Source organism: Harmonia axyridis, chromosome 2, assembly GCF_914767665.1.
Source record: "Harmonia axyridis chromosome 2, icHarAxyr1.1, whole genome shotgun sequence".
Classification (NCBI taxonomy): domain Eukaryota; kingdom Metazoa; phylum Arthropoda; class Insecta; order Coleoptera; family Coccinellidae; genus Harmonia; species Harmonia axyridis.
The window spans coordinates 2,746,455-2,890,633 of record NC_059502.1 but is presented as its reverse complement, the minus strand read 5'-3'; the positions used below and the strand labels follow the sequence as shown (position 1 = coordinate 2,890,633).

General features: G+C 36.9%; 3 protein-coding genes across 6 annotated transcripts; 1 reads left to right on the top strand and 2 right to left on the bottom strand.

The window, feature by feature from the left end:
* Nucleotides 1–76,772: 76,772 nt before the first annotated feature.
* Nucleotides 76,773–137,745, bottom strand: LOC123672174 (mitogen-activated protein kinase kinase kinase 13-B). 4 transcript variants are annotated; one of them, XM_045606173.1, is made up of 10 exons: nt 137,587–137,745; nt 136,950–137,263; nt 110,438–110,602; nt 93,815–94,053; nt 85,433–85,811; nt 84,157–84,544; nt 83,667–84,074; nt 81,329–81,740; nt 79,400–79,736; nt 77,417–77,925 (listed from the first exon to the last, which is right to left on the bottom strand). In XM_045606173.1, exons 3-10 carry the CDS (start codon nt 110,593–110,595, stop codon nt 77,658–77,660), a joined length of 2,589 nt encoding a protein of 862 aa, XP_045462129.1. In that variant the 5' UTR covers nt 110,596–110,602; nt 136,950–137,263; nt 137,587–137,745; the 3' UTR covers nt 77,417–77,657. The 4 variants fall into 4 exon arrangements, with proteins under 4 accessions (XP_045462128.1, XP_045462129.1, XP_045462130.1 ...); XM_045606172.1 differs by lacking the exons at nt 136,950–137,263; nt 137,587–137,745 and adding an exon at nt 126,970–127,228 and having other exon boundaries at nt 76,773–77,925; XM_045606174.1 differs by lacking the exons at nt 110,438–110,602; nt 136,950–137,263; nt 137,587–137,745 and adding an exon at nt 108,814–108,968.
* Nucleotides 110,714–118,077, bottom strand: LOC123672096. The gene is made up of 7 exons (XM_045606081.1): nt 118,069–118,077; nt 117,772–117,922; nt 117,433–117,573; nt 115,769–116,295; nt 115,431–115,715; nt 115,231–115,372; nt 110,714–114,965 (listed from the first exon to the last, which is right to left on the bottom strand). Exons 1-7 carry the CDS (start codon nt 118,075–118,077, stop codon nt 114,526–114,528), a joined length of 1,695 nt encoding a protein of 564 aa, XP_045462037.1. The 3' UTR covers nt 110,714–114,525.
* On the top strand, nt 130,596–133,510 carry LOC123672175. The gene is made up of 2 exons (XM_045606175.1): nt 130,596–130,874; nt 132,726–133,510. Exons 1-2 carry the CDS (start codon nt 130,703–130,705, stop codon nt 133,400–133,402), a joined length of 849 nt encoding a protein of 282 aa, XP_045462131.1. The 5' UTR covers nt 130,596–130,702; the 3' UTR covers nt 133,403–133,510.
* Nucleotides 137,746–144,179: the final 6,434 nt, after the last annotated feature.

Below are 144,179 nucleotides of genomic sequence, written 5' to 3'. Positions count from 1 at the left end.
TCAGTGATAATTAAAGATCTGAAAGATGAAGGTTATCCAGTATGTTTCCTACTTCGACTTTTAGATACTATATAAACTTTACTAAATGAAGGAATACATTGAAAATTATATCTATTTCTAGCTGAATAAAACATTGACACATTCATTCCCGGTCAGTAGGAAACACTCGAATCGTTCGAAAGCCCATACAAAAAAGAAAACATTCAGGTAATTTCAAGAAGTACCGGATGATTTTTTCAAGTTGAATCAGTCAAAAATCTTGAAAAACAAGTTTGCTCTTTGAGATTCTACTTAAAGAAGATTCACCTGGTATTACGTTTCTTAGAATTCTTCAATATTGTAACTGAAATCAGAGGAGTGAAAATGCATTATCCAAACACCTGTTTTGGTTTGAATTTATCGTGCATCTCAGTCAGAATGAAATTTTACATTACTTATTATCAGGTGTACAACCTTGCTTCCGCCGTTTTGCACTAAATGGCTGTAAGTGGTAGTAGAATAGTTATTTATAATACAAGTGCAGAAGGCATTGATATTCTTCCACGAGTTCAAAATTCAAAAACGAGCCACGAAGTGGCGAGTTTTGGAATGAACGAGTTGTAGAATGAGCCTTCTGTACGAGTATTATACATTATTTTCTCTAATTCATTGCATTTTCATTGAAATTAATGAAATATTTCCATGAATATAGTTTAGTGATTTTTGCATTGAAAAATGTTGGTTGGCAGAACTGATTTCTTTAAGGCAAATTGATGAATTGACAGATAAAGCCGTGTCGGAAAGTTCAGAGTACCAACATAGAATAATAAAATATAACCATGAAAACTGTGCGTTTCTGATATATTCTCGCACGATTTTGTTCTACAAGATGTGGAAGAATGAACGGAATAACGACAGAATTAGAGAAATAAATAGATAGTAGATGTCATACAATAAGCTCAGATATTTGTAAACATAACGCCATCGAAATATTTGTCGATTTGTGTCTGCATCATAAAGTTAAACTCGATTAAACATGTCAGCTTACGAGCCAAATTCTCGTCATTTGCGGGAGGTTTCAATTTTCTTTAATATGAAGAAATCTGTGGCTGATGCTCAATGAATGCCCTCAAATACCTATGGTCATGCTGCTATCAGTGAAAGAATGTACCGAGAGTGGTTTCAACGCTTCAAGCGTGGTGATTCTGACATCGAAGACCAGCTTGGCATTAGAAGAGAGAATATTATCGAAGATGCTGAATTGTCTCTTGTTTGAATTAATTCTCGATTAATTGATCTGATTGGATCTGAATTGGAGGCATTACTTGATCAAGATTCGTGTCAAATGCAACAAGAATTGAAAGAATCATTGAGAGTGACGCAACAAGTCATTTCAAAACGTTTGAAAGTCATGGGAATGATTCAGAAACAAGGAAATTGAGTGCCGTACAAGATGAAGCTGAGAAATGTTGAACGGCGTTTGGTTGCTAGTGAAAAGCTGCTTGCAAGGCGGAAAGAATTTCTGCATCGCATTGTGACTGGAGACGAAAAATGGGTTCATTACGATAATCACAAACGCAGAAAATCATGGGGATATCCCAGCCATGCTTCCACGTCGACGGCCAAACCGAATATTCACGGTTCCAAGGTCATCCTCAGTATTTGGTGGGACCAGTTCGGCGTGGTATTATGAGTTGTTAAAACCGACTGAAACAATCACAGGCAATCGTTATTGAACGCAATTAATGCGTTTGAGCCAAGTGTTGAGAGACAAACGGTCGCAATACAATGATCTTGTAATCTTGATTTTTTTTTATTTCAGGAGTAACAAAAAATTTCCTAACAACAAATAGTTCGTAACGCAAGAGTGGTAAGAAACTGAGAACAACTGAGACAAATCTACCTCAAAACTACTAGAACACCCTGTATTCACCTGCATTCCGCATTCAAATTTACAATCTGCATACGTCACTACGTAAAAAAAAAATCAAGTCGTGCATTCTTGAAGTTTTAATAACCGGGTGTAGTTTCTACTCTTTATTAATACCTGGCGACTTAATTCGAAGTGACTGAGGCAGAAAGTAGCAGCAACGTAATTATAAAGAGGCATTTCTCCGAAAAGAACTGGCAGAGAGGGTATAAAGACGTTGATGATGTAGATAAGACAATCTGAATCAGCTGTTTTTTTAATCCGCACACAAGCAATAAACGTGAATCATTGCACTAGACTCGATTTTAATTGCGTTAAATTAAGTTACCTAATGGTTGTTTCACTTCTTGATTGTGGGTTTGCGTTTCTTTGGTTAATGCGAAAATTATTTCACGCTCTACGTTGAGATGGCGCTATCAACGCCTGGATTAAAAAAGCAACTTCATGAATACCACCTTGATAGTCTTCTCAATTAAAGGGTGTTTTTTTTTAGAGCTATAGAACTTTAAATTGCAATAAAACAACGATGGATTATTCGATTGACATGAATTTTATTTATCCGCAAGATAATCTTGTGGCATTACATTTTAAATATGATTTCTGGCATATGATCGCCACGGCCGGCTCGGATGTAGTCCAACCTGGACGTCCAATTTTCGATTACTTTTTCCAACATTTGTGGCCGTATAACGGCAATAACACGGCGAATGTTGTCTTCCAAATGGTCAAGGGTTTGTGGCTTATCCGCATAGACCAATGACTTTACATGGTCCCATGAAAAGTAGTCTAGCGGTGTTAAATCACAAGATCTTGGAGGTCTTCACAGGTCCAAAACGTGAAATTAGGCGGTCACCAAACGTGTCTTTCATTAAATCGATTGTGGTACGAGCTTTGTGACATGTTGCGCCTTCTTGTTGGAACCACAGCTCCTGTACATCATGGTTGTTCAATTCAGGAATGAAAAAGTTAGTAATCATGGATCTATACCGATCACCATTGACTGTAACGTTCTGGCCATCATTGTTTTTGAAGAAGTACGGACCAATGATTCCACCAGCCCATAAAGCGCACCAAACAGTCAGTTTTTCTAGATTTAACGGTGTTTCGACATACAGTTGAGAATTAGCTTCACTCCAAATGCGGCAGTTTTGTTTGTTGACGTAGCCATTCAACCAGAAGTGCGCTTCATCGCTAAACAAAATAAAATGGACGTAGTGCGCGATACGTATTGCGCACAGAACAATTATTTTCGAAATAAAATTGCACTACTTGCAAGCGTTGTTCAGGCGTGAGTCTATTCGTGATAAATTGCCAAACCAATCTGAGAATAAATCACTGGACAGCTGTTAAATCGGTTGCCATCTTGAACAGTAATGCCAACTTAAAGTTATATACCTCGACAAAAAACACCCGTTACTTACCTAAATTAAGTATTTGCTTTTACTAAACTCATTGAAATAATAATAATAATAATATCACTAAAAATTTCAAATTCCAGCCACCCACTGACTTTTTTCGCATCAATTCGAAAGAATCAAATTCTTTACTTGGTTATGTTCTATTCTCAGAAAAAATTGATTATTGTACACCACATATTTTATGATATGAAAATCATTTAGATAAACTCAGAATAAAAAAACTTCGTAACTAATTCACTCAATTCTGAAATAATCAGATATTCCACAGACAATTTGTATCAATATATTGTTGAGTCAAATGAGACACGGAGAGAATTGAACCAAAGCAACAGACGGTTGATGCTGGATAAAATAAAGAAAAAAGCAGAAGCATCTCCAGTAGTCGAGAAGATCTATTTTCAACATATATTGTTGATACCCTCATACCAGAGGATTCTTCTCTGAAATTACCGTAAAATACTAAGCAATAAAACATTAATTTCACGTCAATTACTGTCTACCCATGATAACACAAGGTTATCGTAGATTCATGCGTTAACTAATTCAAGATAAGAAGCAGTCCAATTACTATGGAATCATGGAAATCTTTCTATAACACGCCAACTGACCATTCCATCTACCCATCAAGTGGCCATTTCATAAACCAACACAATGTGTAATAATAATAGGTATCCTTGCAATGCCTACATACGCAGGTATCTGATGCCTGCAAGAACAATTACGTGGTGCAACAGAAAAGTAACTTGTATACTTTGCAACGATTTTGCGAGCTTCGGTCCATGTTACGCTACTGGAATTTTCGAAGACGCAGTAATTTGTCTGTTGATCGTGTACCATCGGTCGGAGCGCGGATGCGCGGATCTAGAGAGAATCTTCTGGGAGATTTTCAATAGTTGTCGAGACTTCAGCAAGGATACGTACCTAAGATTTAGATTTCAGCCATTATTAATTTAATTTGAGATTTGGGATCTAATTTATCGGCGAGAATTGTGTCGGGATTCTCGCACCTCCCGTGGAATTGGAACAACTGAAACCTTTCTTGGGATTGAAAAATATCAAGAAGTACTTCCTTGAGATACAGAATTTGGAATAGTACGTACGTTAAACCACTTTAGTTCCTGAATCTGAAAGAATACCTGCGTAATACCTGGCATTATCACATCAACTTCATTGAATAGGGATTGGTGTACTATAGCTTCCTGATAAGAGCTGGTGTTCAGAAGGCTGAAAATAATTTACAGAAAAGGTTCCATCCTAATAGCAGAGTAACTCATTTGAAACCGATTTAAGTTAGGTTTGTAGGATTTCACATATGCCTACTTATGCGTTTCGTCCCTGGCACACACACCGGACTCATCAGTGTGACTTTGGTATATTTGTGTGTGCCGTGTCACAGACGCTTGGGGAATTTATTATTATCGGGAGCCGCCGGGACTCGAACCCGGTACCTTGTCGCATCTCGGTGAGTGAGTCTACAGTCTTAACCACTAGGCTACCGACTGCGGTGTTTATTGTTGCTATGTGGATCTTTATGAGAAGCCGCCACAGGTTTTTATTTCATTATTTGTTTAGACTGTTTAGAGTGAAAAAGATCGATCTTTGTATATTTTAATTTTATTAAATTTGTAAAAACCTGGGTAGGAGTTTTGTTGCCAAATAAGCCAAACCACCCCTAGAAATTAGAAACTATAGCCTTATTGGCGGCCATTTGGGTGATATCTTTTTCCATCGTTAATGCCAATGAAATAAAGATGCATTTTATTTTTGGCGTCAAAATGAAAACTCATATTGGAAAACGTCGTGAAACGCTACAACCAGGGTCTCCAAACGATGTGCAATATTCTTTTTACTAGCAAAGTCACCACTCCCTGCGGGGTTTATAAGGCAGGGACCAGTAAGTTTTTTTTTACTGATTATTATATTATTAACCATCAAAATCAATTGATACAAAACTTCTATCTATAAACCAACATCCCAAATGTCATACAATTCCTAGATCACCAACAGAAAGACACTCACCTGTTGTTCTGCCCCCGTACAAGCCTGTAATATACCGAATGCCCCCAGGGTGATGCAGCTACTTGCACGTTGATAGAAATTGCAGAAGCCATAAAGTAATCATAATAATCATTGAATAATCAAGAGGAGTTGGCAAGGACGATAGCTACTGTTAATGTACGACAAGCGAATCAAGGAATACATTGATTTATTACTAATTGCTGTTGAGCTGGGGGGTAAGCACAGGGATAAGAACTGTGATGAATCTGCTGATAACAAATCTGGACCAGAGCGTCTGTCGTGGGTTTGTGATTCACGTAGCAGGAAATATCAAAGTTGGCCGGCATTCCTGGGTGGTTTTTGTGACAGCAACGGTATGATGCATTCGACTTGGTATTCTGTTTGCAAGGGACTGGTAATATGGTCAATCTGTTATGAAGTTGTTATAGTATATCCAAAGTAACTTGAACTAATTCATAAAAACCCTTGGCCATAAATGTCCCTTTGAAGTGGATACAGCGATACGCTAAATACCGGGGTTTATCCGAAAGTATTGTTAAGCAATAAATTCATTGGCCCCAAAGGAATTTCTGGAAACTTGGACAACCCTTGTATAATCGAAATAATCAGCTTCCTCCAAGTGACTTTGGATATACTATACCAGCATTTTCGAGCTCAACGACATTGCTGCTTTCTTCGTCGGTAATACTAATATCAAATTTCCCCCTTCAAATACACTGCGCAAAAAAAATTAACGCACATTATGGAAATCTCGAATTTATTCTACAACTGAAGGTGTTCTCAATGATAATTATTTTTATCAGAATTATGCATGCATATGTTATCCACTTTCAACGTTTTTCTTCAATACAGATGGTTTTTCCCAGCAGGAATAAAAAAAGATGGGATTATCAGATTTTGAATGTATTGGCTCCATTCTGAAATCAGTTGTTCTCGATCAATTCTAGTAATCAATAGTTTTTCTTTCGTTTGATTTTCTACACTCGATCGCTAAGCAACGCGAAACACGCAATTTGACCCAAGAGGAATGTGCCCAAGCGGTAGTTCTGCGAGAAGAAGGGTGGACATACACAAGAATTGCAGAAAGGTTTCGAGTTTCCCATACAAGTGTGTCCAGAATGTTGCATCGATTCAGGGAGACAGGTATGAATGTCCGGAGACCAGGACAGGGTAGACCACGGGTAACAACTGCCATTCAAGAACGTTACTTGAGAGTTTCTTCGTTGAGACAACGGTTTTCAACCGCTCGCCTCCTTCAAAATCAGCTTGAGCAAACTCATGGGGTGCAAATTAGCACTCGGACAATAAGAAATCGCCTCAGAGAATATGATTTAAGGCTTCGTGTCGCGGCAAGAGGCCCAGCTCTTACCCCAGCCCATCGAAGGGCGCGTTTGGATTTTGCGAGAGAGCATATCCATTGGGAAGAGGCTGATTGAGTCCTTTTCTCGCTCGTATGTTTGTAACACTCGCCTTTCAGCTCGTGCCACAAACTTCCACACTCGCGAGAAAAGTTTGACTTTTCCACTTGTTGCACAATATACTATTTTCAACTTCCACGTTCTGGATCAACAAAAACGTTCTCTAAGTTCTCTCACAATATTCAACCGTTATAAAGCACATACCCGTAGCCCTCTAGATTGAGGGATTTATCACCGTTTCAATCCACCCATAGTGAAGACAATGTACAACACCGACGATCATTCTTCTCGTCCACCCGGTATATGGCCATTTGCAGAAGTTTGTTGACATCCGAGAAACAAGACAATACCTCCGATGCCCGCATATCTTAGGAAAGAGGTAAATTCTTCCTAACCATCAAACACGACCAAAGAAAGGCCAGAGCGTATGCTTTATCAAGAGTGGGACACGCATTGGAGACATGTGCTCCATTGTATGGTAAATCTTTTACTCGCTACGCGTAGGAATTGAAGGAGCCTTTTGGAACGCCAGAAGATGACGGATGAATCCCGTTTTCCCTGATTGACTTATGACGATATTGTTCGATCCGTACTCGTAAATAAATCCGCTGACTTCGTTTACGTTCGACCATAGAGTAATGAACATAGATAGAGAGAGTATACGCAATTTTTACATGTCCCCAACTTGGTTTGATTACGTTGTCGGATTGTTATAACGGGTGTTTTTTTCGAGGTATATAACTTCAAGTTGGCATTACTGTTGAAGATGGCGACCGATTTGAAAGCTGTCAAGTGATTTATTCTCAGTTTGGTTTGGCAATTCATCATGAATAGACTCAAGCCTGAACATTGCTTGAAAATAGTGCAATTTATTTCGAAAATAATGGTTCTGTGCGGAATACGTATCGCGCACTACGTCCATTTTATTTTGTTTAGCGATGAAGCGCACTTCTGGTTGAATGGCTAAGTCAACAAACAAAACTGCCGCATTTGAAGTGAAGCTAATCCTCAAGTGTATGTCGAAACATCGTTACATCCAGAAAAACTGACTATTTGGTGCGCTTTATGGGCTGGTGGAATCATTGGTCCGTACTTCTTCAAAAACGATGATGGCCAGAACGTTACAGTCAATGGTGATCGGTATAGAGCCATGATTACTGACTTTTTCATTCCTGAATCGAATAACCATGATGTCCAGGAGCTGTGGTTCCAACAAGACGGCGCAACATGTTACACAGCTCGTGCCACAATCGATTTGATCAAAGACTCGTTTGGTGACCGCCTAATTTCACGTTTTGGACCTGTGAATTGGCCTCCAAGATCTTGTGATTTAACACCGCTAGACTACCTTCTGTGAGGCTATGTAAAGTCATTGGTCGATGCGGATAAGTCACAAACCCTTGACCATTTGGAAGACAACATTCGCCATGTTATTGCCGATATACGGCCACAAATGTTGGAAAAAGTCATCGAAAATTGGACGTCCAGATTGGACTACATCCGAGCCAGCCGTGGCGGTCATATGCCAGAAATCAAATTCAAAATGTAATGCCACAAGATTATCTTGCGGATAAATAAAATTCATGTCAATCGAATAATCCATCGTTGTTTTATTGCAAATTAAAGTTCTATAGCTCTAAAAAAAACACACTTTACCTTCTGAAAGTCCAAGGTTTGGCAACTTTTGCTCTTCTAGTGTCATCGGTTGTTTCACGTCGTTTGGTGGGCTTTAAAATTGTTTCCTGAATTTCTGATATATTTAGGTATTTATTTTAATATATTTTGAATTAATAAGGAATGTTGATTCACTTTGGGACATAAGAAGTGCGTTCTTTGTAGAAAAACTCGCGAATTAAGTAGAATATCGTATCACAGATATGTTCATTACCGCGCGATTCATGTCAAAATTGATAGTTCATGTTGGGGACAAAAGTTGCTTACTGAAAATGACATATGCTCCCTCTATGTATGTTTATTACTCTGAGGTAGGTGGATTTCATTCGACATTAGTCTATTCAACTTCGTTTCCATCATAATTAATTTCCACTGTCAAGAAACACTTTGGTTGATTTTAGTTTTCGTTCAACTAGCTTTCGTTTCGTCATAATATGGATGCAGCTTATTAATCATTCCACTTTTCCATTAAGTCATTCACCGTTTCAATAATCGGCGTCTAGACTTTGAGCTGACCAGAACCAAATTGAAATAATTATCCACGAAAAAACTGTAACAAGGGTATTCGGAATACAAAGCCTGTCAAACAAGTCCAAATCTAATTTGACCGAGTTGGGCATCGATAAACTCCGATGAAAACAGGCGATACGCATCGAAACGTCGAGTATTGATAATAAACAGCAATTATGGGTTATTTTCTTCGGAAAAAAATTACTTAGCGCGCTAATGGATTTACTTCTGAGGCGACAAAAATAATAATGAGATAATTGAATCGGTTCCTTATTTAGTTTTCGGGCTGGCCCATTTGTTTTACTTTCTATAAGGCATCTGCTCTTGCAAAATGTCTCAACTCTCTTCAGATATTTGAGGGGTCTCATATGTCATCAAACTTCTACATTATGAATAGGCTCTAAAAAATTAAGGTATGAAGAAATAAAACACCCTGCATTCTTCCACAACACATTAACCAAGCTGTAGGCCGTTTTTCTGGTGTCAACAAGAGGAAATTCATTTGAGAAGATAACCTAACCTTCCTCCTCAACCGAGGTAAGAGATCAGCTTTCAAAAACAACGACACCAGAGAAAAAGACGATAAATCATCATGGGGTATCGAAGAAAACAACACTAATGAAGAAGTATCATCAAGAAACCACCTTAAATCACAGACAACTTCCAGAAAAGTCCTCAACTCAGTTACTAACAGTATCCAAATGAACAAACAGCAAACTTCGAAAACCCCAACGACAATGCAAGATGATCCAGATAGATGCTAAAGGGTGTTTTTTTTAGAGCTATAGAACTTTAAATCGCAATAAAACAACGATGGATTATTCGATTGACATGAATTTTATTTATCCGCGAGATAATCTTGTGGCATTACATTTTAAATATGATTTCTGGCATATGACCGCCACAGCTGGCTCGGATGTAGTCCAATCTGGACGTCCAATTTTCGATGACTTTTTCCAACATTTGTGGCCGTATATCGGCAATAACACGGCGAATGTTGTCTTCCAAATGGACGAGGGTTTGTGGCTTATCCGCATAGACCAATGACTGTACATAGCCCCACAGAAAGTAGTCTAGCGGTGTTAAATCACAAGATCGTGGAGGCTAATTCACAGGTCCAAAACGTGAAATTAGGCGGTCACCAAACGTGTCTCTCAATAAATCGATTGTGGAACGAGCTGTGTGACATGTTGCACCGTCTTGTTGGAACCACAGCTCCTGGACATCATGGTTGTTCAATTCAGGAATGAAAAAGTTAGTAATCATGGCTCTATATCGATCACCATTGACTGTAACGTTCTGGCCATCATCGTTTTTGAAGAAGTACGGACCAGCCCATAAAGCGCACCAAACAGTCTGTTTTTCTGGATGTAACGGTGTTTCGACATACACTTGAGGATTAGCTTCAGTCAAAATGCGGCAGTTTTGTTTGTTGACGTAGCCATTCAACCAGAAGTGCGCTTCATCGCTAAACAAAATAAAATGGACGTAGTATGCAATAAGTATTTTTGATATTATTGTTTATTTAACCAATAAAGAAAGTCGCGCGTTACTTTATGAGCACACACCCTGTCCACCCTGTACCAATTGGAAACAACATGTGGTACATTTTTGGAATCAGTTCAGCTAGAGTAATCGGAAAATTGAGACAAAATGGGGGTGTTCCATTTAAAAAAAACGACGGTGACGTCATTACTCGAATGTAATTCACCCTGTATATTAGATTATTATTTTAAAATACGGTAAATTAAAATAAAAAATCGACGTGTCTCAGGATGATTTCTTAAAATGGTCTGTTTAGCTAAAAATGAATTTGTTCCAAACTTTACAAAAACAGTGTAGAAAGTTAGGTTGAAATTCAATGAGCAAATGTGTTTTCTCTTGTAACCAATTCATGACAATAAGAGCTGAGATAATATGGGTTGAAATTGAAAATAGAGTTAAATTTATTGTTGTCATTATATCATTCAGAATTGTGAACTCTAAACCCAAGTATTGTCGAGGCCACGAAAATGAGGGAAAGATGTATTACGAGAACCTGACACGTTTGAACTTCTAAAACTCAAGTTATCAAACCTTTTCGTGTCTATTATAATGCCAATTTTTTTACTGGATTTCTCACAGATGCCTGGCACTATTAACAACACCCATTTTTTGACGTTTGTTCAATGGCTAACTTCAGAGCTGCAAACCTTGAAAAACTCAACGTTTTCACACTTAAAGTTTGTATTTTGTTTGTGAATTCTCCTGAGATTAAAATATATACCAAATCCTCAAAAATCCCTTCATCAACCTTTCTCTCTATAGAGTCTATAGGGATCTCCAGTCATTAACACCACATTCAAACGATTTAATTTATGTTCTTAATGAGCCCGGCGGCATCTTCGCCTTCTCGATCCCAGCTGGCATTCATACTTTGTTCACGGTAGCCTCGAGGCTCTCTCTCGGCTACCATCTCAGCGAGCAGCAGCGCCTCCACCTCGAATAACCCACTACCGAGAAGTTATTAGTATAAATCATAGATAATATTAGTGTCACAGGGGAAGATTAAATACCTGACTGCCGGTAACTCAACCAGGAGAGCGCCCACAACTCTTCCACGCCGCTGTGAGCCTACTATTAAGCGCTATTGTGGAATTCTCGACTTGGATGCCGATGGTCGCGTTGTTAGTGTGTATTGGGATCAAGGGGGGCTTCCGTAGGAGTCGATTCATGGTCCGGAATTATTTTTTGGAGGTGATAAGATGTGGTTTGGCCTTGAGGCTCCCAAGTGGAGGAAATTGGTTTCAGTTATTTTCGATTAGTCGCAGTCGATTGAATGATTAATATCGTCAATGAAATTTTTGTAAAATTTTTCCCTTAGAAAATTGAAAAAAATTAAAAGTTCCTTCATGGGACTATTGTACCATTTCATTGATTGATTCGACTATGTAGATCGCGAAAATGCTTGCAGTTTGGCGATTGGTACATTATTTCAGAAATTAAAGGAAAAAATCTGAAATTTGTGAAAAAAAAAATTAATGAAATTCCTGAGGCTGCAATATCTCCTGGACGTAAGCTGCGCCCTTGAAATCTTACTATGTTTCAGATCAGAACTAGATGTTCAAAAAACGTTGTCATTTGAGGGGTCTGTGACGAATACTTCAGGAGATACACTGCGCAAAAAAATTAACGCACATTATGAAAATCTCAAATTTATTCTACAACTGAAGGTGTTCTCAATGATAATTATTTTCATCAGAATTATGCATGCATATGTTATTCATTTTAAACGTTTTTCTTCAATACACATGTTTTTTCCCAGCAGGAATAAAAAAAGATGAGATTATCAGATTTATTAGTTTTTCTTTCGTTTGATTTTCTACACTCGATCGCTATGCAACGCGAAACACGCAATTTGACCCAAGAGGAATGTGCCCAAGCGGTAGTTTTGCGAGAAGAAGGGTGGACATACACAAGAATTGCAGAAAGGTTTGGAGTTTCCCATACAAGTATGTCCAGAATGTTGCAGCGATTCAGGGAGACAGGTATGAATGTCCGAAGACCAGGACAGGGTAGACCACGGGTAACAACTGCCATTCAAGAACGTAACTTGAGAGTTTCTTCGTTGAGACAATGGTTTGCAACCGCTCGCCTCCTTCAAAATCAGCTTGAGCAAACTCATGAGGTGCAAATTAGCACTCAGACAATAAGAAATCGCCTCAGAGAATATGATTTAAGGCCTCGTGTCGCGGCAAGAGGCCCAGCTCTTACCCCAGCCCATCGAAGGGCGCGTTTGGATTTTGCGAGAGAGCATATATATCCATTGGGAAGAGGCTGATTGGGAAAGAGTTCTCTTCACAGATGAGTCTAGATTCTGCCTCTACCATTGTGATCGACGTTCCCTTGTATACAGACGTCCACATGAGAGATATGCTCAGTGCAATTTCCTGAATACTACTAGTTTCGGGGGAGGATCGATTATGGTGTGGGGTGGAATATCTTTGACTGCTCGCACAGACCTAGTGGTCGTTGATAATGGAGCTGTGAATGCTGATAGGTATATGCGAAAAATTCTTGAAGAACATGTAGTGCCATTTGCCCCATACATGAGTGAAAATTTCATTTTTATGGACGATAATGCCAGACCCCATCGTGCGCGCATCGTTCAGGAGTACCTTGAAGAGGTTGAAGTCTCTCGAATGGAATGGCCAGCAAGAAGTCCAGATCCCAATCCGATTGAGCAGGTTTGGGACAACCTCAATAGAAGACTGAGAAGTTCAGAAAATCATACAGCTACTCTTAATGACTTAGGAATCCAACTCAGAGAAATCTGGGAAGGATTAGATCAGAACATTTTAAAATCACTCATTTTGAGTATGAACCGTCATTGCCGAGCTGTAATTAACGCAAGGGGTGGAAATACCAAGTATTAAATCACTTATCAGCATTGCAGTATTTTGAAAATTGTTTATTTCTCTTCTTTCACATAAGATTCGGTGAAATCCTGATTTTTTCTTCCATTTAATGTGTCTTGTTTCGTTCAAAACCTTCCCGAGAGTACATCAAAAATAAGTTATAAAGTCAATGTAGAGTTAACTCTCATTAAAATTGAGATTTTCAGAATGTGCGTTAATTTTTTTGCGCAGTGTATAACGGTTTTTGGGGGGAAATTCAATTTTTTCCCAAATTTCGACTTCGAATTTCCTCAAAACCGTGAGCTCTACGGGGAATCGGTGAGTGGAGCAATTATTCACGATCTCTGATTAGCCGAATTTCGATGTCACCTGAAAAATTTTTTGTCGAAAAATTTTCGTAAAATTATCCATACACTTAGAAAATTGAAAAAAATTAAACGTTTCTTCATGGCAATACAGTTCCTTTTTATTGATTCATGCGAATATGTAGATAATGAAAGTACTTGTAGTTTGACGATTAGTCTATTATTTCATGAATTATGAAATTTTCATCAGTGAATCGAACTCAATCAAATCAGCCATAATTCGAGCCAGAAATAGAATTTGGACAGAACTTTAACCAAATGTTGCCTTTGGAATCAAAAACCCTCAAAAACATAGACCCAAACCAAAAAGATGCGAGGAAACTCTAAAAGCAAAACGAAGATTTTCCAAGATGTACATCATATTCACATTCTGCGCCTATCTCCCAATTTGTACACCGTCGCTGTATACCATCACTATATCCAGTGATTTTTGTTCACTTCAACGTCAAACGATATTGTAATCGTACTGTGAATGGCGCAAACGTGTCCTGCAAGCGAAATCACTTTTTTCTCGTTACTTTCCCACCGAGCAGTTAGAACATAAATAAAAAAAAAACCAAACCCCGCATTTACATCGGAATTGTCGAATGATCTGACAGAGTTATGATGCCCGGGAGGTTTTCCACTTAACGACATCCAGCAAGATGAAAGGACATAGCGACAATACCAATTTCCCTAACGAGAGTGATTTATTCTGATCAATTCAAAGCTGAAATGTATTCCAATTGTAGGACCAAATAAAGGCAGGCCGATTCGATCATTCGGTGTTTTCGATGCTGTGTTTTACCTTTTCCCCTTGTTAATATATTGATTACGTCGAAAAAACATGTGGCTGAGTCCTGCTTTGAAATTCAGATCGATCGGTGCTGCCAAAGGATTACACCGGTTGAATTGATGAACTGCTATGGGATTTGCGATATTTGTTTTTGAGTTCGAGAGTGGAAGGTGAGTATTTTTGATGGTAATGTGTTGTTTGAGGAATATATTCAAACAGCTACTACAGAATAGTGAAGAGTAATTAAATCAGTGAGTAAGAAGTCGAAGAATAATAACAGGTGTTTTTTTCAGAGCTATAGAACTTGCAATGAAACAACGATGGATTATTCGATTGACATGAATTTTATTTATCCGCAAGATAATCTTGTGGCATTACATTTTAAATATGATTTCTGGCATATGACCGCCACGGCTGGCTCAGATGTAGTCCAATCTGGACGTCCAATTTTCGATGACTTTTTCCAACATTTGTGGCCGTATATCGGCAATAACACGGCGAATGTTGTCTTCCAAATGGTCAAGGGTTTGTGGCTTATCCGCATACACCAATGACTTTACATAGACCCACAGAAAGTAGTCTAGCGTTGTTAAATCACAAGATCTTGGAGGCCAATTCACAGGTCCATAACGTGAAATTAGGCGGTCACCAAACGTGTCTTTCAATAAATCGATTGTGGCCCGAGCTGTGTGACATGTTGCGCCGTCTTGTTGGAACCACAGCTCGTGGACATCATGGTTGTTCAATTCAGGAATGGAAAAGTTAGTAATCATGGCTCTATACCGATCACCATTGACTGTAACGTTCTGGCCATCATCGTTTTTGAAGAAGTACAGACCAATGATTCCACCAGCCCATAAAGCGCACCAAACAGTCTGTTTTTCTGGATGTAACGGTGTTTCGACATACACTTGAGGATTAACTTCACTCCAAATGCGGCAGTTTTGTTTGTTGACGTAGCCATTCAACCAGAAGTGCACTTCATCGCTAAACAAAATAAAATGGACGTAGTGCGCGATACGTATTCCGCACAGAACCATTATTTTCGAAATAAAATTGCACTATTTGCAAGCGTTGTTCAGGTGTGAGTCTATTCATGATGAATTGCCAAACTAAACTGAGAATGAATCACTTGACAGCTGTTAAATCGATCGCCATCTTGAACAGTAATGCCAACTTAAAGTTATATACCTCGAAAAAAAAACACCCGTTACTTGGCTTGATGAATCTCCAATCACCGAATAACTTGGATTTGATCGGATTCCCGACAAAATCTCCAAACCAAACTTCCCCATCACAAACGATACTTGTTCCTTAACTTCTCATCGCAAAAACTACATCTTCAATCCTTGAGCCAACCTGTAAAAAAACTCGAATTATCTGGCGACTCGATCCAATTACGTCAATTTGAACAGAACATCTCTTACAACAGTTGGAACGTAACTTGACTCGTCGTTGATAAGACGTCGTTCGCAACTCTCGTCTATCGGAAAATTGGCGGAGTTTCCACGCTTCCCAGACCACCAATTAGTCATTGTCTCTTCCTTCAACAAGCACCTGTTCCCTTCTCGTCCGCGACGGTAACAATTAACAAAAAATAATACGCATTCTCGGCGTCTAGCGACTAGAAAATCTAATCTGATTCGAGAAATGTCAAACGGGAGTAAATTTAGATGATGTCCGTCAGTCTCTTTTACCAGCGTTGTTGTTACGTCGTATCCGTGATTAAGTTACGTCGGCGGAACGCCTTTGTTAGGCCGTTACCGTTATTTTTAAATATCGCGCCGCCTTTGATGAAGCGGATCGAAAGTTTTTTTTTCTAATTGGGCGTAACTCGCGATTGTCCATTTAGGGAAGTCGATGGTCTGCTGACATTTGATGTGAAATTTCATCGATAAGCTGGGTATCTGGGAGATTGGAGAGGCATAAGGGAGACAGTGCTTTGCGATGGTCTTGTTGAATTGTTATTTTCGATGATCAACTTTTGGAATCGTTCGAGGAAGAAATTTAAAACCTTCTGGAATGTTTACGTTTGGTCGTTCCGAAAACATAATTTAAAAAACATAAATTAATAAACATAGATAGAGGAAGTATACGCATTTTCACATGTCCCAAACATGGTTAGATTACGTTGTCGGATTGTGATTTATTTTCAAATCCACAATTTTACTATATCGTTATGAATGTATATTATACTAAATGAAATATATTTATTAGACCGATTCCCGATTAAATATGTAAATTTGAATATTTGGAAATCGATATTTTTCCTAATTGTCGAATTTATAATAAGCAGGATATTAATTATTTTCTGTTTCTACCTGCTGAAATCCAAGGTTTGGCAACTTTTGTTCTCCTGGTGTCATCGGTTGTTTCACGTCGTTTGGTGCGCTGGAAGTTCGTTTTCTGAATTTCTGGTATATTTATGTATTTATTTCAATATATTTTGAGTTAATATGAAACGTCGATTCATTATGGGACATAAGAAGTGCTATCTTTGTGGAGAAACTCGCGAATTGAGTGAAATATCGTATCACTGATATGTTTTCATTTCCGCTCGCTCCATGTCAAATTTGATAGTTCATGTTCGGAACAAAATTTACTTACTGAAAATAACATATGCTCTCTCTATCTATGTTCATTACTCTGAAGGTCAAACCGTACCAGAATTAACGCCTATGGAACGAATGGAGTCAACAAAAAGTACTGTCATTAATAAGATCGATATTTTCATAATAAGTTCATCCTAATGCAACTTTAAACGAATAATTATCCGCATTTTTATTGAGCTCCCTATTATAAACAAAATAATGAGCGTCCTTTCACCTTTTCAAATATGGAAACCGATGTTTTCGATAGTTCAGGCCCTTACTTTATAAAGCGGAAAGCGCAATGAAATCGAACGTATCCATTAGCCCCTCAAAATAACCATAATCACGATTGGCAGCTGCTTCCCGGTTTCAATAAACAACCAAATAATGTGAGCATTCAGTCGAAATGGGCTATAAAAAAATACCATTCATTTAATTGGCGCTTCGGTGTTGGTAGTGCGTAATGAGTCCGATCTATGGTGCTTTGGAATTTGGATTGTTAAGAGGGATTACCACCACGTGGTTTTTCGCGTATCTTTTGAAACTCATTTGTTTATTGTGTGATCACAATTGGCCACCGAGATTTATGATTTAACATCTTCAGACGTTTTCCTTTAGGGCCACGAAAATGATAAGGTCTATGCCAATGATCCACAATAGATTTGAATCTATTGGCATAGACATTGGCATCATTTATGTCCTCGATAACTTTATAAATTCAATCTTTTAGAATTTGAGATCTGAAAGATAGAATTCATGAAGTAATCGAGGACATACATGATGTTTTTCATTTTTAATATTGTATGTCATGTCATTAGGTCTTGAATAAATGTATGAATAAATAAATAACTTCCTGGTAAACTAAGGTGTATACATTCCTCAATTTTTGCTCATTCCAAAATCAGAAAAAACCACGAATGCCAGATACCAATTCCATAACAGAAAACTACAAATGGAATAGATAAGTGAATATTATGGAATCATAGGCGGTCCTTCTATGTTCCCGGTCCATAATTCATTCATAACAGAGCTTAGAGAAATTTCGATAAATATTTATAGATTAACAACAATACCCGTTTACGACATTCGTAGGTCCGAAAGAAATTGCTGGGTTTACACCACGGGAGTTCCACAGAGTCACCCACATAATTGTGAAAAATTGAATACAAAGGAATTTGAATTATTCATGAGCCGCGCGTTTTGTGGCTAGCCACAGAAGAAACTCAAGCAGTAATGAGGAATATCAGTGTTTTTTAATGAACACTTCCCACTAACTGCGGTTTTCTAGGAAATAATATATTCTGTGGAATGGTGATCTCCTTTACGTCCGCCCAGAGAAAGGTTGAAAAATCTACTGCGATCTACCACGTCCGTTTGTTCCAATTCAGGACATCCTCTTGCTTAATTTAAACAGATAGTGATTGATAATAAATCAAGTTCATTTCAGCGAATTGTTTTTATAATGTTAGCTATATATTGACTTTTGAAAATAGAAGAAATTCGGCATGTCAACTAAAAAAAAGAACGCCCACTGAAGCAAAAAGATTTTACACGAAGTTTTATCATAAAAGCCCCTGTGCATGTTCCCTACACATGTAAAGACGATCAGGTACTATAGAGTTTAGGTTGTAGCTCGGCTTAGTAAAGGTGTATAAAATATTACCCTAAATTCGTTGAGGTAAAAGCTCAATTTTTTAATATTTTCTTCGGGAAAACTTTCTGGTTAAGAAATCTAACGGGTGTTTTTTTTTGGGTATATAACTTTAAGTTGGCATTTCTGTTCAAGATAGCGACCGATTCAACAACTGTCAAGTGATTTGTTCTCAGTTTGATTTGGCAATTCATCTTGAATAGAGTCACGCCTGAACAATGCTTGCAAATAGTCCAATTTTATTTCGAAAATAATGTTTCTGTGCGGAATACGTATCGCGCACTACGTCCATTAGCGATGAAGCGCACTTCTGGTTGAATGGCTACGTCAACAAACAAAACTGCCGCATTTGGAGTGAAGTTATCCTCAAGTGTATGTCGAAACACCGTTACATCCAGAAAAACTGACTGTTTGGTGCGCTTTATGGGCTGGTGGAATCATTGGTCCGTACTTCTTCAAAAACGATGATGGCCAGAACGTTACAGTCAATGGTGATCGGTATAGAGCCATGATTACTAACTTTTTCATTCCTGAATTGAACAACCATGATGTCAACATATCACACAGCTCGTGCCACAATCGATTTATTGAAAGACACGTTTGGTGACCGCCTAATTTCACGTTTTGGACCTGTGAATTGACCTCCAAGATCTTGTTATTTAACACCGCTAGACTAATTTCTGTGGGACTATGTAAAGTCAGTGGTCTATGCGGATAAGCCACAAACCCTTGACCATTTGGAAGACAACATTCGTTGTGTTATTGCCGATATACGACCACAAATGTTGGAAGAAGTCATCGAAAATTGGACGTCCAGATTGGACTACATCCGAGTCAGCCGTGGCTGTCATATGCCAGAAGTCATATTCAAAATGTAATGCCAAAAGATTATCTTGCGGATAAATAAAATTCATGTCAATCGAATAATCCATCGATGTTTTATTGCAATTTAAAGTTCTATAGCTTTAAAAAAACACCTTTCAGTTTCCATTTTTTCAACCATTCCAGCGTAGTATTTGTTAGTTCTTGTAAAGATTTTATTTGTCTCACATCTGGGCGTGAATTTTTTAATCAGCTAGTTAAAAGCGAAGTTTTGTAATAAAAAATTCATATCTTTCGAAAATAAATAATAGCCAATTCAATGCTATCTTCGAACTTCCATTTAATTATTGACCGATATCGAATCAACCTGAAGCGGAACTGTGCATCCAATCTAAGATGCAGCGTCCGTCCTCCAGGCTCCAGACAAGAACAATTCTACTTTGAGTGATTACTGTGTCGGTGCGTCCATAAACACTGCGTTATCTGAGTCCCTCGAGACGTCTCGAAGCAACGAGACGATCTCCAACCTCCGTTCATCCCACGATATGACGCCGAGATAATGGCAACTAACGTTTCTGTCTGTCCTCCGCACGAATCAATCGTACCATCCTGGTTCCAACGACATATTCAGATATTCCGATCAGGAAGGCGTATTGCCATTGTGTGCTTCTGTATAGTTGCGAAGTTTCAGGATTTTTAGACGTTGTTTGGGGAGTTTTTTGCATGAGGTACCGCCTACAACTACGGTAGGCATCCTCGAAAATGTAAAGGGTGTTTTTTTTAGAGCTATAGAACTTTAAATTGCAATAAAACAACGATGGATTATTCGATTAACTTGCATCTTATTTATCCGCAAGATAATCTTGTGGCATTACTTTTCAAATATGATTTCTGGCATATGACCGCCACGGATGGCTCGGATGTAGTCCAATCTGGACGTCCAATTTTCGATGACATTTTCCAACATTTGTGACCGTATATCGGCAATATCACGGCGAATGTTGTCTTCCAAATGGTCAAGGGTTTGTGGCTCATCCGCATAAACCAATGACTTTACATATCCCCACAGAAAGTAGTCTAGCGGTGTTAAATCACAAGATCTTGGAGGCCAATTCACAGGTCCAAAACGTGAAATTAGGCGGTCACCAAACGTGTCTTTCAATAAATCGATTGTGGCACGAGGTGTGACATGTTGCGCCATCTTGTTGGAACCACAGCTCCTGGACATCAAGGTTGTTCAATTCAGGAATGAAAAAGTTAGTAATCATGGCTCTATACCGATCACCATTGACTGTAACGTTCTGGCCATCATCGTTTTTGAAGAAGTACGGACCAATGATGCCACCCGCCCATAAATCGCACCAAACAGTCAGTTTTTCTGGATGTAACGGTGTTTCGACATACACTTGAGGATTAGCTTCACTCCAAATGCGGCAGTTTTGTTTGTTGACTTAGCCATTCAACCAGAAGTGCGCTTCATCGCTAAAGGACGTAGTGCGCGATACGTATTCCGCACAGAACCATTATTTTCGAAATAAAATTGCACTATTTGCAAGCGTTGTTCAGGCGTGATTCTTTCCATGATGAATTGCCAAACCAAACTGAGAATAAATCACTTGACAGCTGTTAAATCGGTCGCCATCTTGATTAGTAATGCCAACTTAAAGTTATATACCTCGAAAAAAAACACCCTATACCATTTTATTGATTGATTCGACTATGTAGATCACGAAAATCCTTGCAGTTTGGCGATTAGTACCTACATTATTTCTGAAATTATTGGAAAAAAATCTTTGAAGGGCTGAAACTTCACTTTAATCGAGTTACCACTTCTTTGATTTTTGGTACATTATCACCAAACATCCTGTATACAGATATTTACTAAGTTATTATTGCTCAGTGGTCCTTCAGAGAAGTATTCGATGCCAATACGCAGCCAGGCGAGACCGGCCATGTACGTCGCTTACAAATTTTCGAATGCCGACCAGCTATACAGATCGATCTACCAGAAAGCATATCTGTCGATCTATCTGGGATAAGATTGATACCTATCTCGTAAAAATCGAGTGATGTAATGCGGAGAAATTGCGATTTAAGAGTTTATAGTGTCGACTTTCCCAGAATAGTAGTGACGTTGCCTGGGTAGGTCTTTGGTAGCGATAAATCGGACTGGGATGTCCATCCGTGGAAAAACCTGTTCTTTTTCCGAAAACCGTCACGGATCCCTGCTGTTTTTCTCCATTATTTTGCCGGATCACGTATCGCGGGGTGCGTCGAATGTATCTGGCCAACAATCTAGAGCAAGATCGCAAAGGAGTAGTACTCTCAGTCGTAGTAGGCTTCTTGAAACTGCATATTCGTTTAAAGTATTCATTTTCTGTCATTTGCAAATACACTGCGCAAAAAAATTAACGCACATTCTGAAAATCTCAATTTTAATTGACTTCATAACTTATTTTTTATGTTCTCTCGGGAAGGTTTCGAACGAAACAAGACACATTAAATGGAAGAAAAATTCAGGATTTCACCGAATCTTATGTAAAAGAAGAGAAATAAACAATTTTCAAAATACTGGAATGCTGATAAGTGATTTAATACTTGGTTTTTCCACCCCTTGCGTTAATTACAGTTCGGCAACGACGGTTCATACTCAAAATGAGTGATCTTAAAATGTTCTGATCTAATCCTTTCCAGATTTCTCTGAGTTGGATTCCTAAGTCATTAAGAGTAGCTGGATGATTTTCTGAACTTCTCAGCATTCTATTGAGGTTGTCCCAAACCTGCTCAATCGGATTGAGATCTGGACATTCCATTCGAGAGACTTCAACCTCTTCAAAATACTCCTGAACGATGCGCGCACGATGAGGTCTGGCATTATCGTCCATAAAAATGACATTTTCACCAATGTATGGGGCAAATGGCACTACATGCTCTTCAAGAATGTTCCTTATATACCTATCAGCATTCATAGCTCAATTATCAACGACCACTAGGTCTGTGCGAGCAGTCAAAGATATTCCACCCCATACCATAATCGATCCTCCCCCGAAACCAGTAGTATTCAGGAAATTGCACTGAGCATATCTTTCATGTGGACGTCTGTATACAAGGGAACGTCGATCACAATGGTAGAGGCAGAATCTAGACTCATCTGTGAAGAGAACTCTTTCCCAATCAGCCTCTTCTCAATGGATATGCTCTTTCGCAAAATCGCCCCTTCGATAATCGATAATAAATAAGTAGGATCCAAGCTCAAATGCAGTACGAATATTCACTAATTTATTATCGATTGATAGTTTGATAATAATCGGTACTACTGATTATCAAACTATCAATCGATAATTGTTATTACCAATTACCTGACTATCAATCGATAAAAAATCAGTGAATATTCGTACCGCATCTGCTGGATATTACTTATTAATGTTCAATTAATATTTTGATAATAATCGATACTACTAATTATCCAACTATCAATCGATAATTGGTAGTACCGATTCTATGACTATCAATCTATACTATATTAGTAGAATCCAGGCCCAGATGGGTTACGAATATTTACTGATTTAATATCGATTGATAGATTTATAATCGTTACTACTGATTATCAAACTATCAATCGATAATTGGTATTACCGATTATTTGACTATCAATCGATAATGAAAAGGTAAATATTCGTACCGCATCTGAAACTGGATCCTTCTAATTCATTATCGATTGATAGTTTGATAATCGCTTCTATTGATTATTTATCAAACTATCAATCGATAATGAATTAGAAGGATCCAGGTTCAGATGCGGTACAAATATTCTCATTTGCCGCATTGGTTTGTGGATGCCTCAAACCAGCAACAGTGAATATCACATATATGAGAGAAAGGCCAGCAAAAATTCGAACGCACAGGTGGAGGAAACATAAACCATCCTAATGGCAGCTCTATTCCAATTAGACGATTTCCGATTATTGCTATTACAGGATCATCTTTCAAGAGCCATCGATAGAATTAACGAAAAACCCACAGGGCAATTTTTTCTCCGCCGGCCGTTTCGAAATTAATAACAGGAATTAGAATCGCCGAAAAGATATCGGAATGTCCGATAAACAACACTGGACATTTCCGTTTTATATTTACGGGCAAGGCGTTAATAAAACTTCCCGCTGATATCCATCGCATTAACAATAGAATAGTTCGGCCGATATGTCATGAATATAAATCAGAAGTTAATTATTCCTTTGATTGGTTCTGGAATGGCTGTGCTACACTTTCACACACAGTAGCACAGAGAGGCCGTGGGTCCTTTCATTTGCATATTATGATGTTTGGTAACAATCTGATAAGGTCGGGTGGAACGAACCTTGACGTAATATCTTTGCTCCTGCCTTTGGCTCGATTGAACTTTCTGTTCGAATGCTGAATTCAGAGATACTTTTGGGAAGTACGAAGTGAGTTAACAGGCCAATGGACTAGTTTTCATTTTTTTGTTAAGGATTAATTCTAAAAATTTAAGTAAAATGAAACAAAAATGTGGAAGAATCATTGAAATATCTCTGGAAATGAAAAAGTTATGGGACTTTGAAGTTGCGCTTGGAAGAATAATTTCATAGTACGCAGCGTCTAGTGTGTGACGTCACGCCACTTACACGAGGCGACTGGTATTCGCAGAGTGCTTACGAATTCATTGGTGTACAATCACTTGTGCCGTTCGTGTCGTGTTTTGTTCGTTACACGATGTCTGAAATAAAAAAAAATCCTACAAATATTGTATTGTGCCTATGTGTGCAAGCACGACAATTTAAAACCCCAATAAATTGTTTTTTCATATACCAAATGACATGAATCAAAGGAAGAAGTGGTGCAAATTAATGAGGCGTGACTTAATTGGACCTAAAACTACTTCATATGTGTGTGAAGATCATGTTGATGTAAGTACCTATCAGTACTAGCTGTCTATTTCTGATAATAAAAATAATAAGGTGTAAGTTGGTTCGAAATAAGTTATTGAGTAAAAATAACTTTGTCCTTTCACGAAGCCTTCTTCCATTATGGTGACATAAAAACAAAACTCGAGTTAAGACTACACTGTACAACTACAAACGGCGCGAGAGCCTTGGCGCGGCTAAGTATTTAAACGTAATTTATGGTGTAACGATCACAGGCAAGTGGCGTGACGTCATAGACAGGTCGGAGACCAAAGACGTTCCGCTCTAAAATACGTAAATTTTAAATAATCTATTTCTCAGTCATTTATTGATGGATTTTCAAATTTTTTCCACTGATTTATCATTTTTGCTCTATATTTTAATTCTATTGTGTCAAATATAGTATTATCAACATCACTAAACAAGTCCATTGGTAAGTCCCCGGTGTACCATAGTAAAACACATTTTTTTGGCAAAATTCGATTTTATTATTCAACATAGTTGCCTTCGAGGGCGATACAGCGATTAAAGTTATCTTCCAACTTTTCGATACCATTTTTGTAGTACGATTTGTATTTCGCTTCATAATAGGGCTAAGTTTCGGCGATTACTTCTTCATTGGTACTAAATTTCTTTCTAGCGAGCATTCTTTTGAGGTCTGAGAACAGGAAAAAGTCGCTGGGGACCAGATCTGGCGAATACGGTGGATGCAGAAGCAATTCGAAGCCTAATTCAAGCAATTTTCATTAATTTGTGACACGGCGTATTGTCTTTTGATGAAACAGCACCTTTTTTTTCTTCAAATGGGGACGTCTTTTAACGATTTAATCCTTTAAACGATCCAATAACGCTATATAATAATCGCTGTTGATGGTCTGGCCCTTTTGGAGGTAATCAATGAATATTATACCTTGCGCATTCCAGAATACTGATGCCATAACCTTGTCAGCTGACTGTTATATTTTTCCTTGCTTTGAATTCGAATCATCGTGTGCAGTCCACTCAGCTAGTCAGCTGACTTTCGATTGGACCCCGAAGCGAAATGATGGAGCCATGTTTCATCCATTGTCACATATCGACGCAAAAATTCAGGTTTATTGCACTTAAACAGCTTCAAACACTGCTCAGAATCATTAACACTTTGTTGTTTTTGATCGATTGTGAGCTCGTGCGGCACCCATTCTGCACACAGCTTTTTCATGTACAAATATTCGTGAATGATATGATGTACACGTTCAGAAGATATCTTCACAATGTCTGCTATCTCGATCAACTTCACTTTACGGTCATTCAAAATTATTTTTTAAACTTTCTGATTTCTTCGTCGGTGACAGGCTCTTTTGGGCATCCACTGCGTTCTCCGTCTTCGGTGCTCATTTCACCACGTTTGAACTTAGCATATCAATCAATGATGGTTGATTTTTCTGGTGCAGACCCTGATTATGCTTCAACTGTATTTTTCCCTTCAAAAAGCAATATTTTATCAGCACACGAAATTCTCTTTTTCCTCTTTTTTTCAAATAACAGAAGTAGCTACACTCACAACGCAATATCCCACAAACTAATGGTCGGACTGCTGTCAAATTTTGACACGTATCGTTTGAAGGTTGGTTCTAACCAAAAATCATTTGGATTCAATACTAGCACCGCCATCTCTGCATCAGTCCTGGGACTTTTCAATTGGCCTAATATTCATGAAATTAATATGAATACGTGCAAATAATATATAGCAAACTCTTGGACAAAATGACAAATAGCCATCATTTCATACAACGTATACCAGCAAAGAGTTTGATTGCCGGAAAATTCCCAGAATACCAAATCCGTGAATCCACATAAAAAATCCGTTGTCCAAAAGTGCCAAACCACTCAAACTGGCCCCCAAATTCGGGACACCACACACACTACTACTTTTACCAGATCCCGGCAGAGATACGGAGAGATAGCCCCATAACAATTCGAAAAAATATGACACTCTTTATTTATGGAAATAAAACTCAACACCACGGTGGGACACAAAAGGTAATAAAAGATAATAATTTAGATAAGGTGGTCGAGGTATGCCATGTTTATAGTTACGACCGGGTCGAAAAATTATTATAATTGGCGACGAGGTACAAAAGAGACACTTTTGGGCCGATTCTTGGGAATCGGAGTCAGCTGGTCCAAGATTCCGAAATCCGTTAACGAATTTTAGAATGGTGCTTCAGTGACGTTTCAATCAATAACGAATTCTTTGGGTTGAGTCGGTTTGGTTTGAAACTGTATGGGAGGAATTTTCTTCTAGTGACATTTTCTACTTTTGGAATGTACAACTAGATGAGGAAACTTCAACGTAATCGTTCTTTTAATGTCTATTTGAATGCTGCGTTCAGAGAATTTAAAAAATTCCATGAATATACTTGGATTTCAAAATAGTTGATTTTCCGAATGTATATATGTATATGCATGAGGGTCCTTGAACTGCATTCAGCAGCAAGACAGTATAAAAAAAACTACTTGTAATTTAGTAATTGCAGGAATAGCAATTCTTGAAAGGGCATCTTTTCGCTGAATTTTCATTAAATGAAAATTGACACAACTTTTGGAAATTCTTAAACTATCGACGTATTCTTTGAGATCTTCCAACGCCAATTTCTTCTGAAGACAATTAGTAGCTAGTAGTTTATCTCTTCTTTCGATCCATTTTCATACCCAAGGTCTATAGATTACACTAAATCTAAATCTATAGACCTTGTTTCATACCCATAGGCTTTTTTTATTAACCTCACAAATTTCCTTATCGTCCTCTTCTAAAATAGTCTTTACGATTAGTGTATAACATAGAGTAATAAACATAGATAGAGGGAGTACACCAAATTTTTACATGTATATATGTTTTATATATTTTACATGCAAAATACTATTCCTTTATGAACTATACTAAAGCACGTTTTTTGAGAAGAATCGAGTATTTTAGTTACTATATTACTCGGCTCTCGACTAAAATACTAGCCTTATACGAACCAACCTTTTACGAAGCTGTATTGTATGGTTCAATTTGACCAATAAATACTCAGTTGAGGAAAGAGACGCGAAATACAAAAGTACTTTTTCCTCAGCCTTATACATTTGTTTGTTTTCTTTCATTGGGCCTATTGAATTCTGTCAGAAATGAAAGTGCAATGTTTTTGAACTAATTTTTTTCCAAAGGAATGAAGATTTTGGCTTCGTGAATAGTTTTCAACTCATAGAGAAATAAGCTCCTCAATCAAGAAGCCAAACAGCGTCGGACGCGTTCAACATCCGAATTGGTGACAGGCAAATTACAACTCTCCCAATACCCTATTTTTTTTTACCTAATTATTAAGCCTATTTTCACCTTATTTCTCGTCCAGTGCATCACGCAGCACTCTCCCCAAACCCCTCTCGAACAAAAAGGCCTAATCGCGCCCGTCGTCGCAACGGCCGTGAATCCCGCGACAGGCGCACAATGCACCGGCGGCACGGATGAATAGCGAGCCTGTCAGCGGCGTTGACAGTTGTATGTCCTCTCGGAGACGGCGATGAATGCGCCACGTACGGGAAGAAAGGGCGGACGGCGGAAGGCCGGACACTTTATGTGGCCGCAACGCGTCAAACTGCCGCCGCCGGTGTGCCACTGGCGGGCGCGGGGGAGGGCAACGGACGGCGAGGATCGAGATCTAGACGCAGCTTCCTTCCATGGATCCGGAATGTAAAGGTTTATCGGGTGCGGGAAGTCGGATATTGTGTGGGGACCTCTAGTACATTTTGTCAGGCTTTTGGACATGTTTAGGGGCTATAAAATGAATTATGATTTGATGATTCAGGTTCTTACTTGATTGTAATTTATTATCGAATTGAATAAAACAAAATTAATCGTCACAAATACATATTTAAATATTAGCAGCAAATAAAATGTCAATATCGTCATCTGTAGTAGTAAACAAATTAGTAAAATCTAGGCTCCAGGACTGTTGATAGTTCATTAGAAAAAAGAAACAAAATCCTTATTGCCAACGTTTCGAACTTATATTTGTTCTTCATCGGGGCTGCAAATGAATATGAACGTTACAGATACAGATGAATTGTAACAACAAACTGAATAAAGTCAAAAAAGTTCATTACGTAATTCAAAATATAATTGCCACTAAATAAAAGCCTTTTATTTTTCTCGCTTCCTTTCATCAATAGAAAATAAGACTAAATAAATTGGGATATAAACTTTGCTTCAACCACTCTTCAAATGAATAACCTCAACAAAAAAATCCAGACGTACATTCGAATATAAAATCATTTTGAATGAAGTTCTTTCTCTCATTCTTTCTGCATATGCAGAAGGACAGTTCGTTGAAAATAAACGCATTTAAGTTCATAATCTACGATTTGTCTTTATATATAAACGTTTTTTTCGCAATTTTCACATTTAAAAAGAATAATTGTCGCGAAAAACCGTCTTAGACATTTATACTGAATCATAGAATATCATAATAAGCCGTTTTATCACGATGAACTTTGCAAGACCATTATTGAATCAGATCCAGACAAAAATGTGTCTCACATAAACGCCTTAAAATTCTAAGTTACCCTAGAGTATGATGATTCGTCATAGAATATGAAGACCTAGGCGTTTTTTCGCGACGAACATTGCTCTTTGATGTGACGGCTTGGGAAATCCCTTCTTCATTAGGGCCAAATTTCTTTCCCTGGAGCTTTCTTTTGAAGTCTGCAAAGAGCCAGTAATCAATGGAGGTCAGATCTAGAGAAAGAGCTGGGTGTTCAAGCAGTTGAAAGAGCAAATCATGGTTTTAATTGATTTTGTAACAAGAAGCAATATTTGGTGAAAGAAAATTTTCTTTTGTGGCAGAGGACATTTTTTCTTGATTACTGTACTCTTTTGATCCAGTCACGTTATGTAATATTCAATGTTGATGGTTTCACGTTTGTCAAGTGGTTCTTCGATCACAATTTGAATCATCATACATTTTCAACACCCCGTAAAACGATTAGTTGAAACTAAAGACTGTTCAAGATTCTCCCATGTGGAAAAACCACTTAGCCATATCCCTGATGGATAAATTTCAAATTCTCAATTAACCAAACATCTCATTCGCCTTATGTAAAAATTATGCAAATATGTACATAGTAACCAAATCGGTATTCGCCAACACATACCGTATGGCTTCCTCTCGTCGACGTTCCTTCAATAAATTCCCCAGATAAAGAAAATACGGCCAGTTTATAATACTTCGGACCTGTTCAACCATTTCCGTATTTTCATTTCCAGTTTTGAGCTGAGCAACGTATGGAGCATAAATTTCAGTTCTTACAGTGATTAGATTCAGCATTTTATTAGATTCACTTCTCAGATGATAACTCGGACTGCGGCAGTAATAATGTCAAGAGAAACGGTGGACTTGAGATACGTTTAGCAAAGGAGTTCCTTCATGAATTCGCACTACCGCAGTCTTACTACACTGCACGAAATGTAATGGGAGTGTGATTTTTTTTGGAAATACGCTTCTATGGATACCGCTATGTATATTCGTTTAGTTTAGGTTACTGCTTTGAACGATTTCACATTCATTTCCATATAAACTGCTCCACATGAGTTGGGAATATTGACTTAAATTGCAAAAAAATATAGTTTAAATGAGATTTTTGTGATGAAAATTCATATTAATATGATTTCAAGTTGCAGGAAATGATATTAATTTTAGCCTGAATGTTTGTATACGCTATACAGGGTGGTTAAGAAAAATCGAGTAAAATAACGAAATTTTATTTTCAGAGAATTCAAGCATTTTAAGACTATCAATCCAATGTATGGCCTCCACGGGCATCAATAACAGTTTGGCATCTTCTACACAGGAGGTTGTTGAACCTTTCTTGAAGAATTTGGTTCAATAAACGGGGCAGAAGATCTCTCAGATCATTTAAGGATTCTGGGGTAGGTTGCTGATTATCTAATCTTCTTTGGAGCATATTCCATGCATGTTCTATGCAATTCAAATCTGTTGAGTGCGGAGGTATTGGTAAATGTGAAATACCAAGCTCCTCGCGCGCATTCTCAATTATGGCTGCAAGGTGCGGTCTAGCGTTATCGTCTAGAAATCGAAAAGTTTCACCAATAGCATCGTGAAAATTTGGCACAACATTGTCAATGAAATGCTCCCTATAGTGCGGGGTGGTGATATTCCCAGGACAAATGTGTAGATCTGTGCGCCTGTTGAAACATATCCCGGCCCATACCATAACACTACCCCCTCGGAATGGATGGACTTCTTGGACATAGCGACGATTACGGGATATGCGTGGGATTGTCCATACCCTTATTCTTCGAGAATCTGAAAATCGTCCATATCTGAATTCATCAGTGTAAAGAACACTACGCCAATGACCGTTCCAATTGATATGTTGCCTTGCCTATTCCAGTTTTTGACGCTTATGGTCACGTGTTAATGGAACACCTCTTAATAGACGTCTAGAACCTAGGTCGCAGATTCACCTCTCTCAAACGTCGTCTGATGGTTTCAATGGAAACGATGGAAAGTTTTGTCGCGAAAAAACGCCTTACAAATTTATGAAGAATCATAGAATATAATAATAAGGCGTTTTATTACGAAGAACTCTGTAAGACCTTGATTGAAACAGATCCAGACGGAAATCCGTCGCTCAAAAACGTCTTAACATTCTAAGTTACCATAGAATATGATACTAGGCGTTTTTTTGCGACGAATTTTGCTGTTTGATGTGATAACCTCAGAACTCATGATGAAAGACAAATTTTGTTTTCATTTAAGGCCATTCTTTTAATTTCTTCGCTCAATTGATCCAATAACGTTTTATAGATCAATGAAACTTGATTAATAGAGTTATTTTTTACCGTACGAATCTATATACAGGGTGGCCATTTGAAAACGAAACAAACGAGATTACAGACGAAATAAAGTTTTTCGATAGAAATGCTCGGACAGGTCGATTTCTGTTTCGAGGGGGACAACTTAAGATCTAGGTTACGGACGCATAGCGCTTCAACCCTTGCTGCTACAACCCCCACCCCCAATTTTTGAATAGGGAAGATGAGATGAGTGATACCTCAATTTAAAGGTATTTTTATACTGATTTCAGCACAGTCATTGTTTTTTCATTTTATGCATTAGTTCCCGAAATATTCATGCGTTAGTTAGTTAGGAAGGAAGCCACAGTCATGGTTGTTTTGAAGCTCAAAATGTCGATTTTTCACAAAACACTACAAGTACCATGAAAACACCACTTCATTTTCAAATACTTAGTTAAGAATATTTCGAAAACTAATGCATAAAATGAAAAAACAATTACTGTGCTGAAATCAGTATAAAAATACCTTTCAAATGATATCACTCACCCCATCTTCCCTATTCAAAATTTGGGGGTGAGGGTTGTAGTAGCAAGGGTTGAAGCGCTATGCGTCCGTAACCTACATCTTAAGTTGTCCCCCTCGAAACAGAAATCGACCTGTCCGAGCATTTCTATCGAAAAACTTTATTTCGTCTGTAATCTCGTCTGTTTCGTTTTCAAATGGCCACCCTGTATATGAAATTTCTCGATAAATTTCATATACACACGAAATTTCAGTGAAATCTGATTTTGAGGTATCATAATTTTGCGAACATTGCTCCAAATAATATAATCCTGTAGAATCAAAAATTAAACCTGTTGATCGACCATCAAAAAACACATAACTACATCTATATCCCTCCAGCATCTCGTCAAGTATCAATTCAAGAAGTTGTTCAGAAAAATACACGAGTATTCGCACTCCAGAAGCTTTATTAACGCAACCTTGGTCACTACACAGCGGATTCGGAGTTCGCTCAGGTGGTCGGTATGCTCGACGTCAATTTGTTCGTGACAATTAAAATTTAAACGTCGAATTTGCGATTTTTATCGACCGCAAAATGTACCCTTGCTGGCATTGCGTGTTTCCCCTACTGGCTACGGTTACGGTTACAAATTGATATAAGGAGGATGCGCTACGCACCTGGTATGTTCTTCGTTTGGTATTTTAGGTGTACCTTTTGTAAAGGGTGTTTTTTTTAGAGCTATAGAACTTTAAATGCAAATGAATGCAATGAAACAACGATGGATTATTCGATTGACATTAATTTCATTTATCCGCAAGATAATCTTGTGGCATTACAATTTAAATATGATTTCTGGCATATGACCGCCACGGATGGCTCGGATGTAGTCCAATCTGGACGTCCAATTTTCGATGACTTTTTCCAACATTTCTGGCCGTATATCGGCAATAACACGGCGAATGTTGTCTTCCAAATGGTCAAAGGTTTGTGGCTTATCCGCATAGACCAATGACTTCACATAGCTCCACAGAAAGTAGTCTAGCGGTGTTAAATCACAAGATCTTGGAGGCCAATTCACAGGTCCAAAACGTGAAATTAGGCGGTCACCAAACGTGTCTTTGAATAAATCGATTGTGGCACGAGCTGTGTGACATGTTGCGCCGTCTTGTTGGAACCACAGCTCCTGGACATCATGGTTGTTCAATTCAGGAATGAAAAAGTTAGTAATCGTGGCTCTATACCGATCACCATAGACTGTAACGTTCTGGCCATCATCGTTTTTGAAGAAGTACGGACCAATGATTTCACCAGCCCATAAAGCGCACCAAACAGTCAGTTTTTCTGGATGTAACGGTGTTTCGACATACACTTGAGGATTATCTTCACTCCAAATGCGGCAGTTTTGTTTGTTGACGTAACCATTCAACCAGAATTGCGCTTCATCGCTAAACAAAATAAAATGGACGTAGTGCGCGATACGTATTCCACACAGAACCATTATTGTCGAAATGAAATTGCACTATTTACAAGCGTTGTTCAGACGTGAGTCTATTCATGATGAATTGCCAAACCAAACTGAGAATAAATCACTTGACAGCTGTTGAATCGGTCGCCATCTTGAACAGTAATGCCAACTTAAAGTTAGATACCTCGAAAAAAAACACCCGTTATAGATGTTTATCTGAACTTTGTTTTATGAAAAGAGTTCTTCTATCCGACGCCAAAGTTATTGAACTAAAATCTGGATCACCCTGTATTTATTCTTCAAAAAAAGAATCATAATTTTTTTTTATCATTCCGAAAAAATCAATAAATAAGAAATTTTCGCAATGACAATTTTTTCAAATGATTCGATGGTCTCTAGCGTATAAATAGCTAATTTTTTTCTGAACTGACCCCTGAAACGTTATAGACCCCTCTTAAAAATCATAAACCAAATTGGTAAAACTCTACCGTGAGACGTCCTGCATCACTTTGAGACCGTCTAAGGTTCCACAACTTAACGGCACTCAATAAAAGTGAAACGATCCACCGTGGAAAATAACTTGGACGTTTATGTTTCAACGAATATTACCAGGAAATTTATTAATATTAGTAAACTGAGTCGGCAAAGCGACCGCCGTGTAGGAGGAGTCTCTTAATGACAATAATAATAACATTTATTCCCCTCGGTTTGAATTGAAAGCTGCAGGTATATTATGAATCATGTTTAATTATCGAATTTATATTCGAGATATTGACGATGAAGAGTTGTGGTTCAATTATCGGCTTGATTTTCTCCTACGGATTATTTAGAGTCCTATCGTATATCAAGATCAGTGGCGATTTTTTTTTTAGCCGTTATAAAAGGTGAGGAATACCAGTTGTTTGTGTTGAATTGGTATCGAAAGTCGGGGAATTTTAATTTGAAAATGATTTGGAGATTATTTAGCTGAAGAAAACACTGCGAGCTTCACACAACTGTTGTTTCTTCATTTTTTATTGTGTATCAAAAAATACGTGAAATCATATGAAAATTTCAAATTGTAATAGATAAGAAGTTATACGTAGAGCCCAATACGAGTCAGTAGCTATAAACAAATATGAATATATAAAAAAAGAAGTAATGTGTCCCTCAAGGTAGCCGTCGTGGTCCAATATTATTCTATATGAGTCTGATATGCTCCACAAAAGTTCATAAATGTTGAGAATGTTTCAAAAGTTTTCTTTTTTTTTTACCAATTTTTTGGATATGATAAATCGAAATGTTTACTCACTTATCTAACTCATTTTTTTTGCCCATTTCCTACAGTTCTATAGTTCAGGTGCAAATTAATTCTTATTATTGGTAATACAAAATCTGTTCTCTGAAAAATATTGAAAAAATAAAGTTCAGAAAAGAGTATGGGCTCTTCGAATAAATCTAAAAGTATTCATTTTGGGTAAAGAGTTTGCATGAGTAGCCCCCACTATTTTTGTAGGTAGAATCGACTGAAATAATGAAAAATATATGTTCTAATTCGAAAATCTTGAGTTTTGATGAATTTGAGTTGTCCAAGTTCATGATCTTCTTATAAACACCCTGTACATTTTTGTTCCAAACCGCAAACAGTCTTATAATACTGCGTATATTCAGAATCGAAACAAAAAATTTTTTTTTTCGAAAAAAGCTTTTTCTGCCGAAATATTCAAAGCAATGTGAGTCCCATTAACTCATGAACCGTTAAGTTTTTACTCAAGGTATGATATATTGCCGAAATTTTCCTCAAAAAAGCTATCTAATGATGCAATAATATACTGGGTGTGCCATTTGAAATAAGGAAGTAGTAGTCTGTTAAGTTAAGTATTCTTTAAGAGAGAAAGATCATTGTCTCAAACCCCAATGTGCAAATTTTCAGCTCAAAATTATGATTTGTTTTCTATAGACATCTAATAGGTCATCCCGGTGAATCACTTTGTATAATAATACCACCGGATATAAGTAAATCTCTTAAAAATTTGTCTACAACACGACGAGTACTGTGTAAATGAGAACTGATTTTGATTTAAAAATTTCTGAACGTTTTTGAATCCTGTATTTTTCCAAGTTTGAATGGCAAAACTAACTGAACACAAATGGCATAAAATATGTCAAATAATAATGGACACTGTTGCCATTATATCCTCTCCAAAACGTATCATTCTTATTGGAAAACCTTCATAAGAATTTTAGGCAATATTGAGAACTCGACAACTGAAACTTAATTGTGAAGATATGATGGTCATTCTATATCAGATTATCTGTCGACATACAAGAGAGCCAGTGGTTATAATAAATGTAGAATTTTTCTCTTCATAATAATAGATCTCGACGTACCTGGCGATAAAAATCGTGCAAAATTAGCAAAGTTCACCTGGTTTTTATGACTATAAATTCAAGATTTTCGACCTTTCTTCAAATTGGCCATTAAAATAAGTAATTGCAGGGTTTCCCTCAACAGTCAACCGAGTGACATCTGCAAACAACCAACGCTAAATGTCTTTAAACAGTTGATGCCAGCAATATGATCAAAACATGACTACAAAATTTAACTCGACACTAAATTATAAAGTTCGCATTCTCGTTACCAATGTGAGAGTCCACAGTCATTTGAATGATTATGTAAAACGTATTTTAGTTAGTCGAATTATGATGTATTAGCTGGAGGTGGCAGGTGCGTCTGATGCATTATTCAAAACGTTGAAACCCACCAATTTCCATGTTTAGAATGGAATTCCCTCGGATCGGGGATAGGTTTTTCGACTACAGGAAAATACTGGTAATACTTGGCAACGTTGCCGCCTGAGCGCGTTGATATGAATCAGATCCTTTGGTCCGTCTTCGCTCTTGTTGATCTTGCGTCTTACTTATTATAGCAATTACAATTGTACCTTGTCAAATGTCGCTTTGATATTGTTCGTTGGATGTCGACTCCGTTTTGCTTGATTTGGTTTGTAGGGGAGATGCCCGTGATTGGAATTTGATGGTAGGTATTCACGGCTTGGCTTGATTTTCAAGCTATTTAGCTTGAGCTTGACTTGATTTCAAGTCAAGTAGTAATTTTTCAATATCAAGTCAAGTAAAAAATTAACGCACATTATGGAAATATCGAATTTATTCTACAACTGAAGGTGTACTCAATGATAATTATTTTTATCAGAATTATGCTTGCATATGTTATCCACTCTCAACGTTTTTCTTCAATACAGATGTTTTTTCCCAGCAGGAATAAAAAAAGATGAGATTATCAGATTTTGAATGTATTGGCTCCATTCTGAAATCAGTTGTTCTCGATCAATTCTAGTGATCAATAGTTTTTCTTTCGTTTGATTTTCTACACTCGATCGCTATGCAACGCGAAACACGCAATTTGACCCAAGATGAATGTGCCCAAGCGGTAGTTTTGCGAGAAGAAGGGTGGACATACACAAGAATTGCAGAAAGGTTTGGAGTTTCCAATACAAGTGTGTCCAGAATGTTGCAGCGATTCAGGGAGACAGGTATGAATGTCCGAAGACCAGGATAGGGTAGACCACGGGTAACAACTGCCATTCAAGAACGTTACTTGAGAGTTTCTTCGTTGAGACAACGGTTTGCAACCGCTCGCCTCCTTCAAAATCAGCTTTAGCAAACTCATGGGGTGCAAATTAGCACTCAGACAATAAGAAATCGCCTCAGAGAATATGATTTAAGGCCTCGTGTCGCGGCAAGAGGCCCAGCTCTTACCCCAGCCCATCGAAGGACGCGTTTGGATTTTGCGAAAGAGTATATCCATTGGGAAGAGGCTGATTAGGAAAGAGTTCTCTTCACAGATGAGTCTAGATTCTGCCTCTACCATTGTGTTCGACGTTCCCTTGTATACATACGTCCACATGAAAGATATGCTCAGTGTAATTTCCTGAATACTACTGGTTTCGGGGGAGGATCGATTATGGTATGGGGTGGAATATCTTTGAGTGCTCGCACAGGCCTAGTGGTCGTTGATAATGGAGCTATGAATGCTGATAGGTATATAAGGAACATTCTTGAAGAGCATGTAGTGCCATTTGCCCCATACATTGGTGAAAATTTCATTTTTATGGGCGATAATGCCAGACCCCATTATGCGCGCATCGTTCAGGAGTACCTTGAAGAGGTTGAAGTCTCCCGAATGGAATGGCCAGCAAGAAGTCCAGATCTAAATCTGATTGACAACCTCAATAGAAGGCTGAGAAGTTCAGAAAATCATCCAGCTACTCTTAATGATTTAGGAATCCAACTCAGAGAAATCTGGAAGGATTAGATCAGAACATTTTAAGATCACTCATTTTGAGTATGAACCGTCGTTGCCGAGCTGTAATTAACGCAAGGGGTGGAAATACCAAGTATTAAATCACTTATCAGCATTCCAGTATTTTGAAAATTGTTTATTTCTCTTCTTTCACATAAGATTCGGTGAAATACTGAATTTTTCTACCATTTAATGTGTCGTTCGTTGTTTCGTTCAAAACCTTCCCGATAGAATATAAAAAATAAGTTATAAAGTCAATGTAGAGTTAACTTTCATTAAAATTGAGATTTTCAGAATGTGCGTTAATTTTTTTGCGCAGTGTATATCACAATCCGATAGCGTAATCTAATCATGTTGGGGACATGTAAAAATTGCGTATACTTTCTCTATCTATGTTTGTTGCTCTATGTATACCACCAAAACAATTTCCACAGAGACCAAAAATTTGTCATCTCCCGTACCTCGGTGTCCAGTCAGTGGAAAAATATCTAATAGATTGTCCTGATAGAAAGCTCATATCCACGTGTTATCGACCACGACAGATAAATTGCCGACTTCCTCTCCGTGAGATTTTCAGACACCCAATTATTTCCAAAGGTCACTCAGACGTTTGGGCAATGATAGATATTGATTTCAACCAAAGAGGAAATCCGAAAGTCCCGAACACAAGATACCGAAGAATCGTAGGAATTCCGAATAGGAAAGACCCCTCAAAGGCATTCCACACGAGGATAAATGAGAATTGTGGAGATTCAGAGTGTGTTTTTCTGTTAAGGAATTCTGTGGGAGGAATACCGATGTTGAATAGAAGGCGATTTGTAGTATTATTGTGATAATTATTTTTTTTTAGATTGACGTATTGTTTAGTCACGTTTAGGAATGTCGAAGACAAGATTCCGAGTAAAACGTATGGAAACCTATCATTATAATTAAAATTTCATGAATTATTCATTCGTGCGAATTGTTACTATCAGGAGTGGAAACATACTTGGTATTTCATTTAGAGTTTCACGGCTTGACCCGATATTTAAGCTAAGCTACTTGACTTGGCTTGACTTGAAATCGAGTCAAATTCCAGTAGTAGTTTTTTAATGTCAAGTAGTTATTTATCAAGTATTCGAAAAATCAAGTACATTCTATCAACTTGATTCTACCTTCTTGATTTTTAACAGCGTACGAATCCCGCGTTGAAAGAACTGGTCATCTTTTGAAGTGCTGGTCAGCCAGGCCCTGTGCCATTGATCGAAACAAGTGTTAGCTCGAGGGACCAACGTCTGGAGAATACGGCGGGTGGGGTAGGACTTCCCATTTCAACGTTTCCAAGTATATCTTTACCACTATCGCAACATGGAGTAGAGCATTGTCATGCTGTAAAATCACTTTATCATGTCTCTCGTTGTATTGCGGATCTTTGTCCTTCAATGCTCGGCTCAAACGCATTAATTGCGTTCGATAACGATCGTCTGTGATTGTTTTTAACAAATCATAATACACTACGTCAAGCTGGTACCACCAAATACTGAGCATGTGAAAATTCGGTTTGGCCGTCGACGTGGAAGCATGACCAGATAACTCCATGATGTTCTGCGCTTGGGATTCTCGTAATGAACCCATTTTTCGTCCTCAGTCACAATGCACTGCAGAAATCCTTTCCGTCTTTGCCTTGTAAGCAGCTGTTCACAAGCAAACGAACGCCGTTCGACATCTCTCGACTTCAACGCGAACGGCACACAATTTCCAAGTTTCTGTTCATTCCCACGACTTTCAGGCGTTTTGAAATGGCTGGTTGCGTCACTACCAATGATCCTTCCAATTCTTGTTGCGTTTGATACGAGTTATGATCAAGTAATGCCTCTAATTCCGAATCTTCGAAAACCTTCTCTCTTCCACCGCCATGCTGGTCTTCGATGTCGAAATCTCCGTTCTTCAAGCATTGAAACCACTCTCGGCGCGTTATTTCACTAATAGCAGCCTCACCATAGGTATTTTGGTACTTTCGATGAGCCTAAGCCGCAGATTTCTTCATATTAAAGAAGAAAATCAAACACTCCCACAAATGACGAGAATTTGGCTCGTAAGCTGACATATTTAATCAAGAATTACTTTATGATGCAGACACAAATCGACTAATATTTCCATGGTGCTATGTTTACAAATACCTTAGATTATTGTATAACACCTACGATCTATTTATTCCGATTACCACTTACCGCTATAGCCATCTATTGCAAAACGGCGGAAGCAAAGTTGTACCTACACCTAATAGTTATCAGAAACTGACCAGAGCAGATTTTGTGGGGTTGCAAGCCAACGCAAAAGTGCTTTGAATGGAAAACGTATGGCATTGAGGATGTAACATCTTCAAAGCCGTCCCAGATACCTACTGAAGTTCATTAGAGTTCTGAAAGTGGAAGGTGAGTTGTAGATGGTGCAGTGGTGATGAAATCTTTGATGGTATACACAATGAGCTTCAAGTTCGCAACCCCATAGCAGTAATCAATCAATGATTTTCTTATCCAACTTCGGCAAAAAGACATTTCCCTTCAAGAATAGCATCTCACATATAGGGTGTTTTTTTCTAGGTATATAATTTTAAAATGGCATTTCTGTTCAAGATGGTGACCGGTTCAACAGCTGTCAAGTGATTTATTCTCAATTTGGTTTGGCAATCCATCATGAATAGACTCATGCCTGAACAACGCTTGCAAATAGTGCAATTTTATTTCGAAAATAATGGTTCTGTGCGGAATACGTATCGCGCACTACATCCATTTTATTTTGTTTAGCGATGAAGCGCACTTCTGGCTGAATGGCTACTTCAACAAACAAAACTGCCGCATTTGAAGTGAAGCTAATCCTCAAGTGTATGTCGAAACACCGTTACATCCAGAAAAACTGACTGTTTGGTGCGCTTTATGGGCTGGTGGAATCATTGGTCCGTACTTCTTCAAAAACGATGATGGCCAGAACGTTACAGTCAATGGTGATCGGTATAGAGCCATGATTACTAACTTTTTCATTCCTGAATTGAACAACCATGATGTCCAGGAGCTGTTGGTCCAACAAGACGGCGCAACATGTCACACAGCTCGTGCTACAATCGATTTATTGAAAGACGCGTTTGGTGACCGCCTAATTTGACGTTTTGGGCCTGTGAATTGGATTCCAAGATTTTGTGATTTAACACCGCTAGACCACTTTCTGAGGGGCTATGTAAAGTCATTGGTCTATGCGAATAAGCCACAAACCCTTGACCATTTGGAAGACAACATTCGCCGTGTTATTGCCGATATACGGCCACAAATGTTGGAAAAAGTCATCGAAAATTGGACGTCCAGATTGGACTTCATCCGAGCCAGCCGTGGCGGTCATATGCCAGAAATCATATTTAAAATGTAATGCCACAAGATTATCTTGCGGATAAATAAAATTCATGTCAATCGAATAATCCATCGTTGTTTTATTGCAATTTAAAATTCAGTAGCTCTAAAAAAACACCCACATACAAATCGCAATCTCGAAGAATAAGCCGTAAATCCGGCAACACCGCCGCCGCCCGTCATCACTTTCTCATCTCGGCAGACGACAGGCGGTAAGATGAGACGTGGGAGTACTAGCGTGAGACCGTCTCGTCTCGGTCGCGAAAGAAGTAAGCTAATAATTTATTTGTTGATGCGAGTATAAGAACATTGACGACCTTGTTGCACAGTCGACGTCAACTACGTCCGACTTCATTCACCCATGAAATTTTATGTTACAGCTAGATTTAATGTAACGAGGCCTCCGCTACTTAGTAGTCGATGCTATCGTTTGAGAGAAGATGGCTGGCAAATATCAGATGCTGTTAATTCAGGATAGGTTGGTTGCGATGATTGGAAGATGCGTTCAGATTATAGAGGAACGTGGGAAATGGGCTTAATGTCTTTAATCTGCGTTCGGTCGTAGGTTGGAGTCGAAGTGATGCTGGATGGATTCAGAAGACTGTGTTTGAGATGGAGGATAAGACTGTTGTATTTGGAATTCATTAATTAATAATAAAAATATAGCAGCTTTGGATCTATGTAGAAATCGCGGTTTAGCTATGATCTATGCGCATTCAAAGCACATGCGCGCTTTTAGAATGGAGTTCGGGATCATCACGAACATTTCAATAACCTTGGGCGTCCGGGTTTTGGCTTATCTAGTGTTGAACCGCTCTCTTTGAATTCTTTCAACTATTTCCGAATGTATCGTTTTCAACTTACTGTTTCTCTTCGACAATTTCCCTCAAAGTTATATGGACCACACTGTAGCTTCATCTAAAGAGTGTTTTCTTAGAGCTATAGAACTTTAAATTGCAATAAAACAACGATGGATTATTCGATTGACATGAATTTTATTTATCCGCAAGGTAATCTTCTGGCATTACATTTCAAATATGATTTTTGGCACGCCACGGCTGGCTCTGATGTAGTCCAATCTGGACGTCCAATTTTCGATTACTTTTACCAACATTTTTGGCCGTATATCGGCAATAACACGGCGAATGTTGTCTTCCAAATGGTCAAGGGCTTGTGGCTTATCCGCATAGACCAATGACTTTACATAGCCCCACAGAGAGTAGTCTAGCGCTGTTAGATCACAAGATCTTGGAGGCCAATTCACAGGTCCAAAATGTGAAATAAGGCGGTCACCAAACGTGTCTTTCAATAAATCGATTGTGGCACGAGCTGTGTGACATGTTGCGCCGTCTTGTTGGAACCACAGCTCCTGGACATCATGGTTGTTCAATTCAGGAATGAAAAAGTTAGTAATCATGACTCTATACCGATCACCATTGACTGTAACGTTCTGGCCATCATCGTTTTTGAAGAAGTACGGACCAATGATTCCACCAGCCCATAAAGCGCACCAAACAGTCAGTTTTTCTGGATGTAACGGTGTTTCGACATATACTTGAGGATGAGCTTTACTCCAAATGCGGCAGTTTTGTTTGTTGACGTAGCCATTCAACCAGAAGTGCGCTTCATCGCTAAACAAAATTCGCTTATGAAAATCGCGATACGTATTTCGCACAGAACCATTATTTTCGAAATGAAATTGCACTATTTGCAAGCGTTTTTTAGGCGTGAGTTTATTCATGATGAATTGCCAAACCAAACTGAGAATAAATCACTTGACAGCTGTTAAATCGGTAGCCATCTTGAACAGTAATGCCAACTTAAAGTTATATACTTCGAAAAGAAACACCCGTTAGTTGGTTAAAATGTCAAGCTATTTGGCTTGATGAATCCTTACTTCTGATAGGAAAGTTTTCGGAAACCAGTTGAAGGGATATCAAAAAATAACACACAGTGTTGCCGTTATTACCAATTCGAATTTAATCCTAGGAAAACCCTATATTATCATTCGAAATTTAATCATCTCAAAATTCTTCGAACTCCCACATTGTAACAAAACCACGATTGCTCCATAACAAGCGCTGCAAAAACTGGTATTATTTTCCATCAAACTCAAAGGTCCAAATTAACGCAATCAGTCCTGACGCCCTTGACTGGTAGACGCAAACCCCTTCAGTTGTAATGACTGCGAAACAACACCAGTAGCGCAGACACGTCAGGTGCAAGACAAAGTGTTGTGGCAGACCAGTGCCGTGGTTAATTTCGACCATTCATCATAGAACCGCGAGTGACGTCAACGATTTGTTGCACTTATAGAGAGTTATGATGGGGTGACAGCGCATTCGCGAGCGTCAATCTAGACGGCGTCGGCCGACATACCGGACAATGTTGCCAACAGAACGGGAGGAGCAGTGGAGCGTTTCCATCAATCAATTGTGCCAATGTCGGGAATGTTCGTGTTAAGTTATTTGAATTTTGAAGGGTTTTGGGTGCCAGTTTTTGTTGTTTAATTAGTTGGGATTGATTTTTGGTGATAAATTGGTTTGAGTTGACATCATCAAGGATTCTAAGGAAGTGCCAATTTGAAATTAATGATACCAAAACAAAGTTGTGAATTTTAAATTCTACTGGATTGAGCGAACTTACGATGACGTTATTCTTAAGTCAAAACGTTTGATATTTACAGTTTCGTTCGATCTGGTAGTTCGAACTTATTCATATCCTCTATAAAAAAGTCTTCAAAAACTGAACACCCTTAAGACAACATGGAAATGAAATTTTGCTGTAATGAAGAAGTGAAGGCTATTTCAAGAGCAAAAATGAAGGTATTCGAAAATTAGAGGAGCCATAGAGGACATATATAGGTGTACAACTTTGCTTGCACCTTTTTTTCCAAAATTCGAGGGTATAGTGTAAAAAACTGGTTATACATTTATGATTCAAATTATTGTCCATCGTTTACAACTACTTTCTCCCATCTTTCGAGCAGCGGACGAATTTCGCGTTGAAAAAAATTGAATCTTTTGAAGGGATCCACGAATCGATCCAATTTTTCACTTATTCATAAGACCGGAAGTGCTTATTTTAACGATCGTTATAACGGGTGTTTTTTTTCGAGGTATTCAACTTTAAATTGGCATTACTGTCAAGTGATTTATTCTCAGTTTGGTTTGGCAATTCATCATGAATAGACTCACGCCTGAACAACGCTTGCAAATAGTGCAATTTCATTTCGAAAATAATGGTTCTGTGCGGAATACGTATCGCGCACTACGTCCATTAGCGATGAAGCGCACTTCTGGTTGGATGGCTACGTCAACAAACAAAACTGCCGCATTTGGAGTGAAGCTAATCCTCAAGTGTATGTCGAAACGCCGGTACATTCAGAAAAACTGACTGTTTGGTGCGCCTTATGGGCTGGTGGATTCATTGGTCCGTACTTCTTCAAAAACGATGATGGCCAGAACGTTACAGTCAATGGTGATAGGTATAGAGCTATGATTACTAACTTTTTCATTCCTGAATGGAACAACCATGATGTCCAGGAGCTGTGGTTCCAACAAGACGGCGCAACATGTCACACAGCTCGTGCCACAATCGATTTATTGAAATACACGTTTGGTGACCGCCTAATTCCACGTTTTGGACCTGTGAATTGGCCTCCAAGATCTTGTGATTTAACACCGCTAGACTACTTTCTGTGGGGCTATGTAAAGTCATTGGTCTATGCGGATAAGCCACAAACCCTTGACCATTTGGAAGACAACATTCGCCGTGTTATTGCCGATATACGGCCACAAATGTTGGAAAAAGTCATCGAAAATTGGACGTCCAGATTGGACTACATCTGAGCCAGCGGTCATATGCCAAAAATCATATTTTAAATGTAATGCCACAAGATTATCTTGCGGATAAATGAATTTCATGTCAATCGAATAATCCATCGTTGTTTTATTGCAATTTAAAGTTCTATAGCTCTAAAAAAAAAACACCCTCTACATCTACACCAAAAACAAGAACAGCCCATTCAGAAGCGACGTTACCGATCCTACAACAGTTCTCTCACAGTTCTCCGACCCAAATCTCGAATCCCATAACCTGTTCGGTGCTTATCCAAATCGCTGACTGCGATCCGTAATCTGCGTATCTACGGCCTCGTCTCAGGATGAGGTTTAATTTTGGTATAATTAAAGGACGGTGGTCGAGGAGCGGGGGTGGGACGTAGGCGAGCCAAACTACCGTCCCGGTTCAACAAAGTTGGCCTGGGGGCCACGAGTTCGTTTGTTTACGACGACTACAGCTTCTGCTTCGTTATTGCCGATGATGAGGATGCCGCTGTTCGTAAATGAGGTGATTCTGTAGTGAAAATGTAATGAAAATGGAGGAATTTACCGTGGCCATCGTGAAGTCAACAGTGGAGTCTTTCAGGAAATTAGTAACGGGTGTTTTTTTCGAAGTATATAACTTTAAGTTGGCATTACTGTTCAAGATGGCGACCGATTTAACAGCTGTCAAGTGATTTATTCTCAGTTTGGTTTGGCCATTCATCATAAATAGACTCACGCCTGAACCATGCTTGCAAATAGTGCAATTTTATCACGAAAATAATGGTTCTGTGCCGAATACGTATAGCGCACTACGTCCATTTTATCGTCGACAAAATGAAGCGCACTTCTGGTTGAATGGCTACGACAACAAACAAAACTGCCGCATTTGGAATGAAGCTAATACTCAAGTGTATGTCGAAACACCGTTACATCCAGAAAAACTGACTGTTTGGTGCGCTTTATGGGCTGGTGGAATCATTGGTCCGTACTTCTCCAAAACGATGATGGCCAGAACATTAGTCAATGGTGATCGTTATAGAGCCATGATTACCAACTTTTTCATTCCTGAATTGAACAACCATGATGTCCAGGAGCTGTGGTTCCAACAAGACGGCGCAACATGTCACACAGCTCGTGCCACAATCGATTTATTGAAAGACACGTTTGGTGACCGCCTATAATTTCACGTTTTGGACCTGTGAATTGGCCTCCAATATCTTGTGATTTAACACCGCTAGACTACTTTCTGTAGGGCTATATAAAGTCATTGGCCTATGCGGATAAGCCACAAACCCTTGACCATTTTGAAGACAACATTCGCCGTGTTATTGCCGATATACGGCCACAAATGTTGCAAAAAGTCATCGAAAATTGGACGTCCAGATTGGACTACATCTGAGCCAGCCGTGGCGGTCATATGCCAGAAATCATATTTAAAATGTAATGCCACAAGATTATCTTGCGGATAAATAAAATTCATGTCAATCGAATAATCAGTCGTTGTTTTATTGCAATTTAAAGTTCTATAGCTCTAAAAAAACACCCTTCATAAGCTTCAGGGATTAACGAATTTTACAGGTATCAAATTGATGGCGCTACCAGATCCTTCGCCAATTTGTGTCATTATAATATTGGAGATTCTAATTACATATCTGGAATTCAAATGCACGCTGCTATAGTCTGCAGATGAAAAATTAAACCTGACAATGAATATGCCCATTGTTCAAAATTCATGGAAATTTTTCAGTATCTTAAATTATATTTTTCTAGAAAATATCTTTCTTGATTGATATATTTAATAACACCTCTAGGTATCATTTCAATTGTAAGGTTATTTTTAGTTTTTGTAGAATACATTTGGATTTAAAAGAGGTTTCATAGCACCAGGACCTTATGACATATTGTGTCCTCCATCAGAGCTGTTTTCCGTTAGTCGTTGTAGTCTACAGCTAGCCCTTCAGTTCCAGAGTTCTAATGAACTCCAGTATCTGGGTTGGCTTCAAGAAGGCTTCTACCTCACTCCTACAAGTCTCTTGTCCAAATCATATTTTGCGTTGGCTTGAAGAGGCATTCCCTCACCAGGTGATCGGGAGTTTTTTCTTCCACCCAGCAGAATTTGCACTAGTCGTTTTCTGCTTGATTCGTTACTGAGGCGGCAATTACCTGTAAGGAATGCAGTGAGGAGTTGTAGCATATTCTTGCAAAGATATAGACACTTCCTAGTTCTCGAAGTATCAAAGTTTCGAAATGACTTTTTGGGATGTACCAACCCAAGAAGATTTCGACAGTGCGGTACTCTTTCTGTTGTTCCTTCTCCTGAATGAAGCTCTTTCTTGAAAGTACATTAACCTATACCACACAAAGATTGTGAGCCAATGGTAGGAGTGTGCTCCATTTCTGAAAATGTGTTGGTCTCTTCATCTCCTTTAATTCTTGAGATATCGGAAACCCAGACCAAACATACCTCATTATTCTTTACTATTTCATTGATTAATACATGTGTGCTGCAGGGTTCTGAACTAGGGCCACTAATGTTTTCATATAATCTGAATAATAGGTTGAATAACATTATAATTGTATGTGGGAATAATATTCACTTCTCTTAATCAAAATACTGAATGAATTTGAGATAAAAATAGTTTTCTGGCGTGACATCATAATACTGTAATAAAAATGAACCACCTTATTACCCCCACAAGGATCTCAAACAACTATAATAAAACCAAAAACCGTTAGTTACTCGGTTCGATATTTCGAAAACTTAATATTCCTAAAACCCAACCAGCCACCTAATCCCTGTGATCTTCCACAAAAACAGTTTTATATCCCACAAAATCTATAATCATCATATCGATAGCACAAATCCCACACCCCGTCCATTCATGTGGTATCCAACACAACACAAAGGAAGAACAAACCCATAATTCGAAGAGAGCAATTGGAAATAATACCAGACGACCAGTTCGGTAATTGAACATCCCTGTTGAGTGCTCATAAACGACGGATTGTCGTATATAATTATCATTTTTTGTTCTACGCTCGTTTTCGCCCAGTTCCTCGCTCCCTGTACTGGTATAACTACAGTTTGCTTTCTGGCACGTATTATCTGTGCCCGATACAACGCCTCGAGCGATCATTGTGATGCTGATGCTCGTTTCTGGACCCTCGATCTCGCCTAATATCTCCACTGTGGTAATTGTAGCAGAGCGGTTACGACAGACGTTGCCGGGCGCTGTCTTGGGGAATATTTTTTGGTTTAGGATGCAGAAGAATCTTTGAAAAACCGTAGTACTCATCAAAAAACTCATCACAATAACAGGCCAATTGAAAAGTCCCCGGTTTACTATATTAAAACACATTTGTTTTGGCAAAATTCGATGTTATTATTCAATAAAGTTGCCTTCGAGGGCGATACAGCGATTATAGCGATCTTCCAACTTTTCGATACCATTTTTGTAGTACGATTTGTCTTTCGCTGCAAAATAGGCTTCAGTTTCGGCGATTATTGCTTCATTGGCGCTAAATTTCTTTCCAGCGAGCATTCTTTTGAGGTCTGAGATCAGGAAAAAGTCGCTGGGGGCCAGATCTGGCGAATACAGCGGATGCAGAAGCAATTCGAAGCCCAATTCATGCAATTTTGCTATTGCGACACGGCGCATTGTCTTGTTGAAACATCATCCTTTAAACGATCCAATAACGCTATATAATAATCGCTGTTGATGGTCTAGCCCTTTTGGAGGTAATCAATGAATATATTCCTTGGGCATCCCAGAAAAAAGATGTCATAACCTTGTCTGCTGACTGTTGTGTTTTTCCTCGCTTTGGATTCGGTTCCTCGTGTGCAGTCCACTCAGCTGACTGTTGATTGTACTCCAGAGTGAAATAATGGAGCGATGTTTCATACATTGTCACGTATCGACGCAAAAATTCAGGTTTATTGCACTTAAACAGCTTCAAACACTGCTCAGAATCATTAACACGGTGTTGCTTTTGATCGATTGTGACCTCTCGTGGCACCTATTTTGCACACAGCTTTCTCATGTACAAATATTCGTGAATGATATGATATACGCGTTCAGATGATATTTTCACAATGTCTGCTATCTCAATCAACTTTACTTTACTGTCATTCAAAATTATTTTGTGAGCTTTTTTGATTTTTTCGTCGGTGGCAGCCTCTTTTTGAGCGCTGTCTTCGGTGCTCATTTCACCACGTTGGTGGTGCCCGGTAATTGTTCATCAAGCCAAGATTTTGCTTCAATTGTATTTTTTCCCTTTAAAAAGCAATATTTTATCAGCACACGAAATTCTTTTTTTTTTCATCTTTTTCCAAATAACAAATGCAGCTACACTCATTACGCAATATCTCACAAACTAATGGTGGGACTACTGTCAAATTTTGACACGTATCGTTTGAAGGTTGATACTAACTAAAAATCATATGGATTCAATACTAGCACCGCCATCTGTGCCTAGACCGGGGACTTTTCAATTGGCCTAATATAACATGAATTCTTGAATATCATATATGGGGTGTGTACCTCGTATTGTACTAATTTTTTCCAACACAATTTTTTTTTTGTTGATTGTGATAGTTAATGATTACTAATTGATAAAATTTCAAATTCAAACCAGGAAAATGTGCAGTTAGGCATTTAATCCTATCCCCCCGATCCATCATTTTTTTTCTACACCGTGTCCCACAAACGACTCGGTAGAATAATTCGCGTGAGAGGAAAAAAAAATGAGTGGAGTCCGCTTTTAAGCCAGGTAGAAGTCGGCGAAACGTACTTTGTTGTCGCTTTCAGCAGTCCATAAATTGAGTGATAATCCTTCTTCAGAATGGCGGCCACACAATAAAGAAAACGCTCAATTTGTAAATCACGGATTAGGACCTCGACCTGATTGAAATCGCAGAGGCATTACATAATTTCGTATTATGCCCGTTTCACGCGATAATTCATCTGTAATTATTTGTTATTGTTGCCTTTAGCCGATCCCGATTTATTGCTGTCCCACATCAAAAATACGGATGTTATCTCTTCTACTCGTCGAGTAGCTTGGGTCGCTTCCACAGAAAAAAAATTAAGAAAAATCGTTCTTGTTCGGTTAATCGTGGCGACTATCTTTGGACACCCACACATGAAAAGATTATGTTGTCGGTACAAAACGCGAAATCATAAAAGCAGCAGCTCAGATACTAAATTTAGGATCAAATTATATGGAGTACAACATGGATCAGTTTTGGGTCCAATCATGTTAATTGGATTTCATGAATTAAAGAGTTTTTCACTTTGAACAGTCCGCTGTTTATAGGGATTTACGGCTTGGCTTGGCAATTGATTTTCAAGCAACTTTGCTTGAACTCGACTTGATTTCAAGTCAAGCTGAAAGCAAGTAGTAGTTTTTCAGTATTCATTTATCAAGTACTTGAATCATATCAAGCTACTTTAGCAGTTTTATTGTATAGTGTCACATCAATAAAAAAATGATAAAATGAGAAGGATCCTCGCAAAAAACACTTTCAATTTTTAAACTAATTGTATAAATGAACCGAAAATATCAACTTTTCCGAAATAGAAACATTAAATAACTAAAAATCATAACAAAATGAAGAACAATAAAAAAAGGAGTTTTTCAATATTGAGAAACTTCCAGGCTTTGTTTGATTTCATAATTTTCCATCCAGGATCTAAAACACATGAGACTTCTTATAGATGTGTCGCCTAACCCATTGCAGGTTTTTGTTAACTGTAAGAGCAGCTCTGGAAAATTGTCTTTCAATGGGAGCTGAAGATGCTTGCGATGATAAAAATCCTTGGCGTGGAGAATCCTGATTTGATTGTTGAATGCTTTATCAGGAATCCTTTTTTCATTACTTTACAATAGCAAAATCATTAAAGGCGTTTTTTGAGACAAACTTTGTTCTTTTATGTGACAACCTCGGCAATTATTTCTTCATCAGATTCGCCAGATCTGGAGAATAAACTGGGTAGTGAGGCAGTTGGTAACGAAATTAGCTCAATATGACTATGGTTTTCAAAGATTTGTAACAAGGAGTGCCACCAGGCTATAATAGTTATTTATAATACAAGTGCAGAAGGCATTGATATTCTTCCACGAGTTCAAATGCAAAAACGAGCCACGAAGTGGCGAGTTTTTGAATGAACGAGTGGTAGAATGAGCCTTCTGTACGAGTATTATACATTATTTTCTCTAATTCATTGCATTTTTATTGAAATTAATGAAATATTGCCATAAATATCATTAAGTGATTTTTGCATTGAAAAATGTTGGTTGGCAGAACTGATTTCTTTGAGGCAATTTGATGAATTGACAGATAAAGCCGTGGCGGAAAGTTCGGAGTACCAACATATAATAACAAAATATAACCATGAAAACTGTGCGTTTCTGATATATTCTCGAACGATTTTGTTCAACAAGATGTGGAAGAATGAACGGAATAACCACAGAATTAGAGAAATGATTTTATGGACGAAATTGGAAGATGTGTCTATGTTATTGACAAGACGTGCCAAACAAGAAACAAAACAATCGCAATTTCGCATGGAAAGTTACCTTACCTTATTTCTCAAATTTTGTAATTCAACATCTTTAGACTTTCATCTTATTACAGCATAATTATTAATAACAACAGAGTTCCGTCAATATTAATTGAGTAATTTCATCAAATAGCAGGAAATGAAAAACCATTGTGTGTAACTCGCAATGTTTTTCATCCAATCAATCAGCTCACGTAAAATTAGTTTTCTCCAACCTCACACCTGTTTTTGGTCCACACAACATCCTCCCAATACGCATTATCACCGCTCCTCTTCATCTCTTGTGAACGGAAATACGTACTTTGATTCATTCTTCTTTACCGACAACCGCCAATCAATTATCTCGAAAACGAGAATATCCTGCTAATAACAATCCAGCGTTTCCTGTCCGAAAACCGAAGAAGTTTCAATCACTGCCTTCATTTTTTCAACGGTATAAGTTCCGACTGCAATCATATGGACTGGCCAATCATTATTATCGTTTGGCAGGATACAAGTGGCGTGTTGGAGGATGCTGTGATTACTTTTGCGTGTTTTCGGGTATATTAGTTACATTTGGTGAAGGTGGAGAGGATTTTGGTAGACTTTTATTTAGGGAGGTGATGCTCGGATATTTTCAAGGTCACAACGGGTGTTTTTTTTCGAGGTATATAACTTCAAGTTGGCATTACTGTTCAAGATGGCGACCGATTTAACAGCTGTCAAGTGGTTTATTCTCAGTTTGGTTTGGCAATTCATCATGAATAGACTCACGCCTGAACAACGCTTGCAAATAGTGCAATGCTAATCCTCAAGTGTATGTCGAAACAACGTTACATCCAGAAAAACTGACTGTTTGGTGCGCTTTATGGGCTGGTGGAATCATTGGTCGGTACTTCTTCAAAAACGATGATGGCCAGAACGTTACAGTCAATGATGATCGGTATAGAGCCATGATTACTAACTTTTTTATTCCTGAATTGAACAACGATGATGTCCAGGAGCTGTGGTGACAACAAGACGGCGCAACATGTCACACAGCTCGTGCTACAATTGATTTCACCTAATCACCTAATTTCACGTTTTGGACCTGTGAATTGGCCTCCAAAATCTTGTGATTTAACACCACTAGACTACTTGCTGTGGGGCTATGTAAAGTCATTAGTCTATGCGGATAAGCCACAAACCCTTGACCATTTGGAAGACAACATTCGCCGTGTTATTGCCGATATACGGCCACAAATGTTGTAAAAAGTCATCGAAAATTGGACGTCCAGATTGGACTACATCCGAGCCAGCCGTGGCGGTCATATGCCAGAAATCATATTTAAAATATAATGCCACAAGATTATCTTGCGGATAAATAAAATTCATGTCAATCGAATAATCCATCGTTGTTTCATTGCAATTTAAAGTTCTCTAGCTCTAAAAGAAACACCCTTTATTTTTACTAATGGATTAATTTTGACTTGTCAAATGTCAAAAGTGACAGATGGATAGGCTATTCAAAATGAAACCCCTTCATATTCTGAACTGCCTTCTGATCTGACGAAAACAGCGAAAACAACGAACCATAGAATAAAAAGAAGTCAATCTCAACCTCTATCAACCGAACCTCCTGAAGAAGTGCACAGAACGGAGTCTCATCTGCGCGGCATTCCAGAAGGCTCGTTACTATTCGGAATCGAGACAGCCAGGCCAGCAAATCATACGAGACATGACTGATGAACTGCATAAATCAGCGCTTGGATGGATCATTCCTCTCGTCTTAATAAACGTACATTATTATTGCGGATATTATTCATTTTAATCTATAAGCTAGCCGACCACCGCGCTGATAGAGATAAACTCTATCTGGACCGGAGGATTGCGTACTATCGGTAGTGTAATTGCGCGCCCGATGGTTCCGTAACGATCGGCCGTACGATCTAGTGTGCCGTTGGCGTATTTCGTCCCATGGGATGAGATCTCAAGAGGATGGTTTGATTTAATGGACGACGCTTCTTCTACCGTTTGGAATGAAGAAGTTTATTCGAGAACGACGCTGCTTACGGTAGGAGTGAACTGGTTGAAATCGTCACGAAAGAAAAATGCGTTATGTCTACCCATGGGACTTGCGTTTCTTTCTTTCTCTGTGTCTCTTTCTATTATATAGGCATGTGAGTGTTGTTTAATGAAAGTACATCCATAGAGCACAGAATTAGGCTGCGTGATTGCAACTCTGATACTTCATTTGGCATCATAGAGCATGAGGATCTATTTGTGTGTCTTCTCACTTCTGTCATTATTTGTTTGATACTAACACATGGAAAAACAACATAGATTGTCGCATGTCTATCCATGATTCAACGGCACAACCTTTTGAGTACAAATGTCATCAGAAATAACAACAAAATATACAACGTGATGATATAACCATTTTAAATTGTATCTTTTTATAGGAAAACCTCTTAACACCTCAATAACACGGCGAATCTTGTCTTCCAAATGGTCAAGGGTTTGTGGCTTATCCGCAAAGACCAATGACTTTACATAGCCCCACAGAAAGTAGTCTAGCGGTGTTAGATCACAAGATCTTGGAGGCCAATTCACAGGTCCAAAACGTGAAATTAGGCGGTCACCAAACGTGTCTTTCAATAAATCGATTGTGGCACGAGCTGGGTGACATGTTGCGCCGTCTTGTTGGAACCACAGCTCCTGGACATCATGGTTGTTCAATGCAGGAATGAAAAAGTCAGCAATCATGGCTCTATACCGATCACAATTGACTGTAACGTTCTGGCCATCGTCGTTTTTGAAGAAGTACGGACCAATGATTCCACCAGCCCATAAAGCGCACCAAAACAGTCAGTTTTTCTGGATGTAACGGTGTTTCGACATACACTTGAGGATTAGCTTCACTCCAAATGCGGCTGTTTTGTTTGTTGACGTAGCCATTCAACCAGAAGTGCGCTTCATCGCTAATGGAAATAATTTTTATGAATAAATTATATTATTGAGCACTAATTGATAATTTCGAAATTAATCAAATTATGTCAAGCTACTGCTATAGTGTCCCGTCAGACAAGGAGCGACGAATGTTGGCATCAAAACAAATGCATCAGTTAGAAGGCGATTTCCGTTCCTCTTATTAATGTTTTAAGATTTGAATGAACAACTGTTCGAATGAGCCTTCTGTACGAGAATTATACATAATTTTCTTTAATTCACTGAATTTTCATTGAAATAATGGATTATTTCCAAAAATATCGTTTATTGATTTTTGCATTGAAAAATGTTGGTTGGCAGAACTGTTTCCTGTATCACAGTTCTGATAACTGATAAATCTGGGACAGTAGAGTTCTGAGTACTAATATAAAATAATGAAAAATATCCACAAAATCTGTTGGAAACTGAGATATTCTCGCACGATTTTTTTTCTACAAGATATGACAGTATGAATGGATTTGTTATAAAGAATTAGAAAAACTCTTTTTAAAATACGTAAATATCAATTCAAATCGCTTATTGTTATAGATATTTCTAAACGTATTTGCTGTTCTTTGTTTTCGAAATTTTTTTTGAAATTCTATCGATTGGATACCATTCTTAGAAAAGTCTCTTTCGTGATTCGACTGGTTATGAAAAACATTCATCATCATAAAAAAAGTCACACTTTCACACCTATAAAAACAACAACAATTTACTGTCGCATCAACAAAGTCGCTCTAGCTCCGCCACTGTCTCCCAGAAATGATTGACTGAACCTCCAATGCAGTCGATCATGGGCAGCCCCACCCTGTATAATATCTCTACCCCCATTCATCATTAAAGAGATTCCATCCGATGAACCGGAAAAAACTTAGCATCCTAGACGGTACGTCTAACGACAGTTGCTACCAGAATTAGCTGCTTTATATTCATGTAGGTATTAACAGTGACAGCTAGGTAGCGAAAAATATTAGATATGTGACGTCCAATTATAATACTCGCGGAGTTGGATTCTTAGATGTGGGTAGGCAATACGCATTTGCAACGTACGGTAGTGGGTAAAGTTTGTTGATATGTCTCTTGGCTGGTGGTGACAAGGTTTAAGAACAAGGAACAGGATACAACAGAAATTTAATAATTAGTCCTGGCCCTGATAGCAACTCAAATGCGATACTACTTTTTTACATGATTAAACATTAAGTGTGGTTACATTTATCGTTGTTTAATAAATGGATAAAAACGAGTTTCTTCAATTGACGAAACACTGTATTTTAAGGTAAAATTTACTGTGGAAGCAAAGAAATTGCTTAATGAGTGCTAGTCAGACTCTGCTTCATTGACAACAACCCTAAACGTAGTCGAAGAACCACTTGACAAAGGTAAAACCATCAATGGTGAATATTACGAAACGTCATTGAATGGATTGAGTGCAGAAATTCATAAAAAACGTCTTCAAATGCAGAAGGAAGAATTCTCTTTCTTCAAGACAATGCTCATAAATCGATCAAACAGATGGTCAAATCGAACGGGTTGCGCATCCAGATGGATGCGCAACCCTGGATGTTCAGGCAGATGCCTGAACATCCAGATGTTCCAGATGTCCCCAAGTAAATACTGGCTTTTTGCAGACCTCAAAAGAAAACTCCAGGAAAAAATTTGGCTCTAATTGAGAATGTTCACCGAAGTTGTCACATAAAACAGCAATGTTCGTCGCAAAAAAACGCCTAGGTGTCCATAGTCTATGACGAATCATAATCTATGGTAATATAGAATGTTAAGGCGTTTTTATGCGGCGAATTTTAGTCTGAATCTATACTATGATTCAACATAAGTGTCTAAGGCTTTTTTTCGCGACGAAATTTTCTTTTGACATTGACAATCGCTAAAAAAACGCCTTGGCGTTTGTATACAAAGACGAATAATACAGTATGAACTAAACGGTGTTCTTTTTAGAGCTATAGAACTTTAAATTGCAATAAAACAACGATGGATTATTCGATTGACATGAATTTTATTTATCCGCAAGATAATCTTGTGGCATTACATTTTAATTATGATTTCTGGCATATGACCACCACGGCTGGCTCGGATATAGTCCAATCTGGACGTCCAATTTTCGATGACTTTTTCCAACATTTGTATCCATATATCGGCAATAACACGGCGAATGTTGTCTTCCAAATGGTCAAGGGTTTGTTTCTTATCCGCATAGACCAATGACTTTACATAGCCCCACAGAAAATAGTTTAGCGGTGTTAAATCACAAGATCTTGAAGGCCAATTCACTAGTCCAAAACGTGAAATTAGGCGGTCACCAAACGTGTCTTTCACTAAATCGATTGTGACACGAGCTGTGTGACATGTTGCGCCGTCTTGTTGGAACCACAGCTCCTGGACATCATGGTTGTTCAATTCAGGAATGAAAAAGTTAGTAATCATGGCTCTATACCGATTACCATTGACTGTAACGTTCTGGCCATCATCGTTTTTGAAGAAGTATGATTCCACCAGCCCATAAAGCGCACCAAACAGTCAGTTTTTCTGGATGTAAAGGTGTTTCGACATACACTTGAGGATTAGCTTCACTCCAAATGCGGCAGTTTTGTTTGTTGGCGTAGCCATTCAACCAGAAGTGCGCTTCATCGCTAATGGACGTAGTGCGCGATACGTATTCCGCACAGAACCATTATTTTCGAAATGAAATTGCACTATTTCCAAGCGTTGTTCATGCGTGAGTCTATTCATAATGAATTGCCAAACCAAACTGAGAATAAATCAATTGAAAGCTGTTAAATCGGTCGTCATCTTGAACAGTAATGGCAACTTAAAGTTATATACCTCGAAAAAAACACCCTTCACAAGGCGTTTTTGTCCAACGAACTTTACGTTAAGAAAGTTGAAGAACCTACCCAAAAATCAACGACATACATGGTTGTTGACTAGCCGACCCCATTCGCTGTCATCTACTCTTTTTGGGTACCTTGTAGAGGAAGAAGACACCACAGTAATTCCTGACGTTCTCTTGATGAGTATGTTATAAATCTGCCGATCGAAGTTGATTACAACTCTCGGGAAAAGCGAACGCTGTCCACGGTCCCATTTCCATCTCCCAAGATGATGTTAAGAATACACTCCAGGGCATTATACCATCTATGAAAGGCGAAACGTACCATTCCCCGATTTATTTAGTTGTAAGTCGAGCCGCCAAAGTTCAATACCTACACAGAGAGCACCGTAGAAATTTATAAATTGCCATTTAGTTGATAATTTGTATGACCATAAGGCTGGAGATTGCGATGTAAATACTGAGCTGTTTTCATGAATGCGCAATGAATAAAATACAAAGAGTAGGAGGCCGACGTCAACTCAAGCGGCTTATTTCTATGCCTCGAGATTTGCACAGAATAGCATAATGTTGATTTAGTTATTCGTGGTCGCCGGACAATGAGATGTGACATCGGGGTACATAGATTTCAGTGATTCATTCGCGGCCGACGCATTCTATGACTACTTTATCGATTCCGCCGTTACTTGGTGGAGATTCATGCGTGATGACTTACGGTGCTCTGTGGTGCATATGACGTTAATGTAGATGTGAAGAGTAGCTCGGAGTTGAGTACGTTTCGAATCTGCTATGTACTCATACACACACAACTTGGTTGAACTGAAATTCGAACTTGAATTGGTGGCGCAGATGTTTTACGAATTTGGTTCCAGACAACATTTCTTAAAGTGACCTGAGAAAATTTTAGTAATTATTAGGTGTACCGGGTTTTTCACCATAATTTGACCCCCCTTTAACTTTGTTACTAAAAGAGGTACAAAAAATGTTTTCAACAAAAGTTTCACGAAATCGACTAGTGTTTTCTAAAATGATTTCAAAAAATCAAATATATACAGAGTGGGCAACATATTGAATGCAACTTCATTTTTTCAAATGGAACACCCTGTATATTTTTCTATATTTGACTAGCTCTTTTTCCCCTGATTTCGAATATATAACATATGTTTGGTCTATCTCTCTTATTCTGAGTATTACAGAGTTTCAAATTTTAAGAATCACCTAGCATGCTCCAGTAATCAGTTTTCAAGTGGTAGACTGCGATAACTCAAAATGCCCTTTTTTGAGTTATCTCGTTGTTAACGATATATGACATACGTTTGTCACTATAAATTGGAACTCTAAAAAGGGCATTTTGAGTTATCGCAGCCTACCACTTGAAAACTGATTACTGAGCATGCTAGGTGGTTCTTAAAATATGAAACTCTGTGGTAAGAGAGATAGACCAAACATAATATGTTATATATTCGAGATCAGGGGAAGAAGAGCTAGTCAAATATAGAAAAATATACAGGGTGCTCGATTTGAAAAAAATGAAGTTGCATTCAATATGTTGCCCACTCTATATATATTTGATTTTTTGAAATCATTTTAGAAAACACTAGTCGATTTCGTGAAACTTTTGTTGAAAAAATTTTTTGTACCTCTTTTAGTAACAAAGTTAAAGGGGGATCAAATTATGGTGAAAAACCCGGTACAACTTTGCTACCGCTGTTTCGCAATAGATGGCTGTAGCGGTGAGTGGTAATCGCAATAAATTGATTGTAGATGCCATACAATAAGCTTAGGTATTCGTGACCCTAACACAATTGAAATATTAGTCCATTTGTGTCTGTATCATAAAGTTCTCGATTAAACATGTCAGCTTACGAGCCAAATTCTCATAATTTGCGGGAGGTTTTAAGTTTCTGCTTTAATATGAATAATCTGCGGCTGAAGCTCATCGAATGCTCTCAAATACCTATGGTGAGGCCGCTATTAGTGAAATAACATGCCGAGAGAGGTTTCAACGCTTCAAGAACGGTGATTTCGACATTGAAGAGCAGCATGACGGTGGAAGAGAGAAGGTTTTCGAAGATACAGAATTGAAGGCATTACTTGATCAAGACTCGTTGCAAACGGAACAAGAATTGACAGGATGATTTGGAGTGACGCAACAAGCAATTTCAAAACGCCTGAAAGTCATGGAAATTATTCAATAACAAGGAAATTGGGTGCGTACGAGTTGAACGGGGTTTGCTTGTGAACAGCTGCTTGCAAGGCGAAGAGGGAAGGGATTTCTTCATAGCATTGTAACTAGAGACAAAAAATGGGTTCATTGCGTTGATACAAACGCAGAAAATCATGGGGATATCCCGGCCATGCATATGAGTTGTTGAAAACCGACTGAAACAATCACAGGTGATCGTTATCGAACGCAATTAATGCGTTCGAGTCGAGGATTGAGAGACAAACGGCTGCAATACAACGAAAGATATTGATAAAGTGATTTTACAGCATGAATTGCTCGACCTCATGTTGCGAAAGAGGTCAAGACATACTTGGAAACGTTGAAATGGGAAGTCCTACCCCACCCGCCGTATTCTCCAGACGTTGCTCCCTCGGACTATCACTTGTTTCAATCAATGACACACGGCCTGGCTGACCAGCAGTAAAAAATTGGATCGATTTGTGGATCGCTGCAAAAGATGACCAGTTTTTTCAACGCTGGATTCCTATGCTTCCCGAAAGATGAGAGAAAGTAAAGGCCAGCAATGGACAATACTTTGAATCATAAATGTATGACCAGTTTTTTACAATAAAGCCTCCAATTTCGGAAACATGGCGGAAGCAAAGTTGTACGCCTATGTATCTTCTTTATCTGATTCAATTTGTACACATTCATTATTATGAGCCAATATTCAATATCATTGAAATTTTACCCATAAAATGTATTGGTGCCAGCTCAGTGCAAAAAATCGAGGGTACTCAAATCGGGTCAGCAGGTTGGCTATTCCAAACCTGCCTTTAATCTTAACTCGCGCAAGCTCTATTAGCTTCTGAGAGGTCTTACAGAGGCCTAGGAAAGTTATCCCTTTCAATTTCCCTCCCTTCATCTCTTTGAATTTCCTTAAATAATCTCGCCATTAGAATTCATACCGAGACTTCCACTCACAATTCACCATCTAATTACACCTTGGATTTCTAGATTCCCGCAGACACTCTGCAATTAGACGTTTAGGGACCCACGCGCGTTATAATCGTTCAGTTTTCAGTCCTGCAGCATCCTCATCGCCCGGGGCAACGAAAAACACCGCTCAATAGCTCTTTAAATTTCCCCACCCTCTAGAAAAAAATTATACGTTCGGCGGGATTCGAGCAGAACACGCGATGCTCTTAAACGTTGACTCGAAATGAATTGTTTTTGATTTATCGTCGTTGTTTTCCCCCCTTTTAGACGATTCGTCTTGGATTTGTGCCACTTCTGGTCCAGCAATTGCTGTAATGATGTGTTTGGAGGGACACGAAGAGGTAGAAGTAATTAATGTTTCTGAGTTCTGGGAAATGATTTCTTGTTTTTGTCTGCTAATGCCAATTGTTGGATGTTTTTACATTAGTTTCAGTTCGAAGTGACAAACAAGAGGATGATCTAATAGAGTGTGCATCAGGTGTATTATTTCCAATGAAAGGTTTTTGAGATCGTTTGGAAGAATAACATTTTTTAATTATCGACATAAAAACCTATATTCTGCAACTTAATATTGATTGTCGAAGTCCTATAACCTTTAAAAGTAATTGTTTTTTCATTTTATGCATTAGTTCTCGAAATATTCATGCGTTAGTTAGTTAGGAAGGAAGACACAGTCATGGTTGTTTTGAAGCTCAAAATGTCGATTACTCGAGGGCCATGAAAACATCACTTCATTTTCAAATACTTAGTTAAGAATATTTCGAGAACTAAATGAAAAAACAATTACTGTGCTGAAATCAGTATAAAAATACCTTTAAATTGAGGTATCACTCACCCCATCTTCCCTATTCAAAATTTGGGGGTGAGGGTTGTAGCAGCAAGGGTTGAAGCGCTATGCGTCCGTAACCTACATCTTAAGTTGTCCCCCTCGAAACAGAAATCGATCTGTCCGAGCATTTCTATCGAAAAACTTTATTTCGTCTGTAATCTCGTCTGTTTCGTTTTCAAATGGCCACCCTGTATATCACACTATCACACAACTCAGATCAGCCATGTTCTCTGTAAGTGTGAACCTTTCATTTCGTCACAATCTCTGTAATTTTCAAACTATGAGCTGATAATGGTCTTATACGATGAGGTTCTACTCAATTATGACTAATTCGTTCTCAAATTTGATCCAATAACTATATTAAGTTTGTGGTCTCCAAGGGTACAATTGGCCTATGGATGAACATGCGCTCAAGAGCTCCTGAGTTCATTTCAGTGGATTCCTCAATTTTGATTTTATGGTATCGATGTTTTTCGGGTCAGAGACCAAATCAAAAAATCAAAGATCATAAATATTGGGATCTTGCCATTTTTTATTATTGAATTTAGAAATCTGAGGTTATTTTGGATAAAATGATTGAACTTCCCTTATTCAGATGTTCTTTAGTTGAGGATATTTAGTTACAGAGTCTTCGATTCTCCCAGAATATAAATGCGCATATAAAATCATTTTCAATTATGATTTATCTTTCAAAAAATAGAACTTAGTTAATACTGCAAAAGGAAAGTTTGTCGCAAAAAACGTCTTAGACATTTATGCCGAATCATAGAATATCATGAAAACGTTTTATTACAACTAACTCGTCGCCCAAAAACGCCTTAACATTCTAAGTTACCATAGAGAATGATTCGTCAGAGGATGTGAATACCTAGGCATTTTTTTGCAACGCACTTGGTTGTTTGATGGGGCAACCTCGGCTTCTTCATTAGAAACAAATTTCTTTCCCTGGAGCTTTCTTTTGAGTTCTGCAAAAAGCCAGTAATCACTGTGAACCAGATTTGGAGAATAAGCTGGTATGGTCAAGCATTATTTGGAAGGTGCAATGGTTTTAGTTGATTCGCGACAAGGAGGATTATCTTAGTGAAGAAGGATTTTTTTCATTTACATTTGGGGACATTTCTTCTTCATTTCTGCATTTAATTCATACAATAGCGTTATGTTTACTGTTGATGGTTTTCATTTTTTTATGAAACTCAATGAAAAATATAGCATGCAAAAATCCCACCTTTTAATCATTGTTGTCGATGGAGCAGATTCTGAATAACACAGTGTTTGATCAATACACGAAACTCGTTTTTATCCATTTCTCAAACAACAATAAATGTAACGAACTCAACTCAATGTTTCGAAATGTTGACACGCATCTTTTGAAACTTGGTACTAACGAGTTGTATCGTCCTAGTGGTGCCATCTGTATGCCAGGCCCGGGACTTAACTCCGTAAGATAGAAGTAACTAGTAAACAAACCACTCTATAAAATCCGCCGTTTTACTTTCAAAATACTTTTCCTATCAACATACCGTTACAACAAAATTTTTCCAGCAATAATTGAATCGCCCGTTCACCACTGGGCGAGGCACAACAAATGCGCCCTTTCAGTCCACATTCACCTGACCGAAACGAGAAACGACGTGATCAAGAGAGCTCCGCTCGTGACTCGGCGAGCTAGAATATTAATTGTATTATTAATGTCCGAGATCTTCCCTACAATGAACATACATGCAATCTTTGCCGATAAATCTAGTTGCCACTATTATGCTCCATGTTATTTACTAATATCTTTTGGCTATAACTCAGATATTTGCATTTACACGCCGCCTGGTCCCTGTTTCAGTCACCTTTTTTCTCAAGTAGCGTGTTGTCCGGGCATAAGTCATTATTATTTTTGGAGCGGTGAAGGGGGAACGGATTGAAAGTGCTACTATTGGGGATCGAGGGATTGTATCGGGTTAAGGTTGAACAGTTGTCATAATCATCAAGCGAAGATATTGTAGAATAGTTATTCATAATACAAGTGCAGAAGGCATTGATATTCTTCCACGAGTTCAAAATTCAAAAACGAGCCACGAAGTGGCGAGTTTTGGAATGAACGAGTGGTAGAATGAGCCTTCTGTACGAGTATTATACATTATTTTCTCTAATTCATTGCATTTTCATTGAAATTAATGAAATATTTCCATAAATATATTTTAGTGATTTTTGCATTGAAAAATGTTGGTTGGCAGAACTGATTTCTTTAAGGCAAATTGATGAATTGACAGATAAAGCCGTGGCGGAAAGTTCGGAGTACCAACATAGAATAATAAAATATAACCATGAAAACTATGCGTTTCTGATATATTCTCGCACGATTTTGTTCCACAAGATGTGGAAGAATGAACGGAATAACCACAGAATTAGAGAAAAGAAGGTACAGTCCAAAGCATGGCATTCTTCAAATGACAAAAAGCAATGTATGTCGCAAAAAAACGCCTAGGTGTTGATATTCTATGACGAATCATACTCTATGGACTTTTCTTCGTGGTCTTGTAAAGTTTGTCGTAATAAAACGCCTTCTTACGATATTCTATGATTGGGCATGAATGTCTAAGACGTTTTTTCGCTACAAACTTCCCTTTTTAATGTGACAATATTAAACCTCGTAGAGTTCACCGCACAAAGAATGCCTTGATGTTTATATACACAAACGAATCATAGGGTATTAAGTAAAGGCTGTTTTTTAGAGCTATAGAACTTTAAATTGCAATAAAACAACTATGGATTATTCGATTGACATGAATTTCATTTATCCGCAAGATAATCTTGTGGCATTACATTTTAAATATGATTTCTGGCATATGACCGCCATGGCTGGCTCGGATGTAGTCCAATCTGGACGTCCAATTTTCGATGACTTTTTCCAACATTTGTGGCCGTATATCGGCAATAACACGGCGAATATTGTCTTCCAAATGGTCAAGGGTTTGTGGCTTATCCGCATAGACCAATGACTTTACATTGGCCCACAGAAAGTAGTCTAGCGGTGTTAAATCACAAGATCTTGGAGGCCAATTCACAAGTCCAAAACGTGAAATGAGGCGGTCACCAAACGATTGTGGCACGAGCTGTGTGACATGTTGCGCCGTCTTGTTGGAACCACAGCTCCTGGACATCATGGTTGTTCAATTCAGAATGAAAAAGTTAGAAATCATGGCTCTATACCGATCACCATTGACTGTAACGTTCTGGCCATCATCGTTTTTGAAGAAGTACGGACCAATGATTCCACCAGCCCATAAAGCGCACTAAACAGTCAGTTTTTCTGGATGTAACGGTGTTTCGACATACACTTGAGGATTAGCTTCACTCCAAATGCGGCAGTTTTGTTTGTTGACGTAGCCATTCAACCAGAAGTGCGCTTCATCGCTAAACAAAATAAAATGGACGTAGTGCGCGATACGTATTCCACACAACCATTATTTTCGAAATGAAATTGCACTATTTGCAAGCGTTGTTCAGGCGTGAGTCTATTCATGATGAATTGCCAAACCAAACTGAGAATAAATCACTTGACAGCTGCTGAATCGGTCGCCATCTTGAACAGTAATCGCAGTCTTGTAAAGAAAATAACAAAAATGGTTATATTTATATTAATCATGATTGAAAATGATTTTAATAATTTCATATTCACATTGTGAACAAGTGTTTAATGTAGTAAGTATTTTTGTGTGGTCACTCCTTGCAAGACGCAAGCTGTAATAACTCCATCGGACGGAGTAAGGAAGAGCAAGAAAGCCGTTAAATTTTTTTCACTCAAACTCTATAATCAACCGAACTACTTCAATCTCCGAAAAGATAGTCGTTACAGAACCTTATTAAACTGGTTGTGTGGGCGGCTTTATAGAACGAAATTCCTCTTAAATTACATATGAATTAACCTCGGGGTTAGGTTATAAAAACCTCATTAACGGTAGTACCCGACGCAAGAACATGTTATCGTGACTAGGACCTTTCTTCTTCAGTTGTTTCCCTTAAACAGGTCATTCTTTTTATGATGTATCATTCTTGAGACCACGATTGGATCCGCCCCTCAATTTGGATTGCGATTTTGGGGCGATGTCTGCGAAGAAGTTGGATTCAATTACTTGAGACGCATGACCGAATTTTGCCGTCTTGATATTGCTGGAATTCTGGGTTACAAAACTTCTCCACTTACGTTTTTTTCGCGACGAAAAAAAAAAAGTTGGAAATATGCTCTATTAGTGTGACGTCACACACCGCCATTTTTGATTCTCCTGTCAGTGTTCGGAATCCAAACAAATAAATTGTCATTCAAATTAGTACGGTGTCGTTGAAGGAATTGGCTTATTTTCATAAATAAGAGAATTTGAGGAACGCTTTCGGTATTAATTGATAGACAGAAGGAACGGGGTTAATACCAGTAAGTTTGAATCCTGTATCATTCCCCAGATTTTGTAAAAAGCCGTGTTTATTAGTTGAACTTCAAGTTCGAACTTTCTGGCATTAATCTCGTTCCTTCTGTCTATCAATTAATAGTAAAATCGTTCCTTAAATAATCTTATTTATCAAAATAAGCCAATTTCTTCAACGGCAACGTACTACTTTGAATGACAATTTGTTTGTTTGGATTCCAAACACTGTCAGAAGAACTAAAATGGCGGTGTGTGACGTCATCACACGCGTATTGTCACATTCAAAAGGAAAGTTTGTCGCGAAAAAACGTCTTAGACATTTATGCCGAATCATAGAATATCATAATGAGGCGTTTTATTACGAGGACCTCTGCAAGACCATGATTGAATTAGAGCCAGACGGAAATTCATCGCATAAAAACGCTTTAACATTCTAAGTTACCATAGAGTATAATTATTTTTATAGACAATGAACACCTAGGCGTTTTTTTGCGACGAACTTCTTCATAAGAGTTGCAAAAAGCGAGTTAGCATTCATATAGTGAGTTTAAAACACAGTTAATTGCAACTTTCCAATCAGAAAGCCTAATCAACAATTGCAGATAGGCGAAAATACCGAATTCCAAGAGAAAACACCGTCGGATCGCGCCAGTTCCCGGATATATCTATTTTAATTAGCGAGAGCCAATAACAAGATCGAGAACAACATAATGCACTCTTGTAAATCTGGGCGTTGCCACCCAACAAACGGCAAACATGCTTGTTTCAAACATTCTCCCTGTGTTTGCCATCCATAACCTAGGCATTATCGGCGGTTTGGGAACACAATTTACTCCGATCATAAACAATTAAGTCGGTGTTCCTTCGGGCTCTAGATCTAGACGAATTCACGAGCACCTATAGATCCTGGGAAACCTCGAAGTGGTGACGTTTTGGAAAAATTTAATTTTTCTGAAAGTTACGAAATATTCAAGCGGATCTTGTAGCATCATGAAATACACGTTTTGCAGTTGATCAATTGATTGTTTCTGCTGATAATAATATTAACACTTGTGTTTAGAAGTAACTGATAAACAATTTCAGCATCTCAATACTTGCTTTACTATTTTCTTCATCACGTAGTGAGGTATTTTGTGTTAAAATATGTAAAGGGTGTTTTTTTCGAGGTATATAACTTTAAGTTGGCATTACTGTTCAAGATGGCGGCCGATTTAACAGCTGTCAAGTGATTTATTCTCAGTTTGGTTTGGCAATTCATCATGAATATCATGCCTGAACAATGCTTGCAAATAGTGCAATTTCATTTCGAAAATAATGGTTCTGTGCGGAATACGTATCCCGATTTTCATAAGCGAATTTTGTTTAGCGATGAAGCGCACTTCTGGTTGAATGGCTACGTCAACAAACAAAACTGCCGCATTTGGAGTGAAGCTAATCCTCAAGAGTATGTCGAAACACCGTTACATCCAGAAAAACTGACTGTTTGGTGCGCTTTATGGGCTGGTGGAATCATTGGTCCGTACTTCTTCAAAAACGATGATGGCCAGAACGTTACAGTCAATGGTGATCGGTATAGAGCCATGATTACTAACTTTTTCATTCCTGAATTGAACAACCATGATGTCCAAGAGCTGTGGTTCCAACAAGACGGCGCAACATGTCACACAGCTCGTGCCACAATCGATTTATTGAAAGACACGTTTGGTGACCGCCTAATTTCACGTTTTGGACCTGTGAATTGGCCTCCAGGATCTTGTGATTTAACACAGCTAGACTTTCTATGGGGCTATGTAAAGTCATTGCTCTATGCGGATAAGCCACAAACCCTTGACAATTTGGAAGACAACATTCGCCGTGTTATTGCCGATATACGGCCACAAATGTTGGAAAAAGTCATCGAAAATTGGACGTCCAGATTGGACTACATCCGAGCCAGCCGTGGCGGTCATATGCCAGAAATCATAATTAAAATGTTATGCCACAAGATTATCTTGCGGATTAATAAAATTCATGTCAATCGAATAATCCATCGTTGTTTTATTGCAATTTGAAGTTCTATAGCTCTAAAAAACACCCTTTACATATTTCAACGCAAAATACCTCACTACGTGATGAAGAAAATAGTAAAGCAAGTATTGAGATGCCCAAACAGATAATTTCGCATTCCAGCGTGTTTTCTTTGAAAAACTGCATTCGGTCATTTTCATTTTTGGAGAAAGATCCCGACACCGAAAGTGGAGGGTGAACTCATGCAGTTTTCATGACAACACGCTGTCATGCAAAATTATCGGTAATTTTGATGCACTTGTGCAATTACTTACGAAAACTTCACAGAATTCAAAAAGTTAGCCGTCCACGATAAAAGGACTATAAACACACTTATTCAATCCACAATGTGCTTTAATCTTTAGTTTCACACGCCTTTCATTTAATAGAACAAGGATTATGATTCACGATCGTTAAAAAATAACGTAATCCAATTCTCAGAGCCGGAATGCTCTTTATCGTCAAAACGCCACAGAGAAAAATTAAGATCCCGAATAAATTTCAGTTGATGGCCAAATTCGAGATGCTAATAAAAGGCATTATATGCAAAATTCCGTGGTACCACAAAGCGAACGGCAGAAAAATAATACTTATCGTCGGCATAATTTGAAAGGGCGATCAACTAAAATAATAATTTTCCATTATAAAACGAAATAACGGTTATCATCTTTCAGAAAAAATAATAATTTGGTAATGATAGTGTTTGTTCAGGTCGCATATTATAAACATTAAAAAACGGTTTGGTGCGGAGAACCTTCCCGAGACAATACGGCCGGGCCGAAAAACGTCTAGACCTGCGCTGAAGGCGAACAATTATAACTCGCATTTTCGTCTTAAAGCAACCCGCCAATTAGATCTTTGTTGGCATTTGTAATTATTCCCTTTTAAATGTTCCGATTGCCTGTGTGGGTGCCCAAGTGCAATCTCTTTGATTTAAAACAGTCCTGTATGGGTTTAGCAGGCTGCTAATGATAGATCAGACGTCTTTTGGCAGGCCGTTCGACGTTTCGTTTCTACCTCTGACTGTAATTATGGACGCTTTTGTGCTCGTCCTAGACATTTCGGCAAACTGATTCTAACGAGTGGGTGTTGATCTTCATCGCCTCATCGTTATATCTTCGATTTTGGAAAAAATCTTCGAATAAGTAGAAGTGCCATCGAATTTATCTCTCAAAAAATAAAACCGAAATTTTTATTTTTTACCATTTCAATTTCAAATGCACAATAGTCTTTTCTCTAATGATGAACAATATAGAATCCCCATTGAGGGACGTCGAAATTTGATAGCATATCCAGATGGAAAATTATTAGGAAGAAAAATGGCTTAAAATTCAGTCTCCAGTCACATTTTCACTAATAGCGGCCTCACCATAGGTATTTGAGAGCATTCGATGAGCCTGAGCCTCAAATTTTTTCATACACTGCGCAAAAAAATTAATGCACATTATGGAAATCTCAAATTTATTCTACAACTGAAGGTGTTCTCAATGATAAATATTTTTATCAGAATTATGCATGCATATGTTATCCACTTTCAACGTTTTTCTTCAATACAGATGTTTTTTCCCAGCAGGAATAAAAAAGATGAGATTATCAGATTTTGAATGTATTGGTTCCATTCTGAAATCAGTTGTTCTCGATCAATAGTTTTTCTTTCGTTTAATTTTCTACACTCGATCGCTATGCAACGCGAAACACGCAATTTGACCCAAGAGGAATGTGCCCAAGCGGTAGTTTTGCGAGAAGAAGGGTGGACATACACAAGAATTGCAGAAAGGTTTGGAGTTTCCCATACAAGTGTGTCCAGAATGTTGCAGCGATTCAGGGAGACAGGTATGAATGTCCGAAGACCAGGACAGGGTAGACCACGGGTAACAACTGAACATTTTAAAATCACTCATTTTGAGTATGAACCGTCGTTGCCGAGCTGTAATTAACGCAAGGGGTGGAAATACCAAGTATTAAATCACTTATCAGCATTCCAGTATTTTGAAAATTGTTTATTTCTCTTCTTTCACATAAGATTCGGTGAAATCCTGAATTTTTCTTCCATTTAATGTGTCTTGTTTCGTTCAAAACCTTCCCGAGAAAACATAAAAAATAAGTTATAAAGTCAATGTAGAGTTAACATTCATTAAAATTGAGATTTTCAGAATGTGCGTTAATTTTTTTGCGCATTGTATTAAAGCAGAAAATCAAAACCTTCCGCAAATGACGAGATTGTGGCTAGTAAGCTGACATATTTAATCAAGAATAACATTATGATGAAGATACAAATCCACTAATATTTCGATGGCGTTGTGTTTACGAATACCTAAGCTATTTGTATGACATCTACGATCTATTTATTTCGACTACCACTTACCGCTACAGCTATCTATTGCAAAACGGCGGAAGCAAAGTTGTACACCTGATATTTTCTGATGTTTTGATAATTATATTCTACTACTTTAGTCTGATATGAATCCACCTAATCAAAGATCATGAAAATGGGTCCAGCTGTACTTGATAAATGTTGACTAACCTGACCTTACTCCACATTATATAAAAATGTGAATTTTGCAGTGTACCAAAATAATAAATCGACACAATTACTACAATTTTAGTAACATCGTAAAACCAGACATCATTCCTCGTCCACTACTCAACCATACAACAATATCATTATACCAAAACCCACTCTTGTACGACATTTGTCAAACGAAAAAATTTGAAAACAAAGTTTGTCAAAGCTGTTCCATTGTAACGTACCTAACTAAATCATCGCTGACGTCTTGTAATTTATCCAGTTTCCTAATTCCTAGAGATTTTCCCCGTTAACCGAAGCCGCAATATATCTATTTCTGTTCGGAAAAACATATAACCGACAACTGCCAGCGGACACCTCGTAAATAACAAAGCAGGCTCTCTTCGGCTTTGATGTCTTGATGCCTTCCCGCTGATTTGTTTAAAATTGAATCACCCCCGCAGAACATCTTTTGTTTTTGGTGGGATCCCGGCGCCTGGGTGTTCCGAGGATGTTGTCCATGGGTAAACAGCTTGGAGCGGTCGCTTTCATTAGCGATATATTGTTTCATGAAAGAAACGGTGATGGGTTTTTGGGAACTGTTTGTGTTATTAATATCGGTGTATTTATTTGTTGTTGTTGGTAGAATTGTTGGGAACAGATGAAAAAGCAATATGCTAATGGGGGTTTTTTCGTTTTTGGTATATTCGGAAGAGCTGAACTTCCTGTTGAATTACTTATATCTCAACCTGAATACCTAAATTTCATCAAAAACAGATCAGTGGAACGAGAGATATTGAGATCCTAAAAATTTTGCAGTGCGCACCATATAATTCGAGTGGCTTTTAGACGTTTCTTAATAACTGGATCTATTTGAATTTAAAATTGAGATTTTGATTCAATATTCTATAATGAACATTAATGTTCGAAGCGAAAAAACGCCTAGATGTTCATATTCTATGATAAATCATACTCTATGAATTATAAGACGTTTTTGTGCGTCTAGATCCATAGAATAATAAACATATAGGTAGAGGAAGTATACGCAAATTTTAAATGTCCCCAAAATGGTTAGATTACGTTGTCGGATTGTGATATTTTTTCAAATCCGCAATTTTACTATATCGTTATGAATAAATTCAAGGTTTGGCAACTTTTGCTCTCCTAGTGTCATCGGTTGTTTCACGTCGTTTGGCGCGCTTGAAGTTTGTTTTCTAAATTTCTGATATACACTGCGCAAAAAAATTAACGCACATTATGAAAATCTATTTTAATGAAAGTTAACTCTACATTGACTTTATAACTTATTTTTTATGTTCTCTCGGGAAGGTTTTGAACGAACCAAGACACATCAAATGGAAGAAAAATTCAGGATTTCACCGAATCATATGTGAAAGAAGAGAAATAAGCAATTTTCAAAATACTGGAATGCTGATAAGTGATTTAATACTTGGTATTTCCACCCCTTGTGTTAATTACAGCTCGGCAACGACGGTTCATACTCAAAATGAGTGATTTTGAAATGTTCTGATCTAATCCTTTCCTGATTTCTCTGAGTTGGATTCCTAAGTCATTAAGAGTAGTTGGATGATTTTCTGAACTTCTCAGCCTTCTATTGAGGGTGTCCCAAACCTGTTCAATCGGATTGAGAGCTGGACTTCTTGCTGGCCATTCCATTCGAGAGACTTCAACCTCTTCAAGGTACTCCTAAACGATGCACGCACGATTGGGTCGGGCATTATCGTCCATAAAAATGCAATTTTCACCAATGTATGGGGCAAATGGCACTACATGCTCTTCAAGAATATTCCTTATATACCTATCAGCATTCATAGCTCCATTATCAACGACCACTAGGTCTGTGCGAGCAGTCAAAGATATTCCACCCCATACCATAATCCATCCTCCCCCGAAACCAGTAGTATTCAGGAAATTGCACTGAGCATATCTTTCATGTGGACCTCTGTATACAAGGGAACGTATTTCACAATGGTAGAGGCAGAATCTAGACTCATCTGTGAAGAGAACTCTCTCCCAATCAGCCTCTTCCCAATGGATATGCTCTCTCGCAAAATCCAAACGCGCCCTTCGATGGGCTAGGGTAAGAACTGGGCTTCTTGCTGCGACACGAGGCCTCAAATCATATTCTCTGAGGCGATTTTTTATTGTCTGAGTTCTAATTTGCACCCCATGAGTTTGCTCAAGCTGATTTTGAAGGAGGCGAGCGGTTGCAAACCGTTGTCTCAACGAAGTAACTCTCAAGTAACGTTCTTGAATGGCAGTTGTTACATCTTTTTGTTTATTAATGATCTATTGTTTTCAAATCATTCATTATCTGTAGTGAAAAATTTTCGTATTTAATTGATTCAGTTCTTAATTGGCGGAAATTCATTATAAATAAAATGAAATATCATCAGTCAAACAATTGTCGCAGACAATCAAATATTTTAGAAGAAAATACTTTGTTTTTATTTTATTGGAAAATTTTCGTCTCAAATTTGATCTCAAGGGGCCTTTATGTGTTACTTAGGAGATGTTGCAACTTTCCTTGGCTTGATAAGTGTTATTCAATTTTTGATCATGATATAGCAAGATCATAAAATCCATCGAAGCATCTTAGAATTCCTCTAAGACCAACGAATGTCATCTCAGACCGTGCGTCAACATCCGATGAACGTTTGGCGGGGGTTTGAAGTGGGTGAAACACGGGACAACTTTTAAAATTAATCTTTCTTGCCAAACTCCAACACAGCTCGCGTCATAAACAAAGGAACATTAGCGTTACATTTTTTTAATTACCCGAAGATAACGAATGCCCGACGTGAAGACATTTATTTCAAATGATGTGGCACCTCTAACGAATGAACCTGGCCTTATTTATCGAGGATGACTTTTATGGGACAAGGGTAAGAGGTTTAGAGTTATTCGACGAAAATTCTTCGCTGTCATCGAATGGTTCCGACTAAATCGGTCGTTTGGTAAAGTTTCCAAAATATCTCTGGCGCTCAAAAATAGCGAAATGTATTTCGAATTTAAATAAAATAAAACATGAGGCTGTCTCGTTTCGTTTATTTCGCTATTTGAAAATTTAAGCTGGTTAAGATCTCGTTTGCACATTATCAGATACATGGATGTTGAAAACTTCCAGATATAGCCGATATAGGTATTAGGAGTAGATCTTAAAAATTTTAATATTGGGGAGATCTCAATTGACTATAGGATATATGAACAAAGGATTTTCCAATAAGAAGTTTCATTTTTAATAGTCCGCAATCACTTTTGAAGGTGTCATCATTAAAAATAGATTAATACACGCTTTAACTACGCTTTGAAATCGTTTAAATTCACTAATAATATGGTGAAAATATTGCAGTCACAGTTCACAAAACTAAAACCTTTTTGAGTCATTGTGAAGCAAGTTCTCAGCCGGCAATATAGTGAAACTGGTGGAAAAATTTGAGATATTGGGACAAATTAGTAATGTGAAGAATTGAAACTGTGTGCGTCGCTGAAGAACAACTGAGAATATCGCTCCTGTGCTTAGTAATGTTGACGAAAGCCCAGGTTTGTCGAGTCCTCGTCGATCTTGAAGATTATTCATTCCTAAAACAAACTTACACCGTATTTTGTCTAAAGACTTAAGTCTTGAGGCTCATTCAAATACAATTAACAGAAAAACTCAAGGCCGTCGATTAGTATCAAGGTGGTATCTCTGCCGATTGGGTCCTTGAAAATGAAATGCATCGAAATGATTTTCTTCTGAAAATCATCCTAATGTGGTTGGTGCAACTGTTACGGTGAATTTTCAAAATTTAATTTATTTTTATACTCTGAGATAACAATGAAAAGTACTCTGTCAAAATTCTTTACTTATTCAAGGAATCTGCAGCGAAAGTCGAGCAGTTTGAATAGGGAGGAACAGATGGCGCCTACTACGAACCATTGCCCCTTCTCTTTCAAAATGAATACCACGAATAGAATCCTCTAGAAGGAAACCAGACCAACTCATTTCGAATCCTCTATCTATGTGCAACATTCTCTTATTAATTCCCCATTTTTGAATACCAGGGTGTTTAAAAAAAGGAGTGAAGATTGCTTCATTCATAAATCGTTATAGTTCCTTGATTGGGAAATGATTTCATAGATGGCGCTTTATATTACAGTTAGCGTCTTTGCAAATTTCAAATTCTACGCGTTTCCTCACCTTTCTTCGACGTTTATTTGTATCATATTTCCCAATTTTTTTCTTCCAGAATGATATTCCACTGTGTATTAAAATTTGCGTAGCTGTTTTCAACAAATTTTTATAGAGCGCCCTCTTTCGGGTTCAGTGATGTAGTACGAAGCGTGTGGCGCCATCTCTCAGGCTGCCACAAAACCATCACAACTTCAACAAATTAATTTGAAAGTTATTATAGGTGCCTACCTCAAAAAAAGTTTAATATTTGAACAAAAGATGCTGCATGGAAGCTGGAAACAGTTCTGAGATTTAAAAAAAAAGGAAAGGTTGTTTAAATTTTGAGAAGAATTTCGAATTATGTATTTCAGCATCGGCCAACTTAGTCTCAATGAAATATTCAAACACTTTTTATAAGAATCAGGAGCAAAGAAACGATTTTACGCTCGATAATTTCTTGATGCATAAAATAAATGCATACAAAATATAAAATAATGAACAAACAATTTGTGGATGAACAATTGATGAAAACTTAAATTGGAAATAAAATTTTAAAGGTTTGAGAGATTTGTGAATGAAAAACTTTTCAGAGTAGTTGTGTTTGTTTTATTGACAGTGAATTAAGCCACAAGAAATTTCAATTGTATCTAATATGTACATTTCACGACAATATTGCAGTTCTGAAACCATTTTTCTGGTTATCCTAAAAACCATTCCAATTTTTCCTCGTTATATCTTTGGACATTTATTGTATAAAATCTTGAAAGGTTTAAAAATCAGTTACATTTTAACTCCAATATTTTTGAAAAATTTTAAGTAATTATTAAATTTTTTTATTCGATGAATGACTCAAAACTGATTGAAACAAAAAATAAATACAACACACAACACGTAAACATTAAGAAAAATAAAATTATTTAAATAATTAACTATAAAGAATACTTATACAACAAATACTTAATCAAGGTATAAAAATCAATAAGAAATTATCAACAGTCAAAAAGGAATGTAAAATAGGTGCTCCTCAAATGAAACACAAACTTAAACTAAAAATATCATCACATCACATCATTTTACCTTAAAAACTAATGAGAATGGACAAATGAGAGCTCGTAATCACAATTGTGAGTAATTAAAGTGAAAGAAATTGTCAATTTATATCTCTCAACATAAACAACAATAAGTACCTAGTTTTATTTTCATTCTGTTTCATTATTTCTATTTTACAAACTCACGATGATTTCTAAGTCACTCTTTCATCTAACATTTCGAAAAAGTATACACTTTACCAAAAATTAAGTTTTTATCTACTATAGATATCTTTACATGAAGAAGTTTTCAGATAAATAGAACATCAATCTATAATTTTCCATAGATCTATACAAAACATAGCAATAAAAATAGGTCGTCCTCGCGTTTCATATAATATCTCTCAGTAGAAAAATTGGCCAGCTAAAAATGGCAAAAAGGCTCTAAAAATTCAACTATCCTAATTATAAAATACGGAACATTCGAGGCAAAATAGTGTAACAACAAGAATTTTTTCAAATCAACCACGAACGTATACAGCTTGAAGTCCAATGCGAGCAAAAGAACAATACCATAATCTGGTAATAAATATCATTTTCGAATAAAATTCGGGTATGGTCCGTATATCGCCGAGAATTTTAGAGCAGTTACTAGTGGTTTTCAATGTTTGAGGTAACCTGCTTCGTATTTACGGACCGCTTGACACTTGTCAATGGTCAATAAAATTTTTCATTGACAGAATTTTGGAGGTTATAAATGGTTGGTCTCTTTCAATTTGTAAATAATGGTGGATTTATGCACCAGTCCTAAGAATTAATACTAAACCTAAGACCTAAGAATTGAACGCTAACAAATCAATAAGGGCGTTTATGCACGTTTCCTAAGAACTATTACTAACTTAGTTCATAGTTCTTAGTTCAACTAAGAACTAAACCTAAGAATTCATTGGCGTTTATGCACTATATGGTTAGTTCTTAGTTAAGGCATGCGCACGTGCTCGAACTCCTTTCTATTTGTTCTATACTTTGATGTTTGACATTGATATTTATTATGGAAAATTAAATTTAATTTTTTCAAGTACACCTAATACTTTTCATCGATAAACACGAATAAAGAACATTAAAAGATAGAAACTGGTACTCGTTAATATTGAAATTCTATTCGGCGCACGCGCACTTCTATATTTTACCTAAGCCCTTAGTTCTTAGTCAACAGTTGGCCTGATGGTGTTAGTTCTTACTGTTCTTAGTTCTTAGAAAACGTGCATAAACGCCCTCATTGATTTGTTAGCGTTCAATTCTTAGTTCTAAGTTCTTAGGTTTTGTCTTAGTTCTTAGGACTGGTGTATAAATCCACCATAACTAACACTAGCAGGCCAACTGTTAACTAAGAATTAAGGGATCAGGTAAAATATAGAAGTGCGCCTGCGTCGCATGGAATTTCAATATTAACGAGTACCAGTTTCTATCATTTTATGTTCTTTATTCGTGTTTATCGATGATGAAAAGTATTAGGTGTATTTGAAAAAATTTAATTTAATTTTTTCACAATAAATATCAATGTCAAACATCAAAGTATAGAACAAATAGAAAGGAGTTCGAGCACGTGCGCATGCCTTAACTAAGAACTAACAAGAGAGTGCATAAACGCCACTGAATGCTTAGGTTTAGTTCTTAATTCATAGTTCTTAGTCCTTAGTTCTTAGGTACGGTGCATAAATCCACCATTACTTATAGTTTTTAATGGCTCTGAAGGGTATTTGTTTCATAATTGAAATTATAACGTTTTTGAGTGTCAGATGTCATGGAAAATATTCATGAACAATAATCTGAAAATTAAAATGACAACTGTCAACCGGAGTGGGCGTGGTTACCGAACCTAACCATAATAAAAGTACGGTTGCTCTGGTGACAGATAACTCACCGAAGTTTGAGTAAATAGTCACCGGTTTTTGAGGAATTTGACATATACGGACCACCAACTTAGTAACCAAGGTGATATACGGACCATATCCTTCATGAGTAAATTAAGTTCACTGGAGGTATGAATTCTTAATTTTCGATACAGTCTTTTTTTTTGGAATGATCAAAATGAACCCCTGGTAACTTCAAGGGATTTAGTCATAATCAATAAAATTATCCAATGAGGTCGTTTCAGGAAATATTTGAGAACTATCGCAAATCTGTAATCATTTCCGAGAACAGATAAAACACTGTTGAAACCTATGAAAGACCTTACCGAACTGAAATTATGACTCTATGTACAAGTCTTAAGATTTATTACTAACAGAGACAAAAAAATATGCCCTCATAAAGTACGTAATCAATTAATTTAAGTATCTTCTTACGAACAAGGAACTTGCGTGACTACAGTTAGATTCTCTTCGGAATCGCTATCAGACGAGGAGTCCGAACCGTCATTGGGCCTCTTCAAGGCTCCCTTCGAGGTCCTGCTCGTATTGATGGATTCCAAGGTCGAACTTTTGCTAGATGGCGATACTGAGTATTCTGAGGTGTTGCCTTCGTCCGAGGCCAACTGCTGTCTTTGAAAGTGTAGGGCTGATTTGTATCTACCAGAGCGACGGCCTGGATATATTGGCCTGCGAGTCAGACTGAAAAAAAATTTTTGGTAAGTTTTCGGTCAATGTCGATATTATTCTGGATGAAACGGGTATAAATGTGGGAAGAAAGCTGTGATTAACCTTAGTACTACCAACAGGAACAAATAGATGAGATTCTAATATATGTAACCATATACAATGTGATTGTATATCCAGGGTGTCCCAGAAGAGGTTTGAGTACTTATTTTTCTGAATGAAGACGATTATTATGAATAAACTTATAAGATATAAAAACAAATGTTGTTTAACTATGAGGCATAACTGTAATCATACGTAGGTATATAAAAAATAACAATTTCAAATCTCTAGCAAAATTTCTTGAATGAACGAGGGCTCAAAAGCTTCTGATTTTATGTCAGAGCTTTTCCCATTTTTCAGATTTTCAATCCAAGGGAAAGAATGGATGTTTTCTAGGCTGTAAATTGTTAAAGTTGATGATGTCTTATTTTTGATAAAATCTCTTTAATATGATTTGAATCGACTTTTGACCTATGTGAGAGAATTCTATTGTAGTCCAGATAAATCAACTAAAACTGAATAATTGGAATTGTGTAATTCGCAACGAATTAAAGCAATTTTTTTGGAATATTTTCACCTACATTAAGAAAAAATCTAATGATAAAAACGTGACTTCTAAAAATTCTAAATGAAAACAGTATGTGCTTCAAGCTCCAAATATATTCAACTAGATACTGACAAAGCATGATGTGATTAGCAACAATCAGTGAATTGTGGAATGATCATCTTGCAGATGCAAATGAAAATGGGTTACCTTATTTTCAAATCTTTTCCTTGCTTACTGTAAATATAACTCAATTTCAAAATGTGTCGGAAAAATGATTATTATTCATTATTTTGAACCAACAAAAGCTGTAAAATACAAATCAAATAGCGGTTCATACAATACCGAAAACAGAAAATATTCTATTCGTCCGTTTTTTTTTCTCATTAGAATTCCAGTGTATATATTAACAGCAAATCAAATTGGATTTCATCAAAAAAAATAATTTTGTGTGCTATCGACTTAAATTTCTTGTCCTTCGAGGACCAATTAGTGGCATTGGTATTAATTTATCGATTGATACAACGTTTGTAGTTCGAAACTAAAAACAACTGATGTAGTGTTTCTGTTTGTCCGAAAGGTGGCGTTATGAGCATCGCTCCACACTTTAATACGGCCCCGGCGATTTTAAGGTTGTCGCCGCGTTGCAGCAGAGTCGCTTCCACACGATGGAGGGTCTCTTAGGCAGAGATCGCTGGATTGCCTAACTGAAGAGTCCGCCAGCGATCTCGGGACGCACTTACTTAAATTTGGCTTGAGAACAACTAGCCAAAACCATATAAAAGTCAGTCAACTCCCATTTTGAAAACAACTCTAGAACTTCACTCTTCAAATAAAGATGAAAAAAAGTGAGACAAAAGTTGATAATGATGAATCGGTCTTAATAACCTCAAATTCCCTTACCTTTTCCTCTTCAATGTGTGGTTGTACGTCTCCCCCTCTTCATCCGTATAGCTGTCTTCGTTAGCTGCGTCTTCAGTGCTGTCCAACACGTCTCTAGTCTCCGAAGTCGTCCGTTTCCTGGTGATCTCGTTTCCGTAATGGTCAGTCAAGTTTCCATTTTCCGCGCACCCGTTCAAATCCATGAAAATGTTGCCATTTTTCAACGCAGACACCTTCTGAGCCAAGGTCTCCAGGTTGTCCTCGTCACTGTACCTGATTAGCTCATCAGCGTTGTTACAGTTTCCGTTGTCTTCCTGATCCATGCTGCTGGAGCTGCATCTTGTGAAAATTGGTATTCCTGCAGAGAGAAAGAGGGTTTATCTCACTAACTGAAGCTCGACGAATTATTCACACCATAGTTATTGTACACTGCGCAAAATAATTAACGCACATTCTGAAAATCTCAATTTTAATGAAAGTTAACTCTACATTGACTTTATAACTTTTTTTTTATGTTCTCTCGGGAAGGTTTTGAACGAAACAAGACACATTAAATGGAAGAAAAATTCAGGATTTCACCGAATCTTATGTGAAAGAAGAGAAATAACCAATTTTCAAAATACTGGAATGCTGATAAGTGATTTAATACTTGGTACTTCCACCCCTTGCGTTAATTACAGCTCGGCAACGCCGGTTCATACTCAAAATGAGTGATCTCAAAATGTTCTGATCTAATCCTTCCCAGATTTCTCTGAGTTGGATTCCTAAGTCATTAAGACTAGCTGGATGATTTTCTGAACTTCTCAGCCTTCTATTGAGGTTGTCCCAAACCTACTCAATCGGATTGAGATCTGGACTTCTTGCTGGCCACTCCATTCGAGAGACAGTAAGGGTGTTAATTTTAAAGACGGAAAATCTAGGTGTTAAGTTTTTGTTGGACTACACTGTATACACGATGATCTCCCTCATACAACCAAGGCACACATACTCCTCCTTTCAGATAAATTTGTCATTGATAGAGCTTCGAACACTTTTTCGTCATGAATGATAACTGGAAGGAATATTGACTCATAAAGGAGATCTTCAAGAAGCTCTGCTTCAAGGGCAGCAACTATAATTGTCTTAGGAAATATCAGAAGACAAACTGACAGAAAATCAATCTTGAGGAAACATCTAACCTCACAGATTTATGGTACCATGTTCCACAACAGATATCTGAGAATTGACTCAAAAAGACGTATTTACGAAAGCACTATAGGACTTATTCTAACAGATGTAGCAGAAACAAGACCTGAAACATTGGAGACACGCCAGATATTGGAGACAGCAGAAATGAAAATAGTTGGAATAATAACAGAAAACACTTTATGATGGGATAGACAAAAAAGCAAGGCTCTCAGGAGAACAACCTGAATATTGCGTGATGAAGTACCACCCTTTCGGGAACGAGAAATAGACTGTATCGTGTTTACGTGTATATTTTGCTTGGTTACAAGGTTTACAACTGTGGTGGTGCGGCGCGTAGTTACTTAACGAGCACGTGTTGATGACTTGAAGGTCTGGACGAGAAGGAAGAAAGGACTCTCTCAATACTCTCGTGCTAAGGGTGTAATTGTTGAGACAGGGGGGGGGGGGTTGCCACGTTGCCACGTTGAGCACAGTGGCGCCACATCTAATAATCATGTTTAACCACGGTATAAATTCAATACACCGTGGCTTGACTGTACACAACCCAGAAAGATAAAATCAACGATTGGGTACTGAACAGAAAAGTTCAGTGGAACTATAATGTCATCCGAATCGTGAAGATCGCTAGGACAAGACCTGATAGATCACCACTGGCAAAACGAAGCCCAGGAAGACCTAAAAAACGATGGATGTGGAAGAAGAAGAAGAAGTAAAAACCTAAAATTCCTAGGAATACCAGGATAAGATGGTCTTTACACATACCTGGATTGATAGGCTGTAGCATATAATGCAGTTGCACAGTACCATTGCCGTTGGCACCTTCGTCTTCGTTCTCATCCGCGATCTTCTGTTCCAAGATCACCCTTCTGGGCATGGTCAACTTCGTCGTCGACGGTCCTACAGACGATGGTTGACTGATAGGACTCATGTCTGTCTCGCTGTAATCCATGTAGTCTGTCTGTGTTCCGATGTCTATCAGCATCGAGTTCCTGTAGCTCGAGCTCCTCGAACAAGATGAGTTCCTCGGCGACCCTGAACTCGTCCTGTGATGTCTCTTCCTTGACCTCATAGAGGGCGTTAGTGATGTGGACGTCTGTGCTTCGGACTCCTCTTGTATGCAGTCTTTCTCTAGGCAGGTGAACACCGGAGGTCTGAGTATTGGCTTCTGTGGGCACTGTGGAGGATCATTTGGTTAGAGATATGAATGAGGGTATTGTTTGTAGTTTATAAAGGGTGTTTTTTTTTTAGAGCTATAGAACTTTAAATTGTAATAAAACAACGATGGATTATTATATTGACATGAATTTTGTTTATCCGCAAGATAATCTTGTGGCATTACATTTTAAATATGATTTCTGACATATGACCGCCACGGCTGGCTCGGATGTAGTCCAATCTGGACGTCCAATTTTCGATGACTTTCTCCAACATTTGTGGCCGTATATCGGCAATAACACGGCGAATGTTGTCTTCCAAATGGTCAAGGGTTTGTAGCTAATCCGTATAGACCAATGACTTTACATAGCCCCACAGAAAGTAGTCCAGGGTGTTAAATCACAAGATCTTGGAGGCCAATTCACAGGTCCAAAACGTGAAATTAGGAGGTAATCAAACGTGTCTTTCAATAAATCGATTGTGGAACGAGCTGTGTGACATGGTGCAGTCTTGTTGGAACCTCAGCTCCTGGACATCATGGTTGTTCAATTCACGAATGCAAAAGTTAGTAATCATGGCTCTATACCGATCTCCATTGACTTTAACATTCTGGCCATCATCGTTTTTGAAGAAGTACGGACCAAGGATTCCACCAGCCCATAAAGCTCACCAAACAGTCAGTTTTTCTGGATGTAACGGTGTTTCGACATACACTTGAGGATTAGCTTCACTCCAAATGTGGCAGTTTTGTTTTGTTGACGTAGCCATTCAACCAGAAGTGCGCTTCATCGCTCAACAAAATAAAATGGACGCACAGAATCATTATTTTCGAAATGAAATTGCACTATTTGTAAGCGTTGTTCAGGCGTGAGTCGATTCATGATGAATTGCCAAACCAAACTGAGAATAAATCACTTGACAGCTGTTAAATCGGTTACTATCTTGAACAGTAATGCCATCTTAAAGTTATATACCTCGAAAAAAAACACCCTATACAAGAATGGCAAGAAAGTAGAGCCTTTCAATAAAGGAGGCCGTTGATATTGTTGACGAAACCGACAACATCCTTAGGAGCCTCCGCTGTTATCTCGTGTGTATCCAGGACTGATTTTTCCATATGTGTCGTTTTAGGGCCAGTTAACTCCGGACACATAATGTGTTCAGCTGTTGCAGAGTCTGCAAATGTCATCTGTTGACTTTCCTATGCAGTACAAAAGATATTTTCACCGACAGTGGCCTGTTAGCAGTCCCAACATTACCCGAAGCTAAGCTCATAGCTGCTTCAAGAGTTTTCTGGTATAGGTCTTTGGCTGAGCAAGACCAGGAGTGTTCCTCCAGGGGATTATTTTATTCTCCATTACCCATTGTTGGACCGTTGCCCAATATTGGTTATTTTCAAGCCCACAAAAAGTATTAGAGCCAACAGGTGTTAACCTTGATGCTCTTTTCGCAACTTCATTGGCTCTTTCTTTTTCTTCAATATCACTATACCCCATACCCATTAATGAAGTTACTTTATCGCCTCTGGCCAGTTGCTTTCTGGTATAACGACACTCCCATGTCAGCAGAAACAACTGGCAATGTGATTCCATGGAACTCATCGTGGGTTTTGAGTTTCCTTTTGAGATACTCCATTCCCAGGGCTTTAGATACATAGACAATTTTTTGTACAGACGATTTACGAAATTCATTGCAGGCATGACTGTTTAAAAGAGCGTTTTGCAATGGAAAATAACTGTCATAAACCCTCATAAATAATAATATACTTTCTTGGAAAAAAATTCTTCTCTCGGAGCCCTTCGAAATTTGAGAGCTAGTCGTGGACACCCTAACTAGAAGCCATTTTAATAACTAATGTGTTTGGCAATTCATGAATGGAACAGGGTCATTTTTATTCGTTTTTAGGTTAGGTTAGGTTAGGTTAGGCTAAAATTTCTCAACTTACAATTTGTGGGCTATCTGGACTGGTCAAGCTGTGTTCAGGACTAGTAGGCGTCGTGCTATGCGTACTTTTCCTTCTCTCGTTCTTCTTCATGAACGCACGACTGAACCTTGTCTTACTGGGTAACTCCCTCTTCCTCCCGCACTGTTTCACCTCCCACTGCTGTTTTACCGACGTCAATTCCAATTGCATCTGTACCACCTTCTCCAATTTCCTGTAATAGAGCTCTCTGATGTCCCTGATGTGCTTGATCTCCATCTCTCTGGTACGTAGCAGTTGCTCGTGCTCGTTCTGGATGTCCATCTTGTGTTTCTGCAAGTACGCCTTGAACTGAGTCATTTCAGTCTTGATCTCCTTCTTCCACGATTCCTGAGTGGCGAAGAACTCTTCGTCTTTGAATTTGTTGAGGTACTAAAAGGGGAGATAATAATAATGAAGAAGCAAGTAGTAAACAAGGCCACATCAGTACTCTTCAATCTGAATGGAAACTCACCTCTTCTGAAGCTATTTCTAAGTGATTGCACAACAGTTTGAAGGACGGCCGTTCCTTGGGATTCATCTTCCAGCAAAGCTGCATGATGTATTTGAACCCTTCGGTACAAGTAGACGGAATCGGAGGTTTGAGTTTACCACAGCCAACTAAGTACATTATTGCGCTCTGTTCCATTCCCTCATAAGGCACTTCGCAAGTCAACAGTTCCCACAGGACTATCCCGAAGGACCAGACGTCCACCTTCTCCGAACAGTTCTGTTCCCGGATGACCTCTGGAGACATCCAAGCCACAGTACCGGCGAAGCTCATCTTCTCGCTGACTCCGTTCCACGTCCTGGAGGTGCCAAAGTCGCTGATCTTGATGACCTCGCCTTCTCCTATAAGCACGCTGCAAAAAAAAAGGATGATTCAAAAAAGGTGAAATAACATAATGCAGTTCGAAGATAATCAATTCGATTGCTTTAGACCCCTAGATCTCCTGATCTTTCTCCTATTGAACGAATTTGGGACATTCTCCATAAACTTCGACACGAGGTATAAGTAGTCTGAGACAAGATACCCCAAGAGTAAATCGATCATCACCATTAGATGTAGATTTAGGCAGGGTTTTATTGCACTGTAAACTTATGGTCTATTGTGCTCCCCATCAGCTAGACCTCCAGTTTCAGAGTTCTAATGAACTGGTATTGCTTCGAGGAGGTTACTTTATCACTTTTACAAGTCTCTTGACCAAAGCACTCCATGCGGTGGCCAGCGATGGCGAGGCATTCCGTCATCGGGAATTTCTTCTTTCTCCTCACATAATCTGCACTCATCGTTCTCTGCTAGACGTTGGAAGATTCCGCCAAAGAGTTTCTCTCTTGGTCTTTTCCTTCTCCTGGAACTCTATCTTTTAGGTACATTTAGCTATACCACCAAAAGGTTCTAGATCAATGGAAGGACCTTTCTTTTCTGGCAAGTGTGTTCACCTCTTCATTTCCTTCAATTCCCAAGTGACCAGGAAACCATCCTAAAGACCTTGTTATTCTTGCCTATTGTGATGATATGTGAGCTCAATTCTTTTATTGCAACCTGACTGTCAGAATGTAACGCTAGATATCACATTTCTGATAAGTTTCTCACTAGGATTGTAAGTATCTCTGCCTGAAAGACATAATTAGAACTTTGCCCAGATTGTTTCTGAGTATATAAGACATCATGGAGGTCCAACACATACATTTTCCGCATTTTTCTGAATTTTTGAATGTCACTAAGTATTGGAAAGAATTCTACTCACTTGGGGCTCTTCAGATCCCTATGTATGATCTTGTGCGCGTGCAGGTACGTCATCCCGCTGGCAATCTGCTTGGCCCACGACACGACCCGATGCGTCGTCACTATATTTTTTTGGTTCTTGAGCAAATTGAACAGAGGTCCGTACGGACAGAACTCCATAATAATACTGTAGCATGGCGCCTGCGTGCAAACGCCCTTGAACTTTACTATGTTTGGGTGGTTTAGTTTTCTGAGGTTCTTGATGTCGGTTTCTTTGATGTCGGACACCTTTTTGACGGCTATCGGCTCGTTGTTGATCTTGCCGGAGAAGACGGCTCCCTGACCTCCGCAGCCTAGGTAGGTGAGGTCGGTTATTTGCTCAAAAGAGATTTCCCAGTCGTCTGAAAAAAAAAATGAAAATTATCAATAACTTTCCAATAATAATATTTTGTTTTCACAATTGTATCGTCATGTCATGATTTTTATCGAGCACATAAAAGTTAACATTTTCAATCCACATAAATATATATTCCTTTGTAATTTAATCTGTTTTATTTTGTGAAGATCATTTTGTTTCAATTAACAAAGTTATTATTAAGTGATAAGGTTATTATTATTTGAAAGTATTTCATTGTGAATGTGAAGGATACTTTGATTCATTACATTTCTGCTATAGCCATCTGTTAGTGGGTTAGCATTCAATGTTGTTCCAAATGCCCTTAGATTTCAATTACCTTTCTGTATGAGATGTGAATCTATTCAGACTCTCCAAGAGACTAGCATACTTTATTCTAGAAAGGTGAAATTCGCAGCAAAACTCTTAAAACAAAAAACCAAGAATGCAAATAACACACGTCTTTACTTCAAACTGACATCATCGAAAATACGCTCAATCCAGTTCGTTTATCGTCACGTGATAAAAGGTATGCATTCAATTTAACGAGATTTTTTGCATATTCTTGTCAAATTATAGTAGTGAAGTCTATGAGGATGTCAATAAATAAAAGGCAAAGATGAAAAGAAGAGACCTAAAGACATTTTAAATGTTCAGTATCTCAGAACTTCATCCAGGTTCAGCTGAAATTTTGTGCAGACTGCATAGGTTTCATCAGTAATAAGATAAATCAACCAATAAAGTTATGTTATTCAAAATAAAATGAAAATGAAGATCATTTTATTCCAATCTGGAATCGAACCAGTCTTGGGCGAGGTCAGTATTTTGATTGCTGCCGATGATGTTATCTATTTCTGCAGTTCATTCATTGAAAAAAAATTTAGGGTCGAATATTCGTTATCTAATTCGATCTTAAAACCGAATGAACGATGTAAAATACAAGCGAAAAAAAACGTTGGGAAAAATACGCGAATAATAACTCACGAAATCATGGAGTGTTCTTATAACGTATAAATCACATAAAGCAGATATTTATCGATGCTCCAATAGGATGATAATTCACCAATGAAATTTATTGACAAATCGATAAGTTGTAATCTCAATGGCAAAAGGAAAATAACATTCTCCCTTGTTATTTATAATATTTTACGACCAGATAACCAAATATATTCCCAGGCGAAATGTGTTATTATTATTATTCTACAGATAGAGATAAACTTGTTGATATTCGACTGTAAATATGATCTTGAAAAAAAATAGGTGTACATACGTAATGATGAAATTAGTGGAGAGTGAATTCTCCGTTGCAAGGTTCTAAGTAAATAAAAGCATTTTGAGGCTATTAGGAATAAATGAGGTGAAAGGTGTTGATGGAGTATTTGATAATTAAAGGAAATAAACAAAGTTTGTTATTCTTGCTAAATGGACAATCCAGCACTTTCAAAACATGGGAGAAATTAACGACTAAAGAATTGAATATTGAAAAACATGAGGAAACCCCTGACATCAATCGAAAAGTTTTTGAGCGTTCGTTCACTCATGCGCCGATTATACCATATGCTAAATACAGTTCAGTGGTGTACATGCTCATAAGAATATCGAATTTTAGACAGAACAACAAAAGAATTGTTTATATCGGGTGTTTTTTTTCGAGGTATATAACTTTAAATTAGCATTACTGTTCAAGATGGCGACCGATTTAACAGCTGTCAAGTGATTTATTCTCAGTTTGGTTTGGCAATTCATCATGAATAGACTCACGCCTGAACAACGCTTGTAAATAGTATAATTTTATTTCGAAAATAATGGTTCTGTGCGGAATACGTATCGCGCGCACTACGTCCATTTTATTTTGTTTAGCGATGAAGCGCACTTCTGGTTGAATGAACAAACAAAACTGCCGCATTTGGAGTGAAGCTAATCCTCAAGTGCATGTCGAAACACCGTCACATCCAGAAAAACTGACTGTTTGGTGCGCTTTTTGGACTGGTGGATTCATTGGTCCGTACTTCTTCAAAAACGATGATGGCCAGAACGTTACAGTCAATAGTGATCGGTATAGAGCCATGATTACTAACTATTTCATTCCTGAATTGAATAAGCATGATGTCCAGGAGCTGTGGTTCCAACAAGACGGCGCAACATGTCACACAGCTCGTGCCACAATCGATTGATTGAAAGACACGTTTGGTGACCGCCTAATTTCACGTTTTGGACCTGTGAATTGGCCTCCAAGATCTTGTGATTTAACACCGCTAGCCTACTTTCTGTGGGGCTATGTAAAATCATTGGTCTATGCGGATAAGCCAAAAACCCTTGACCATTTGGAAGACAACATTCGCCGTGTTATTGCCGATATACGGCCACAAATGTTGGAAAAAGTCATCGTAAATTGGACGTCCAGATTGGACTACATCCGAGCCAGCCGTGGCGGTCATATGCCAGAAATCATATTTAAAATGTAATGCCACTAGATTATCTTGCGGATAAATAAAATGCATGTCAATCGAATAATCCGTCGTTGTTTTATTGCAATTTAAAGTTCTATAGCTCTAAAAAAAACACCCTTTATTATTTATTGTTGTTCAATTTTATCCCAAATGCCAAGACAAAATATGGTTAGGAAGACTTGGTAACAACCTTTTTTAGTTCTTGAGACCTTTTATCTCAGTTCATTCCATGAATAGGAATGTTAACCTGCATTCAAGTTGTAGGTACTTGAGAAAATTATTCATTAGCCTTTTCGAAAACAAGATACCTACTCAAAACATGTAAACAAATATATTTTCAACGTTATGTTGAAATATTATCTCGAAGAGTATTTTTAAGTGGTGACGGATACTTGAACTATATCAGAAATTAATAGCACAGTGAATTTCAGGTTTCTTTCCACGAATTTTTTTAGCATCGCTAATTAAACGTTGAATTCAGGTTTCCCAAACTAGAATTAAATCAGTTCGGTAGAAATTGGATACCGCATTTATAGAAGCCTCGAATTTTAGGGGCACCTAGAAGGTTGAATTGGCGAACTGTCAATATGACATTAATGCAATTAGAAATGAATGGATAATAGTATACTGTAACTGAAATGAATATTATTGAAAAATACATTATATTATTCAAGGATGGTCTTGTTTCTCGGGAAAATATGGAAAAATTCTGTCTCCTACACCACAATACTGCAATTTCGGAAAATTATTGTTAGTATATGAAAAAGATAATGTTTTTCTCATTGGATCAAAAACCCACAGTCTTAAAGTTGAACTTTGAACGATTCTGACGATTATATCGTGGAAATATCGAACTTTTTTTCGTAAAGAGAGCTACAAAATTGTTAACCACAAAAATTCGGAAAATGTTTATTCATAGAGAACATAGAGTAATAAACATAGATGGAGGCAGTATAGGTAAGGTGTCTAAAATTCAGGTGTATCAACTGATTAGCTTTTGTTTTGCCAGTTTTGAGAATATTAGATAAGCTTCGTTATGTCAACTGTAGGTGGCGCTATCAACAAATTAATATTCATGTTATTTATTATTTATGAGTTTTGTGCCATTAAGGACCTATATATGTATATCTTTCATTATAGTTATGATCTATGGAAGCAATTCTTGTAATTGAAATACCAATAAACTCTCTCTATTTCAAATATTTGAATTCATTCCAGTAAACGTTTCGTGTTTTGTTTCACGACTTTGCCCGATCATACTCGGTTACACATCGCTTTTGATTGGTCAGTATCGGGTTTTAATTAATGTATCCAATCAAAATCAACGGAAAAAGATCGAAATGACAAGTAAGACATTGCGGCGCCGCCACGAACTAAATCTAATATTTTCAATTTGGTCGAATGTCATTCCATTTAAAAATTGACGAGTGCATTCACCATGTTTTTAGACATCTTAAGTATAGGCAATATTTACATGCCCCCAACATGGTTAGATTACGTTGTCGGATTGTGATATATTTTCAAAACCACAATTTAACTATATCATTATGAATGTATATTATATTGAATGAAATATATTTATTTGAGTGATTTCCGATTAAATATGCAAATTTGAATATTTGGAATCAGATATTTTTCCTAATTGTCGACTTTATAATAAGCAGAATATTTATTATTATCTGTATCTACCTGCTGAAATCCAAGGTTTGGCAACTTTTGCTTTCATAGTGTCATCGGTTGTTTCACGTCTTTTGGCGCACAACAAAGTTTATTTTATGAATTTCTGATATATTAAGGTATTCATTTCAATATATTTTGAGTTAATGTGAAACGTTGGTTCATTATGGGACATAAGAAGTGCGTTCTTTGTGGAGAAACTCGCGAATTGAGTGGAATATCGTAACACTGATATGTTTTCATTCCGCGCGCTTCATGTCATATTTGATAGTTCATGTTGGGGACAAAATTTGCTTACTGAAAATGACATATGCTCCCTCGATCTATGTTTATTTCTCTGAGGTAGAAAACAACTTTTGATGATGCTACTAAAATTGTCAAACATCCAATCTTGCCCGAAAACCACAAACTTTTATTCCTTATTTCTCAAAATTTCAAATAATTAAATGCTCAATCAATGAATAACTTTTTTCTACTACAAACAAGACGTCAATTTGACTATGTATAGTTTTTGACATTTCTTATGTCATTTGTGTTTAGTAAGTTATACCTTTTAATCATGGAAAGATACACGCTCCAAAAACTTTGGGAAATGAGCACTGTTGCCACTCTTACCATTTGAAATTGAATGATTTCTATTGAAAATCTCAATATATTCAAACCAGATGTCACTTTGACATCCAACACATAAATCGACTGAAAAACCGCATTTTTTGGAATCGTTACAATTCTTCGTGTTCTGTTAATTGAAGGAATCCAAAAAGGTATGTTCTTGTAACATAACCCTGACATATTATTGGAACGATTCTTCGAGGTTTCTTGGGACACAAACAAAGAGGAGACTTTGTGTCGTAGACATGTTTTCATGACCGCTACGTCAAGGGTCACCGAACAACGCACCTGTCTCAACGCCTCTCTCGACGTTCTGCATAAATATTTATAAGAACAGAATGATAGCCGATCTGCCACTATAATACCATCATTAGCTCCCCGAAGGATTTTTCAATTTAATGATCTTCAGGTAAATGGGACTCTATGGATAGCGCTTTGTTCTATAGGAGTAGGTACAACGCTGCTCAACTGTTTTCGATTATGAACCTTTGGAATCGCTCAAGTAAATTTTATACTTGTATATATCAACTGACAAAGAAACTGCAACACCCAGAAGGAGCTGTTTCAATTTTATTTTTTTTTTGTTGGTAAGACATAGATAGTATAGCAACGAGTAAATGATTGAATTTGGACTCTTCTTCGATTTTGATATATAGGGTGTTTTTTTCGAGGTATATAACTTTAAGTTGGTATTACTGTTCAAGATGGCGACCGATTTAACTGATTTATTCTCAGTTTAGTTTGGCAATTCATCATGAATAGACTCACGACTGAACAACGCTTGCAAATAGTGCAATTTCATTTCGAAATTTCGAAGATAATGGTTCTGTACGGAATACGTATCGCGCACTACGTCCATTTTATTTTGTTTAGCGATGAAGCGCACTTCTGGTTGAATGGCTAAGTCAATAAACAAAACTGCCACATTTGGAGTGAAGCTAATCCTCAAGTGTATGTCGAAACACCGTTACATCTAGAATAACTGACTGTTTGGTGCGCTTTATATGGGCTGGTGGAATCATTGGTACGTACTTCTTCAAAAACGTTGATGGCCAGAACGTTACAGTCAATGGTGATCGGTATAGAGCCATGATTACTAACTTTTTCATTCCTGAATTGAACAACCATGATGTCCAGGAGCTGTGGTTCCAACAAGACGGCGTAACATGTCAGACAGCTCGTGCCACAATCGATTTATTGAAAGACACGTTTGGTGACCTCCTAATTTCACGTTTTGGACCTGATGTGAAGTCGCCTTCAAGATCTTGATATTTAACGCCGCTAGACTACTTTCTGTAGGGCTATGTAAAGTCATTGGTCTATGCGGATAAGTCACAAACCCTTGACCATTTGGAAGACAACATTCGCCGTGTTATTGCCGATATATGGCCACAAATGTTGGAAAAAGTCATCGAAAATTGGACGTCAACGACAATGTACTAATTTGAATGACAATTTGCTTGTTTGGATTCCGAACACTGACAGGAGTACTTAAATGACGGTGTGTGACGTCATCACTAATAGAGCGTATAAAACCATGGGCGCCCGCAGGGGAGGGCCAGGGGGGGCCGTGGCCCCCCCTGAGATTTTGATTGCCTCATTTTTCAGCACAACACACTCAATATTACTTTCTCAATCCAAAGGGCATGGAAAAAAGGAAAGTAATGGATTCTCAACAATTTTCCGGTTTTCAATGACAATCATGGACGCCTTATCGTTTTTCAATCATTTTTTTTTGCCCCCCCTGAGAAAAATTTCTGCGGGCGCCCATGTATAAAACGCCTTATTATAATATTCTATGATTCGGTATAAATTCAGAAGACGTTTTTTCGCGACGAACTTTCGTATTGTATGAAACAATTTCGAATTTTATAAGTGTGCTTAACACCCAACAATGGCTAAAAGATACTCCAGGAAAAGCAATTTGGCTCTAATGAAGAAGAGATTGCCGAAGTTGTCACATCTAACAGCAACGTCGCAAAAAAAGACGCCTAGACGTTCAATCATAGTCTTGCAAAGATTGTCGTAATAAAACGCCTTATAATATTTTATGATTCCGCATAAATGTCTGAGGCGTTTTTTCGCGATGAACTCTCCTTTTGAATGTGACAATTTTTAACTTTGTAGAGTGCTTAACATTCAACAATGACTACAAACTATGACTACTCAAAAGGCTCAAATGAATCTTTGAAGTTTTGATTCTTTTTAATAACTAATATTGATGGCTTTAGAACTTTCACTGGTAAATTATCAATATACAACCCCTGATAGCAATGTGAACTCCAAGATAACCCACCAAATCAAGAGAAATGAACACATCAAGACCTTAAAACCCTAACAATCAAGAACAGCAGCGAATTTAATTGAATCATCCACAGCTAGGGGTTGAAATTAGCAAATGAACGTCCCAAATGTTTAATTGAAATGGATCTGACATACTAAAATTGATCACACAACAACTGAACCTTATATCGAGAACAGCAGTGCTAATGTAATTTCAACCTTCTTGAATAACATTTATACAGAATATAAAGGGACGCGCGTCAACCTCGTGCAAGTGCAAAAAACTGAATGTTTGGTGCGCTTTATGGGCTGGTGGAATCATTGGTCCGTACTTCTTCAAAAACGATGATGGCCAGAACGTTACAGTCAATGGTGATCGGTATAGAGCCATGATTACTAACTTTTTCATTCCTGAATTGAACAACCATGATGTCCAGGAGCTGTGGTTCCAACAAGACGGCGCCAATCCACAAGCCCTTGACCATTTGGAAGACAACATTCGCCGTGTTATTGCCGATATACGGCCACAAATGTTGGAAAAAGTCATTGAAAATTGGACGTCCAGATTGGACTACATCCGAGCCAGCCGTGGAGGTCATATGCCAGAAATCATATTCAAAATGTAATGCCACAAGATTATCTTGCGGATAAATAAAATTCATGTCAATCGAATAATCCATCGTTGTTTAATTGCAATTTAAAGTTCTATAGCTCTAAAAAAACACCCTTTATAACCAGTTTTAAACAATAAAGTCTCGAATTTCGGAAAAAAAAACGTCCGAAGCAAAGTTGTACGCCTATGTAATTCTATCATCCCCTATCAGCAGGTTAAAGCCTACAATATCAACGTCGCTAAACCAAAAACAGATCCGTGACATACTAAAATTGATCACGCAACAACTGAACCAAATATCGAGAACAGCGTTGCAAATGCTACTTTTCATCCCCCGCCCCCTCGAGTAACACACAACATTTCCAACCCCCTCACCTTCATCGTTCCTGATCTCGTGGCCTCCTTTCCCAATTATAGACAGGACGGGTCTCAGGCATCCGAAAATCCCCGTCATCCACCCCTGCTTTATGTCATAAGGGGGTGGCGGCGTGTCCGGCGTGCCGAAGGGTGAAACATTTTGCAGCCCCTTCGCCGGAATGTCTATGGCCACTGCTGGCTCGCTGGAGCTCTTGTGGATGGTGAACTGTTCCAGTTCGCTCTGTATTCTGAGCATACTGTAAATAGAAAAAAGGAAATTAGGAGAATTTTACAATATACATATGTTATTTAATCATTTTTATGAAAAAAAGAAATAAAATCCGAAAAAAAAATTAACTGCAAATTTCACTTTTCAAATCATTGAGGAGAACGGTTAATACACTGCGCAACAAAATTAACGCACATTATAGAAATCTCAAATTTATTCTACAACAGAAGGTATTCTCAATGATAATTATTTTTATCAGAATTATGCATGCATATGTTATCCACTTTCAACGTTTTTCTTCAATACAGATGTTTTTTTCCCAGCAAGAATAAAAAAAGATGAGATTATCAGATTTTGAATGTTTTGGCTCCATTCTGAAATCAGTTGTTCTCGATCAATTCTAGTGATCAATAGTTTTTCTTTCATTTGATTTTCTACACTCGATCGCTATGCAACGCGAAACACGCAATTTGACCCAAGAGGAATGTGCCCAAGCGGTAGTTTTGCGAGAAGAAGGGTGGACATACACAAGAATTGCAGAAAGGTTTGGAGTTTCCCATACAAGTGTGTCCAGAATGTTGCAGCGATTCATGGAGACAGGTATGAATGTCCGACGACCAGGACAAGGTAGACCACGGGTAACAACTGCCATTCAAGAACGTTACTTGAGAGTTTCTTCGTTGAGACAACGGTTTGCAACCGCTCGCCTCCTTCAAAATCAGCTTGAGCAAACTCATGGAGTGCAAATTAGCACTCAGACAATAAGAAATCGCCTCAGAGAATATGATTTAAGGCCTCGTGTCGCGGCAAGAGGCCCAGCTCTTACCCCAGCCCATCGAAGAGCGCGTTTGGATTTTGCGAAAGAGCATATCCATTGGGAAGAGGCTGATTGGGAATTCAGAATTGGCGTAGTTTTCACTAGTCGAATGTTGAAAGAGTACAGCTTCGAAAGCGACAGGAGTCCAGATAGCGATTCTAAAGAGCTAGGATACTTTTGTTTTGAAAAATCTTTGGATTTGAACCTTCGAGAACTAATGTATGAAATTTGTAGTATTTTTAGATTTTATACATCCCAAAATTTAAACTATTAAAATTCAACGAATGATAATTTCTTGCACTGGTGTGAGGAAGTACTACTCTTTATCCTGCACTAACGCAGTAAAGTGATTATTTGCTCAAATAGTATCTTATCAAAATAATTAGCATGTGGTTGTTATTCTAATTATACGATTGTATAATTCCATCCAATATTTGAACTTAATAACTCAAAAATTGGGGGAAAGACAGCATGTTAAAGTTTTTTCTTGTTTCAGTTGAATGTTATGATATTTGAAACTCATTGAACCACCAATATCAATAGATCAGAAAGGCTGGAGATCTATAACGTCAATGTGTCACTGACGTTGATTCGTTGGACGTTGAAAATCAAGTGAAGGAACTTCCTCTTATCTCATTGACGTCATATTGGAACTTTTTGAATTCATAATATTTGAGGTAACGCTTTCAATTATTAATAATAAATGAAGATTGTTGAAATTGAGCTTGGCTAAATGGTTAAGACTATATTTCAACTACTTCTCTTAACATCAAGTGAAAAACTATATTTTGAGCTCATTAAGTATCATATAGAAAATATTCTAACCATAATTTTTTGAAATGATCAATGAAAGCGAGTACGGTTATCTGAAACTTTCATGTTTCTATTTGCTACTAATTTTATTTTTGGAATTTGAAAAACAATATATCAATTACGCAATAAAATGACAATTATACCAAGTAATTTATCTAAACAAAATATACATTAAATGAAATAGTTGTAAATTACTTTCACATTTGTTATGCCTTTAGTTTTAAGTTCATTATCGTCAAGCCAAAAACAAATAATCGTTCCCAAAGTTCATATCAATAAAATTGGTATCTTTAAATCTTTATAATTTGAAAACCTCATAAAATAAACTGTGAAATTCCAGAAGCTGGACAACTCAATCATTTCAAAAACTACTACAACTCATTGGCTCCGTCTTCTTCAATATTATTATGCGAATGATCTTTCCCATCATTCGCTTTACAGTTAAAACAGATTTACCGTACTGATGACTTTAATAACAACTACAAGACCCTCTTATGCAGAGTATCCAATGGCCAAAATAATTGGCGGTCCAAAATAAAACACCATGTTTACGGTTTCGACCAATGGGTATGAATTCATTAAGTACCTTCGAAATTTATCTCAAGGTTCGATCAAAAAGTTGCGAACGCAACATAAATTTGATGATTTATGCTTTCATTCGTAGTATAGTGACTTAATTAAACATAATGGTCGAACTGAGCCTAAAAATGGCGAATGGGGACATAGAACTTGATAATACAAATGACTGAACTGAACTGATACACGTGAAAGTCAAAAATATTGTTCCTTACCTCAGAGTATTTGATTGTATATAACTAGAACAGATATAAGATTGGAACAGGGTGGACAAAAATACAATGGTTTTATGTGTGCTCATAAAGTAACGCGTAACATTCTTTATTAGTTAAATTAACAATTTTATCAAAAATACTTATTGTCTAGCAGCAATTGGTTTGAATATAACACCCTGTAGTTTATTACATTTTTAGATCAATAAAAATGTATAAAAATAAGAAATACTTTCTTTCATATTCTGTCTGTTAGACCACAAGTATCAAACATGTTTGGAAACAGCTCAATTTAATTAACCTAAAAATTTAACAAACTACAGGGTGTCACATTCAAACCAATTGTCGCTGGACAATAAGCATTTTTGATAATATTGTTAATTTAACTAATAAGGAATGTTACGCGTTACTTTATGAGCACACACAAAACTATTGTATTTTTGTCCACCCTGTACCAATTGGAATGAACATGCGATATATTTTTGGAATCAGCTCAGCTAGAGTAATCAGAAAATTGAGACAAAATGGGAGTGTTCCATTTAAAAAAAATGACGGTGACGTCATCACTCGAAAGTAATTCACCCTGTATATTAGATTATTATTTTAAAATACGGTAAATTAAAATAAAAAATCGACGTGTTTCAGGATTATTTCTTAAAATGGTCTGTTTAGCTAAATATGAATTTGTTTCATACTTTTCGGACACAGTGTATGTTAGGATTTTTTTTATACAAGATAACACATGGACTTTAAACTCGAACAGCTGACCCAATCAATTAAGTAATTTTTTGCCGCTTGTTACTAGGAATATTTTCAACTTCAACATATTTCTGCGTCAGGTGTTGGCAAGGAAATTCCAAATGAATATAATTGACGATTCGATCTATTAAGAAATAATATTAGGAAATTGTGTTTTTCTGTACAATACAACACCATTAGCATACTAATAGCATTCGAATATAGGAGTGTTTAATTTATTGATGTTGATCCGAAATTTCCACCACAATTCCACGTGATTTGAATTGGATTTGCAAAGTATTTTTACAATGAATGGAATACCAATAAAATACTATTCTCGCACAGAATTTGCTATATCCGATGGAATTTTCCGAATTCAATTTCAAAATCCATATATAGGGTGTTTTTTTTTCTAGGTATATAACTTTAAGTTGGCATTACTTTTCAAGATGGCGATCGATTTAACAGCTGTCCAGTGATTTATTTTCAGTTTGATTTGGCAATTCATCATGAATAGACTCACGCCTGAACAACGCTTGCAAATAGTGCAATTTTATTTCGAAAATAATGGTTCTGTGCGGAATACGCATCGCGCACTACGTCCATTTTATTTTGTTTAGCGATGAAGCGCACTTCTGGTTGAATGGCTACGTCAACAAACAAAACTGCCGCATTTGGAGTGAAGCCAATCCTCAAGTGTATGTCGAAACACCGTTACATCCAGAAAAACTGACTGTTTGGTTCGCTTTATGGGCTGGTGGAATCATTGGTCTGTACTTCTTCAAAAACGATGATGGCCAGAACGTTACAGTCAATGGTGATCGGTATAGAGCCATGATTACTAACTTTTTCATTCCTTAGATGAACAACCATGATGTCCAGGAGCTGTGGTTACAACAAGACGGCGCAACATGTCACACAGCTCGTGCCACAATCGATTTATTGAAAGATACGTTTGGTGACCGCCTAATTTCACGTTTTGGACCTGTGAATTGGCCTCCAAGATCTTGTGATTTAACACCGCTAGACTACTTTCTGTGAGGCTATGTAAAGTCATTGGTCTATGCGGATAAGCCACAAACCCTTGACCATTTGGAAGACAACATTCGCCGAGTTATTGCCGATATACGGCCACAAATGTTGGAAAAAGTCATCGAAAATTGGACGTCCAGATTGGACTACATCCGAGCCAGCCGTGGCGGTCATATGCCAGAAATCATATTTAAAATGTAATGCCACAAGATTATCTCGCGGATAAATAAAATTCATGTCAATGGAATAATCCATCGTTGTTTTATTGCAATTTAAAGTTCTATAGCTCACCCGTTACCTCAACTTCTCCTCGAAAAACCCCATTTCTCGCCAATTATTTACCGAACACCCCCCGTACCTTCAATCCCACGGGGAATCAAACCCCGCACCCCCTCCGGTGGAAAATCCAACCGACTGACGTCGTCGCATCACGTGACCCCGAAGAAGAGGATAGGTCGCAGTACGCGTCGTCGATATTTCGCCCTTATCGATTTTCCACACCCCAACTCCTGTAATAAATTTCGAACGGGGGTGAACACAGTGTTTTCCGCAAGGGGTGCATGCAGAAATGCAGTTCTATCCGGAATTATACCAACGTGATATTATCAAGCGACGATCTATAGACGAGATCGATGGATAATACGTCGAGAAAATGTCAAATTGGGGTGGTATCGGATATTAATGGGTCTGGTTTGAGTGTCCTTTAATTTTGACCCCTTACGAGCGTTTTGAAGTTTCTTTCGACAATCTCAAAATAAACAAATCGCTTATTTCAAATAAACCAACAGTTTTTTTGTCCTTTTTTCCTTAGATATTTACGTCAATATTTGGGACATCCACCCTTCCATCACATAAGAATATTAAATAAAAATCAGCGAAACAATTTGAATTGTCGGGACCTCAGAGTAATAAAAAAATTAGGTAGACATTTAGAGTTAGTACAATAGTTGGTAATGGTAGTGCTTCCTGCATAAAAAAAATTGGTATTCACTGAAACTGATCAAGCAGAAATATCATTTTCATATTAACGTCACTCTTGACTTTTAAGTATCTAATCAGTTCGAAATTAATTCATTCAAATCAAGGAAAAACAATAGTATCGTGCAAAAATTACTATAAACATCACGAACGTTAAGACGTTACGATTTCAGGAGATAATTGGATTCTTCACTAGATTCTTACTCCAAACGATTATCTTCGATCAGTGAAACATTCTTATTGGTCTTGATACTTAATATACTATTTAGAACTTCACAAACTGCATTCAATTTCAGTACCATTTCTGTTTCCACCACATAAATCAAAGCTCAGAGTAATAAACATAGATAGAGGGAGCATATGTCATTTTCAGTAAGCAAATTTTGTCCTAACATGAACTATCTAATTTGACATGAAGCGCGCGGAAATAAAAATATATCAGTGATGCGATATTTCACTCAATTCGCGATTTTTTACACAAAGAACGCACTTCTTATGTCCCATAAAGAATCAACTTTTCATATTAACTCAAAATATATCGAAATAAATTCCTTAATATATCAGAAATTCAGAAAACAAACTTCAAGCGCGCCAAACGACGCGAAACAACCGATGACACTAGGAGAGGAAAAGTTGCCAAACCTTAGATTTCAGCAGGTAGTTACAGAAAATAATAAATATTCTGCTTATTATAAATTCGACAATTAGGAAAAATAGCGGATTCTAATTTGCTTAATTAATCGAGAATCACTCGAATAAATAAAATTCATTCATTATAATATACATTACGATATAGTTAAATTGTGGATTTGAAAATATATCACAATCCGACAACGTAATCTAACCATGTTGGGGACATGTAAAAATTGCGTGTACTTTCTATATCTATGTTTATTATAATATAGTCGGGACCCATAGAATTTCACAAATAATTCCGGAGATTTTTTAATTTTAAAGTGCTATAAAAACGACAAAATATTTATCATTAAATAATCCCAGAAATATTTCAGCCAATGTGTACCATTTCCTGTACACAATATAAGGATTCATGGTCCAATGACCTGACTAAGCAAAAACCAGAGTAAATAATAGGGGACCCCATGAAAATGAAATTGAATTCTTCAAAATACAATCTTGTACGTTATTCGTTCATGTAAAAACTTTCAAAGGGAAGAAACACATCGTGGGATTAGTTTTATAGGATTCATTTGGTATTTAGTTATGCATTGCATGTTTCATTTATAATGAATTCTTTGTTGCTTCCTTTGGATAATATCTTCAGGAGACAAGAATCCAATGGTCTTTGTGGTCTTTGTAAAATAAAAAAATCAAGTCGTGAAATGAATCAACAAATATTTTTAATGAAATGTGATGTATTCCAGAACTGTGTGGGACATCAACATTTTGGCACGCAATTTTATCCACTAGTTTGTTGATCATTTCCTTTTAAATCGTTCAAAAAAAAATAACCCCCCCTTCATGAAATTTTCTTAGTTTTTCGTTTTGAAATGTATAAAATCCAACAATCGAATAACAAAAATACGTCCAGTGCTTTTCTATGAAACTATAAGTGCTATTCGTATAAAATCAGTTGAAAATTGCATTGAAATTTTGAAAAATTCAGATCTACAAAAAATGAGCTCAGAGAATCTTAAAATTTCAAAGATGTGCAGCCACAACTGTACAGGGTGGGCAAATTTCGTTGTTTTAGCACTACAACCTTTAAAACCAGGAGAGATAGACAGAATCTGATACCCTATTCTCGGTCTCTTTCTCTGAGAAACTAACAAGGGTAGTATTCATTTTTGGCCACCTTCTTTTGTTTTCGAGTTATAAGCGAAAAGTGGAAAAATGGCGATATCGTAAAACATTTATATCTCAGCTGATACTTATGATAGAGCTTTGAGATTAAAACATTATACAGGCACTTTTTAACGTAGAATCCAGTGGCGTGCTTTCCTTTTCAAAAGGGTCTTCAATTACGAAGCTATGACCCAAAGTTATGTTTTTTCAAATGGGAAAACTAGATTTCTGTGACATTTTTTGAAAGCTTAATTTTTCCTGATTTCAAAAATATATAACATCGTATGGTTTGTATTGAAATAAATAGCAGAAAATGGTCAAAAACCTTTTTTTACCTAAGAGTCTCAATATTTCTATGGTTTCAACTGTTGATGAGCACAGAAAAATTGAGCTTTCTATAACAAGAGGAGTGTCCTTCCGTCAATCTGATTGTTGAATGGCGCAGAAATCTAGTGTTCCCATTTGAAAAAACATAACTTTGGGTAATAGCTTCTTAATTGGAAACCCTTTTGAAAAGACAAGCACGCTACTGGATTCTACGTAAAAAAGTGCCTGAATAATGTTTGAATTTCAGAGCTCTATCATCAGTATTAGCGGAGATAAAAATGTTTTTCGATATCGACATTTTTCCAATTTTCACTTATAACTCGAAAACAAAAGAAGGTGGCTAAAAATGAATACTACCCTCGTTAGTTTCTCAGAAAAAGAGACCGAGAATGGGGTATCAGATTTTGTCTATCTCCTCGGGTTTAAAAGTTGTAGTGCTAAAACATCTAAGTTTGCCCACCCTGTACTGAATTAAATATTTGTTATAGCAAAGTCCTAGCTCCAATAGTTTTCTTCAATTTTCAAATTTTACACGTCCCAAAATGAGAGTTGTTGAAACAACATGAGGTGCTGATTTTTTTCCTAACTGAAATGTGAATCAGAATGCTGACAGATAGAAGTCGAAGACAAGATGTCTGTGACATTCGCGGCATTTTTCGTCACAATCGTGTAACATTGAGATAATGCAGACTGTGTGCAAACAAACGAGAAAGTAAGACTCACTGTAATATTGCCAAGGTAACGGCTACAACTTTTGAACGTCTCAGCTGACCTAAAACATTCGATACAGGCTTATCGGAGATCCAATCAGAATAATTTAATACGTTCAAGACTAATACTATTAACTTTCTAGATTAAACAGCCGCTTTTTTATGTAACCTATTCGTTTATTAACCTGGTCAATAAATGATAATTGAAATAACGGAAACTTCAATGCACACAACCTAATCTTTACAGTTTGCGTGTTGACTTACTAGTTTCTGGAAAATGGTTGAATTTTCATTTTTTTATTTATTGTGGTTGCTAAAGCAATATTGATGTAGTTTGAATAAGGAATTGAGTGGTATTTCAAGACAGGGAATTTTTTTTAATTGTATATTTTTATTTCTATGAAAGCCTCTACGTAGATAGCTACTGGTGTTCAGCTGAATGCATTGAATTTATTATTCAATAACATGTTTTTCAAAGAAATGGCTAACTGATAATTCCAAATGAAAATATTGCGAATTTTAAACAATAGTCCATCTATACAACTATCGAGGGATTGAAAATTTCTTAGAATACACAGAGTGGTCATAAATGATTCTTATTAGACTTTGAAATATTATTTACTCCTTTTCACTATCACTTTAAACTCTTCTGTGCGATAAAATTCCAAATTAGCAATAATAAGTTGTGTACCTTTTATCAATACCTATTAAAATTTTTTGCACTTTGTTTCCAAACCTGCGATAAGTCAATTTAAAATATTCCATAGGCTGCTATGATGTTAAAATTATTCGAAAGATCCTGTATATCATAAATTGTCCTGTCAGAATATCGGTTTTCATTTCGTTGGTATAAATCGAGGTATAAATGATTTAGTTCTTGTGAAACTATTATAAAAATTCATTATTGAAATCAATGAGCCAACTTCATAAGCAAAAATAACCTACTATCTTCAACAAATATGAGATCTATTTTAATCATACCGAATGAAAACATTGTATGATGAACTTTGAGTTATTTCAACGTACATTCGATAAGAGTGAAAAAACACGACTATACCAGTTATTTTTTTTTCTTTCAAATTATAACATAACTTGCGATCTGCGCCTTGTCAACGAAATCCTCCTATACAGGGTGTTTCATAAACACTGTAGGTGTTACGTGTTTTCATAAATGAATAACAAATTCCTCAATATTTTCGAAACTGCTTGATAAGACTGGACTCTTGATCCTATCTGGAGTAGGCCATTTTCAAAAATTCTTGTAATTTGTAAGTCTTTTTGTTGAAAAAATCCAGAAAATATCAAGGAATTTGTTATTTATTTGGAATACATTCATCGCCCTGTATCTTGGAAACGAAGCTTTTCCAGATAAAGGCCTTTCCCACCTTAAATAATTCAGAGAGCAATATCCTGAATTTATTCGTGATGTTTATGAAACACCCTGTATGTATAATTGGCCCAGCGTTTCCATTTCATTCAAACTATTCGATAATAGACATTTTACACTTATTTACAACCAAGGAGTAGAATAGTTCATTTAATTTTCAATAGTTTTCAAGCCAATAACCTAAGATCGATCGAGTCTAGATGAATTATTATCGATAAAAAAATGTATTCGAACTTGAAACGACAGATAAACAGCTGTTGGTTGTACCTACATACTTACTACTCTATCTTTATATTATTCACAAATCGTTTATCATGGTATACCGAGTGGTATACTTATTATTTCTTCAATAAGAATATAGATCCACTATTTTTTTTTGTACAATCGAAATATTTTATAACAAGACGTAGGCGAGTGTTTTTTCCAATACTTTGGTGTTTCAATATAAAAGTGAACATATTATTAACGTTTTCAAATAAACGTCTAATTTTTTGACTAGGCCAACATTCTGAACTTTTATAATATGTATAATATTTTTTGTTTTTTTCCACCTAATACCTGTTGAGTCAAAAGTGATATTTCTGCTACTCAAAAAACAAAATATATCGAAATTTTCAGTTCTAATTTTCGTGAAATGGAATGTAATATTCTGGGGAGGTCGGCAAAATCTCTTACCGACGTCTACAGCATACAAACCACTAAACAAGTACTACCTTCTTGAAAATAAATAACATAAATAATCCAAAAAGCTGTATCGTAAAAAATTGATATATCCGTAAAAAATAAGGTAGACATTTATCGTTAGTACAAAAGTTGGTAATGGTAATGCTTCCTACATAAAAAAATGGGTATTCACTGAAACTGATCTAGCAGAAATATCATTTTCATATTAACGTCACTCTTGACTTTTAAGTACCTAATTACTTCAAAATTAATTCATTCAAATCAAGGAAAAACAATGGTATCGTGCAAAAAACACTATAAACATCACGAACGTTAAGACGTTACAATTTCAGAAGATAATTGGATTCTTCACTAGATTCTTACTCCAAACGATTATCTTCTATCAGTGAAACATTCTTATTGTTCTTGATACTTAATATTCTATTTAGAACTTCACAAACTGCATTCAATTTCAGTACCATTTCTGTTTCCACCACATAAATCAAATCTCAGAGTAATAAACATAGATAGAGGGAGCATATGTCATTTTCAGTAAGCAAATTTCATCCCCAACATGAACTATCTAATTTGACATGAAGCGAGCGGAAATGAAAACATATCAGTGATACGATATTTCACTCGATTCGCGAGTTTTTACACAAATAACGCACTTCTTATGTCCCATAATGAATTAACGTTTCATATCAACTCAAAATATATTGAAATAAATGCCTAAATATATCAGAAATTCAGAAAACAAACTTCAAGCGCGCCAAACGACTTGAAACAATCGATGACACTAGGAGAGCAAAAGTTGCCATACCTTGGATTTCAGCAGGTAGACACAGAAAATAATAAATATTCTGCTTATTATAAATTCGACAATTAGGAGCAATATCGGATTTCAAATATTCAAATCTGCATATTCAAATCGGGAATCGGTCTAATAAATATATTTCATTTAATATGTATAATATACATTCATAATATAGTAATGTATATATAATTTTTACTTGTTTCTTGCTTTGATTCTGATATGTTCCATTTAGTTCAAGATGAGTAAGTTGATTTTCTTATCGAAATGTATTGCATGTTGTTAATGAAATTGAAGGTACCCAAATGTAATACAGATCCGACCCAAAGAAATTTGGATAAGGGTCAAAATCACCTGAAAATCAACTTTGAATAACATCGTTGATATATCGTTGAATTCAGCGTTTAAAGTTATTTCGAAAAGTGTCATAAAATATGCAGGTCCGTATTGAAAAAAATGAGGTTGAGGGTGTCCCAGGGAGTACGAAAGATTGGATACGAAATCTGATTACGTCAAATTGAGAGCAATTTACTGTCAAATAAAAAATTCCTGTAACATTTTTGGATAATATTTGAAATAAAGTGGGGAAAAAAAGAAAAATCAAAATGACAGAATTTACTTTTCCTATGATATCTCAATAACCGGCCCTGATAATCTCGATTTGTTTGAACTGCTCGACAATGCTCTTATGAATGCAACTTTTTCTCCATTTGACCGACCTTCTCTTATGGTTTAAAAGTTACCAATACAATCCCATTGAAAAAGTGGCCTCCCTGTATGTTTATAACTCTAAGAATCAAACCAAAGCAACGCGTCGATCGATCCATCAAAATTTTGCGAAACTCTCCTCAAGATTCCATCGAATCTCCGCCTAGCAACACCCTCAAAACACCAAAATGCTTAACACCAAGCCCCCTTATGGTACCCAGAGACTGACCTTACACCACTTTCTGAGTTCTTAATTACAATCTCCTTGACCATGGAGCAATCGCAGCACTGTATGTCGCTCTCGACGGTGAGATTGACGCGGATCTTGCAACGTTTTATGCCGAAAACCAGGCCGATCAGGCTTGTCGTCAGCTGGTTGATCGGCCTGGGTATCTGAAGCATGTAGTTCGCGACCATGATGGGTGAAAAAGCGGAGAAAAACCCACACCGGAACGCTCTTTGTCATCTCCTACGTAGCGCGGAACTGAACTGGCGACGAAGGCTGCGGGCCCGCAGGCTGAACCGTTGATAACACCGAGGACGGTCACGTGACCCGCGGTTTCGAGTAGCGCGGGATGCAATCGACGATTTGATTATTTGTTGTTGTTTGCGGGAAAACGCGGATGTGGTTCATCATGCCGCACAAAGAGTTTTCGGCGGTGATAGCTTAAATGCCACAAGATTTAGGGGAAAAACAGCCAATAGTTTATAACAATTTTTCTCTTATTCTGTGGTTATTCCGTTCATTCTTCCACATCTTGTAGAACAAAATCGTGCGGGAATATATCAGAAACGCACAGTTTTCATGGTTATATTTTATTATTATATGTTGGTACTCCAAACTTTCCGCCACGGCTTTATCTGTCAATTCATCAATTTGCCTTGAAGAAATCAGTTCTGCCAACCAACATTTTTCAATGCAAAAACCACTAAATGATATTTATGGAAATAATTCATTAATTTCAATAAGATTGCAATGAATCAGAGAAAATAATGTATAATACTTGTACAGAAGGCTCATTCTAACACTCGTTCATTCAAAAACTCGCCACTTCGTGGCTTGTTTTTGAAATTTGAACTCGTGGAAGAATATCAATGCCTTCTGCACTTGTATTATAAATAACTATTCTGTATGCATGTTATTAAGGATAGGTTTGTTGTTCACCAAAAAGTCAGAAAAATACAATCGTTGCAATGGATTTAATAATGTCTTGGGCCTCCACGAAGTCTTAGTGACGCCAAAACACGTCTGGATATACTCTTAATGAGATGATCTATCTCCTTTTGAGGTATCTTATCCCAGGTTACTTGTACCTCATACTGAAATAATCTTCTTCCCATTAAATACCAAACTTGTTCAATGGGAAAAAGGTCGAGAAGTCTAATAAGCCAGGGCAACAAATCAAATGTAATTCTGTGTTGGTGAACGTATTGATAAAGGGTGTTTTTTTCGAGGTATATAACTTTAAGTTGGCATTACTGTTCAAGACGGCGACCGATTTAACAGCTGTCAAGTGATTTATTCTCAGTTTGGTTTAGCAATTCATCATGAATAGACTCACGCCTGAACAACGCTTGCAAATAGTGCAATTTCATTTCGAAAATAATGGTTCTATGCGGAATACGTATCGCGCACTACGTCCATTTTATTTTGTTTAGCGATGAAGCGCACTTCTGGTTGAATGGCTACGTCAACAAACAAAACTGCCGCATTTGGAGTGAAGCTAATCCTCAAGTGTATGTCGAAACACCGTTACATCCAGAAAAACTGACTGTTTGGTGCGCTTTATGGGCTGGTGGAATCATTGGTCCATACCAAAAACGATGATGTGATCGGTATAGAGCCATGATTACTAACTTTTTCATTCCTGAATTGAACAACCATGATGTCCAGGAGCTGTGGTTCCATCATGACGGCGCAACATGTCACACAGCTCGTGCCACAATCGATTTATTGAAAGACACGTTTGGTGACCGCCTAATTTCACGTTTCTGGACCTGTGAATTGGCCTCCAAGATCTTGTGATTTAACACCGCTAGACTACTTTCTGTGGTAATGTCATTGGTCTATGCGAATAAGCCACAAACCATTGACCATTTGGAAGACAACATTCGCCGTGTTATTGCCGATATACGGTCACAAAAGTTAGAAAAAGTCATCGAAAATTGGACGTCCAGATTGGACTACATCCGAGCCAGCCGTGGCGGTCATATGCCAGAAATCATATTTAAAATGTAATGCCACAAGACTATCTTGCGGATAAATAAAATTCATGTCAATCGAATAATCCATCATTGTTTTATTGCAATTTAAAGTTCTATAGCTCTAAAAAAAAAACACCCTTTATAAGGTAGAAAATTTGGTGAAAAGTTGACGTCCTCAATATTCTATGGAAGGACATTTGCACCGCACTGTATAAATTGGGAGCATTAAACTGACATAGTATCGATTCTAGGATGGTTTTGGAGTGGAGGAAACTCAAGTTTCCTTACGAATTCCTAAAAAATGAACGTTGCATCTTCTAGTCATGAATTTGACATCGCATTCTGTATTTCCAAAAAAAAAACATTTCCAAATGATGGCACCAGAAACGATATTAAATTCAAATATGTTTGTTTACTAATTCGAATCAAATTATCCATTGTGTTCAGGGTCATAAGTAAAATAGATACGGCTAACATGCCCAATAACATATAGCTGGCTTAAGTACGTTTGAAAGTTTTCCCAAGCCAATTGAAAATTCACCGAAAAGGTAATGATACTGAATTTGAATAATTGATTAATGAATGTTGTTGAGTTGACTAGAGATATCGAATAATTTTCTCGGTATCTCTTTAAAAAAAAATAACCAGCTGCAGTAGTATTCTTATCGTAACGTGGTATTCTGAGAAATCTATGAAAATACAAATTTCGTATTCCTAAAAAACATCACTGTAAAGAGTAAAGACACATATGTTTGCTTTTAATATCAATTATGGAATACTTCTTCAAAAAATTGAATAAAAGTATAAATTCAATTTTGAAACAAATTTTCGATGTGAATAAATTTTTTATATGAAATTTATAGATCTTCTTTCTTCTTTTAAAATTTTTTAATTTCGACTGTTTGAAAAATTATTTGTTCGAAATTTTAATAGAAAAAATTGCGCATTATTATTAACTTGAACATATTGTTAAGTAATAATGATCAATCGAGATCAAATACTTACTATTTCTTAAACTTTTTTCTTGTAGACATCTTACAGAATACGTCCACACAAAAATCTTCAAAATGAAATATCAAACGACACCACTGAAGAGAAGTGTAGGTTGCATCTTTCGAACTAATAGTACAAGGCTGAACTTGAGAGTTGGAACTGTTGGAAGCACAATGGATGTGAGATAATAATTGATACTGAAAGTAGGGGGTTTTTGATAAGACTTCAGCTTCAGAAGCAGACTTCTGTTATCAAACTAACAACAAAGGGAGTATCTAATTGAAAAAAAGGACAACAAATATTCACCTTTTTCTGGAGAAAGAGCATTCACCCCTAAATTGTAGATAATGGAAGTTTGAAATATTTTCAAATCTAACTCAAAAAGAATTCAAAATCAATTCTGTCCGCTTTCCAACCGGCAGATAACTCTTTGAGTGATTTTTTTAGTATTCTTTGGGTTTTTTGCAGGATTGTTTCGAAATTATGAATATAATTAATCTTTAATGTTGCTGGAGCTTTTTGTTGTTGAAGATTTTGGACCTAAACTTTTGTTCCATATATTCGATAACAAAACAAACAGGCAGTCCGTAAAATTTTGCTGTTTTTTCCTTTAATTGTCGAACGGGAAAAATTGTAAGCAAGTTACGACAAACTTCGCATATTATTGCAAATTCTTTACATTTGCCTAATACACATAAATATACAGGACAGTGTTTCTGTCGGCCAACTGTAACAGTTTTGGGCTGGGGTAAGAGCTGGGCCTCTTGCCGCGACACGAGGCCTTAAATCATATTCTCTGAGGCGATTTCTTATTGTCTGAGTGCTAATTTCCACCTCATGAGTTTGCTCAAGCTGATTTTGAAGGAGGCGAGCGGTTGCAAACCGTTGTCTCAACGAAGAAACTCTCAAGTAACGTTCTTGAATGGCAGTCGTTACCCGTGATCTACCCTGTCCTGGTCTTCGGACATTCATACCTGTCTCCCTGAATCGCTCCAACATTCTGGACACACTTGACACTTGTATGGGAAAGTCCAAACCTTTCTGCAATTCTTGTGTATGTCCACCCTTCTTCTCGCAAAACTACCGCTTGGGCACATTACTCTTGGGTCAAATTGCGTGTTTCGCGTTGCATAGCGATCGAGTGTAGAAAATCAAACGAAAGAAAAACTATTGATCACTAGAATTGATCGAGAACAACTGATTTCAGAATGGAGCCAATACATTAAAAATCTGATAATCTCATCTTTTTTTATTCCTGCTGGGAAAAAACATCTGTATTGAAGAAAAACGTTGAAAGTGGATAACATATGAATGCAAAATTCTGATAAAAATAATCATCATTGAGAACACCTTCAGTTGTAGAATAAATTTGAGATTTCCATAATGTGCGTTAATTTTTTTGCGCAGTGTATATATGATAAGGGGTCCAGCAATTAACATATAAGTTTCAGTTTTCAGTAGGCGATCTGCATGTACCATGACCATGACCATAACAGCCTTGAGATCGATTTCGAATATTTTTTTTGCGTTTTTTTTTTCTGTTTGAAAAAAAAAATTAAACTCATTGGATTCGGAATACCCTCGAGGTAGGAAAAACTGAGATGTGTGAAATGTGTTTTTTCACAAGAAATCTCACCTGCTTGTAAAATTATTGCACTCGTCCTTCTTGGGGATGCCTACCAGGTCTAGGTGGGGCAACGATACCACGCTCCCCTTGAAGTGGTGGTTGCAGTTCTGGCCGAGGTATAGCGGGGGTGACTGCCCTCTACAGAGGGTTCCCTCCGGCGTGTGCATGATGGCTCTGGAATAGATCATAGAAGATTATACACTGTTGGAAATTAGTTGCAGAATTAACTCCAAATTTTAGTCCCAGATGATCCACTCCATTTTATAGTTAAAATAGCAAGTGCGTTTGAAGTGAAACATCAACTCAAAAGTTATTGTTCTTTTCAACAAAATAACGTTGTTACTTCTAATATTCCTTAGGGTCAAAACATCAGGAATATGTTCCGAAACGGAAATACTTTTATTGTCACTTCAACAAAATATCTTGATCTGTTACTCCAATGCAACCAGTTTCAAAGAACTAAATGACATTCACCTTTTGTATAATTGATATATCTTAGTGGTTAGTCTGCTATTGTAAGTTGTTAATTCAACTACAATATATGGTTGTTTTGAAAATATATCCCATATAAATTTGCTACTTGAAGATGCGGTATTCAAAATAGCTTATAGTGAAATGTACCCGTTTACCATGATGAAACATCTATATTTTGTTGTTAATTTCACTGCAACTCAAATTATTCGATTCAACTTACGTTGATATAGTGACTATTGTAATTTGTTGAATATTCAACAGCTTTTAGTATTTTTATGGTCTTCTTGAAGTTATTTCAGCAATCATTAACTGCGGATCTATTGCCAAGTAATTGCTCATTTTATCAACTCTCTGTTGATACAATTACTCTTTGTGAAATAATTATTGCCCTCACCTTCTTGCTATTTTAAGTACAATTACTTGCTATTACTTTCACTGTTTCTCGTTGTTACAACCACCACCTTTTAGTGGTAACGAGTAACCAAGAAATTTGAAATTTCATTCTCAATTAAAAATATTTTCGTTTCAACTATGTTTAATTGTTTTGCCTAAAACCACCTTATGATGCAACCACCCAATGATGAACCAAAAGTTATGGTATTCAACTCAATTCAGTGGATTTCATTCGCTAGGGCTAGGCCAAAGTTGATTGTCAGTTAATCCAACCTTTATCTTTTTGTTATCATTCTTCACTTCTTTGAATTATCTGCATATTTTCTTGGACTAATGAAAACATATATATGATGTTGATTTCATCGAAACAGATCAAGATTTTGCACTAGGATGCCAAGATAGTTTCTCGCTGAAATAAAATTCGTCTTACAATTAAAAATCTATATTTTGTGGAACAAACTTTATTATCTAATAAACAAAAATGTTATAACAAAAAATTAAAATGCCATTTGAAAACTAAATAAAAAAATATAGAATTACAAAATATAGAAAATAAATATCAACAGAATATTCTTTACATAGAGATACTATACATATTCTTCATTTACCTACATACAAGTATGCAGTATACATAATCCGGTGAAAACATCAAGCCCTGAATAGCGCCAACGGAACATACAAAATTATCACAAATGAATTATTTCAGAACTATGTCAAATTTTGGGACGATACATTTGAAATTATTTAGATATGGGGAACTCAAATCATATGAAAACTTATGCGATATTGTTTTCAAAGCAATAATATCATAATTCTTGTCGTTTGTTATTGGTTCAACTATGTAAGTTTGGGATTTTGTGTCGAAACATTTTGTTATCCATGGTTCACATAAGAATACTACATTGGAATTGTGTACACAAATAGCGAAAATTCTGGAAAATATGGGACACAAGTGGTTATCTATGCGGTTTGTAATAAAATTACCAATTCTAAAAACACATCCAGAAAATTTTATCATACTTGTGAATTTTATATGATTCAATGAGACATTCAGCATAATTCTCAAATCTTGAGCATACCTCTCGTTTTGTATATTCTTCAAGTAGCATTTTCCGAATATAGGCTTTAAGGATAAATCTATATTTTTCCAATGATTCCACATATGTGTTTGATGTCTTAAGGCAAGTGTTTTACAAACAGTTTTAAAATTTTTCAAACTATGTATCAAATTTTTAAAATAGGCATGTTTAGCCTCGAACCTCATACTCCACAAACCAACAAGAGGTCCCATTTTTCTTATTACTCCTGGGTAATGTGTCATCATATGATGCTTCGGTATCAAACTATGATTCATTCGGGATGTGAATAACTTATGGTGAGTTTCAATGAGGGTCTCTAATTTTGTTGCCAAGCCAGGACTACAAATCGGGTTGAACACAATACTTGTTATTTCTATCAGCAAAAGTATAACTTCATATTTTTCCCATTGCTGTACATTGAAAACTGTGACAAGATCATAAATAATCAAGGGAAAAAATTTTATCAGACACCAGGATTGAGCTGCACGTTGACCTATAGAATTTCCTGTCTTATCTAATAGAATTGGACTAGGTTGATTTGAACTGTTATTTAGTCCAAAATCAAATGACTTAAGTCTACTATTGAAACTTTCGATTGTAATTAAATTTTCAGATACCAGGAATTTAAAAAATAACTTCAGTTCTAGTTGTATGGTGCCTTCTAACATGTCGTGCATTATATCGACAGATGGGTTTTCACAAAGTTTAAAATATTCTAGATTATTGAGAGAACTCCTAAATTTGATGCCGTAGCTATTGAAGTCTCTGCTTAAGTTACTGTCTAACAAAATACAATGATTTTCGTATAATTCATTTGTTCTCAATAGTGCTTTGTTTTCCGTACACAATATTTTGGATGTTTGTTTATCAACTAAGCAAATCCGGCAGAAATGAGTTGCAGAGAATGATTCTACCATTCCGAATAGTTGGTTTCCCCCCAAGTTGTCATGGCTAATTGCAACTAAAGTTCCCTTTACATTACATCCAAGTTTCTTCACGAAAACTCCGTTTTCTTCTAGTATTTTCAAATCCGAGACGATAACATCCAAAATCTTATTGAAACCAAACTCTTTGATGTCGTTACTGTAGAACAAAGCAACTAAGTGAATATTTTGAATTGCGGAGTTGAATTCAGATGGAATGTTTTTAATGATCATATAAAAGGCACCTATTTTGTGACCACCTGTTTTCGATCCTAAAGGATTCACCGTCTCGAATTCATCATAATACAAGTGAATTTGGAATGAAAATATATTTTCTTTGAATAGTGCATTTCTTCTGAAACATAACCCATCAGAAGAATCTACCATTAGAGACGATTTTTCTCTAGATTGTCTCATCAACAATAGAGCAGAATCATTATCCGCAATGAAACTTAGAGTATCTAATATCGATACATATGAAAATTTGCAGGAAACTGGAACTTGAATATGAGAATGAATATTTTTATTCCATTGTTTATCATAGCGAATGCCAATCACAACTTCTTTGGGAAGAACTATTTTGTTTTTCAAATATTGTGTTCGTCTGAATTTGGTGCAAAAATTTTCAGAATTGAGCAATCTTAACTCTTTTCCGCACGGATGCGCTTTAACATAAGCTAATAATTCATCAGTGGATTCCAAAATTACTTGTATGGTTGTTTCAGGAAGATTCAGGGAGTATAGTTTCGATACATAACTACAAAGGTAATCATTAGCGGCCTTCTTTTCGTTGCATTTAATTGATTTACTGAAATCTGGAACGGAAACTTGTTCTATGTTAGCGGGTTGGATTATGGCGTCCGGAACAACACTTGGCACAATATTATTTATATTTATGCATTTCTGAATGTGCTTTTTGAATCCGCAAAAGGTTTTATAAGTTTTTGAACAGTTTGTGTTAGTGCATTTGAGCTCCAAAGTTTCGCCTTCATAAAGCGCATGGTTTTTTCTCAAGTGCCTTACATAATCATTTAATTTTATCGAAGTATCTTTACACAAAAAACAAGAGAACATTTTGAAGCCTTTTTTTGTTTTCACCGAATTTTGCCTACTCTATACTAAAAAAATATCACTCTTTATATTGTACTTATATGAGAATATTAATACTCAAATATGACTATTATTGTACAAGAGTACAAAATCTAAATTATTAATGTCTTGAAAAGATTCAAGACATCAATAATTTAGTTTTTAACTCGCGTGCCCTACTACTTATGTCGTTAGGAGCAATTTCATAAAAAAACAAAGAAATAAAATTGAAAAATTGATCGAGTGCCTGGTAATATTTCATATCAAACACAAAATGGCACTTAAATAGAAAGTCAAAGCTTTCTGTTATGGTTACACCGGCTTTTAATATGTTGTTGTCAAAAACAACATAAAATACAGAAATATCACTTTCCTTTGTTCCAACGGCTAGCAAAAATGGCTGTGTGGAAGGTTTCTCGTTGAGAATATTCTTTAAAGGTACCTGAATATTCTGAAATTTTAGAAGCTTCTGCAAGGCATCACTCACTGTTTCCCTCCTCACAGTACTTTTCTTTCCTCCAGCAGTTGGTGGTAGCAACTCCAATAGAGCAAATAAACATCTTGTTTCTTTATCCCAATCTGAAAATTATTTTATTATTACTTTGATGTAAGAGAATTTTGAGATGCTTTCTACGAAATTCATTTTATTTTGTAAATTCACATAGGTACCTATCGAGAAATTATTTATTCCAATTTGTGTGTAATCTTTTAAAAATATTTTTTATCCGATGGATTTATTAATTCATACTACCAATATCAAGAAATACTTTTCAGCTTACGAATTGCGAAATTTTCAACAAAAATTGAAATTGAAAATACGGAACAAAACACAGTGTTTACTCACAATCTGAATCTTTGAACAGAGTTTCATTCACTTTGGATACAGAAATTCTGTATACTTCAAAAATTTTGTCCACATATCCAGGGAATTTTTTCAAAAAAACATCTTCATCCTTGCCAGTCTTCAGGAAGAATTCATAAGATATCTAAAAAACATTCGCAATAAATTAGAATAAGAGTTATTCTATTCGTAGAGTGCCTTACCAAACCATCTGTGTCCAGAAACCTAGGAAATTCTTCAAGTATCTTGAAGCGGCAGGTATTTCTTATTTTGAAGGTTTGATGAGTTTTTTCGAAAATATCATTGCGCTGTGTATTAGGGTCAGCATTCTTCAATAACAGTTTTTGAGTTTCGTACTCTTCCTGCTGAGTTAGTTCTTGGAAATCAAAAGTCTGCGGTTTGGAAGACGGTTTTTTTCGACCTCTACTCAGAGTTCTGATTCTATTTGTCAAAAAACCCTTTTTAGACACTGGGTCAAAAAAAGCTTCCTGTAAATGAAAGATTGCATCATCGAAGATTCCTCATAAAAAACGGAACTTACAAATCCGTCTTCCGTAGTTTTGTCCCTTAGAGCAGGAAATAGTTGGACGATTGCTGATGCATATGTCGCTTTTGTGTGATTAGAAGGCAATACGTCAAGGGTATCTTGTAGCATATGATTCACTACAATGTTTACTAATCTCTTCCTATGTTTATCGTCCAGGGTCCTGTTATTCCTGTAGAAAAAGACAACTTCTTTTCCTCCTGGAGCCTTCAATATATACTCTTTCAATTCCTGAAATATTTGAAAATGAAAGAATGGGTTTCTGTTTTGTAAGTTTCGTACTACAGTGAAAATTTGAAAATAATTCAGGTCAATGAATACCGCAAAGCACTTGGAGAAAAAATTTACCTGCACGTTTACTTCTCTTCCTCTCAACTCAGTTCTAGCTCTTTTCCTCGGGTAATCTTCATTAGTTACGTCTGATAGGCAACTGACATTAGTGTCGAAACTACATAAAGTACTTGAATCCGAAAAAGTAGAAGGACTAAGCAGAGTTGGGTATCCTTCAATTTCTAGGAGTGTGTCTAAAAGTGATAATATGATATAACTTTTCATCCTGAGCAATCATTCTAAGATTCTAATAGAAAAATAATTGTTGATTTTTTAGCAAACAATTCTATGTGGAAAAAATTATTTTGTTGATTCATTATGAAATTTTCTTCTTATATCTATTGGAGTAAGTATGTATATTAAAAAATTTGATAGGTAATATCGAAAAGAACCTAAAATGTGTACATCCTGAGAAATTACCAAATCACCTTTGTGCTCGCTTTTGTGTTCATATGGGTGTCCCAAAGTAGATGGTAAAGAAAAAACAAGAACAGTAGGACTGCATATTATATCCTTTCAAAAAATGTGATATCAGGATATAAAGAATCCATTTTTTTCGTGAGTGAGGTGGGCCGCAATAATAGACGAAGGGGGCCGCATGCGACCCGCGAGTTTGACATCCCTGCTCTACAGGGTGTCAACGCAATATTGAAACATGCTCGAGTTTGAATCATCCTTAGAATTGTCGAATTAGATTTTTTCATTTCTTCATTGTACACTTCATTACGAATACAACGATATGTCACTTGTCAAATTTTGGCATATTATGTGAATAATTTGAACATTTCATTCTTTTATCTACACCCTAGATGGCTGAGAATCAGCATGAGACTCATGAGAGTGAAATACATCTCTTCACTAAATATCCATAATTTCGTATTTTTCTCTCATGATGAACTGAAAATTGAACGATTGAATACATTTTTAGTCATCTAGGTATAAAAATGCAATGTTCAAAATAATTCACATGATATATCAAAAATTGACAAGTTACATATTGTGGCACTCGTAATGACCTGTACATATGGAAAAATATACTTAGTGTGCTATTTAAAAATAAAAAATCTCTTTCGTTTCGGGTCTTCCCAGAAGAACTTCTGCCATTTTTTCTCAGTAGAATTATGCTAATTTCACATCACAAAAATATCGATGTCGATAACCCTAAAGATATTCAAACGCGAGCATGTTATTTTCATATTCTGTTGACACCCTGTATAGGTAATAATAGTATTGAATACATCAAAGAATAATATTTCTTCGAAAAAAAGCGTAATTAGCACTCAGTGATATAAGTATCGTTTTTACAACAAACAATTTTTCAATTTACTTACCCTTCTGCACTGAAACTTGAATAATTACACCTCTTTCTGAAAATCCGAGAAAAATTGGAAAAAACTCTGGAGAAAGTATGGCTCCTGCCGAATCCGATAGAACCAATTCTTGATGTTCCAACTCAGGATACCTTTTTTTCACTGTAAATTAATTTTACCTTAATTTTGTTATTCATTTATTAGGTACGTAAATAGGTTTTGATGATGAACTTAGTTTCTATGAAAATCAGGAATAGAATTCATTAAAAAAGCCTACATAATTAACAACTGAAAATTATTCAGAGTTGTGTATATTACTGACCAAATGAATTGATTTTAGAGAATTGAAAGATGCCTAACCTGTTTCAATCATACTTGCATAGGATTGACTTGCAAGTGCAACCCATTCCAATGAATCCTTATATTTCAATTTTATGAAATAGTTTGCAATCGTCTGATTGAAAACATCGTACTGATTGTTAGTAGCAGCGCCGGAATTTTCAAATTGTTCCTAAACAAACAACACTCAGTATAAATATAATTCAGTTGTGATCACCTAATGTGTACCGACTATATATTATTACGTTAAATATATGTAAGCCAAAAATTAAAAGAGAAGTTCTTAATCGTAAATCGATTTTATTCAATTGTACTCACCTGCATCATCTTTCCTAGGTAACACAAAAATAATAACAGTCAAGCTCTATATCACAACACATATACCTAATCACTACTATACCCTTAAGAGCGAACAGACTGGATAATGGAATAGTGGATACTTTGATACTCAATCGTCTGAATTCTGAAGCTCAATGTGATATGATAATATTTCCATTTGAACAATCCAACCCCAGTGATTCGGATTCACGAAAAGAATCGAGAAATAGCGAAGGTTTACGAGAATGAGTGTAACTAAAAAATGTTCACAAAGGGTGTTTTACTGTTGTTAATATAGCAAGAAGATGTTGTTGAATCTTCATCAGTGTGTCACGAGCCGACAAAGGCGCGATGTTTTTATTACAACCAGATGCTTATATTCCTGCTTCAACGATTTGGTTGACGACGTAGATACATGCTAGAACACATCGGCAATTCGCGCCAAATTCCTCCTTACTGAGAGGGCTTTGCTTTATAAAGTTTCGATAGGTATTCATAGACAATAAACGAAAACTAAAATCATTTCATTTCGGCTGACAATTATTATTTGACCAAGATATAAAAAATACCGGAATGAATTCGGTTGTTTTACCATAGAATGACAAATTTAATGTTCTAGAGAGCTTCAAAATGGGCGTAAATCATTTCAACGAGAAATTTTTCCTGTACCTACCCTACCTACTTCAGAAAACAAGTCGAAATGATCAATCAATTAACGAAACCCTTCTATTGTTGCTACGAATATGCCAGAGGCCTAGAGTGTTATCGTTTCCATTCGAAGATTTTGTGTGAAAAACTCTTTTCTGGGGGGAGAGGGGGTAATTACCCCCAGTACCCCACGTAAATACGCCCCTGAAGACCAATGTTGAAATCGCTCAAATTTTAATTTCGGCCAATAACTCGAAAACAAAAAAAGATGAAGGAATGCAGTTAATAGAAATATCAGTTTCCGTATAAAGATAACCCTAATGTGTCTTTCATTTATCTCTATATTTTCGGATCAAAAAATTGTTATAAGAATGGTATGAGAACATATCAGTTTTTTTGAATTATTTCCACGTGTACAATACGATGCCTGGAGTTTGGTCCGTTCCTCCTGACTCACCCTGTATACATGTAGGTACCTTATATCTGAATAAAAAATTTTCATGAACAATAGAAATATTCGAATTTTTTCAGTTTGTGTCGAATATTTAACATTATAATTCTATTATAAATGATAATATTAAAATTTGACACAAACTGAAAAAATTCGAATATTTCTATTGTTCATGGAAAATGGCGCCTCGCATGTTAATAAAAAATAGCAACAGCAATAGTGAAGTTTGAAATGAAATAGATAGGTATGTATTTACGCTGCATATAGTTTGTAAAATGCAGATATTTGTAATAAATTGCAAATTTTACATACGAACTAGAAAGTCTGTAATGAACGCATCATTTACCTATCCACTGCCAGACAAGGCGTCATATGAAATTTATTCCTATGTATGACTAATAGGTATTCTGGTTGGTACTTTTAATGAAGTAAATGCCATGAAAGAAGTAATTGTGAAAAATTCAATCAATTACTGAAATCATAGAGGATATCATTTGCCGATCATGGGTCTCACAATCTATGATATATTACCGATAATTTTTTTCTCGAGTTGAGCTGATGGTATACTTCAAAATATATATTATGTGAATAAATTGTGCTGATTTTCTATCGAAGTACCTAAGTCTAAGTGAATTCACTAATCCTTACAGGATTAGTTCCAATAACAATGAAATATTATCATAATACCCTTAACTTTTGTTTAAACACGATCACCATTCGAACGAATTCAATAGTATATTTTGTACTTTGGACAACTTCGCTGAAGATGCAAGTACAAAATTACTGTAGATGTAGTAACAGTTGATTTTTGTTAAGACTTAAACTTTATTGTGTTATTTTATCAAGAACATAAAGTGATTAGCTTATGACATCTACCTGGTGCTATATCTACAACTGTAGTAGTGAATTTAACAACGCAATGAATTAACAACTACATCGAAAATGTTAGTTGTTAAAATAAGTCAAAAATAATGTCAGATTCAACTACAACTTTTCAACAAAATAAGAAGTTGTTGAAAATAGCAACTAATTTCTAACAGTGTACTGATAACGAAAAAATGTTTGGTTAGGCACACGTTTGGCATATCTGGCCCTTTTGATGCATGGAAATATTAAAGGTCGTTATTTTAATTAAGGCAATGGCGTTAATTCTCTATAGGGTGTCTAGGGGGTAAGAATGGGAGTGATTAAAATTCACCGAAGCTCCCCTTTTGACGTAGGTATGGCGAAAAGTTGTTGTTAACCCTCTGTTTTAGTTTCATTATCATAATAGTGGACCAGCAGACGTGGGTCCTACCGGATATTCGGTTGTTATAAATTAACTTTCAACTCATGATTTTATTTGCATTTTTGAACGAATTTACGTTATATTTATTTTCAGTTCGTAACTCAAACTTGCCATAAATTTTGAATGCCAAAATTCCATATCAAAAAAGTAAAGGGTGTTTTTTTTTTAGAGCTATAGAACTTTAAATTGCAATAAAACAACGATCTTGTGGCATTACATATTAAATATGATTTCTGGCATATGACGGCCACGGCTGGCTCGGATGTAGTCCAATCTGGACGTTCAATTTTTGATGACTTTTTCCAACATTTGTGGCCGTATATCGGCAATAAAACGGCGAATGTTGTCTTCCAAATGGTCAAGGGTTTGTGGCTTATCCGCATATACCAATGACTTTACATAGCCCCACAGAAAGTAGTCTAGCGGTGTTAAATCACAAGATCTTGGAGGCCAATTCACAGGTCCAAAACGTGAAATTAGGCGGTCACCAAACGTGTCTTTCAATAGTGTGGCACGAACTGTGTGACATGTTGCGCCGTCTTGTTGGAACCACAGCTCCTGGACATCGTGGTTGTTCAATTCAGGAATGAAAAAGTTAGTAATCATGGCTCTTTACCGATCACCATTGACTGTAACGTTCTGGCCATAATCTTTTTTGATGAAGTACGGACCAATGATTCCACCAACCCATAAAGCGCACCAAACAGTCAGTTTTTGTGGATGTAACGGTGTTTCGATATACAGTTGAGGATTAGCTTCACTCCAAAAGCGGCAGTTTTGTTTGTTGACGTAGCCATTCAACCAGAAGTGTGCTTTATCGCTAAACAAAATAAAATGGACGTAGTGCGCGATACGTGTTCCGCACAGAACCATTATTTTCGAAATGAAATTGCACTATTTGCAAGCGTTGTTCAGACGTGAGTCTATTCATGATGAATTGCCAAACCAAATTGAGAATAAATCACTTGACAGCTGTCAAATCGGTCGCCATATTGAACAGTAATGCCAACTTAAAGTTATATACCTCGAAAAAAAACACCCGTTATTAACAGACGTCAGGTCAGGATCTTTTGAGCGTTGGTCCATTCATGGGCCAATTGTATCCTTGGGGACCACTGAATTATTTCATTATTTGTTAGGTCGCTTCAAGCAAAAAAATTTCCATGAAATTATGTCTGATGTGGCGATTTTTGAGATACAGGGTGTTAAAGTACAAAAAACCGTATTCATAAAATATTCTTGAACCGATTTGGTTGAAATTGGATACAGTTAATTGAAGTAATAAGGCGCTTATTTACCCCTAACTAGAGCTGAATGATTAGGTCCAGTAACGTCTCAGTGAGCATGCCACAGCGAAAAATATTGAGAAAGAAGGAACTCCACTGAATTTTTTTGTATTTAAGTTTCATTTTAATTTACAAGAAAAAAATAATGAACTTCACTTAAACTGATTCTAAAAATTTTCCATGGCCACAATGATATAAAAAACCAAAAGTATTTCAAATTACTGTTTCATGTTTCAACCAAAACCGGTTTAAGCATATTTATAATATTTGCAATTTTTGAATTTCAACGCCCTGTATTTAAGATACGACATATACCCCTATTTTTCTGAATATTCGTACAATAGAGGTCGAACATTTCATTTCCGTAAAATATGTTTTGTACAGGTAAAGCGGTAAAGTCAGAAATTCATTATATTCCTTTCCATTTCAGAACACAATTTATTCACTCTCTAGTTATCGGTCAATAATATTGGCATACTCTTATTATCTTTCCTTATCTGTCACCTTTACCTAAATTATTAGGTAATGAGAATCGATTTGTAGCATTGAAATCGTTTTTGGGTTTGTTTAATCCATTTTGTTCCCAGAATAACAACTTTGACATTTTTAATATTTGACCAACTTCTACATTAGTGATTGTAAATACTCAATATTAATTATCTGACCTATTGTAGCTCATCCACCACAAATTCAAATTTCAATTGAATAATAAGAAAATGTGATTTTCACTAAAAATTCTAAAGACAAGGTAATTTTCTGAATTCCTCAACATGTTTTTCGATTTTATTGGTCATTTCTGTTTTCATAGGGTTCGATTTCTCTGACCCTATGACCCCATCTTCAGGAACATTGAATCGCAATGTAGTAATTTTGTTAGTAAAGGATTTTCCAAAAAAAAGGTTTTATTTTGAATAGGCCGTTAACTGGGCAACTGTCACTTTTGATGCTGTCATCTTTTGACATTTGACAAGTAAAACTTCGCCATCATCACAATTGACAACCGAGATCTTGAGATTTAACACCTTTATATTTTTTTCTTTGGGACCCCTTGAAAGATGAGGTCTATTTCAATCTCGATTTCAATGCTCCACAAATGATTCAAGACGTTGAAGATAATAAAGGGTGTTTTTTTTAGAGCTATAGAACTTTCAATTGCAATAAAACAACGATGGATTATTCGATTGACATGTATTTTATTTATCCGCTAGATAATCTTGTGGCTTATCCGCATAGACCAATGACTTTACATAGCCCCGCAGAAAGTAGTCTAGCGGTGTTAAATCACAAGATCTTGGAGGCCAATTCACAGGTCCAACACGTGAAATTAGGCGGTCACCAAACGTGTCTTTCAATAAATCAATTGTGGCACGAGCTATGTGACATGTTGCGCCGTCTTGTTGTAACCACAGCTCCTGGACATCATGGTTGTGCAATTCAGGAATGAAAAAGTTAGTAACCATGGCTTTATACCGATCACCATTGACTGTAACGTTCTGGCCATCATCGTTTTTGAAGAAGTACGGATCAATGATTCCACCAGCCCATAAAGCGCACCAAACAGTCAGTTTTTCTGGATGTAAAGTTGTTTCGACATACACTTGAGAATTAACTTCACTCCGAATGCGGCAGTTTTGTTTGTTGACGTAGCCATTCAACCAGAAGTGCGTTTCATCGCTAAACAAAATAAAATAGACGTAGTGCGCGATACGTATTCCGCACAGAACCATTATTTTCGAAATAAAATTGCACTATTTGCAAGCGTTGTTCAGGCGTGAGTCTATTCATGATGAATTGCCAAACCAAACTGAGAATAAATCACTTAACACCTGTTAAATCGGTCGCCATCTTGAACAGAAATGACAACTTAAAGTTATTTACCTCGAAAAAAAACACCCGTTATAAAAATAAAACCTCTTATTTAATTCTTCACATATGCAAACACAAATTTCAAAATATCAGTGTTCCATTCTAGGTTCCATTTTCTTCTAATATCGAATGGCATCTAACAGATTGACTGAAGATTGAATTCTTCCAGGTTGATATAAAATTACCATTGATGAAACGTTTCACTATTTGTGGTTTTATGGTTAGTAAAACTTTTACGAGATATTGAGAAGATAGTTATCTCCACGCAAGATTAAAAATACATAAATATTCTTCTGTGTTGTGTTTCCTTTTCCTATATCAAATAGGAATTTCTATGCAAGTTAGCACTGAATTCGAACCCATTCAGAAAAAGTCTAAGTCGGAAAAATACCGCTTGCAACAAACACCGTTGCAATCTACCCGTATTACAATTCCAGTTTTCCTTGAATCTTTCAAGCCAATAAAATGAATTATAGGTTGCCAGATCGAGCCGAGTATACGATAAGGATTTGCAAAAATCTTCGGATACATAATGCACAAATAATGTATTTATCTAGTTTGCTGTGATCATAACCCTTGACGTAATACAAACTTTATTTATCGATTTCCCTGACATGCTGGGTTCGAGCTCTGTTCTAGTTTTTTTTCTTGGAACGCTGGAGACTCGGCTCCAGACTGCTGTCGAGACAAAGCTTTGATAGAGTACTACGATTTCAAGTTGGAATACTAAATCCTTCTGTGATAGTTCGACTTTTTGATTCTGTTGTTTACTGACACAGAAATCTAGACACCTAATGTCTTTGTTTGATTGGGGTTAAGTAATTTCTTGGTCCAGTGGCATATAAAAGGAGTTACCATTCCAATTATTCCATTCTTTTTTTCTTGTATAGGGTGTTTTTTTTTCGAGGTATATAACTTTATGTTGGCATTACTGTTCAAGATGGCGACCGATTTAACAGCTGTCAAGTGATTTATTTTCAGTTTAGTTTGGCAATTCATCATGAATAGACTCACGCCTGAACAACGCTTGCAAATAGTGCAATTTTATTTCGAGAATAATGGTTCTGTGCGGAATACGTATCGCGCACTACGTCCATTTTATTTTGTTTAGCGATGAAGCGCACTTCTGGTTGAATGGCTACGTCAACAAACAAAACTGCCGCATTTGGAGTGAAGCTAATCCTCAAGTGTATGTCGAAACACCGTTACATCCAGAAAAACTGACTGTTTGGTGCGCTTTATGGACTGGTGGAGTCATTGGTCCGTACTTCTTCAAAAACGATTATGGCCAGAACGTTACAGTCAATGGTGATCGGTATAGACTATAGAGCCATGATTACTAACTTTTTCCTTCCTGAATTGAACAACTACGATGTCCAGGAGCGGTGGTTCCAAAAAGACGGCGCAACATGTCACACAGCTCGTGCCACAATCGATTTATTGAAAGACACGTTTGGTGACCGCCTAATTTCACGTTTTGGACCTGTGAATTGGCCTCCAAGATCTTGTGATTTAACACCGCTAGACTACTTTCTGTGGGGCTATGTAAAGTCATTGGTCTATGCGGATAAGCCACAAACCCTTGACCATTTGGAAGACAACATTCGCCGTGTTATCGCCGATATACGGCCACAAATGTTGAAAAAGTCATCGAAAATTGGACGTCCAGATTGGACTACATCCGAGCCAGCCGTGGCGGTCATATGCCAGAAATCATATTTAAAATGTAATGCCACAAGATTATCTTGCGGATAAATAAAATTCATGTCAATCGAAAAATCCATCGTTGTTTTAAAGTTCTATAGCTCTTTAAAAAATTTCCTTTATAAAGGTTTTTCTCGTTTTTCTCATCTCGTAAGAGGAGGTGCAAGAGATATATTCGTGGAGGTTCAAATTCATTGCAAAAAGACACAGCAATCTTCAATAAGAAGATGGATTTCATACAAATTAGATTAATTTGAATGCATAGTGTTCCTATATATTTTACAACATTCATCATTTGTATATGCTTTTTCTCTTCCTGTAGAGAATTGTTTCAAAAAAAATGATAAATGACATTTTGTTGAAAGTATCACTAGTATTTAATTTTATTAATACATATTCGAAGAAGCGCGCAAAAATTCTTGGCCTTACGCCAGTGCATTTCTAATTCATTCGTTCGAGTCTTTTATCATTTATTTGATGATTTCTTATTTTTCAAAAATGGTTAACTTGTAGATATTCTGTAGTATCAAACCAAAGGATTGAAACTTTCGTAAGCATGACTATAAAATAGTCTTATTCCACAGGAACTGCGATTTCTTTGTATTTCTTTGTATAGACGTTAGATACGCAAAGAATTCACTTTGCCTTATTAACTTATGATCTCCAAGTGTGCAACGTGTAAACCCATTGATGCAATTATAGACTAACTTTCCCTAACAGCAATCAAGATATAATCAAATCCAATTTGTTTAACAATCTCCAATATGTCACCCTTTATTTATTTCCTTATATTTTGTTGTTATATTTTTGGAATGTTTGCAATCCATAAAATTGTTTATTATGCACATCAAAACAAGTCGATACAAGTTTTATCTGTTCTTTTCAAATAGGAATATTGTTCCATTATCACAATAACGCTGAAAGACGTTGAATTAGCTTTTTGATCGTTGATTTTTTTTAATTGCCACAATCCTAGACTCAACATAAACACTATCAGATAGCTGCATTTGAACAAGATAAGAGGTAACCTGTTCTTTAAATTGCTCTTCAGGGCGGTATGTTTTGATTCTTTATGTGTTTATTATTGCAAATAAAGGTGACCCTAAATCTTCTACCCATTTAAGTGTTTCTGTGTGTTTTCGAGTGAAGGTCAAACCCCAATAATCTTTTCTTCTGTTTACGTAATGAAGGTAAAGGAAAGATGCTGAAAATTATGCTTTCTAGACATGGGAATCCCAATCTTATTATTTGTTTGTTTATCTACTCTTTGTGTATTGTTTTCACAATAAGGGATACTCTTGAGTCTTGAGTTGTATAAATATTATTATTCCAAGTCACAATAACTTTGATTTCACGACTTGCAGCTGTGAATTTCTCCTTTTGAAGGGATTTTTCAATGTTTCCAGCGTATAATCTTGAATTGATTTATCGTTGTTATGACAAATTTCTGACCGAACGGCATCAGAAGCATAGGTGTTCAACAAACCATCCGTTACATGAATCTTTGCATAAGGTCAACCCACAATCTTCGACAGACCTTCATCGGTGCCGAAGAGCCATAAAAGGAATAGTCATTGATCGTTGCAACCGTTGAAATAGGCCAACGACCATCGTACGTACAACTCAGTTGTAGTAACAGAATTTCTTCTTCTACCCACCTGAACGAGGTACAGGAAACGTGGATTAGAACGCCGTGTTATTAATCCCAACAAAAGAAACAGGTTCACCAACACAACGAAATAGCACAAGCACTGGTTTTCCGCACATTTTCCACACTAGCACATCAGCATAGTTTGGCGTTTTTCGAGCGTACGATATCGGGAAATCTAGTCAACGAAACCCCGTTTGTTGAAACTGACAGAAGGAGCGATAGTTCTCTGTGGCTCGCTGGTCTGGGTCCCGTTCAATACTGTCGGTTGGTTATCCCAATCCCACACACCCACGAAGTTTCTCTCTTGCACGGTCTCTCTCTCTTCGGCTTTTCGCGTTTTAGAAAGAGATGGGTTGATGACCGGGAGGCGTTGGAAGAGAGAGATGGTGGTCCAAGAGATGTGCATGCATCGTTGAAGCAGGTACTTGATATAGAAACCCATAACCATGTGAACAATGGGTCTTGATGGCACCTTGTCCTTGTCCGTGGAAGAACAGGTATATGAGGATTCAAATTTGACGGTGCTGTGTATTTTTTAGAATGAGAAAAATAGGGAAGGTTCTCGCGTGAAGTCAGGTCGAAACCACCTGACTCGTTCTTCATTCATGTGCCGATGGAGGGCGCGAAACTTTACTTAGGTATATGTAAAGGGTGTTTTTTTTTAGAGCTATAGAACTTTAAATTGCAATAAAACAACGATGGATTATTCGATTGACATGAATTTTATTTAACCGTAAGATAATCTTGTGGCATTACATTTTGAATATGATTTCTGGCATTTGACCGCCACGGCTGGCTCGGGTGTAGTCCAATCTGGACGTCCAATTTTCGATGACTTTTTCCAACATTTGTGGCCGTATATCGGCAATAACACGGCGAATGTTGTCTTCCAAATGGTCAAGGGTTTGTGGCTTATCCGCATAGACCGATGACTTTACATAGCCCCACAGAAATTAGTCTAGCGGTGTGAAATCACAAAATCTTGGAGGCCAATTCACAGGTCCAAAACGTGAAATTAGGCGGTCACCATTCATGTCTTTCAATAAATCGATTGTGGCACGAGCTGTGTGACATATTGCGCCGTCTTGTTGTAACCACATCTCCTGGACATCATAATTGTTCAATTCAGGAATGAAAAAGTTAGTAATCATGGCTGTATACCGATCACCATTGACTGTAACGTTCTGGCCATCATAGTTTTTGAAGAAGTACGGACCAATGACTCCACCAGTCCATAAAGCGCACCAAACAGTCAGTTTTTCTGGATGTAACAGTGTTTCGACATACACTTGAGGATTAGCTTCACTCCAAATGACCGCCACGGCTGACTCGGATGTAGTCCAATCTGGACGTCCAATTTTCGATGACTTTTTCCAACATTTGTGGCCTTATATCGGCAATAACACGGCGAATGTTGTCTTCCAAATGGTCAAGGGTTTGTGGCTTATCCGCATAGACCAATGACTTTACATAGCCCCACAGAAAGTAGTCTAGCGGTGTTAAATCACAAGATCTTGGAGGCCAATTCACAGGTCCAAAACGTGAAATTAGGCGGTCACCAAACGTGTCTTTCAATTAATCGATTGTGGCACGAGCTGTGTGACATGTTGCGCCGTCTTGTTGGAACCATAGCTCCTGGACATCATGGTCGTTCAATTCAGGAATGAAAAAGTTAGTAATCATGGCTGTATACCGATCACCCTTGACTGTAACGTTCTGGCCATCATCGTTCTTGAAGAAGTACGGACCAATGATTCCACCAGCCCATAAAGCGCACCAAACAGTTTTTCTGGATGTAACGGTGTTTCGACATACACTTGAGGATAAGCTTCACACCAAATGCGGCAGTTTTGTTTGTTGACGTAGCCATTCAACCAGAAGTGCGCTTCATCGCTAAACAAAATAAAATGGACGTAGTGCGCGATACGTAATCCGCACAGAACCATTATTTTCGAAATAAAATTGCACTGTTTGCAAGCGTTGTTCAGGCGTGAGTCTATTCATGATGAATTGCCAAACCAAACAGATTAAATCACTTGACAGCTGTTAAATCGGTCGCCATCTCGAACAGTAATGCCAACTTAAAGTCATTCGCCAATTGCATTAATAAGACCACATATATATGTAGTCTCCAGGGGCTTCGATGGCTTTCTTTTCCATATTTTGCTTGAATTATCTATGGTTCTGACGTAGTCATCAGTACGCAAAATTCCAACTTGAATCTCTTGTCACTAAAATATTTTTTATTAGAGGTTTTATGTTTTCGATATTCCTCTTGAATTTTCTATGAATCTGTTTGAGCTATAAATAGAAAATTTGAAACAGAGCTTGAAATAGTTATTCTTTATAAACACGTAATGTCTCGACAAAATATTGGCTATTTATTGTTCAATTTTCTACTTGAATTCTCTAAGATTTCGATGATTTGTCCAGTTTAAAATTTTGAAAATGTTATTCCATAGATACACAAAGAATCATGGAAGTATTAGATAATTTTTTTCCGAAATATAGCATTGACGTGAAGTAAGGAGCTTTTGGGCATTTATTCATTCATGCATCCTTGGAGATTACATAAGTGAATAATCTACAAAAATTATGAATTTGGTTAATACCACATGTTTGGGTAGGTCATTCACGAAGAGTATGAAAAGCAAGGGTCCCAATATTGAGCCCTGCGGGACACCTAGCTCATTTATGTAGAGGACCAACATTCACCTTTTTTCACTGATAAAGAACAATTTGTTGTGTAACCAGTCCAAGGAAACATCTCGGAACCCAAGGCTGTAAAGGTTATTTAAGATACACTTGAATGTTATCTAAGGACTCATAAACGTATTTAAAAAAAGTCAAAAGCAGCCGCTCTCTGTGATATGAATCCATGCTGACCACTAGTTATTAGGTTGAACTCATTCTGATATTTTTTTATGCGATTTAGAACTATCTTCTCAATTACCTTCGAGAAAACACTGAGGATGAAGAGAAGTCTTGAGACATCCTCCACATCACTCCCTTATGAATTCAATATATCAGAAAAGCTGCCAAAGTAAATATAAAGGCATTTATTGAGTAAGGATTCTTTTAATTCTTCTGGCTAGAACTACCAAAAAGTTGTTTCTTTCGGCTTGAAGTACAAAAATGGTGTTTCTTGTTCGAAGGGCCCATAAAATGTTGGTTATCCTACTCGTTGGACTAAATAAATATTCATTGTGGATGAAGGAAAATAACTTGTTTAATTTTAGTTTGTCAAGCGAGAGAACAAATAATAGAGAGAGAATAATATTATGCGTGTACTCGATACATCAGGACATAGAATGGAGTATAGAGTTTAACCACAGAGAAAGTCTTCTTTTTCCTGTGTAAGCCTTAACAGAATATTGAATTCAACATCCTCACAATTACAATACAATTAGGTTATGTGTGTCCTCAGTGTTTCAGAAAACCGCTGTGTGATGACTTTAGGATCTGGGAGTGCTCAGGGATCAGATTCACAACTGCTCTTTCCGTTGGGTCATATTGCAACAGCAATTTAATTTCCGACCGCCCCTCGTAGATCGGCGAACCGGCAACGCCGCAAAGCGGTCGATGCGTTCCTGTCGACATCCTGGCCTGTGCCGCATAACCGCAACTGTGGAAGGAGAAACGCAGTAGGCTAGGGACGCTACGTCGCCAGTCAGGCAGTTGCGTTTGTTTATACGGCACGCTAGATTGCGACCGATTAAAATATATATAGAGTGGAGAGAATGATCGAGACCGAAAAATTCATCAAGTGTGTCAAGAACAACCCCACGATATGGAAAAAGACCGCCAAAAGGTATGGGGACAGATTGGCGAGGGAGAACTGCTGGAATCTGATCGGTCAGCAGGTTTACGACGCGTGGGAGTCGAAGACCGAAGAAGAGAGGCAGGAAGAAGGTGAGCAAGAGTCAGATTGATGCGGTTTTAAAGTAGGCGTAGGTCTCGCTATAACGTGCGTTAGAGATAGGTTAGGTTAGGTGCGGGTAGCGCGACTGAAAACCGGAAGCTTACGTTTTGGTGGGAAACACTACAATTTCATCGCATAATCGAACGTCACACGTCAGAATCCATTTTTGGAATCTTTGAAATATTGGATTTATATTCGTCCAGATATCAATCAAAACTTTGGAAATATCCAGGGCCTGCGTTAGGAAAATCAAGTTTGAATTATGAAAAGGCGGCCAGCAAACTGAGCCGAATTGCCGCCTCTCAAATAGAGGAACCTGAAACGGTCGCTTTACTGTTTCAGCCCTAATAGGGTTGAAAGAGTGAAGCGTTTCAGGTGCCTCTATTTGAGTGGCGGCAATTCGGCCTAGTTTGCTGGCCACTTCTTCATAATTCATTCTTGACTTTTAAACACAACATAAGGTTTGTCAACATACCCTGCAATAAAAATCTCCAAACCACCTTTACTGAGCCGCCTGTTTAGTAAATAACTAATAACAGCCCAACCCACATTGAAAGAGGGATAAAATCATTATTTATTCATTTCACAACGACGAAAAACGACATTAACTTCGCTTTCGAATTATATGGAAGCCGATGTTTACTCATTCGACATATGGAAAATGCTTACGATTTTGATTTGAAAACTATATACTGTTATATACAACATTAATTTTTAATATTTTATTAAGATCTCTTCGACACATTTTATAGAAGTTGGACTTTTTATGTTTACGATATCTATCTATCTGTATCTCAATCCAAGCTCTGAGCCTTGGTCCTACTAACGACATACGTTGATAATCGATACCAACCATCTCAGCATCATAGTTACCACAGTAGTTACTATGTTGATTAGTAGGATTCTGAATCCTACTAATGATCCTACGTTGATAATCGGTAACATCTCTTCCCTGCATCATAGTTACAACCATAATTACTATCTAACGTGAGATAGCAATAGTTACTAGAGGAAGGTAGGGGTACCGATTCTTCTTCTTCTTCAGCCCTTTTTCATCCAGTGTCAGACATAGGCCTTTTCCAGTTTTTTCCAGGCTTTTCTGTCTTTTGCTGTTCTCATCCATTGCTTGCCGGCTACATCGACTATGTCGTCTATCCATCTTTTTCTTGGTCTTCCTATGCTTCTTTTAGCCTCTCGAAGTCTCCAAAACTTCACATTTTGTCTCTCCACACTCTGCCTTGTAACATGTGCCACCCACTGCCACTTAAGTTTCGCTATTCTACTCATGATGTCAGTTACTCTGGTCATTTTTCGTATTTCGGTGTTCGGAATTCTGTCCCTCAAGCTTATACCCAGCATCAACCTTTCCATGGCCCTTTGAGTTACTCTCAGTTGTTCTGCCACTTTTTTCGTTATTTCCATAGTTTCTAGCCCAAATGTTGCCACTGGTAATATACAGCTGTCGTAGGTTTTGCGTTTTAAGTGTAGAGGAATATTTTTGTCCTTAAAGGTGAAACTAAGTTTGCCGAAGGCTGCCCATGCTAAGCGTATTCTTCTCCCCATTTCCAATATTTGATTTTCTTTTCCATTTTTAATCATATGCCCCAAATATACATATTGTTCCACCTTCTCTATGCTTATGTTATCTATAGTGATATCTTTCTGACTATGGCTCATTATCTTCATCTTTCATCATCTTTAGTCCTATTTCTTTTGACTTTTCATACCGATTAGCACGTCGTTAGTATCCAGGCTCTGAACCTGAATCCTACTGTGGTGGTAACTAGGATTGTTGAACTAATATATACAGCTAATAACTTATACAACATTTTCTATTTCAGTGATAAACATGAAAAACAAATGGAGACACATGAGGGACAGCTTCAACAAGTACATGAACCAAGCTGAAGGCCGTTTCTCTGGAGTGAAAAAGAGGAAATACATTTATGCAGACAACCTTACTTTCCTCCTTAACAGAGGCAAGAGATCAACTTTCAAAAACCACGACACCAGAGAAAAAGACGACAAATCATCATGGGGTAACGAAGAAAACAACACTAACGAAGAAGTATCGTCAAGAAACCGCCATCAATCACAGACAACTTCCAGAAAACTCCTCAACTCAGTTACTAACAGTATCCAAATGAACAAACAGCAAACTTCGAAAACCCCAACGCCAATGCAAGATGATCCAGATAGATGCTACCTTCTATCTCTTCTTCCGGAGTTCAAGAGGTTAACCGACGACCAGAAGCTGGACTTCCGGTTCCACACTCTGCAGTTCTTCCGGGTTGTAAGAAGTAAGACAATCAGACGAGCGGAGTGTAGTAATGGTTGGAACCAGGAGATTGAAAGCAACCCTTTGGAGGGTGCTGCGTCGTCTTACCAGTCTCCAGAAGGGTCACGTGATGGATCTTGTCTTAACTCCCCGGAATCGGCAAATTCTGAACAGTCAGCTACCTCGTTTCTCAGGGATTCTCCTACGCCTTTGGATTCAGTGAAGACGGAACTGATCTAGCTTATCACTGTGTGGAGATATGAAGACTATTGTATATATTGAGATTCGAATGTTTTTGATATTAAAGTTGATAAGGAAATGTGAATTGTTTTCTCGTATCTTTCTTTCCTTCCTTGTTTTCATTTCATAACAACATAATCAAAGCAAAACAATACCAGTAAAAGGCAAATTGTAGGGTATATAATTGCCCTATAATTATATGTCTTAATTTAATTTGATATGTAAAGGGTGTTTTTTTAGAGCTATAGAACTTTAAATTGCAATAAAACAACGATGGATTATTCGATCGACATGAATTTTATTTATCCGCAAGATAATCTTGTGGCATAACATTTTAAATATGATTTCTGGCATATGACCGCCACGGCTGGCTCGGATGTAGTCCAATCTGTAAGTCCAATTTTCGATTACTTTTTCCAACATTTGTGGCCGTATATCGGCAATAACACGGCGATTGTTGTCTTTCAAATGGTCAAGGGTTTGTGGCTTATCCGCATAGACAAATGACTTTACATAGCCCCACAGAAAGTAGTCTAGCGGTGTTAAATCACAAGATCTTGGAGGCCAATTCACAGGTCCAAAACGTGAAATTAGGCGGTCATCAAACGTGTCTTTCAATAAATCGATTTTGGCACGAGCTGTGTGACATGTTGCACCGTCTTGCTGGAACCACAGCTCCTGGACATCATGGTTGTTCAATTCAGGAATGAAAAAGTTAGTAATCATGGCTATACACCGATCACCAATGACTGTAACATTCTGGCCATCATCGTTTTTGAAGAAGTACGGACCAATGATTCCACCAGCCCATAAAGCGCACCAAACAGTCAGTTTTTCTGGATGTAACGGTGTTCCGACATACACTTGAGGATTAGCTTCACTCCAAATGCGGCAGTTTTGTTTGTTGACGTAGCCATTCAACCAGAAGTGCGCTTCATCGCTAAACAAAATAAAATGAACGTAGTGCGCGATACGTATTCCGCACAGAACCATTATTTTCGAAATGAAATTGAACTATTTGCAAGCGTTGTTTAGGCGTGAGTCTATTCATGATGAATTACCAAACCAAACTGAGAATAAATCACTTGACAGCTGTTAAATCGGACGCCATATTGAACAGTAATGCCAACTTAAAGTTATATACCTCGAAAAAAAAACACCTGTTACCATGATTTTTGCATTCGTTGTTTCCTACAAGGAATTTTGACAGCCGATGATTTTTTCATTTCAATTTATAAATGAACACATTGCAAAATGTTTCCTATATGAAATTTTTATGAGGTGTAATTTCTTTTTAAATAAGTTCCCAAAGATTTATACACAAGTTTGCATTACTCCAACTTCAATATAACTCAGAACGAAAACAAAAAATTCCAAGTGTTTTGATTTTTTTTCTAAATAAAAGCCGAAGCTTGACCATTTGCAATTATAGACCAAAAGCAATGACGAATTATAATTGCGAAACTGATATCCAACTTGGTATAAACCAGAACAATAAACCGAGTGAAGTATCATTGTTTTCCACATCACAATAGCACGAAAATCAAAAATTTAATAAAAGTGTACCAATACACAATTCTAAAGTTACAAAATCCCATTGAAGACCATTTCAGGCTAAATAGGCGAAAAAATAACTTTCACGTTTTACAAAATGAATTTGCGAAAGAACAGTGATTAACGATACAAATAGATTCTGTTTGAGTAGCTTTTAATATAGTGAAAACACGTGTGTCATATAGCTTCACCTGTGGAACGCGTTCTTGGGATGACTAATCGTTTAAACTATTCGATAACGTTGAATAATTTCTAGTCTGACAAGTATTTGGTATCGGAACACCCAACGGTCATTTCTGGATTCTTTCGGATGCAACATTATCTAATCACGTGATACTAATCACAATCGATGTTACTTACAAGGTGTCCCAACAAACTCTGATATCTGTCGATATCTATTAGACAAAGATGATTGATTTCTTGATTCGTTTATGGCAAATTACTGTTTCAAGAAAACGACTGTCTGAAAAATTATTGTTTCTAATATTTCACTATACAGGGTGATTCACCGCGATAGCCTTTTAGACGTTTATAGAAAACTAATCATGAATTTGTGTTGAAAATTTGCATGTTGGGGTTTGAGACAATGATCTTTCTCCCTGAAATATTTTCAGATCTTTACAACTTCCGGTTATAGCGGAAACAGACTACTACTTCCTTATTTCAAATAGCACACCCAGTATATTATTGCGTCATTAGATAGCTTTTTTTATGACAAAATCAGCAATATGCCATACCTTGGTTTAAAACTCAACGGTTCATGAGTTAATGGGATTCTTATAAAAAAAAATGGTGGCGATGGGGATATTTTTGAATATTTCTGCATGGAAAGTTTTTTCGAAAAAACCTTTTTTCGATTCTGCAAATACGTAGTATTGAAAGAGTGTTTGCAGTTTGGATCAAAAATGTACAGGGCGTTTATAAGAAGTTCATGGACGTGGACAACTGAAATTCATCAAAACTCAAGATTTTCAAATTAGAACCTATATTTTTCATTATTTCAGTCGATTCTACGTAAAAAAAGAATGAAGGTTACTTTAAAATGAATACTTCAAGAGTTATCGAGGAAGAATTTTGAATGAGGAAAAACCGCAATTTCTAACTGTGTGGATTAACAAGTATCTAATTATGGTCTCATGAAATAGTCATTATTGTCATATACCATTCGGCCATTGAATTTTCCAGTGAAAAAATTGAAAAAACTCAATGCAAAAGATATGCTCAGTGCAATTTCCTGAATACTACTGGTTTCGGGGGAGGATCGATTATGGTATGGGGTGGAATATCTTTGACTGCTCGCACAGACCTAGTGGTCGTTGATAATGGAGCTATGAATGCTGATAGGTATATAAGAAACATTCTTGAAGAGCATGTAGTGCCATTTACCCATACATTGGTGAAAATTTCATTTTTATGGACGATAATGCCAGACCCCATCGTGCACGCATCGTTTAGGAGTACCTTGAAGAGGTTGAAGTCTCTCGAATGGAATGGCCAGCAAGAAGTCCAGATCTCAATCCGATTGAGCAGGTTTGGGACAACCTCAATAGAAGGCTGAGCAGTTCAGACAATCATCCAGCTACTCTTAATGACTTAGGAATCCAACTCAGAGAAATCTGGGAAGGATTAGATCAGAACATTCTAAGATCACTCATTTTGAGTATGAACCGTCGTTGCCGAGCTGTAATTAACGAAAGGGGTGGAAATACCAAGTATTAAATCACTCATCAGCATTCCAGTATTTTGAAAATTGTTTATTTCTCTTCTTTCACATAAGATTCGGTGAAATCCTGAATGTTTCTTCCATTTAATGTGTCTTGTTTCGTTCAAAACCTTCCCGAGAGAACATAAAAAATAAGTTATAAAGTCAATGTAGAGTAAACTTTCATTAAAATTGAGATTTTCAGAATGTGCGTTAATTTTTTTGCGTAGTGTATTACTTAGCAACGTGTTTTGTCGATTTTTTTTCGAAAAAATTAGATATTATACTTACGTAAATCACTCGTTTTCGAAAACGGCAAATGAGACGCCTTATATGGGCGGGCAGTCTGTCCCTTTTCAATAACAGTCGTCCAAGAAGAAGAGACATCGTAAATATCGAAGTGACAAAGAGTTCCACCTTCCTTACGCTACCTATACCCAGAACGTGCACCTGTGTAAAAGCCTTCGGGCATGCTCTCCAAGTATGACTCATCGTGCAGGCCCTTTTCCCACGTTACCTGTTTCTTGAATGATGCGAATTGACCCGGTAGATATAATTTGAGGAAGTTATAATAGTGGACGTCGAGTCCTATCGATTTACACAGTCTAAAAATAAAACAGATTGCTTAAGTTCTAGGTACTTGTTTAGCATCAAATGGGGAGGTTTGTTCAAATTGATGTGTCTATTAAAAAAACACATGAATATGTATTGTTATGAATCTCTTCAATTTGAATTTTGAAAGTTTTCTAAAATAGATCCAAAAAAATATATTAATTTCTATTTAAAATAACTCTTTCTCTTAGGTGGGTTCACAGAAAATAATATAAAATTTATTCTTTCTTTTTTAAAACAAGCAACAAACTTCTCTACATAATAACTACCTAATCTATTACTTGACTATTAAAAAAAAACAAATTAAATCACTTACCTACAGAATGTCTTCTCCACTTAGTCTTGTTCAATAATTTTTTTTTTCAAACTAATACTCCTATTCTATACTACTTGAATTCCAATTCCATACTCTTTCGAAATTCAGCTCGAAATCCCTTGTCCAAATTTCAATTCCGAAACTACTTCGAATTCAACTCTAAATTCCTTTTCCAAATTCCAATTCCAAACTTTCAATTCTATCTAAATCCAATTCAACTTCTCTCAAAAAAATCTACAAACTTCTCCCAATTTCCTGCTTGACATTTCTCTTCAATTATTTTTCTAGCTATCGTGGATTTTCAATTTTCATTTCTCAATTCGATGATCGTCTATGTACTATTTATGCCACTGTCACTCAATTTTGAATTTTCTTTTTCTTACTTAACCACCTATCTTTTATAACAAACTTATCACCTACTATTTCTAAATTTAAATATATTGTATAAAACCAAATATTATCTATGAAACCATCTGCAATATTTGAATTATTTCTATTATACTTGAAATTTGGTGATTGAGAAATCCATAACAGTATATTCTTTCGAGATAGAACAAAACAAAGAATTATCAACTTCCAGGACCAGTCCTGAGTCGATTTGAAATACACCAAATTTTCCTAGAAAGATTGAAACCTAGAACTTTCCCTGAAGGATCAACGATTAGACTTTTGTTGAAGACTTTACAAGAACTCCATTCCGAACGCCAAATTTTCTTGTCACTTTCATTAGATTGAAGGAATGTATCAATCCATAAAGGTTTGCGTGACTGTAATCTGACAGTTCTAGTATCTGAGAGGTAAGATGCAATTGGAAATAAGTTCGGGTAGAAATGAAATTTTTCCCAAGATTTCTTGACTGAGACCTGTCTACGAATATGAGTCAGAAGTAACGGGTGTTTTTTTTCGAGGTATATAACTTTAAGTTGGAATTACTGTTCAAGATGGCGATCGATTTCACAGCTGTCAAATGATTTATTCTCAGTTTGGTTTGGCAATTCATCTTGAATAGACTCACGCCTGAACAACGCTTGCAAATAGTGCAATTTTATTTCGAAAATAATGGTTCTGTGCGGAATACGTATCGCGCACTACGTCCATTAGCGATGAAGCGCACTTCTGGTTCAATGGCTACGTCAACGAACATTTGGAGAGAAGCTAATCCTCAAGTGTATGTCGAAACACCGTTACATCCAGAAAAACTGATTGTTGGGTGCGCTTTATGGGCTGGTGTAATCATTGGTCCGTACTTCTTCAAAAACGATGATGGCCAGAACGTCAATGGTGATCGGTATAGAGCCATGATTACTAACTTGTTCATTCCTGAATTGAACAACCATGATGTCCAGGAGCTGTAGTTCCAACAAAACGGCGCAACATGTCACACAGCTTGTTCCACAATCGATTTATTGAAAGACACGTTTGGTAACCGCCTAATTTCACGTTTTGGACCTGTGAATTGGCCTCCAAGATCTTGTGATTTAACGCGCTAGACTACTTTCTGTGGGGCTATGTAAAGTCATTGGTCTATGCGGATAAGTCATAAACCCTTGATCATTTGGAAGACAACATTTGCCGTGTTATTGCCGATATACGGCCACAAATGTTGTAAACAATCATCGAAAATTGGACGTCCAGATTGGACTACATCCGAGCCAACCGTGGCGGTCATATGCCAGAAATCATATATAAAATGTTATGCCACATGATTATCTTGCGGATGAATAGAATTCATGTGAATCGAATAATCCATCGTTTTTTTATTGCAATTTAAAGTTCTATAGCTCTAAAAAAAACACCTTTTATATGAGATAGCTGGTAAGCAATGTAAAGGTGTAGATGTAATAGTTCTACTGATAATTCTCATCGAAACGTGAAGCTGTGCATCCATTGAACTATCAAGTGAACATGAGAAGCATGAAGAAATTATTTAGTGAGACACAATTTTTTTTCATTTGAAAGGTTGAATCACAGGACCTGAAAGGATAATTAACTCGAGAATTAACTAAACATTTTTCTTGAGATAACTTCATCACCAAATTTTGTTTTCAATAAATCAATTTTTAAAGTGATTCTCAACAGCAGCAGTAAAAAATTATTTTTTTTTTTGCATTTGGGCGCATTATCAAAACTTATCGCACGTGCAGAATACAATCGCTTTATATTCTAGCTGTGATCAAAATAACCATTATGAAACCCACTATCAAACTTCAGGGAGGGCCAATTTGTTTTCCATGAACCCAAAAATCCATCACTGGAAACGATAAACCAAGTTCCCATGCTAATCTAAGAAAATAACTCAACTTATAAATAAGATAGTAAAAATTTGCTTCAAGGTGGCGCTTTTTTAATCCGACAATCATTTATACTTAATTTATATATCGAAAACTACTTCTAAAAGCCGCCTTTCGGTAGAATTTGGTTTCAAAGAATTCTTGTGATAGGGATCAGACCACCAAGAATGGTATTAACAACTTACCTTTACGTGGATTGGTTTGAGAGTGTGCGAAGAAATTAATTCATTGAAATTGTACGCATTGGCGTAGTTCATGGGGATGTAGGGATACTAGACAGAATACGATCAAACAATATTGTGTTAAGTATCAAGAATCGTAAAAGTATTTTACCATTCCAAGACAATTATTGCCTGAGATATGCAGTTTTTAACATTTTTCATACTTATAGCGTTTTTTACGTTATCAAATCATATTATCTTCCTAGATTTTATTAAATTTATTTTCACCTAATTAGTGGAAACTTAAAATTCAAGTTCATATAAAAACGATTTTTCTGTACGTATTTATTTAATGTCTTCTTCTTTATCAGCCATTTCTTGTCCACTCCTAGATGTAGGCCTCTTTCAAACTTCTCCATGCTGTCCTATCTTGTGCCGTCTGTTCCTTGTTTTTTTTATGGGTATAGGTAATTTTGTAATATTCTGAAATTTTCGGTTCTCAATTCTGATGAAATTTTGATGAAATTCTTATTATCGAGACGTCTGCAAGTATTTGTTCGTCGGTAAGTTATCTTACACACTCAGTTGTGTTCGGTAGGTTAAGTCATTTAATGATGGGAAGATACACGCTTCAACAGCGTTCAAAAATTGTTAAATTGTTTCATCAAATTCAGTGTTCATTTATGAATACTGAAAGAAATTTAATGAGAATTCCTATGATTCTGTTAATCGACTCACTATCCGTCGTATTGTAGACAAATTTTAAAGTTATTACCAGTACCAAGTATTGAGCCGAATTATGTAGTTTATGAATTATTTTCATATTTCTGTCAGTATTTACAAATGAGCACTGATTTAACAGAACATTTTAACAATTTCTAAAAGCTGTTGAAGCGTGTATCTTCCCATAATTGAATGGCATAACCTATTGAACACAAATGACATAAGAAATGTCGAAAAATTATACACATTGTTGCCTTTATAACTATTGTAAATTGAATCATTGCAATTGACCATATTCACCGTCGCCATATTGTTTTGAGACAATACCAACTACCCAGTGTTCCCAACGAAGAAATATTGAGTTTACTAGAAAAATTCCACAATATAAAGTTTATATGTGAAGTTTATGTGTACCTCTTCTGGCTGCTACGCCAGATAGGCTTGTTTGGGACAATATTTCGCAAAAATTTCACCTTTTGGAAATAGAAACATTAGTGAAAGGTGGTTTTATGAACAAATTAAAAGCGGCCGAGTGTATAAATGAAGGCTTCGCTCCATTTTTGGAAGTGGTCAGTGGAAGAATAATCTCTATGGCTGATAGTATTTTTGATATTAGCGGTATTTTTCTAGTAAACTCAATATTTCTCCGTTGGGAACAATGGGTAGTTGGTATTGTCGCATAACAATATGGCGACGGTGAATATGGTCAATTGGAAAACCCTGTAGTTTTCTTTGACATGACATTTCATGAAGACGTCAGTAATAGCTATTTATAATACAAGTGCAGAAGGCATTGATATTCTTCCACGAGTTCAAAATTCAAAAACGAGCCACGAAGTGGCGAGTTTTTGAATGAACGAGTGGTAGAATGAGCCTTCTGTACGAGTATTATACATTATTTTCTCTAATTCATTACATTTTTATTGAAATTAATGAAATATTGCCATAAATACTCTATCATTTAGTGGTTTTTGCATTGAAAAATGTTGGTTGGCAGAACTGTTTTCTTTAAGGCAAATAGATGAATTGACAGATAAAGCCGTGGCGGAAAGTTCAGAGTACCAACATATAATAATAAAATATAACCATGAAAACTGTGCGTTTCTGATATATTCTCGCACGATTTTGTTCTACAAAATGTGGAAGAATGAACGGAATAACCACAGAATTAGAGAATAGTTATTTATAATACAAGTGCAGAAGGCATTGATATTCTTCCACGAGTTCAAAATTCAAAAACGAGCCACGAAGTGGCGAGTTTTGGAATGAACGAGTGGTAGAATGAGCCTTCTGTACGAGTATTATACATTATTTTCTCTAATTCATTGCATTTTCATTGAAATTAATGAAATATTTCTATAAATACAATTTAGTGATTTTTGTATTGAAAAATGTTGGTTGGCAGAACTGATTTCTTTAAGGCAAATTGATGAATTGACAGATAAAGCCGTAGCGGAAAGTTCAGAGAACCAACATAGAATAATAAAATATAACCATGAAAACTGTGCGTTTCTGCTATATTCTCGCACGATTTTGTTCTACAAGATGTGGAAGAATGAACGGAATAACCACAGAATTAGAGAAAATCACTTACGCCTTCGGCCTAGCAATAACCAAAAGCTATGGTCTTGGCAGTAGATAGAATTTTTAAAATTATTCGACTAGTACTGAATGAGAGCGTATTTTTTTGTGTTCCGACTGACCATATGAAAAAGATAAGTACACATCATCTGCTTCCTCCCAAGCTACGCCACTGACCGAGCCACATATTTGTCCTAAAATTTATAGGCTTATTGTTCAAAGAGACCGACTAGCACAAACAAGGTATCAGACCTCACACGTTATTTTATTGCCAACAAATCAGATCGTCAAAGGTAAAGGCAACCCGACAATATTGTCTTCTCAATATTGCCTTTTCGCATCGCTCTGGTAGTTTATCTAATTCTTAATTGGACAATAGGACCAGGCTTGCCAACCGTCCGGGTTTTACCAGGAACCAGGATATTACCGTTTTCTGTTATCTCCTGGATGTATGTTCAAAATGAACTCAGAAATAGACAGCTAATAAATCAATCAGAGGTGATGACCAGACCTTTCTTAGGGAAATGAAAAATGTTCTGGAAGTTTGATTTAACATACGTAGCTAAGCCGTGGGCTTGCAAAAAGGTACTTTTACCTCCGCTCATAGTTAAGCAACAAATCTCTTATAATATAACAATTTATTACTTACCTGTTCGTTTCTTTTTGTTCCTACGGTACCAACTGACTTTTGCTCAAAGGATGCTGCATTTGACCTCAAGATTGTTCGGATTTCTTTATGTTCTTTTGTAAATACTTCATTTGTGAAATAACAATTCTACTTCTTCAAATTTTTCAACTTGTTCAATTGAGATTAATGAGATTGTAGGAATTCATTTATACCGAAATTGACTAGACAGAAAAAAGTTATGAAATTCCCTAATATTCCTCTCTGAGTATAATGCAGGTAAGATTTTGGTGTGGACGACATTTATTTTCAACAAGACGGCGTGAGGTGCCACACAAACCAGGAAACAATTGCAATTTTGCAATAAAAGTTTCCGTGCTATTTCTCGAACAGGTGATCAAGATCTTGTGATTTAACACCTCTAGACTTTTTTTAAGGAGCCTCCTGGAAGGTAAGGTCCATACTTCATAATCAATTCAAACCTTAAAGATGGAATTAGTGTAGTTATCGAAAATATACAGCCGAAAATATTTCATTTTCATTCCGCTAAACAATATTCTGTTGTAATATTGACAGATGTTCAATCTTCGTATTTTTCCAAAGCAGCTATTTTCTTTCTGAACGATTTCGTACATTTTAGATCATTACGGAACCCCATCTATCTCTACCCTCTTGATTTGGGCAGCCCGAATTGGGCTGGGAAGTTGCAAAACAAACGAATAAGCTATTATTTGGCAAAGCAGCGCAGAATTCTATCGATCTTGAAACGAAAATGCGGAGCAAATTCCTGGAATTCCTGGGTTGAGGATGAAACCAGGAAGGGGAGACAGAAATGAGACTCGGGGTAACAGGAACGTACTAAGGGGCGCAACATCAATCGTTGAAAAACATGAAAATTCCACAAATTTAAATATTATGACTTATGACAATTATTTGTTCTTCAACCCATTGGTTTGTCAGATAATTTCACATTTACAACTAAACTTTTATTGAGAAAGTTTTTTTTCTCAATTTCTACACTCAATCGATCCAATAACGTTATGTTTACTATTCACTGTTTTTGGTTTCGCCTTTTTCTGGAGCATATTTTAATAGAGCAGAGTGTAAATAACTGAATGAAAATAAACAAGGTTATTTTAAAATCAAATGTTGCCTTCCAATTCTTTATAAAAATTTTCAATCCGGTCCATTATGACCTCAACCCCAAATATT

Bases quoted from the DNA above. Each gene is read 5' to 3' on its own strand.
- LOC123672174 (XM_045606171.1), bottom strand. From the start codon at position 106,020: ATGGTCGCGAACTACATGCTTCAGATACCCAGGCCGATCAACCAGCTG. The intron at 84,075-84,156 runs GTGAGTTTCCAT...CTCCCCTTTTAG, and splicing joins TAGAAATAGCTTCAGAAGAG to TACCTCAACAAATTCAAAGA. The intron at 77,926-79,399 runs GTAAGGGAATTT...ATTTTTTTTCAG, and splicing joins CACACATTGAAGAGGAAAAG to TCTGACTCGCAGGCCAATAT.
- LOC123672175 (XM_045606175.1), top strand. From the start codon at position 130,703: ATGATCGAGACCGAAAAATTCATCAAGTGTGTCAAGAACAACCCCACG. The intron at 130,875-132,725 runs GTGAGCAAGAGT...TTTCTATTTCAG, and splicing joins AGAAGAGAGGCAGGAAGAAG to TGATAAACATGAAAAACAAA.
- LOC123672096 (XM_045606081.1), bottom strand. The intron at 115,373-115,430 runs GTAAGGCACTCT...AATGTTTTTTAG, and splicing joins TTCTGGACACAGATGGTTTG to ATATCTTATGAATTCTTCCT. The intron at 114,966-115,230 runs GTGAGTAAACAC...AATAATTTTCAG, and splicing joins TCTGTTCAAAGATTCAGATT to ATTGGGATAAAGAAACAAGA.